The sequence below is a fragment of the Trichomycterus rosablanca genome, chromosome 5 (genome assembly GCF_030014385.1).
Source record: "Trichomycterus rosablanca isolate fTriRos1 chromosome 5, fTriRos1.hap1, whole genome shotgun sequence".
NCBI classification, from domain to species: Eukaryota; Metazoa; Chordata; class Actinopteri; order Siluriformes; family Trichomycteridae; genus Trichomycterus; species Trichomycterus rosablanca.
Window position 1 is genome coordinate 31,127,071 of NC_085992.1, and position 124,536 is coordinate 31,251,606.

At 38.8% G+C, this 124,536-nt stretch overlaps 1 protein-coding gene across 1 annotated transcript; it reads left to right on the forward strand.

The window, feature by feature from the left end:
• Positions 1–7,277: 7,277 nt before the first annotated feature.
• Positions 7,278–119,942, forward strand: prkceb (protein kinase C, epsilon b). The gene is made up of 15 exons (XM_062995975.1): positions 7,278–7,627; positions 35,408–35,471; positions 66,552–66,714; positions 67,584–67,618; positions 67,728–67,816; positions 68,810–68,939; positions 70,179–70,321; positions 71,826–71,919; positions 72,016–72,230; positions 74,618–74,791; positions 95,970–96,124; positions 109,206–109,344; positions 112,832–113,020; positions 115,529–115,675; positions 119,131–119,942. Exons 1-15 carry the CDS (start codon positions 7,280–7,282, stop codon positions 119,269–119,271), a joined length of 2,226 nt encoding a protein of 741 aa, XP_062852045.1. The 5' UTR covers positions 7,278–7,279; the 3' UTR covers positions 119,272–119,942.
• Positions 119,943–124,536: the final 4,594 nt, after the last annotated feature.

Genomic DNA, 124,536 nt, shown 5'->3' on the forward strand with positions numbered 1-124,536 from the left:
CCATGACTGTGTTCCGTATAACCTTGTGAACTGATGAACCTTGTGTAATGAAAGCAAAGACCAGTTAGGGGTCAGGTCCCATGTTTGACAGTTTAATTTGGAGTAATACACTCAGTTAGTTTCCACTTAAAGGGGAACATTTAAGGCTAACTGTTTAATAGCAGAAAAGATTTTGTAAGGCCAAATGTTTGGGGGTGGGGGTTGTGACATTTTTGCTTAATGCATTTATTTAAAAATTGCATGAAAACTAGACCAATTATGGCATGAAAACTAGACCAAAACGTCATCATGTCTGCACCCATGCAGGGAGAAGAACACACTTCTCACAAATGAACCTGGTGGCATATACCGAAGGATGCTTTGAGTATGTATCACGATGAGTCAAAACCTAATAAATCGTTTATTTCCAAGACAGTTGTTCTACTATTAACAACTGCATAAGCTGCTAAGAACAGTAGTCAGTCTGGCATTTTTTAATGAGGAAAACATATCATCACAGATATGCTCAGATAGATCAGATTTGTATTGACAGTTTACGCAGTAATGCAAAGTAAAATAATTACTAAATAGTTACTAAAATAGTAAAATAGTACTAAAAATAATAAAATACTTAAAATACTTACATTTATTATTAAATAAGCCCTTGACAATAGTCCTTACTTGTGTGAGATATGACTAGTCTAACCATGCCTTTTTTAACAGAAATGCATTTTTGTGTTCTTTAAACTATATGTGCTTATTGTATGTCATTATATGTCTTTGAAAATGTATTATGTAGTGTTACTTTTTACTTGATAAAATTACAGTGGAACCTTGCAACTCAAAACTCAAAATCTTTAAAACTCAACGTCGTTCGTTGAGAAATTTGTACCCTTAAACTCAATGTTTCCCTTAAACTCAATGTGTTCAGTTAGTTTTTTAAAAATGTATTTAATTTCAAATTAACAATGAACAGTCGCTTGGTTCAGCGCTCGGCTTCAGCGGTGTGGTACTATGCCATCAAAGTGTGCATATGAGATGAAACTGCATTTGTGTGGAATAGCCATCAGATTCACTCTAAAAGCGTATTGTTCTCCTGTTTCACTTTTAAACTTGTGTTACAGCTTGAGGTTCTGAGAAATTGTAAGAATCAGCTTTGTATTTCAGTGTTTTTTATATTATATTTGTGTTATTTTCAGTGTATAAGTGTCAAAAACAACCCTATTATTTTACATAAGCCTAAAATATATGCAAGTTTATGGGACCATGGAACGCATTAACAGGTTTCCCATACATCCTTACGGGAAAAAATACCTTGAAACTCAACGCCAGTCCCAGAACCAATTGACGATGAGTTTTAAGGTACCACTGTACACATAACTATATAAATAATAAGTGCTGAACCATGAGCAGCAGTCATAAAGTGACCAACAGGCCTACATTGTAGCTTACACTACCAGCTTCTATCGTCTGATAAAGGTAAAATTACTGCACTATGCAGTGTTTAGTTATTACTATGTTAATACTATTTAACATGCTTGTGACCTGTAGATAAAAACTGTTCAATAAACTGTATTTTTATTCTCCATGCTATTATAGTTGCTGTGCTCTGGCTGTCAAACACAAGCCAGCCACGTGTAGCAGTGAACACTGATTGGGCAAATTTACCTCTCCGTCACGACAAGACTTGATTGTGATTGGTGGGTTAGCGCTATGCACGCTGCGTCAGCGTGACTAGTCGGTAGGCGTTGCTGTTGGGGGCAAAGCCGTTTAGTTCTGTAAAATATATGTTATATTTTTTACCTCGTATCAATCATTACATGTTTCAGACCAGAGACAAATAAACAATAAAGGATGATTAAATATTAGAGAAAATTATGATGTTTTAACAGCCAGAAGCACCACGTATAGATTTAGGTGCTGTAATAAAAATTCCAGCCACAAGATAGAGCTTTAGTTAAACATACAAACACCAGACAGCAGGTTCTACTCACCAGATGTAATAATACAGTCATGACAAAATTGTGTCTGTTGAAATACATTTAATTGTATGGAAAGTAAACATAGACATCATAATGTTTCTAAAATATATCAACCAGCATCAATAAAAATAAATAGATAATAATAAATGAATAATCTAGTCTGTTATCAGGGTTAGAAAAGCTATTTGTGGATGATACACTTCGTCCAAAATAAATTTAGTAACATATTTCTCTGCATTTATTCATTAAGATTTTAACGTCATGTTTTACACACTTTGGTTACATTCATGACAGAAACGGTAGTTACCCATTACACAAGATTCATCAGTACACAAGTCTTTTTAATGTCAAACACAGTCATGGACTATTTTGTATCTCCAGTTCACCTCACTTGCACGTCTTTGGACTGTTGGAGGAAACCCACACAGACACGGGGAGAACATGCAAACTCCACACAGAAAGGTCCCAGACCACACCACTTGGGGATCGAACCCAGGACCATCTTGCTGTGAGGCGACAGTGCTACCCACTGAGCCACGGTGCCGCCCGTAACATATTTCATTACAGTGCAGAGAAGAGTGACGTTTTCCGAATAAACTTCTTTCCTAATTTGCACTATTTAATCATTTTAGTAAGCATTTTGTCCTGGTCAGTGTCACAGTGGGTTCAGCACCACCTGGAAACACTGGGTGCAAGGCTGAAACACACCTTGAACAGGTGCCAATCCACTGCATGGCATCTCACATACATTTTCACTCAGTCACACCAAGGGGCAGTTTAGAGCAGATAATCCCCCTATTCGGGGGGACCAACTTCACCCTTTGTGACAAGTGGCCTGCACAAAGCACTAACCTGAACCTCACTAAAATTACTGACATGAATTAGTTTAGAAATTCAAGGCCAGATTTTATCTTGTGTTAGTGCCTGAACTTAAAACCTCACAGACACTATAAATTATTGAGAAAGCCTTTCCAGAAGAGTCAAGACATATAGTGGTCATGTAGTGTAGTGTTTCAGCAAGGTCCTAAGAGTTTCTTGGAAAATTACTGATACTTTAATTTAAATAAAGACTGGCTTTGAGTATATAAGTTTACTGATGCCCAACATAATATATTCCTAACATTAATACCCAATGTTAAAAACAAGAGGGATGATTTGGGGGTACCCTCACATGTTTTGCATTTACGTAGGTATGTGTATATATGTTTGCAAAATATCCAACCTTCATTCAGTGGACACATTAAGCCAGTTTATGCAGGAAAACCATGCATGAATTCGTCTTATGTAAAGTGCTTTAAAGAAATAGCATGCATGGGCATTATTAAACTACAGTGATGATTTTTAAACTTAAAAGAAAGTTGTGTTGGGTTTCTTTTTAAATAAAACTAAAAAAAAAAAGCCTAAAAACATGCAGCCCTAATTGAATAGGAACACACCACTCTATTTAGAATGACAAAAGTTCAAAACGGCTAATTTTATTAGCTGGAACTAAAACATTCATACCCATCTGTGCTTGCTCTAGTGCATTTTAATTGGTGGAGCCAGACGGGCACCATCTGTTCTCCAGGGGCAAAGTATAACATAATATCTTAGCTGTAAAAACATTATGTAAATATTGCCTTTTTAAAGACAATAAAACTACTTACTTGCTTAAACATCAAATCACTACAGAGTATAAACAGTGTTATAATACTTTGTCTAAACCTAACCTTAAATGTTTTATTTATAAGTTTATTTTTACTAACTGTATAATCCTGATCAGGGTCACAGTGCTAAGTTTACTGTGCAAAGCAGGAATACAGATGTGCACAGGAAGAACATGTGAAAATGACTGTGACACACACGATAAAGCAAGAAGTATGTAATAACCTCACCATGAGCTTATTTTGTAGCTAAACAGCTTCTACTCTTCTGGAAATTTTTTCACAATAATTTGGAGTGTTTGTGAGATTTTGTGGCTATTTACTCAAAATAACATAAGTAAGGTCAGACACGTGGTTCACACGTATCAGTATTTCAATTTCCTTCACATCAGACTTGCCAAACCGTAACTTAATAAACTTTGCTTTGTGCATGGGGCATAGTAATGCTGAAACGGGAAAGCATTCTTGGCAAACTGTTGCCTGTTACAATTATGTATGCATGTATATACTTTACTGCATGCTCACACACTTATGGCAATATTTGATAGCTCCACCTGGCCTGATTGTAGGTCTTTGGACTTACTTGAGGAAACCAGAGCACCCAAAAGAAAAAAAAAATCAGACATAGGGATTACATGCAAACCCATCAAACCCATGCCCACTGCATTACCGTGCTGCCCCACCTTGCAACACAGAGAAATTAAAGGACCTGCTGTTAATGTCCTGGTACCAGATACTACAGGACCAGGTGCGGCTCGTTCCTTAGGGCGATCGGGCGATGCACCACCAAAGGACAGTCTGTCTTGGCTCTGAATATCGTAGTCCAATCAGCGTCGAGTTGTGTTCCGTACAGTACCATTTCAATTTCAGTCTGATTGAAAATCGCCCCGGACTGCTCTCATAGATTCTCATGTTAAGGCTCTTTTTTTCGAACTGCAGGCGCTGCAATACAATCTGAATGGGTTCCGGGAGGGCTCGCACTTACGTGCTTGCGTCACACGTAACCTGGTGTCGCGATCTCGTCACCATGACTACCATTACCTCAGTTCGGAGCAACTCCATTGTATCATTAAGGGAAATGCCATTCAGTTGTCGTAGTAATCAAGATAAATTAGCAACTAAAGAATTAGGGCCACCCAGACCAAATTTAAACATCAATCATCTACAAAGGGGGGGGGGGATTATATAAGTTACAAGTAAATTACAAGTAAGTAATATAATTTTTAAATTGTGAATTGTGATTGCACTTATTGTATCTCCCCAATTGTTTAATTGTACTTCTTTATTCATTGCACATCAGCCTCGATGCCAATCTTTATTCTGGATCTGCTGCACCTAAAATAAAATGCTATCTGATGAAGACTGAATTAAATTGTTAGTGTGAAGCCTTTACTTAATTTTATGATTAATGGTAAAGCTGGTCTCTCTCTCCATGTTCAAAGGTATTTTTTGAGGGCAAACTGACAGATGACTTAAGATGTTAATTATTTAAGCTTTAATTTACCCATTGAACGGGTCACCTTGGCCATCATCTCCATGTTCAAAGGTATTTTTTGAGGGCAAACTGACAGATGACTTAAGATGTTAATTATTTAAGCTTTAATTTACCCATTGAACGGGTCACCTTGGCCATTGCCCCTCCCTGAGAGATTTGGCAGGAGCCGCCACTGTACAGGACTCCTTTAGATGTCTCTGTTGGTCAGCGCTGTTTGGACTGGTGGTGGTACTAATGTATTGGCTTATCAGGGTGGATGAGACAACCCAAATATAAGCCAAGTGTAATGCAAAATTTTCTGCAATCCAGTTAATATTCTTGATTATATCAGAACAATGATTGCCAAAACAATGATACACAATAAGTATGATGTGGACGGGAACATCTTATTATTTTAAAGTGCACATTTCTTCCAAGAGTAATGCAGATTCAATGCCATACTGTTAAAAGCATGTTTACTAGTGCACTGACATTTCAGGTTTACAGTAGACCCTTGAGTTACGAACGATTTACCAAATGAACATTTCTGGTTACGAACGATCTTTTTCAACTTAACGTACAAACTAATTTCGGATTACGAACCGAAATTTGCGAAACACGTGACGTCATGAACAAGTCGACAACGAGCGTCTCTTTCTCTGTATATATACAGTGAACGAACATTTGGACAGCGGACCGGGTTTTTTTCCGGTGTTTCTTTTTTTTTTTTATAAAAATGTCCCCAAATAAGTTGCGGAGAGAGCGCAGAGCATTTGTTGTTGTATAATTACTCCTGCCAGTAGCTGTCACTGTGTATCAGACAGAGGGGACAGTGAGTGAGAGAGAAGAAGGAAATCCTCTGAGTAAAGTATTCTTTCTTTCATGCAATTACACCTACAAAATACAACACTGTTGAAATAAAGAAGGAAAGAATAGAGAAATATGAGGGTTATTGTTGTTTCTGGTAGATACATTTTATTAAAAAAAAGAAGGAAATTTATTATGGTGTATGTGATGGTGTATTATGGTGTATGAGATGTGATGTACAGTATGTGTTTTATGTACAGTACAGTATTACTGTGTATTGTTGTTTATTATTGTTTATTACAGGAATGTCTATTCTATAATTTAAGATTTAAGGGAAATATACAAAAAAGACCATTTAAGACATTAGAAGGGTTAGGTAAGGGGGTGGTTTGGGAGGTCTGGCACGGATTAATTCTATTTACATTATTTCTTATGGGAAAAATAGGTTTAACTAACAAACATTTTGACTTAAGAACAGCCCTTTGGAACCAATTAAGTTCGTAAGTCAAGGGTCTACTGTATTTGACAAGCTATTGCACACCTGATGATCATGCAGTATATAAAGTAATGTATTTGTTACCAGACAGAAACCACCCACTGTGTGATTCTACATCCAGTGTGGTAATATGATGGCTCAATTTGAGCTCTATATGTGCAAATTCACGTCAACAAGAAAAATATCCATGCATTCATTCACATTAGAATTGCTCTGCTTCTGCTGCACTAACCCCCCCAAAAACGCGACTTGCCTAAAACTGACGCGTTTTGCGCATTTCCTGCAGTGTAGTTCGCACAGCTGGGAGGAGGAGGAGGTGAAAGAGGCAGGGCTGCAGGAAACCGAGCACCGATACGCAACTAAACAGCCCGGGAAGCTGAAGAAGAGCGAACGGAAAACGCAGCTCCTCAAAACAAAATCCCTTTCTGGTTCATCTGTTGCAGTTCCAGCGTTCCAAATGCGCAGAGGACGAGCTGCAGTGCGTCCTGAGCTCCGGCCTGGGCAGCTGTAGCAGGAGAAACGTTCTGCCCCTGAGGAGCTCCAGCGCGGGCATGGTTTGGCTTTCACGCAGAAATCGAGGTGTGGACTCTCCCTATGTGAAGATTGTCACGATTCTTTTTCCTTTCCTTCAGAATCGGCATTGTTTCCATGTTCCGTCCTGCATATGTTTGGAAGAGGACCGCAGAAAGGTAAAAAGTAAAAAACCCCTGCGTGGATCTACACCCAGTATACATCAATATTCAAGAAGATCTTTACAAATTGTGTTAGTATGCTTTAGAGGTCGAGATTGCAGCAGGACTATTGGAACATTTTTCACAGCCCCCTGTTGAATATCTTTCCAGACTGACAGGGCATTAAAGGTGCAGTCTGAAAGGTTGGCTGCATTAATCACGGCACCATGGTGATCTTCAATGGGGTGCTCAAGATAAAGATCTGTGAGGCACTGGACCTGAAACCCACCGCCTGGTCATTAAGACATGCCGTGGGACAAAAAGCTCAGAGCTTTCTTCTGGACCCATATATCGCTCTCAACGTGGACGACTCACGTGTGGGCCAGACTTCCACCAAGCCAAAGACCAACAGCCCTGCTTGGCATGACGAGTTCGTTGCCGAGGTGAGAGACGGACGAAAAATCGAGCTGTCTGTGTTCCACGATGCGCCCATCGGGTATGATGACTTTGTGGCAAACTGCACCATCCAGTTCGATGACCTCCTGCAGAATGGGAGCAAGCACTTCGAGGACTGGGTATGACCTCCAAATCATGCCTTCTGCTTATTATCGTTTTATCTGAGTTTAAGTTCTCAGGATTGAGACCACGGTACCCAGATATTGGTCTCATCCTTGAAAATGTTTTGTCATGTCCTTAAACAAAAGTCTCAAAATGCTATTTAATATGTGTTTTTAGCTTGTTATTGGGGCTATTCCTGTTATTGGGCTGTTTTGGGCCTCTAACTGCTGTGTAGCTTCACTGTACCAAACAATTAACCATCTCTATTAAGTGTTGTAAATGTAAGTATTGGTTTAGGTTGGTGTAGGTCTTAGTCTTCAATACACTATCCTTTTATATTTGTATAACATGTCAGCCCAATCCAAATTGGCATATCAGTATTTGGGCCAATATTGGTCTAAGACAAGGGTTGGCATTGCACTGGATTTGATTTCTACCACAATACAATTCAGGCTGTGTGGGTCAATATTTTATCGCCCATTCTGCTTACAATAAAATGATAACATGATAGGCATCTGACACTCATAGAGACAAACTGGCTCGTTCACTGCTAGTCATATTATAGAAATTAGCTTTAAAACTTGTTACTTTGCTGTTTATAAAGGTAAACATACAATGGTACTGTGCTAAATGATTAGCATTTTATAGTTTTCTGAAGCAAAACACAATCTACTGCTGTACTTTACTACTTCCATATGAACTCTATCATGCCACTATCATCGTTTTAATATTTTACATACACTATATGGAAGAAGTATTGGAACGCCCCTTTAATTTTTTTAAAATTCATTTGTTTTAGCCAGACCAATTGCTAACAGGTGTAATAAATCAATTATATATAGGAAATTATGTGCAGTTTTGGGAAGGCATTGTGAACCAAGAGTCTGACCTCTCTAATGTTATTTTGAGTGAATGGCCACAAAATCAAGCAAAGGTCTTGGTTTGAAAAAACTCCAGGGACCTGCACAGAGCCCTGACCTTAGCTTTGGAATGAACTGGAACATGGATTGAGAGTTTCTTGATAGAAATCAGTGCCCAGCCATACAAATGCAGTTTTGACAAAATAGGCACAAATTCCCACAGACACACATAAGTCTTGTAAAAAGCCTTATTTGAGGAGTGGCTGAAAAGATCACATAGAGGTCACTCTGTTTAAACACTATTTGTTTTTGAAATTAGATGTCCAACAAGCTCATGGTCAGGTGTCCAAATACTTTTTGCCATTTAGTGTATCTTAATTGCAAAGCATCTAATTAGCTGCTGTAAACAAGATGTCATGTGATACTTTGAGTGTTATATAAGGGTCAGATCGGAAGAACATGGGATAGGGACAGCTCTACAGGCAACTGTAGATTTTGATTATTTTCTATTCATGGGAGGTATGAGGTTGTGCAGTTTTCCTTCTGTGATGCAGCGTGTATAGTTGAAGCATCAGCGGGCGCCTGATGTGTGTTCAGATAAGCTGGTTGCATGGAGACAGAAAGAGGGCTTAGTCTGTCATAAATATTCTTCAGCTGCATACAGCCATTTAACCACCACTGAGTGCAGTCTTGCAGTCTAGTTCTCAAGGGCCAGATAGAGTAGAACTGGATTGTGCAGTTCTCTTAGAAGCAAAACAGTCAACAATTTTCTGTCATAGGTGCAGTTTTTTTGGTCAGACTAATGTAGTTAGCATATAAAAATGTATCTTTTTGATTTAGGACAGAGAACATATTGTACCGTTTTCTTTTGTGGCTATGAGCATATGCAGTTTTTGTTGCATTAAACCCAACAGCTTTGAACCCATTAAACTTAGACTTGAATCAGTGCATATTGGGTAATAATAGTGACTGCACCATGGTTTTTAAGGATGCATTCATCCAGTGGATGGATGCAGATATTGGCATAAAACACCAGTGTTGTATCTGCCCGTTTATATTTGGTTATGACTTTGTGTCATGTTTTCTGACAAGACACATCTTGCATTAGACAGAAACCAGATGTGGTGGTGGTAGGTTTTTAAAAATGTATGTTTTGCATTACTCGATGGTTAAAGTGTGAACAGTCAGTTTGCTTATTGTCGAAATATTTAAACCAGTACAGGGTCCTGAGTACTCATTCATTCATTTATTCATTGTCTGTTTTACCATGATTTATCCTATTAAGAGGCACGGTGAGTTTGGTTCACTGCGCGAAAGGTAGGAAACACCCTGCATAGGTCGCCAGTCCATCGCAGGGCTCGTACACACTCATACTTTTGGGGACTTCAGTACCTTCAATTAACCTAACTGCACGTCTTTGGACTGTGGGAAGAAACCGGAGCTCTGGAGGAAACCCATGCAGACATGCAAACACCACACAGAGAGGACCCAGAACGCTCCACCTGGTAAATGAACCCAGGATCTTCTTGCTGTGAGGTGACAGTGCTACCCACCGAGCCACTGTAATACCCTCCTGAAGAATATAAGAATACTATATCAACAATCATACTGAGATAACCCTTTAAAACCCCCGCTAAATTGGGTATATTGAGTTTGATGACTGTTAATATTGTCCAGTGTATACAGTACTGAGATTTGTGATATCAGTAATGTATTAGAACTGAAAAAAGCTGTGACCCAGATAAATACATGCAGGATTACCATGTATACAACACATTTCTGTAAAAAAAAAATGTTGGGACATTTCATAAAACACAAAAAAAGAACAATCTGTAATTTGTTAGTTCTCTTGAATCTACTGTATATTTAACTGACAAAAGTAGAAAGAATAAAAACTGTATTTTGTAAATACTGTAGAAACACGTAGAATTTGATGCCTGCACCACACTCCAAAAAGGCAAGAGAAAAAGAGGCAAACTGAGAGTAAAAAGTTTACAGAATATACAAATTAAGCAGGTGAATTACAGGTAACAGGTGAGAGAATCATGATTGGGCATGTAAGAAGGATCCACCGAAGTATCAGTCTTTATAAGCAATGATCGGTCGTGGCTCATCACTTCGTGCCAAACTTCAAGAGAGAATAACCAGACAATTCCAGCACAGTTTTGGTGCTCATTTGAAACAGTGGTAGAGTATGCTAGCTCACTAATGCGTGAATCTCAGTGGTGTTATCGGTCGGGTGCCTGCATAGACATGACTGGGTAATGTCTATAGGAAAACGGCTGAATAGCTTAGCCATTTGGATGTGCGCTTAGTGCTAGTCCCCAGCCCAGACAAAAATAGAAGGTGTTGCGTCAGGAAGGGCATCCGGCATAAAAACTGTGCCATGTCTGGTATGCAGACGAGATGTGGTGACCCCTAAATTTACGATTACTTTTTTCTTGTCAAATATCTGCAGTTTCACTATTCGATAATGGGGTATAATATTTTTTAGTAAATATGAAATTATTTTGGTAAAAAAAAAAAATTAGCACATTAGCTTTTCAATAAATAAATAAATATATAAATATAATATAAAATAAATCATGGCAATTATATATATATATACAGTATATATATATATATATATATATATATATATATATATACTGATGAGGCATAACATTATGACCACCTTCCTAATATTGTGTTGGTCCCCCTTTTGCTGCCCCATACGCAACAAACTGCGATGCACTGTGTATTCTGACCACTTCCTTGGACCACTTTTGATAGGTATTGACCACTGCAGACTGGGAACACCCCAGAAGAGCTGCAGTTTTGGAGATGCTCTCCTCAGTCGTCTAGCCATCACAATTTGGATCTTGTCAAACTCGCTCAAATCCTTACACTTGCCCTTTTTTCCTGCTTCTAACACATCAACTTTGAGGATAAAATGTTCACTTGCTGCCTAATATATCCCACCCACTAACAGGTACCGTGATGAAGAGATAATCAGTGTTATTCACTTCACCTGTCAGTGGTCATAATGTTATGTCGGTGTAAATACTGCTCTTGCTACAGAGCACAACACAAACTGTCCTAAAGCCCTATGCTAATATGTCTGGGATATTTTACATGACTGAGCAACAGATGTCTGCAGAGTGCTGGCTAAGGATCATAGATGATTTACATTCATCTGTACTGCTCGGGCATTCTATTTTGCATGATTATGATCTTGGAGATGCACCAGTGTTCATTCTAACCAAGTTCACATTTTAACCCAAGCAAATATTGACTAATCTAACTCGGCGAGGATTTTTCCTAGGGCTTCTAACTGGATGGAAAAATCAACAGTGTAATAGCTGTATGTGTATCTGTACAAGGAGTTACAGAAAGAGCAAGGAAAGGCTTTTAATAAACTGTACACAACTAAAGAACAGAGTATGTGGAAGTATGTGAGTAAACACACTGTTTTTATTTAGCACTTCTTTTAACCCATTTTCTCAAGAGCTTAATAAAGAAGTGTAAAATAAACTGTAGTTAGCTCCTTTAGTTAGAAAATTTGTGTTACACTGTCATGTGCTGAGTTGTTTGGGGGGATGTCAGTGTTGTGCTGCACAGCCAGCTGTGTGCAGAGGTGATAAGTTCAGGGGTCTCATTATGTAAAATGTTTGTATGCTTAGATTCAAAACTAAGTTACAAGGACTAAAGGGTTGTAAAAATGATTTAAGTCTGTCCCCATAAAAAGGGCAATTTTTTCTTTAAACTAATGGAGACTTGTACTCACGTCTGTGTATGAAGTAAACAAAATGAAGTGTAACAAACAGATGCAAAACAATTATAAAAATGATTAGAAATGCAGAATCAGAATACACGTCATGTATTAAAATGTACATGCTAGAGGAAGGACAAAGCAAAAGCTTAGTTGAGAATAAGGACTAAATTAATTAATTAATTTGCCTTGTTTTACTGTGTGTTCTCTTATATGTGCCTACATTATACTACATTATACTTTAGCACATGCCAATAATGCCTAGTTCACACTACACGACTTTTGCCCTGATTTTCGCTTGCCGACTGGTCCCGCTAAATGTGGCAGCTCGAAAGCAACTCAGGGATCGAAACTCGGCTCTCAATCGCTATGTGTGAACTGTTCAACGAATCGATCCGAGCGGCCTGAAGAAAAATATCTAGCATGTTAAATATCTGAACCAGTTGCCAACTCAAAATCGTGTAGTGTGAAAGGTGTTGCGAGCAGGTTGCGAGTGGCAGCGAGTGCTATGTGGAACTACAGCCAATGAGAACGCAGGATACAGTTAAGGGGAAACCCGGGGGAGGAGTAGTAAAAACGTGGTACAGGGGCATAATATGATTTCTATCAGAACACATCAGCACACACACACAAGCATTACAATATTTGTGACTTATCGTCCATGCCAAACCATAATACCAACAATGCATTGCAAAAATTATTTATTAACCTCCAACTCATTACAGAACAGACGATCCCTGCTGGTCGCGTAGCCCAATCCAATCGGATTTATTTATTTTTCTACTTGCTTTTACGCTGCACATCAGCGCACAAACAACTTTGATCGCTCGCTTATTGTTGACGTGCATTTTTGGACGTAGTATCATTAAACCGCTCGTCACGTCTTGCATGTGTTTTTGTGATAAAATGTGGTTCGAGAGACCAGATAGACTTGCCTGCGTTTCCCCTGGTGATAGATCGTGTGACAACTTGAAAAGTCGTGTAGTGTGAACTTGGCATAACAGAGAGTTGACAACTTGTTTATGGCTATAAAAGCATTTACTTTTTTGGAAAGCTTTCCTGAAGATTTTGAAGTGTGTCTCTGGGAATTTGTCAGGCCCTGATGTTGGTCAAGAACGTTGGACAGGAAGATCTGGCTTGAGATAAGTCTTCTAATTCATCCCAGTAGCGATGAGGTCAGCTCTTTCTGCAAGCCACACCATGCTTCATAAAAATTGTGTGTCCACCACTTTCAGCTGAGCTACCGACCAGCTGGGGACACCCAAGTGACCCTCGGGTTCCTGCTCACCTCCCTGGCCAAGGCCCGTCTTCCCGGATCGCTCAGTTTGGCCGCTGGTCTATTATAAAATGAGTCTGTAATGTAATAAAACGTGGAGAAGGTGAAAGGGGTGTGCAGACTTTTTGGCTTGACTGTAATATGCAGCACGTGTTGGGTAAAACATTTGTGACAAATTTGTTGTACTATGTAGATGTAAATGCTTATTTATTGCTGATAGTCACCGAGATAGTAGCTGAATGGTATTCTTGATTTTGTGTTGTCTCTGGAGATTAACCCCAGCTTATGTCTTGTTTAGTCTGGACATTCCACTGATGTATAGTGCAGTATTTTAAAACCAGATATGGCCAGATTACAGTGGTTTTTGGAATAGATAGGCAAGTGAAACAGAAACCATTGTACGGGTTTGCCATGACAGAAATCTGGAACCATATGTGTAAAGTTAAGTACCTAAAGATAACCTTGAGGTTAGGAATGGACAGTGTGAATTTAGGGTAACCTTGTACTTGCCTATGCCCAAGGATCCAGTTTGTTCTTAAGTAGTGTCTGGTTGTAAGGGAGGAATCATGGAACGATTTCTTTATTGTGACACTGAATATGTTACACCACACATCTGAGGGTAGAATTTTAGTGTAAAAAAATACTTTAGGATTTAGAGCCTTGTTGCCTAGACTTAGTCTGAGGGTCCTTCAAAAATTTTCCACACTTTTTTCTGCAACTGTATTTATTAAAAATTTCTAAAACAAATGACATCACTTTTCTACATAGTCACCTTCCGATACATTTTTCCCAGCGTCATACCAACTTTTTAATGCCATCAGCAAACAATGCTTTTGGTTGAGCGTGTAGCCACTGATGCACCGCTGCTTTCACATCATCATCACATGAAAATCTTCTTCCCCTTAAAGCTTTTCTGAGCGGTCCAAAAAGGTGGAGATCAGATGTCGCTAAATTCAGACTATAAGCTCTCTCAGTCTGTCAGACACGACCAATTACTACTCCTTCGGAAGTGCGGAAACTTTTTGAAGATCCCTCGTACTACCAGACATGACTCTTAAATTCTTGGCGATCAGACTACATTCCACTCAAAACATCAGGCTTATTCTAGGAATGCTTTTTAATGGATTAGTTATTCTGAATTGATTTACTCTTGCTAAAAGATTTTGCCAGACCCAGGAGACATAGTGGACCAAGTCAGGTAGTAACCTGTTCTCACTGAAATTCCTCAAACTTACAAAGATTGGATAGACAGAAGAAAAACAAAGAAGGCCTTGTATCTGCTTTGAGGCGTATTGAACGCAAATTGTTGCTGGCAAGCTGAGAAAAAGCAGATAACTGCACATCGGTTATGGCACATGTCCACACTTGCCGTCTTCTCTACACTGCTGACTAAGGAGGCCATGTTTCTCAGAGTCTGTGAGAGTAAGTGCCTGTATGAGTTCCCAAATGTCTTCCTCTTACAACACATATTTTACAAGCCATTACATGCATGTCATTGTACAGTTTCGTCTGAAAGTTGTTTATAGGTGCACCCTAACACATCTTAAATTCATTCCTTGAAGTCTGGCTCTATTAGGTGTGTTATTAGGAGTCACAGTGGGGGTCAGTGAGGCAACACTGTAACCTTGTGCAACATAAACACATCAGTGCGGATATGTTGATTACTTTTTAACCTGTAATAAAATTTTGATTGTGCAATACTAATCTGGGGCAGGTAGGAAATAACCTCTGGAAATTATTAAAGAATGGCAGGTTAAGGTTATTACTTAATGATTTAAAGTTGCTTCAAACTGATATCAAAGAAGTCAATTCAGGTGTACAGAAAAGTCAGCAATAAATTGATTATTGTGGTCACAACTGATTGCAGTAACTATAATAGGAGCAACAACTGAGATCAGAGTACAATAACCTTCCTAGGATAAAAAAAAAAAGTGAGTATCATCAAGTGAGTGTTCATTTATTTACTGCCACCGTTTTAAAAATACAACTGCATCGTCTATGAACAATGGCAATAAATCCTTAATTCTATGGGAAATCTCAGAGTACGGTGGCTTGGTGGGTAGCACCGTCGCCTCACAGCAAGAAGGTCCTGGGTTCGATTTCCAGTTGGAGTGGTGTGGGACCTTTCTGTGTGGAGTTTGCATGTTCTCCCTGTGTCAGTGCCGGTTTCTTCCAGGAGCTCCAGGTTCCTCCCACATACCAGACATGTAAGTGAGGTGAATTGGAGATTCAAAATGGCCCGTGACGGTCCGTGACACTGGTGTCAGCTATTATAAATACAGGGCCTTTCTCAAGGGCCCAACAGTGGCTGCTTGGCATTTTTTTTTTATATTAGAAATCCTACATGATCTAACACTGCTATTTTTTCATGGTATTACTCATTTTTCGTGGTATTACTCATTTTAAAATGACAAAACAATCAGTGTATGAGTATAATCTGATTGTTAGTGCATAGTAAATGTAAACATCTAGTCCAGAAATCCAGAAAGTATTATGAAATTTTAATTTGAAAATTGGAAGTTCTGTAAATCAGACATGTTCATAAGTACCTATTTAATCAGTTAAATCAGTTAATGGTCAGTCAAAGAAATGGTGTTCATAGTTCCAGTACATTTACTTTTTCGACATTTAGCAGACATCCAAAGCAACTTACCTTAAAGTATACAGTCTGAGCAATTACGGGTTAAGGGCCTTGCTCAAGAGCCCAACAGCAGCAACCTGGCAGTGGCAGTGGGCTTAAACCAGCGACCTTCTGATTACTAGTCCAGTACCCTAACTGCTAGGCTACGGCTTACCCTGTTTAATTTCAGAGAATCTGACTTGAGAATAACGCTGTTATAATGGTTTGGGTTGGCTCAACATCTCATAAAGTCACTTTATTTGAGATATTTTGAGGAGCTTGGTTCTGTGTGTAAATAGTTATACCAAACAGCTTTTATCCTAAGGTGTGAGTGTTTGAGTGTAGTGATGGCTTTGTGTTATGAGATATTAGCACAGATCAGCAGCATTGTTACTTTCAAGTTCAAGTTACCATGAAGTCTATAGCACTAAATGAGTGAACTAAATCCTGGAATTATTTACCCTTGCATTATTTCCAGCAGTTCCATTTATCAGCATTATAAATGCACTTTTACCGATACAGAGGTACTGTCCACACATGCTTGCTATGGCATAAATCAACACAAAGGCTTTAAAAATGTGCACTTTAGTAGTGTAATTGAGGTGTAGCCTTAGCAGGGATTAAGTTTTACATTAGAGTAAAAGTACAGTGTTTGGGACACTGTTTAGCAAGACAAACGTTAAGAGAGACACAAAAGCACTGCAGGATTCCCGTGGATTTCAGCCTCTAAAGTGAGAAAAGCAATTTAACCACAATTTTGAAAAAAAAAAATCCTCACAGCACAGTACTTTTTTGGAACGTGTTCCAGGCCTGAAATGCAGGAATAAAAGTTGACCAGACAAAACATAAAACATATCATTGTTCATACTGAAATAAAAGCCAAAGTAAGGAAACACATTTTATTGTAACCCCCATACAAAAATAAATAAAATAAATGACTTTTATTATGAGGCTCTTGGGTGAACTGTGGTCAGCACAGTGGCTCAGTGGGTAGCACTGTCGCCTCAAAGCAAGAAGGTCCTGGGCTCGATTCTCAGATGGGGCGGTCCCGGTCTTTTCTGTGTGGAGTTTGTGTGTTCTACCCATGTCTGCGGGTGTTTCCTCCGGGTGCACCGGTGTCCTCCCACAGTCCAAAGACATACAAGTGAGGTGAATTGGAGATACAAAATTGTCCATGACTGTGTTCGATATAACCTTGTGAACTGATGAACCTTGTGTAGTAAGTAACTACTGTTCCTGTCATGAATGTAACCAAAGTGTAAAACATGACGTTAAAATCCTAATAAACAAACAAACAAACTTGGGTGGACTGTAGTCTAATACACTAGCTTACCATCACAGAGACCCAAGTCCTAGTGGTGTGAGCAGCCTGGGTGGATTGGGAAATCACCTTGTTGGTGATTAACTTCCTTGGTGAAAAACTAACAGTATGATTTTAAATGAAATATTTTGCTATTTCATATAGGAATCTACAAAATCACATGCAGTGCTAAAACACTTTCTATAGGTACACAATTTAACACAGTGTGTCAAAAATGTATGCATGTAATATTAACCTGAAATATTTGGCAGACAGCTGCTAGGTTTCTGGGAAACAGATTTAAAAGCTCATTAAACTGTTAGAGAAAAACAAACAAACAGTTAATTAATAAATAGCACTGTAATGACTTGTAAAATAGGTTTGTAAGCTCCACTGTGGCTAAAACAAAGCCAAAACAAAGTTTAGCTGTAAAAACGTTTAGCTTCATAAAGGGCAGCTTTTAATAATTATCTACAATACTAAACATTGTAAGTGGAATGATTTTGCAACTGGATGAATTTTCTTTGTAGTTAATGCTTAGATTTGATGGCTGCTGTTTGAATTGTCTTTGTCCTACAGCTTTGTTAGGCCTCTAAAGTCGTGGTACTGTCGACACATTCTTATCCGTAAATCATTTGTACCAACTATTCTCATGTTTTTTGTGATACTTGTTTAACTTAAGCCTGAAAACGTATATGAAATTATTTACTATGCAGGAATACAAGATATACTGTGTTTTGAGTAGGGAATATGGAATTGCACACAGCCAAACCACTCAGGCATAACTCAGTGTGGAATCTTTACAGACTTAACCAGAAAATCCTAATGTAGGTTACACTGTCACTCATTAATACATTCCACTTCAAATAATCTTGCTTTCACATGCTAAACCTAGACATGGTGCTAAACCTCCACCATCTCGCAATCACAATCCCTTTCATTTATCCGCTTAATCTTTTAATGACTAATGTCTCTCTCTATCATACTTTTCTACTAATTAGTCAGTTTTTCCTGATGTCTCTTCTTTCAAATTACTAAAACTGCCCATTTATTAAATTAACTCTGCATGTACACATTAGAATTAGCGTTTAAAGTTGGTGTAAAGTTTCACAGAATGTTGTATTATCCAAATTCATCATCCATCCATCCATTCATGCATCCATCCAATAATTTAGTCATTTTGGTTTTGTCTGGATGTACTGTAGCATGTATAGATCTGAACTTTTGCAGTTTGTAGGCTTTCAAATAGTTATGCATTCATATAAGAGTAGCACACATATTTTAGTTGCTTTTGTTTAGTCTGCATCATGCTTAAAATGAGGATTGTGATACAGGGCTCAGGGCAGAAACACACCCTGGACAGGGCTTTGACACTCAATCACTCACACCTAGGGGTTAACATTGATTTTCTTTGAGGTTTTTTGTTTCCTCCATAGCCTAATATATGTGGCTTTAAAACTGGGGCTTTAGTCAAGATGAAGGAATTATGAACAATTCCAACTAGCAGTCAGTTTTGGCAGAAACCCTGTAGGCTCTGCTAAAAAGCTGAAGATGAAGAGGAATTTCACCTTTCAGCATGACACTGACACATGTCAACAAAAGAATGGCTTTACCAGAAGAAGATTAACGTTTTGGAATGGCCCAGCCATAACCCAGACCTGTATCTAAAACAATCTGTTATAATGGCATTGTTTAACAGTATGCGCTGTATGATGAATGAGTACTGCACTGCTAGACACTGATAATGTGCTTCTCCATGTTTGGAAAACGTACAGTTTTTTGTTTGTTCTGCAATTCATTTAAATTCAAACGGGCATGAAGCTGTACCCTTTGGAGTATATTCATAAATTCATTTTGTTTGAGGATCTATTGCATAGCAGGATGCCCTTTTGAATGAGTCTGTATATTTTGCCATGTGCTCTTACAATAAGAGTGCTCTGGGTGGAGTGAATCAGTGGTGGAGTCACGGCGAGCACTTCACTCTGAGGCTGTGACGCAAGTTAACTCGGCTGCAGAAACAATAGACCTGACATCTAAGAGTGGCATAGCAGCCTCACAAAGCCCCTTTCACTGCCAGACTAAATGCACCCACCCAGACACTGACCTTGCCCTGCACTTTCAACCTACTCCAGTGTGCCTCTCCAAACTACAGAAAAAAAGCATTATGACCTCTGATATACAGTAGCTCCAAAATTAAGCCCCCATCTCGGACTAACATAGGTATATAAACTGATGCTGCACACTGGGAATTTTAAAAATTTATTTTGTTATAGTTAATTTGAGAAAATACCATCTGCTATAACCATCTGGTAAAGAGTTCCAACAAGTAGATGTAGATATTGTATATTTTTGTGTCACCATTGCATCAGACCATGGCAGAGTGGCTAGATGGAAGCCACTGTTGAGTAATTTGTTTGACTGTGTTTGATAAACAACATGTAAGGGATTCTGACATCACGAGGAAAACATTTTCTAGTCTTGAACTCTTTGGGCAGAACAACAAGCACTATGCCTGGCAAAAATAGGCACTCCACATTACCTGGCTTATACCATTCCTCAGCAGTAGAGGCAGGTAGACATGAGAATGTTATCTTCAAGGATCTTCCTGCATTTGGCTGCATTCATTTGACCCTCAATTTCTACCAGTGCATATGCAAATTTAGACTAGGGCGACAGTTCACCTTTCAACAGCCAAAACACTAGAGTGACTTTGGATCAAGTCTCTGAATGTTCTTGAATGACCAAGCTAAAGCATAGACTTTAAACCCTATCGAACATCTGTGGAGAGACCTTAAGATGGCAGTTCACACTTGCCACCTAGTCTGTTGGAGCTTAAATAGATTTGGCATGAAGAATGGGATAAATGCTCAATTTCAAGAAGACTAGCTGCTGTCATTGCTGCCAAAGGAGTTAGAATAGAATAGAATGTCTTTATTTGTCTTATGGCAGCATGACAGTGCCAGGATTTGAGCTCTCAACCTTTTGATTGATAGCCCAAAGCTCTACCCACTAGGCTACCACTGTTTTTGTGTAGATTAGAATATTTTGAAGTTTCCCCCCCACGCTAACACATACAAACACGTGTTTTGCTTCCAGACTCCACCGGAATTAATTTTTAACATTATATTTAATGGAAAACTGAAGCTTTTTATTGTTCTTATTGACAACTCTTATTAACCTTTACAGTGGAATTATTACAAGTGACCTGCATTATGTCTCTTAAATTAGTGAGTAACTCTCACAGACTTGTCCACCAACAAGTATAAACAACAAACACTCCTATTTTTGTATACACGTGCATAGCTTTGATGCTGCCCCTTGAATAGGTTCATTTATTCATTGTCTGTTTTACCAACGCGTTATCCAGTGCTACCCATCGAGCCTCCGTGCTGCCTCTTAAATAAGTTCAGAGTATAAAACCTGGTAATTACACCGATCAGCCGTAACATTAAAACCACCTCCTTGTTTCTACACACATTGTCCATTTTATCAGCTCCACTTACCATATAGAAGCACTTTGTAGTTCTACAATTACTGACTCTAGTCTATCTGTTTCTCTGCATGCTTTGTTAGCCCCCTTTCATGCTGTTCCTTAATGGTCAGGACTCTCCCAGGACCACTACAGAGTAGGTCTTATTTGGGTGGTGGATCATTCTCAGCACTGCAGTGACACTGACATGGTGATGGTGTGTTAGTGTGTGTTGTGCTGGTATGAGTGGATCAGACACAGCAATGCTGATGGAGTTTTTAAACACCTCACTGTCACTGCTGGACTGAGAATAGTCCACCAACCAAAAATATATCCAGCCAACAGCGCCCCATGGGCAGCGTCCTGTGACCACTGATGAAGGTCTAGAAGATGACCAACTCAAACAGCAGCAATAGATGAGTGATTGTCTCTGACTTTACATCTACAAGGTGGACCAACTAGGTAGGAGTGTCTAATAGAGTGGACAGTGAGTGGACACGGTATTTAAAAACTCACAGCAGCGCTGCTGTGTCTGATCCACTCATACCAGCACAACACACTCTAACACACCACCACCATGTCAGTGTTACTGCAGTGCTGAGAATGATCCACCACCCAAATAATACCTGCTCTGGGGTGGTCCTGGGAGAGTCCTGACCATTGAAGAACAGGGTGAAAGCAGGCTAAAAAAAGCATGAATAGAAACAGATGGACTACAGTCAGTAATTGTAGAACTACAAAGTGCTTCTACATGGTAAGTGGAGCTGATAAAATGGACAGTGAGTGTAGAAACAAGGAGGTCGTTTTAATGTTATCGCTGATCAGTGTAAACCAAGTCTGATCTTTTTAGCACCAGTATAGTGTGTTCTAGATTAAGTTGGCAGTTTTACACATGCGAATGTTTACAGGTATGAATGTGTGAATGTTTGTGTGCGAGCTTCCGTGTAAGTCAAATTCCTTGTATGTGTGAGCATACTTGGCCTGATTCTAATTCTGATTCTGATTTTGATTACATGGAACAAATCTTTCACACTAGCTAAAGATATGAGAAAGAAATGAGAAAATACTTTAATAGAATGATGTTTTTTACTGATACAAGCATCAATTTCTGACTATTTAGGCTATAGTCTTAGGATGCTTTGTGTTTCAGTATATTTGAATGTGACTCAAATCAGAATGAAAAAATTGTATATTATTTTTTGCTGTTTACACTAAAGTAGCTCAGAGAGAAATATCCGATAATATCTGAGTCAATTTTACCTGCAGTGTGGCCTAAAAAAGGATCACTTTCTTTACTCTAGTGAACTTGTCATGTGAAGATCATTTAGTGTTGTGCTGGCTCTCGACGTCACTGCTGTTGACAGACTGACTCGATAAAAAATGTCTGGTGTTATAAAAGGCCTTTTTAGCCTGACCTCTTTTCCTAAAGAGGCTTCATGGAGGAGTGGACAGCGATGTCCTCCTACTGGCCTGAAGGAAGCAGGGGCCGAAGGGCTGCTTGGTCTGTGCTAAAAATATCAGTGCTATGTTTGAGTCACACGGTAGCCTTGGCTTCCTGTTTTTACTCTCCCACGTATACTTTCCCGAGAGATAACAAGACATCCAGAGACAGCGGATGAAATACTTGATGTCTGATGACTAAGCATGTGTTCCTCAACATCACTGCAGTGAAGACAAAGGCCATTAGGACAAGGTGAACATCTCAGATCTGGACTGATTAAAAGCAGTCCAGTCCAGTTAATAATAACCTGTCTGTTAACCAAACCACAGCTTTACAACCTTCTTAAAAACATGGACCAATTTCAGGCTCCTGATTAGGGTCATGGGGTGTCTGAAGTGAAGTCACCTACAAACATTGAGTGCAAGGTAGAAAAACTAAAACTTTGTGTGGCACCATACAGCACGTTGTTGGTAGGCTGGAGGTAGCGTATTGGTCTAATGCGCTATTCCACCAATAATGAGCTCCTAAGTTTGAGTCCCAGGCATTGCCACTGAGCTAAACGGCAGTCAGACAGGCACAATTTTATTATTATACTTTATTGTATTATACTTGACCGCATTGTAAAGCACTTTGTGGCTTGGTCCTAGAAAAGCGCTATATAAATAAACTTTACTTACTTACTTACTTACTTACAATTGGCTGTGCCTGAGCGAGAGAGGTTGATGAGGCTTAACTGCTGCTGTACGATTGTAACCTCTGTTGTTTGGTCAAGTCACCTACATTGTAAGCCGTACATGGTACAGCTTTTTGCAAGAATCTGCCACTGAGGTGAAAAGATGCAGCTGGCGATGGGGCATGTGATGGCCTCAGCTCTGCTGTCATACTTTAATAGAGGTGGACATGCCTCGCCATTGAAGAGTGAGGCGAGGTCCACACACATGCAAGAATGTAGAAGCAACCCAGGTTGCAAATGTTTAAACAATTCACTAACAAAAAGGTGGACAATTACAAATAAAAAGGTGGCCAAATGAAAGACACAAATACCCACAACTGAGAAATTGGATAGAACAGGGAGAGTGCAGAAATGAGAACTTGATGTCACAATATGACAGGCCGGCCAGTTGTCTGCAACAAACCAGTCCTTGGAAATAGAACAGACAGGGAGCTATGAGAACCTGCAATCTACTGTCTGGCACCTCCATGCATGAAGTGCTTTTACAGGTTGGCCCTCTCCAGAGAAGAAACATCACACCACCACTTGGGCAATCTCTACCAGTGCAATTTATTTGCGAGGTCCAAAATGCTTCAAGACCCTGGGTAAGTTCCCAGAAAGCAATCACAGCATTACAGCTTCAGAAAACGGCAAATGTGTGAAAAAAGGAGCTGGCAAGAATGAAACTGAGAAACCGTGAAATATAGAGGACCTTACACCTGGAGCGAATAAACTCTAATGAGGCACAGGTGATTGTCAGTTAGGAGGGATTGACAGATCTCACACTATTGTGCCTCCATGTCCCAGCAGCCAGCCAAACTAGGCAACACAGAGGGACACGACTCCTAACATGGATCAGCTGCATAACAATATTCAGCAGTCACCACTTTACACATTCAATGCAGATGTACTTGTAAAGCCTGTCAGGTGTTTCTTTTTGAGAAATGCTGGGGCCAGTGATAGCTCAGTGGTTAAGGTACTGGACTAGTAAACAGAAGGTTGCCGGTTCAAGCCCCACCATCACCAAGTTGCCACTGTTGGGTCCCTGAGCAAGGCCCTTAACCCTCAATTGCTCATCGTGTTCCGCTCATTGTGTAAGTCGCTTTGGATAAAAGCATCTGCTAAATGCTGAAAATGTAAATGCTGATTTATTCATTTTAAGTAGACAACTGTTTTTGTTTGTATTTCTCTGATCACAGTTTGTAATAACTTTAAGGTTTTAAAAAGAAATTCATGTTTAGGGATTTGCTGGGGAACATTACCACATGAAAGGCTGCAGTTTGCTTCATCGAAAGTCTAAAAGCAAGTTGCATTGTTTATCCGAACAGTAGGGTGTTCCTAGCTGTCAATCAAACATGCAATGGTGAAAACACACCTTTAACTATTACTGCTTCCCTTTAAAAACACAGTTTCTTACTGTAAAGGGCTGTCTAGCCAGAGCTGAGTGTATATGTATGTATATCATTTATAGTGACCACCTTTACCTAGTTAAAACAGTATGTTAGGCAGTGATATATGAAGTATGATTATTTTCGCTTTTGTTTATGTTCTCAGTTACTACTTGGCACGTTACAGCATGCCCATTGTGAGTGTTGTCAGTTTCGTTTGCATGTTTCGTATGAAAAGGAATAAGGAAACTTTCACTATTTCATTTCTACTGTAATTTACACCTCCTGACTGATCTTGTACAAACATGTACTTTGTGGGTTCTCTGACCCTAGCCCATCTCTTACTCTGTTAATTTTGCCACACTTTCTGTACCCCGTCTGTTAAAGAAAATGATCCTGCATTGATCAGATTTTGTTTGGTTGGTGACCTTTTATCTGTACTTACAAGATTAAACATGGTTCTGTATGTTACTGCTGGGAATACAGTGGTACCTTGTAACTTAAAATCTTTGAAACTCAATGCCCTTTGCTGAGAAATTTGAACCCTTAAACTCAACGTTTCCCTTAAACTCAATGTGTTTAGTTTGTTTTTTTAAAATGTATTTATTTAATTGCAAATTAACAATGAACATTTGCTTTGTTCAGCGCTTGGGTTGAGCGGTGCGGTAATATGAGACGAAACTGCATTTGTGTGGAATAACCATCAGATCCACTCTGAAAGCTCCACATGTATCTGTGTTTAGCTGGATTTTTCTTCTGTTTCACTTTTAAACTTGTGTTTAAGCTCAGGGTTCTGAGAAATTTTAAGAATCAGTTTTTAATTTCAGTGTTTTTTATATTACATTTGTGTTATTTTTAGTGTATAAGTATCATTATTTTACATAAGCCTAAAATATATGCAATCCCACAGGACCATGGAACATATTAACAAGTTTCTCATACATCCTTACGGTGAAAACCTTGAAACTCAACGCCTTTTAAACTCAACGCCAGTCCCAGAACAAATAACAAATTGACGTTGAGTTTTAAGGTACCACTGTATGTGGTGACTGGGAATATGTGATGACCAGGGTGGCTACCTTTTCAAATTAACAGCTTGTAGTAAATACAGTTATCATTCCTTGGTATGCAGTAAATATTTCATAAACATTGGAAAACATTTGAATAACATGCCATTTTTCCTTTATCACAGCAAAACCATAGTTTATCATGCTTCGTCCTGGCAGGTGTCTTTGTTTTATGACCCACTTTAAGATAGTGTGCTGTTAAAAATGGCAAAGTTATGTAACAGTCACATTCATCTGGTGCAGTTTGGCAGAAGGGAGAGATAAAAGCGTGTTTTTACAAGATCACATATATCAAGTAATGCCACAACAGGCTAAAATTTGAAGCCAGTTAGAAATGTTCACAAAGAGTAAATTAAAATTCCTTATATGACAACTTCCTGCCAGCAAACATACAAAAAAATGAATACATATTGAAACTGATGAACTGACTCCTCTAGGGCAGTTATAATTAGCTAAGAAAAAAATACAAACATTATTCACAGGAAAAGTAGCTATACAATGTTAAAGAACAAATATTAAAATGAAATTCACCAATGTAATTGGGTGAAGCTTACAGCTTTTTTATTTTTTAATATTTAAGTGTTTCATGCCATTTAAATTAGCAAAGCTAACCCATGTCCTACATTCAATCAGAAATATTTTATTCTAATAAAAAGCTTGGATATAATCACACACATGAACACAAAACCGAACCCTCATGGGCTTGCACAACATAGAGCTGTACACTTGAGGACAAAATTATTAGCCCCCCTATGAAAAATTCATTGTTTTAAATGTATTTCCCAAGTACTGGTAAATAGAGCAAATAACTTTTAACACAGCTTTTTCAAACATCCCAGTTTTATTTTGAATGATTACATAATTTTACTTTGCCCACAGAAATGAAATTATTTCACAAAATCAAAAACTACCATGGTCAAAATTATTAGCCTCCCTGATGCTAATAGTCAATTGTGTATCCTTTTTGCTGGATAACAGCCTGCAGTCGTTTGCTGTAGTTTTTAACAAGTCTCTGACACATCTCCTGAGGAATCCCAGCCCATTCTTCTTTGGCAAATCTCTCAAGCTCCTCCAGATTTGATGGCCTTCTGGCATGAATCTTCTTCTTCAGTTCACCCCACAGATTTTCAATGGGATTCAAGTCAGGGCTTCGTGCAGGCCAGTCAATAACATTCACTTTGGTCTTCTGGAGGTAGTTCTTCACCAGGCGCGATGTATGTTTTGGGTCGTTGTCATGTTGGAAGAGAAAGCGACGACCCAGACCAAGTTTTGCTGCTGACTGCTTAAGGTTTTCTTTCAAAATCTTCATATATCCTTCTTTCCTCATGATTCCTTCCACCTTGACAAGATTCCCAGGTCCAGATGCACTGAAGCATCCCCACAGCATAATACTCCCACCACTGTGTTTCACTGTGGGGACGGTGTTCTTTGGGTGATAAGCCTCCCCCTTTTTCCTCCAAATATAAGCAATGTCTCTATGGCCAAAGAGCTCTACTTTTGTCTCATCTGACCAAAGGACATGCTTCCAGTATGCATAATCTTTCTCCAGGTTGTCCTTAGCGTACTTCAGTCTGGCTTGAAGGTGTCTTTTCTGCAGGAGTGGAGTTTTTCTTGGTCTGCAACCTCACAATTCATTCCTGTGCAGGGCTCTAGTGATTGTCTTTTTTGAGACAATAATTCCTGACTTGGCCAAGTCAATCACTAGTGTCTTGGCAGTTGTTCTGGGGTCTTTAGACACATCTCTCACTAGTTTCCTTTCCAGGGTCTTTGATATCTTGCGCTTTCTACCTGTGCCAGGCTTGTTCTGTATTGTGTGGCTCTCTTTGAATTTTTTAATAATACTTCTCACTCCAGTTCTTGACACTTGGAAACGCTGTGATAACTTTGTATATCCTTCTCCTGCTTTGTAAGCATCAATTATTCTTTTTCTCAAGTCTAAACTGATTTCTTTAGTTTTTGGCATGATGCTTTCTCAAGTGACAGCTCAAATGCTTACTGAAGCTTTTATACTGTGTGTAAATTGGGAGATAACCCTCAGCTGTGACTTGATTTAATGAGCTTTCATCATTACAAAGTTAAAGCACACCATTGCACAACAGTGGTTTGTGCTATGGCTCAATAAAAAGTCAGTTCTTAAGGGGGCTAATAATATTGACCCCGGTGATTTTTGTTTCTTTTGAAATAGTTCTGTTATAGTAAGCAAATAAAAATAATTTATACTTTCTAAAGAAACCTAGTATGTTTAGAAATGCTATATTGAAAAATCCTTGCTCTGTTATAAAAGGACTTTGGGAAATTTTGAAATAACTTTAAATTTCATAGGGGGGCTAATAATTTTGTCCTCAAGTGTATATATACATATATATATATATATTCCGTCAACAACAGTTATGTGTGGACGTATTTACATGAGGTGCTTTTCTACATCCAGCTGAATCTGTGCTCTAGCAAATCAAAAGCCAAGACTTGACTAACAGATGTATTTTCAATCCTGTAATAAATCCTGCATAATTGAGAAGGCTATTTATATAATGTCTTATTAAAATTGTTCTGTCTAACTGTTTATGTATTAATCCAGCAATATAATCTGGCCCTGAAATAACTATACTGTTATATGATTAATGTCTGTAAATCATGGGATGAAGGTAATTAAAACCTCATTGCTTTATATAGAATTTTAATTGATGCAAAATGTTTAAACTAAAACATTAGAGAAAACAATTACAATTTACAAACAATTTACAATTACAAATTATATACAGTATATATATATATCATATTTATTATATATTATACAGTATATTTATTCACTTGTTGATGACTGGTTTCACTGTGTTCCATGGTATATGTAATACCTTGGAAAAAGGCTGAGTCACAAGATGCAAAAGAGCTTAAGTGCATCTTGGCATAGGTTGTCTGGAACTGCAATGGTTTAGTGGTATGGTTTAACACATTTTTTATTGTATGTTTGCATATATTGTATATTACGTGTTATATTACGATTGCTATAAAGTCATTTTAGGTTAACATTTATGAGGATTTTACATACATGTTTTCTTAGTCCTGTTGTGTTTAAAATGATGATAATTCTTGCTTTTTGGGGGCTGCATGTTTCTCCCATTGTTGGTATAATTCCAGAGTGCTCTTTCTGAGTTGTAGCTTGTGCACTTTAGAGTATGTTTGAATAAAAGTTAGAATATGTTTGATTGTTAGGGCAGTCTTACAGGTTTTACACATCTGCCTTTCCTCCCCCCTTATCAGTAAGGAATGTGTTGATTTGTATGTCCAATTCAGCACCTTAAATATATGATTTTTTTTGGTAAATTATTAGTTTGGTCTTGACTGAGTGGAGAATCTTGTATAGTTTGGTATTTGCTTGGGATTTCCATTAATCTCACCATTTATTAAGTATTATAGATGTTATAGTGGGTTTGATGTTGTGTGCTATTGTACTCAGTCCTGCTTTTTTTATTTTGGGGGATACCACAGGGGCCGGGGATCTGAAAAAATGTATTTTAAATTTTAAATCATTGGTATAGTTCCTGCATTATTTTGATAAATGTTGGATGTTCTGAGTTGAGTGATTTTAAGGTTTATAGGCATGATTTAGAGTTATTTAGGTGTGTGGTCTTAATGGGATTTAGGACAAGCTTTAAGGCATAGACCTCTGCTGTGAAAACTGAAATAGTGTTTTGGAAGGGTAATACTCTAGGTTTGTTTGCCGGCTACCATGGCTACTAATCCTTGGTTCTCTGTTTCTCATTTGTTTCTGATGCAGAAAAGGCTTTGAATGTAGGTAATTGGATGTGTGCTTGTTTTTTTGTTTTCTAAGATGTCCATCTTGATGTTTAGTTTCTGAAGGTTCCAAGGCTGGGTGGGATTTGGATAGAAAGATGTCTAGAAAGATGTTTAGACTTTTCAGGTGTTGTTGTTGTCTTGGTGTTGATTTATATGCAGAAATTCATTGGTTTGGGCCGCTCAGGTGGCGCAGCAGTAAAATATGCCAGCACACCGATGTATTTGAAATCCCAGCTCTGCCATCAGGCTGGGCTGAGCGGCTATATGAACAACGTTTGGCTGTTGTTCATCCAGGGAGGGAAATGCCGGATAGGGACAGCATAATTACCATAATCTCGAGTTTTCCCCATGGGGATCAATAATGGAATCTTATCTTATCTAATTACGACCTTTGCTGGCTGATTGATGGACTAACGCGATCAGGGTGTGGCTCTCCGTGCACAAAGCTAATCTGCATATGAACTCGCCTCGTGCAGGTGAAAAGATGCAGAGATACTGTACATGTGTCAGAGGGGGCATGTGTCAGTTTGCATTAAAAAAAGAAATTCTTTGGTTTGCATTGATCTTAATTGCCTGAGTTCTGAAGATGGTTCCCTGACTTGTGCATGTAAAGGCTTTGAATAGTGGAGGTTCTAAACTTCCTGGGCAGTGTGTTATTGAGTGGTGGGAAGTACTAACATAGTCCAGTTTGGTTGAATAAAATTCTGTAGAGATTCATGAGGGTTTGGACATCCTCACCCCCACTCGCTGCTGGCTGAGACTCTTATTAAACAGTTTAGCATTTTGAGACATTTTTAGGGTTAAGGCATGTTTTAGGGTTTTTATGTGGGGAATGAAGGAGAGTTTTAGATCTAGGGTGAAACCCAGGCACTTACTGTACATTCGTTGACTATCTAAATGGATTCATGTAGTTCTGGTTCCTGATGTATGGTGAGTTTAAGTTGGCAGGTTACTGTATTCATTGTGAGTGGCACAGTGGCTTTTAACAGTTTAATGCAGGTGTGCAGATGTTTACAAGTTAATTAAACTCACCTTATTAGAATTCCAGCTGTACTGTAATTCAGACACCCATATGACACACAGTGCATCATTTTTTCTAAAAATAGCTTTCAGTTTTGTGCACCCAAGATGACGCCAAAGAAATCTATTGATTGACTAAGGCTGAGGGGCAGGAAACTGAATAACAGCTGATATTAGGCACCATATGCTCTGGCTAACAGAGCCATAACGGCTGCTCCATCAAAACCAGATTAAAGCAGGAAATGGGGAGAGGATATGTGTATGAGAGGAATGAAGGAAAGACAGCGGGGACATACACATAAAAGAGGATGCAAGAGGTGTAGGGAGGAAAAGTGTAAGAAAGATTGAGAGAGGGTGGATGTGTGTGGGCGTTAGAAGCACAGAGTATGCAATGTTTTAACCACACATTTTACACAGATTACCCATGATGTATTACATGTCATATAATGAAAGATGTGCCAAATTTCTCATACACAGTCTAACTTCTAAACACTTTTGAAATGTCACATTTTAAGTATAGCAGAGTGCATTTTGCTCCCAGTATTGTGTCAAACTGTACAACACATAATCTTGTGCCAGTTTAATTTGCTGAAAGTCAACATCATAGACTGTAAGCTTATGTTGTGAAGACCTTGTTTTTCTGTAGGTGTAAGGTCGGCTTCACTGTTGCTGGTTGTTTACAGGCTTAAAAGAACATCTTTATATGTTTCAAAATTCTGACCACTTGCGTTTTTATTAACAGCATTTACTTCTACTTTCAATACTTAAGAACGTTTAATATCAGAAAATTACTTTTTTTTGCATTTTTCCCAATTTTCCTCCCAATCCAGTCGTATCCAATTAAACAATTGCATTATGTTTCCTCTCTACTGATGCTGATCTCCACTTCTGATTGAGGAGAGCTGAGACTGACACACGCCCCCTTTAACACGTGTGCAGTAGCCGACTGCATTTTTTCACCTGCACCAGGCGAGTTCATATGTGGATTAGCTTTGTGTACGGAGAGCCACGCCCTGATCATTAACGCATTACTTCATCTACGCATTATTCCTCATCTCTGTTCAGGTGCCATCAATTATGCATCAGTTATGAGGTCCCTATCCGGCTCCCACCCTGTATGAACAACCGTATGCCAATCGTTGTTCATGTAGACGCCCAGCAGAGCTGAGTTTCGAACCGACGAGTTTGAAATGTCAGCTCTGTTGTGCTAGTGTGTTTTACCGCGGCGCCACCTGAGAGGTCCAGAACATCAGATACTATAAGTAATATTCTAATATTCCAAGAGGTGACTTTAACTTCCATCAAAGTACATTTCTGGTAAGATATTTGTACTTTTACTCTAGTATGACTTTCAGGAACTTTATCCACCACTGTTTGCAATGGTACTTAATACTGCTACTGCTACCCCTCATGAAGCTCCAGAAAATGGCACAAATCTCACCCCAAATTAGTTTCCACTGTTCCCAACCAAATCTGCAACTCAGTTTTTTGGTTAGATACCATCATATCATAAACAGCTGCTAAGTCACATTATACAACAAGACTATGTGATATATATATATATATATATATATATATATATATATATATATATATATATATATATATATATATCTATACTGTATATATATATATATATATATATATATATATATATATATATATATATATATATACTGTATATATATATATATGGATTTTTTTTCTCCACCAATCAGATTGTATTTTCTTTTAATATTTTACAGCGTTGTAAATATTGCTTTAAATTCTTATGTAATGACAAAAAATGTATGCATGCATGTTGACAGACAGGCAAATGCTAATTGAATTGCTGAACTTAATTCAATTCAGCTGCTTTCGCTTTATCCTTGTCAGTACTCTAATTTCCCCATGTGCTCAGAGAAAAATCCCATCTTTCTAATGGAGCCAGCAGTCATGATGAAGTGTGTGTCTTTTTGTGTGTGTCTGGGTAGTGTATGTGTCTACAGGGAACGGTGAATGACGTAGCAAAGTCTCGAGCAGTGTATTGTCACAGGTTAACTTAACTTAAACTTAAATAAAAAGGACATACAAAAAGACATACTAGGTTGAAATATGTGAAAAGAAAATTGTGGTTTGAATGACATTTAGCAAGCAAGTAATTGCTGTAAAGAGTAAAGCTAGAAAAACGTGTGTGTGTGTGTGCTCGGTGTGCTTCTCTATGGGGTGTCTTGTCTCTTCACAGCACTATGTTTTATCTCTTTGATGACAGTGTGTACAGACGCCTGTACAGTGTGTGTACGTGGAAGAGATGATGCACACCAGAAACCTGTCTGCACCACAGACCTCCAGTAAAAACGCTGGTGTGAAAGAACATGTGTTTGTAGCTGAATGCTGGGTATTCCCTGGATTTTTATTTAGGGTTTTGTGCCAAGTGGCTTAAGCAAGAGGGGTTTCAGTTTCTGTAGGCGCAAACAGGAGTAACAAAGGAGTATGTTTCAACATTGGATTGTTTTGCAGTGATATTTCCCACCAATGCCTTATTCACACTACACAATCTTTGCCCTGATTTTCGCTCGCCGACAGGTCGCTGACAGATGTCGGAGTGAGTGAGGTGACGACATACAGTCAATGAGAATGCAAGATTCGGCGTGAGAGAAAACCTGGGGGAGGAGTTGTAAATGTGTGGGGCAGGGGCATAATACAGTTTCTATCAGAATACATTGGTATACACAAAAGCTTTACAGTATTTGTGACCTTATCGTACATGCCAAACCATAATACCAATGTTGCATTGCAAAAAATATTTATTAACCTCCAACTCAACTCTGCAGAACAGACAATCCCTGCTGGCTGTGTAGCCCAATCCACTCCTTCACCCAGAATTGTTTCTTTTTACTCTTTGCTTTTTCGCTGCATATGAGCGCACACACAACTTGGATCACTCACTTCTCACTGATGTCCATGTCTGGAAGGAAAAACCCTGTCTCACACATTATTACACCCCTTGTAAACCTCTTTTGTGCCAAAATCTTGTTTGGGAGACCAGACAGACTCATCTGGGATTTCTCCTGGTGATAGATTGTGTAGTGTCGCCGATTAGTTGTGTAGTGTGAAAACCACAACTTAAAAGACTCCTGATTACGAGAGATCAAGTTGTGTAATGTGAACTGTACAGTGATCTGAACACTTTGAAAGTCGTGTAGTGTGAACTTAGCATAAGGAGATGTGGACTTGTGGTCCTACTCAAGTTATTCTGATTGACCCCCTGACTAATATGATGAAACATACACTGAATTTCTTACTGCTATACAAGCTCAGATTATGCTGGCTTATGCTGGCTCTATTATTCCTGCTTCCATCTTCAAGAACTGACTGTTTGCTTTCTGTTTAATATATCCTCCTACTCTTTGACAGGTGCCGTTGTAACAAAGTAATCCAAGTTAAGATAGGGAAGTGCTAGCTCAATGGTTAAGGTACTGGACTAGTTATTGTTTCAAGCCCCACTGCCACAAGTTTCCACTTTTGGGCCCCTGCTTGAATTTTATTCAGTTACAAGTGTAAGTCAAAGTGTCTGCTAAATGATGTGAATGTAATGTAAAGTATCAATGTTACTGACTTTACCTGTTCGTGTTTTTAGTGTTGTGGCAAATTTATGACTATACTGGCGGTGTACTCTATCTATAACATACAGCATTTTAAACACACGATGACTAACCTGTCAGCTCATCAAGTCCATTTTTAGATATGAACTTTTAAAATAATTGATGAAATATCAATATGGGTTATTAGAATAATGATAATTTACATTTTAAAGTTTTTGTGATGGTAGTTAATTGCTTGTTTCATGGACTGTTTATAGTTGTTAAGTTTAAAATTTTAAAATCAGTTTATGTGATAAGAATGTATATAATGGAATAATGTGTTATAATGTATAAAAAAAGTGGGCTTTTACTCTTTGTTGTCCATCAATCAGGTAGTAACATACAGCAGAAAAGAACCTCCTGGTTGGTCTGTTCTATAATTTAAATACAATAATCTATAATGTAGGGCGGATGGAATGCCTTTATTTGTCATGTATACATGTGTACAGTACAATGAAATTCTTTATCCGCATATCCTAGCTTGTTTGGAAACAAGACCACTAGAACAAAGAGGGTTAAGGGCTCTGCTTAAAGGCCCAACAGTGGTGGCATGGCAGAGTGGAATTCAAACCCAACTCTGATTGATAGCCCAAAGCTCTAACCCTTACACTACCAGTGTTTCATTGTTAAACAGTTTTAAGAAAGGATATTGCAGCCTTAAGGCTGGGACATGGCGTATAATACCATATCATTTCCTTCCAATCTAGTCATGTCCATTTACCTAATTGCATTTTGCTTACCCTCCACTGCTACTGACTTCCACTCTTGACCAAGGAGAGCTGAGACTAGCACACATGACTCAAACATATGTACAGTAGTCAACTGCATCTTTTCACCTGCACAAGACATGTTGATATGGGGCTCAGTCTCATGCGCGAAGAGTCACGCACTGATCTCTATTATCCCTCGTCTCTGATTCAGGTGCCATCGATCAGCCAGCAGAGATCGTAATTGCATTAGTTATAAGGAACCCCCTTCGAGTTTAAGATGTTAGCTCTGGTGTGCTAGCATGTTTTGCCGCTGCGCCACCTGAGCGCCCTGGCCATACGGTTTTAAATGAGAATTATTATTCAGAGCGCCATACAGGAATACATTATTTACACAGTATTTTATCTTCTGATTAAACATTGCTGCTTACTCAATTTTTAACAAAACAATTAAAGCTGAATTGGCCAGCTGAGGATGCACTTAAAGGGCACAATACAATCACATCATCATAAGCTTAACCTTCCTCTAGTGCTAAAGCCAAAGCCAGGATTGCATGAGAAATGTGCAGACAGATGTGAGCCTGGATAAACCTGGCTCTCTAGAATCCCAGTTTCCCAGTTTTGGGAAAAAAGCTTAAATTAAAACTAGCGTATTTGATATAAGCTAAATAAAGTAAGGGTTATACAAGGCTGTTTTGCTTACTGCTATAGGCATGTTTAGTTTTATTGCTTAATTAATACTCATCTCGACTTTTTACTTTGCAGATAGACTTGGAGCCCGAGGGAAAGGTGTACGTCATCATTGACTTGACTGGATCCTCCAGTGATGGTAAGATAATCTTCTATAATGATCACATGATAATATAAACCACATTGCTCTGTAACTTTCATTTCCAAATGAAGGATTATTTTTAAAAGACGTCTGGATTTACTGTCTCAAAGCAAATGTATCTTGTTTCACTGTTGGAGAGGTCTCTTATGTTACAGAAACCCTTTAATGACCACTAACCAATCCATAGCACTGAAACAGCAATCTATTGTTTTTTTTCACCAGCTATAATGTTCTGTTACAAATAGCTAAACTCATTTAAAGGCAATCATATGTATTATTTAGACAAAATTAGCTTTGAGTAATGAGTTGGTGTAAAATAATTAGAATTAGTCTTGCAGAATTTCTAAATGTTTGAAAAAATAGATTACTCGTGCAGCCACAAAGCAGTTTGCTCTCATTTATATGTTGTCTTTATTTATTTTGCATCTTTAAAATTATCCTATTTTGTAATCTCAAAGCTGTTGATTCCCACACATTTTCTGTTCTGTTCAGTTCTCTCTCCTCTGTTTTCCTTAACTCTCTTGTCCCGAATGCATTCTATTTCTGTTTATTGGCATACATTGATTAGCTGAAGACTTGGCTTGTCCTCTCTGGTTATTTACATTTACATTTACATTTTCGCTTTTATCCAAAGCGACTTACACAGTGAGCAGAACACAATGAGCAATTAAGGGTTAAGGGCCTTGCTCAGGGACCCAACAGTGGCAACTTGGTGGTGGCGGGGCTTGAACCGGCAATCTTCTGTTTACTAGTCCAGTACCTTAACCACTGAGCTATCACTGGCCCTCACCATGGTTCAACCATGAACTCCACGGGCGGCACGGTGGCTCAGTGGGTGGTACTGTTGCCTTGGGTCCTGGGTTTGATTCCCAGGTGGAGCGATTTGGGTCCTTTCTGTGTGGGGTTTGCATGTTCTCCTTGTGTCTGTGTGGGTTTTGAATGGAAGCTTTGGTTTCCTCCCACAGTCCAAAGACAGACAACTGAGGTGAGTTAATGATACAAAATTGTTTGTGACTATGTGACATTAAAAGACTTGAACTGATGAATCTTGTGTAACCAGTAATTACCTGTCCTGTCATGAATGTCACCGAAAGTGTGTAAACATGACGTTAAAATCCGAATTAACTAAAAATATATAAATAAAAACTGGTCTTACTCTTCATAAATTAGCATTCTCTGATCACATGCTTACATATAGAGCTGGTTTAAATGCTTCCCATTCACTGCATATTTCATGTCATTAATTGTGCTGAATACAAACCCAAGATATCTTTTTTACTATTAACAAACTTCCTCATCCTCCTTCTGTTATTCCTCTTTACACTGTTGACCAGTGTGAGGTCTTTCATAGATTTTTGACAGACACAATTGATAAAATCTACCAACATTTTCCTGAGTCTCCTAATGCCAGTCTATAGTAACATCCCTCTTAACCCAGCTGTCGAACTTCTGTCTGTTTTTTTCCTATTAAACCTGATCTTATTTCTGAGTTAATTCTCAAATCAAATACATCTACCTGTTATATCCTGACCCACCTCATTTCTTAAGAAGTTTTGCTTCAGGTTACATTCTTACCACTCTTAAAACTTTTGCTATTCCCATTTTCAAGAAGCCACCCTTAAACACTAGGTTTTGCAAGCAATAGCTTCTTAACACAATCTTAGCACAGTCTTTTTTGATGAACAAAATATTATAAAACTTTTTTAACTCGGTTTATGTACAATGCATAACACTGAAACAGCCCTGTTAAGGATTTTAAATGATATTCTCCTTTCTACTGAGTCTGGTTCTGTGAACACTTTACTACTTTAGATTAAAGTGCTGCAAATCTGTAAAACCAGATTCAAACAATGGTTTAAAAATTACCATGACCGACAATTGCTGTCATCCTGTGATCTGTAATGAACCCGTCCAAGATACATTTCATGTGTGTTAAACATTTGAAGAATTGACCTGTTTATGCTTACTACCAGTCTAAAGTTTCCCATGAATCACAGATAACTGCTTGTAGAAAATGGTAGCGTTTTTGGGGTCAACAAGCATCCAACTCTAGGACTAATTGCCACCTTTATGCCAACCAACTATGTTAAGGATGTAAAAGAAGTTTTTTTTTTTTTTGTCTAACCATATTTATATATATATATATATATATATATATATATATATATATATATATATATATGTGTGTGTGTGTGTGTGTGTGTTAGACACATCCAGATTTGTATCTGGAACTAGGATCTGTTGACAGATTAGACTACAATACAGTGAACTATGTTACAATGTAATAGCAGGATTCTTTTTTCCTTCCTGCCTTAAAGCTCAATCTGGCCAGACAGTGAACTTTAGGAAGATTTAAGGTTGTGTCAAGCTTCTTTTATTTTAAAAATTAAAGCCTCAGAGTTACTGGTAACACTCAAAGCCTTAGATACTGCTTGTTTTAATCTATGCTTTGGCACAATTTGATCACAACAATCGACAGACAGGACAAAACCAAGCAACAGAGTCCAAAGAACTGACATTAGAGCTTAACTGGAGTCCACCAGTAGCTATTTAAATTTGAAAGGATCACACCTGGGTCTGTAGAGGCCCACAATTTACACTAGACGTGTCAAGAATAATTATAGTGCATAACAGTACAACTGACCACAGACTGAAGTACCACAGCAAAAAAAACTTAAACGGTTTACTTAATATGGATGATTAAATTTGACAGATAATAGCATATTCATTAAAAATCAATTTCACAGTGAAGTGCACCAAAACTCAAGGGTTCTGAATACTTTCAGAGTCTGTGGAGTGTAAATTATGTCTGTGACAGAGTTTTATTTTTCTAGTAGACTCTGTGCTAGTGATCAGATGTGGAAATGGCATTGGAAGACTGGCATTGGTCTGAGGGGGAAAATGTTAAGTGATTAAGAAGCTTTTTGAAACCGTCTCTGTATTCACAGATCAGAGCATTAATACCTAAATAATGCTGTGTGCTTAGGTTGGTTCACAAACTCTTAACACTGCACTTTCCTGTCTTATTTTTATATTTCTACATGTAATTAGTCAGTGAGTTTCTCAGCATGAAAGTTAGATTTCTTATCAAAGATTAGTGTAGATAAAATCTTATCACTAACAGGATTATTGCCTGCTTTTAATTTCTTTATCAGATAGATCTAATGTAATAGGTCTGTATGCAGAACTGAACAGCAATCGACACCCACAATGACCTATAGCTTGTTTACATAGCAAACGGGTTTAGCTGCACAAACTTTAAGAAAATATTCAAAATAGTCTTGGTGTAGTCTGTGGGGTGGGTAATTATGCACTACATTTCCTTGTACATTCACTGACTATTAAATGAACTTGGTTACTTTTAGTTTTGTTTCCTATGCTGGGATTCTTGTTTAGTTTTGGTTTAAAAAAAAAAAAACCTTAGAAAAAGATAAAAACACAACAAGGTGGTATTGTTATGATCAGTCTTATGTTTGTTGTATCTGTACAAGCATACACTTGGTGTACTATTAAGGTGGTACCCACAGTGGCATATTTTGCACCCCCAGTATGTATCCTTCCCTGGTAAGTGAAAGTAGTGTACTATTAAAATATACAAATATAGTTCCAAGGGTAAAGTCAAGTGCTTCAAGTGTATTTGACTGTTAGAGTTAGACTAGATTCTCTTTCTCCAAATAAATACATATGTACCATAGACTTTAATATACTGCAGCACATTTTTGGTGAATGTATAACGTTACGCGCTTAAGCAAAACAATTCACAGGATGCACTGAAATACAGAATATTTAAAGTTTAAAACTGTAGCTATTGTAAAATACTTGAACTATTCAAATCTGTAATAATCCTCTATTAACATGTCACATTGCCTGCAAGCAGAGAAGGCTATGCATAATGTTTTACAGCTGACTGTCTTTCCCTCTATTAAAAACAAATGCTATGTAATATATAATTAAACAAACACTGGTGATCAGTAACAAGATATAAGTATTTAAAAAGAAAAATTATGAATTTGCATTTACAAATTTAACTTTTAAAAACATGTAATATACTATTTGCTGTGGAATTCAAAATTTAAGGTTTGTGTTTAGCGATTTTACATTTTTCATTCACCTAGCATATGAAATATGAGGCCTGACAATGTTTAATGTATGTGTTTACGTATTGAGTGCATTTTGTCCCTTTGGGGATTCCATAATCAAATTAAAAGTGTGCTTCTCTACACACGTGATCATCTCTGTGCTGCCATAGTTTGTGCACAGTGTATTTTTTTCTTTATAAACGCAGCAAACTCTAAAGACGCTGAGTTACATTAACTATCGGTTAGACAAAATGTTCAAGATGTCAAAGTCTAAAGCAGCTAAAAACACTACTTGTGTAACTGAGTTGAAAAACTCCCAACTGATTCTGTGGATGCAGAGGATGGTGAGTCAAAACATAGATGAGAATATTTGTCTTTGAGCGGGAGCTGTTAAGATAGGCTGTGCTGTGTATTGTAGCTTCCATTTATTCTATCTTTATTCTATTCCTAAGCTGTATTTACATCAACCAGTTACTTATAAACAACATGTTGCACTGTGGAATCTTTCAACACTCAACTTGGTGGAATTGGGTTTAATCAAGATTGTTGTTTTTTCTGGGGGGCACTTTAATGGCCTCACGTGTTTGAACTCATGAGTTTTAATTTCAGCAGTGCCAATGACCTGGCCGGACATCCACATGACCTGGCCGGACATCCACATGACCTGACTGGGCATCCACACGACCTGGCTGTGCATCCATCACTGCTGCCGCTGCAATATGTGATCTCCAGGACTGGTCCTGGCAGGTGGGGGGAGTCACACAGAGCTTGGCATGGCTCATTGTTTGTGATACAGGTCTGTGTAATAACCCAAGTGATAAGAAGCAGCCACAGACTGGACACGTGTCGGTGGGAGTGTGTGGTGATACGGCTCTCCTTTATTACATTGTGGGTTGTGCAAGCGGCAGCGGAATCACGATCGGATATTGGAAAGGACTAGATTGGGAGATAAGGGGGGAAAATCCAGGCAAAATAGGCTGGTTTTCTGCCATGCAGTGATTTTTGCCTGATTTAGCTGTGTCAAAGCAAGTTTTGATGTTTGCAATTGGTGTTCCAACAGGACAATGACCCCAAAAATATGCTGATGCACCAGTTCCACTAAACACAACAGCTCCTGAACTTACCACCACTGTGCTTGACATTAGCAACAGGGCCATGTTTTAAAAAAGCAGTGACACATTAAAACCCATCCTTGGTTATTTTGGAGCAGAGCCTTCTTACTTAGATGGCAGCCTCTGATCTTTCTCTTATACACAAGAGTTTTTTTCACTTGGAGAACCGGAGCTGTATTGAAATGGCTTTAGGTAACATTCCTTAACTTCTGAGATCTGTACAGTGCTTCTTAGATGTTCCTTTTATAACACTTGGCTAAGTATAGCGGGTGCAGTCACACTAGCTTTGTTTATAAAGGCACGGAGAAATTATCAGCTGTAGTTAATCATTTATTTAATTAGAATGGCATGCCATGGAGTTAAATAACACTGAGCTTTCAACACCACCAAATAAATCATGTAAATAAATATGGATTTTTCTATGCTTCTTGAAATTGCAGATGCAAGAATAATTGAAATATTTACATCTGATAATGGCAATTAGCTTTTTAATTTTATGTCATTTTCATTCATTAAGTCTAATGAGTTTTATGAATGAATTAATGAATGCCTTTATTTGTCATATATACAGTGTATCACAAAAGTGAGTATACACCCCTCACATTTCTGCAAATATTTCATTATATCTTTTCATGGGACAACACTATAGACATAAAACTTGGATATAACTTAGAGTAGTCAGTGTACAACTTGTATAGCAGTGTTGATTTACTGTCTTCTGAAAAGAACTCAACACACAGCCATTAATGTCTAAATGGCTGGCAACATAAGTGAGTACACCCCACAGTGAACATGTCCAAATTGTGCCCAAAGTGTCAATATTTTGTGTGACCACCATTATTATCCAGCACTGCCTTAACCCTCCTGGGCATGGAATTCACCAGAGCTGCACAGGTTGCTACTGGAATCCTCTTCCACTCCTCCATGATGACATCACGGAGCTGGTGGATGTTAGACACCTTGAACTCCTCCACCTTCCACTTGAGGATGCGCCACAGGTGCTCAATTGGGTTTAGTCCATCACCTTTACCTTCAGCTTCCTCAGCAAGGCAGTTGTCATCTTGGAGGTTGTGTTTGGGGTCGTTATCCTGTTGGAAAACTGCCATGAGTTTCGAAGGGAGGGGATCATGCTCTGTTTCAGAATGTCACAGTACATGTTGGAATTCATGTTTCCCTCAATGAACTGCAGCTCCCCAGTGCCGGCAGCACTCATGCAGCCCAAGACCATGATGCTACCACCACCATGCTTGACTGTAGGCAAGATACAGTTGTCTTGGTACTTCTCACCAGGGCGCCGCCACACATGCTGGACACCATCTGAGCCAAACAAGTTTATCTTGGTCTCGTCAGACCACAGGGCATTCCAGTAATCCATGTTCTTGGACTGCTTGTCTTCAGCAAACTGTTTGCGGGCTTTCTTGTGCGTCAGCTTCCTTCTGGGATAACGACCATGCAGACCGAGTTGATGCAGTGTGCGGCGTATGGTCTGAGCACTGACGGGCTGACCTCCCACGTCTTCAACCTCTGCAGCAATGCTGGCAGCACTCATGTGTCTATTTTTTAAAGCCAACCTCTGGATATGACGCCGAACACGTGGACTCAACTTCTTTGGTCGACCCTGGCGAAGCCTGTTCCGAGTGGAACCTGTCCTGGAAAACCGCTGTATGACCTTGGCCACCATGCTGTAGCTCAGTTTCAGGGTGTTAGCAATCTTCTTATAGCCCAGGCCATCTTTGTGGAGAGCAACAATTCTATTTCTCACATCCTCAGAGAGTTCTTTGCCATGAGGTGCCATGTTGAATATCCAGTGGCCAGTATGAGAGAATTGTACCCAAAACACCAAATTTAACAGCCCTGCTCCCCATTTACACCTGGGACCTTGACACATGACACCAGGGAGGGACAACGACACATTTGGGCACAATTTGGACATGTTCACTGTGGGGTGTACTCACTTATGTTGCCAGCTATTTAGACATTAATGGCTGTGTGTTGAGTTATTTTCAGAAGACAGTAAATCAACACTGCTATACAAGTTGTACACTGACTACTCTAAGTTATATCCAAGTTTCATGTCTATAGTGTTGTCCCATGAAAAGATATAATGAAATATTTGGTGTACTCACTTTTGTGATACACTGTATATATATATACAGTGTATCACAAAAGTGAGTACACCCCTCACATTTCTGCAAATATTTCATTATATCTTTTCATGGGACAACACTATAGACATGAAACTTGGATATAACTTAGAGTAGTCAGTGTACAACTTGTATAGCAGTGTAGATTTACTGTCTTCTGAAAATAACTCAACACACAGCTATTAATGTCTAAATGGCTGGCAACATAAGTGAGTACACCCCACAGTGAACATGTCCAAATTGTGCCCAAAGTGTCAATATTTTGTGTGACCACCATTATTATCCAGCACTGCCTTAACCCTCCTGGGCATGGAATTCACCAGAGCTGCACAGGTTGCTACTGGAATCCTCTTCCACTCCTCCATGATGACATCACGGAGCTGGTGGATGTTAGACACCTTGAACTCCTCCACCTTCCACTTGAGGATGCGCCACAGGTGCTCAATTGGGTTTAGTCCATCACCTTTACCTTCAGCTTCCTCAGCAAGGCAGTTGTCATCTTGGAGGTTGTGTTTGGGGTCGTTATCCTGTTGGAAAACTGCCATGAGGCCCAGTTTTCGAAGGGAGGGGATCATGCTCTGTTTCAGAATGTCACAGTACATGTTGGAATTCATGTTTCCCTCAATGAACTGCAGCTCCCCAGTGCCTGCAACACTCATGCAGCCCAAGACCATGATGCTACCACCACCATGCTTGACTGTAGGCAAGATACAGTTGTCTTGGTACTTCTCACCAGGGCGCCGCCACACATGCTGGACACCATCTGAGCCAAACAAGTTTATCTTGGTCTCGTCAGACCACAGGGCATTCCAGTAATCCATGTTCTTGGACTGCTTGTTTTCAGCAAACTGTTTGCTGGCTTTCTTGTGCGTCAGCTTCCTTCTGGGATGACGACCATGCAGACCGAGTTGATGCAGTGTGCGGCATATGGTCTGAGCACTGACAGGCTGACCTCCCACGTCTTCAACCTCTGCAGCAATGCTGGCAGCACTCATGTGTCTATTTTTTAAAGCCAACCTCTGGATATGACGCCGAACACGTGGACTCAACTTCTTTGGTCGACCCTGGCGAAGCCTGTTCCGAGTGGAACCTGTCCTGGAAAACCGCTGTATGACCTTGGCCACCATGCTGTAGCTCAGTTTCAGGGTGTTAGCAATCTTCTTATAGCCCAGGCCATCTTTGTGGAGAGCAACAATTCTATTTCTCACATCCTCAGAGAGTTCTTTGCCATGAGGTGCCATGTTGAATATCCAGTGGCCAGTATGAGAGAATTGTACCCAAAACACCAAATTTAACAGCCCTGCTCCCCATTTACACCTGGGACCTTGACACATGACACCAGGGAGGGACAACGACACATTTGGGCACAATTTGGACATGTTCACTGTGGGGTGTACTCACTTATGTTGCCAGCTATTTAGACATTAATGGCTGTGTGTTGAGATATTTTCAGAAGACAGTAAATCTACACTGCTATACAAGCTGTACACTGACTACTCTAAGTTATATCCAAGTTTCATGTCTATAGTGTTGTCCCATGAAAAGATATAATGAAATATTTGCAGAAATGTGAGGGGTGTACTCACTTTTGTGATACACTGTATATACACCGACCAGGCATAATCGACAGGTGAAGTGAATAACACTGATTATCTCTTCATCACGGCACCTGTTAGTGGGTGGATATATTAGGCAGCAAGTGAACAATTTATCCTCAAAGTTGATGTGTTAGAAGCAGGAAAAATGGACAAGCGTCAGCATTTGAGCAAGTTTGACAAGGGCCAAATTGTGATGGCATCTCCAAAACTTCAGCTCTTGTGGGGTGTTCCCAGTCTGCAGTGGTCAGTATCTATCAAAAGTGTTCCAAGTAAGGAACAGTGGTAAACCGACGACAGGGTCATGGGCGGCCAAGGCTCACTGATGCACGTGGGGAGCGAAGGCTGGCCTATGTGATCCAACAGTCGAGCTACTGTAGCTTAAATTGCTGAAGAAGTTAATGCTGGTTCTGATAGAAAGGTGTCAGACTCCATGCCTCAACGGGTCAGGGCTGTTGTGGCAGCAAAAGGGGGACCAACACAATATTAGGAAGGTGGTCATAATGTTATGCCTGATCAGTGTATACATGTGTACAGTACAATGAAATTCTTTTTCCACATTTCCCAGTTTGTTTTTGGAAGCTGCATTGTATGGCACCCCTGAAGAGTTAAGGGACCAAACATTGGCTGCATAGCAGAGTCTGGATTTAAACTGACAATCTTCCGATAGAAAGCCTAAAGCTCTACCCACTAGCCTACCACTGTCCTAGGCTTTATCAAAGACACTTAAACCAGCTGCATTGTACGGTGCCCCTGGAGCAGAAAGGGTTAGGGGCCTTGCTCAAGGGCAAGAGCTTTGGCTTCATCAAAGACAACTAAACCCAACCAATCTTTTTTTAAAGCTCATGCATAATCTCTTTGCAGATTAACCCAGGGTAAAATAGGTTGGAATAAAAGCTACACCTCTGTTAAGAAGCAGGGGGCAATTATTTTCTGAAGGGATAGTTGTTCTGGAACTGTGTTTTCCAAAAGATCAAGCTTACACTTTTCTGTTGCACTGCTTGAAGGCCACAGCAGGTACAGCTCTGATGTGCAATTTGGAGCATTAGTATCAAATGGTACATCAAAATACTAATGACGTGGGCTATGGGTTTGACATACTATCATATGTTAGTGTGACAGTATGCAGTTTGTTATGCTGCTTTTGTTTTGTTGCTGGAAGATTTTAATGCAGTTGGCCAAAATAAAAATAAAAACATATTATATGATTACTATATATTGTTGACCAGTAAATCTCTTCCTCAGTAGAGTTTTTCCTTTTACTCATAGTCTCATAGATGAGGCTCATTCATTATATATGTACATTTTCTCTGTAGCTCTCTGTAGTAAAATATAATTACATGACTACTGAGAATTAGCATTAATAATTCATTTTTACTAAGCACTTTATCTTGGCCAGACCTTCTCGGGGTTTAACGCCTTCAGTAAACACTGGGAACAAGCAAGACTATAAATCCTAGATGGGGCACAAACTCTTTGCAGGGCAACAATAACTTGCAAACATCTAGGGAAATATAGAACAGACAGTCCTCCTACTTTCTGTAGGAAAGTGGTATACCAGGAAGACTCCCAAAAATGCAAAACAGTCAATCAAACGTAGCCCTTTAAGATCCATGGTGTTCTAATGCAGCCTTTCTCAACCGGGGTGCCGTCTGGCTTCGTCAAAAATATTCTGACGTTACTGATATTATGAAATAAATTTAAAATAAAAAAAAGTCAACTTATGATGAAAATGTAGACCATTAGCCGCCTCAAACATCACAATTTGTCTCACACGCCCCTTTCCCCATGCTACAACGTCAACGCGGGTTGCGTGCGTTGCCTATAGTGATGAGTCGCTCGCGAACGTTCCGATTCTGTTGAACGGCTCTTTAAAATGAACAAAAGGAACCGAGTCGCGCCTCTGGGAGACGTAATAATATATATTTTAGGGCTGTCAAACGATTAAAATTTTTAATCGCGATTAATCTCAGAATTTCATATAGTTAATCGCGATTAATCGCATTAAAAAAAATCCGTGTAAATGTTATAGAAAACAAGGATTTTTAAGTGAAATGTTACAATTACAATGGTGAACACATTTTATGCTAAATGTACTAATGTTAAAAACTGCTGGGACAAGAGAAAACTGTAAGGGAGTTTTATTCACTCACATACTAGGCAGTAATACTATCCAGTGGTTTAATGGACGTTTCTACACGAACTGAGTGTGTTTAGACTAGGGTGGCCAGATTCATAGTAACAAAAAGGAGGACATTACACCCCAAAAAGCCGGACATCTTATTAGGAACAGGGGGACATGCTACTGCAACACACAGAATGAATCCAGAACCCATATAACAGTTTTTGACCAATTTAAGCAAGAATTATATAACAAATGACTGTTTTACTCACTAAATGTTGTGTCTTTTCATATTTAGGTCCGTTCATCGCTGCCTCAAAAGTTTACTTTTTGGCATTTTCACCGCGTTCCTGATCATGAGAGCTGAGTGATTGACTCAGGTAGCGCGGTGTTTACAAAACAGAGAGGGCGGGCGAAATTCAACCACCCAATCACAGACTAGCATTTAGAGGGCGGACCTTCTCCGATTGGCCAGTGGTAGCTCTATAAGGAGTCAAATGAGGCTGTTAAACCAATGAAATACAAAGCATTTGTTTTGACATGTACCTGAGCCAATGGTAAATAATATTGATCAAAAATGAAACCAGTTCACTCCAAAAGGAGGATTTTTAAGTGTCCGTCCTAGCGTTACGTGAATGGAGGACTGGCAGCTTCTTTATTATGCAAGTGCATTACTACGACACTACCACGCTCGGTAACATTATGTTAACAAACCGCAAATAAAAAACGGTGGCAAGTCCGACATTAAAACGTTTGTTCTACCAGTCAAGTCTCAACATGAACTAGAATTTGCGTTAACGGCACTAATTTTTATAATCGCGTTAAATTGAGATTGCGTTAATGCGTTATTATCGCGTTAACTTCGACAGCCCTAATATATTTATATTTCTTATCGGCTGTAATTCAACCATTCTGCTTCCATCAGTAGAGGGAATTAATCAGTCATAATAAGAGCTGTTTATTGTCGAAATTCAAATCACTTTCAGTATCGCGGAGAGAGCAAGCGACACACACACACACACACACACACACACACAGGGAGAGAGAGAGAGGTAATTACCTCATTAATGTAAATATTATCATTTTTATTGTTATTATTTTGCACTGTTTTTATTAATATTTTATTCTATTTTATATTTTTGCACATGTATCTGTTTTGTATATATTCTTTTTTATTCTTTTTATAATATTTTTATTATTTCTCTCTAACTTGCTTTGGCAATACGAATGTCCTTATTTGTCATGCCAATAAAGCTTCTTTTGAGTTTAAGTTTGAGAGCCTGTCACAGTGGGGCTAAGGACTAAACAAAGACAAGACAAAGGGGGCGGACACACACGCAGAGATGTAGGGCAAGATATTTATTAATGAACTAAACAAGGGAATGACAAGAGTATGGAACATGAACTAGGTACACGGACTGGGAACACAGACTGGGAACACGGACTGGGAATATAAACTAGGGATACAGACTAAACATAGGTTAGGAACATAGGCTAAACATAAGCTAGGAACATTGGCTAAACACAGGCTAGGAACACTGGCTAAACACAGGCTAGGAACACTGGCTAAACACAGGCTAGGAACACAAACTAAACATAAGCTAGGAACACTGGCTAAACACAGGCTAGGAACACAAACTAAACATAAGCTAGGGACATTGGCTAAACACAGGCTAGGAACACTGGCTAAACACAGGCTAGGAACACTGGCTAAACACAGGCTAGGAACACAAACTAAACATAAGCTAGGAACACTGGCTAAACGCAGGCTAGGAACACTGGCTAAACACAGGCTAGGAACACAAACTAAACACAGGCTAGGAACACTGGCTAAACACAGGCTAGGAACACAAACTAAACATAAGCTAGGAACACTGGCTAAACACAGGCTAGGAACACAAACTAAACATAAGCTAGGGACATTGGCTAAACACAGGCTAGGAACACTGGCTAAACGCAGGCTAGGAACACTGGCTAAACACAGGCTAGGAACACTGGCTAAACACAGGCTAGGAACACAAACTAAACATAAGCTAGGGACATTGGCTAAACACAGGCTAGGAACACTGGAAAATAACCACCATAAACCAAAATAACCCCTGCCAGCCTGTTCCTCAGCTCTCCTTTTTAAACTGGTCCCTGATTAGGAACAGCTGGGGCTGATTGCTCAGGGGGACCAATCAGGAGTGAGGCATGGCAGGAGTGAGTGTGCTCACGGAGAAGAGGGGCGTGGCACATATGAGCACACCAAGGCTAGCAGTGTGACAGATGCCCCTCCCAAAGGCACTACACCTGGAGTGCCTAAAAAAAACAAAAACAAGGAGGTCCTGGGCCCTGCGGGGTAAATTTGAAGTCATTAAAAATGTCCTGAGGCAGGCATGACAAAAGTTCGGATGCGCCGTCGGTGGGTGCTGATAAAGAACCAGGAGCACCCTCTGGGGGTGCTGACTTGACAGGCGCGCCTTTGGAGACAGGAGTGCCATCAGGGGGCACCGACTCGGGAACAAGAGCGCCATCGGAGGGCGCCAACTCGGGAACAGAAGCACCATCAAAGGACTCCAACTCTGGAACAGGAGCGCCATCAGGGGGCGCCAACTCAGGAACAGGAGCGCCATCGGAGGACACCAACTCGGGAACAGAAGCGCCGTCGGAGGACACCAACTCGGGAACAGAAGCGCCGTCGGAGGACACCAACTCGGGAACAGAAGCGCCGTCGGAGGACACCAACTCGGGAACAGAAGCGCCGTCGGAGGACACCAACTCGGGAACAGAAGCGCCGTCGGAGGACACCAACTCGGGAACAGAAGCGCCGTCGGAGGACACCAACTCGGGAACAGAAGCGCCGTCGGAGGACACCAACTCGGGAACAGGAGTGCCATCAGGGGGCACCAACTCAGGAACAGAAATCAACTGTGGTGAGCCTGGCGAAGAGGCTTCGGGAGTCAGCTGCGGTGAGCCTGGCGAAGAGGCTTCGGGAGTCAGCTGCGGTGAGCCTGGCGAAGAGGCTTCGGGAGTCAGCTGCGGTGAGCCTGGCGAAGAGGCTTCGGGAGTCAGCTGCGGTGAGCCTGGCGAAGAGGCTTCGGGAGTCAGCTGCGGTGAGCCTGGCGAAGAGGCTTCGGGAGTCAGCTGCGGTGAGCCTGGCGAAGAGGCTTCGGGAGTCAGCTGCGGTGAGCCTGGCGAAGAGGCTTCGGGAGTCAGCTGCGGTGAGCCTGGCGAAGAGGCTTCGGGAGTCAGCTGCGGTGAGCCTGGCGAAGAGGCTTCGGGAGTCAGCTGCGGTGAGCCTGGCGAAGAGGCTTCGGGAGTCAGCTGCGGTGAGCCTGGCGAAGAGGCTTCGGGAGTCAGCTGCGGTGAGCCTGGCGAAGAGGCTTCGGGAGTCAGCTGCGGTGAGCCTGGCGAAGAGGCTTCGGGAGTCAGCTGCATTGACCCCTGAGAAGAGGCGTCCGGAGTCAGCTGTTTGGACCCTGGAGAAACTGGACTGACTTGGACAGACGAACTCGGCCTAGGACTGACCCGAACTTGAGAACACGGCACTGGGGCCGGTGAACAAACAAAAAGACCCCTGGAGCCCTTGGGGTGACGACGAGAAAATTGAGCTCGCATGAGGGCCTCAAACTCTTGCACAGAGTTCAGCACTGCTCCCTTCTCAGTCCAGAGCTGCCTCGCCCATTCTCGCGCAGCACCCTTCAGCCTAGACATCATGAACATCACCTTTTGTGTTTCAGAAGGCTGCGGGTCGAGAAGGTTTTGCAGGTAGAGCTGGCTCTGAAGCAGAAAGCCCTCAACCAAAAGGTCGCTTCCATCATAGGGAGCTGGCTTGTAAAGTAAGAAGATTAGAGGAAACCTCATGGAGTCAAACTCCGGAAAATTACTAAGACTAAACATCTCGCTGTGTCCTAGAGAGGGGTTATTATGTCACAGTGGGGCTAAGGACTAAACAAAGACAAGACAAAGGGGGCGGACACACACGCAGAGATGTAGGGCAAGATATTTATTAATGAACTAAACAAGGGAATGACAAGAGTATGGAACATGAACTAGGTACACGGACTGGGAACACAGACTGGGAACACGGACTGGGAATATAAACTAGGGATACAGACTAAACATAGGTTAGGAACATAGGCTAAACATAAGCTAGGAACATTGGCTAAACACAGGCTAGGAACACTGGCTAAACACAGGCTAGGAACACTGGCTAAACACAGGCTAGGAACACTGGCTAAACACAGGCTAGGAACACAAACTAAACATAAGCTAGGAACACTGGCTAAACACAGGCTAGGAACACAAACTAAACATAAGCTAGGGACATTGGCTAAACACAGGCTAGGAACACTGGCTAAACACAGGCTAGGAACACTGGCTAAACACAGGCTAGGAACACAAACTAAACATAAGCTAGGAACACTGGCTAAACGCAGGCTAGGAACACTGGCTAAACACAGGCTAGGAACACAAACTAAACACAGGCTAGGAACACTGGCTAAACACAGGCTAGGAACACAAACTAAACATAAGCTAGGAACACTGGCTAAACACAGGCTAGGAACACAAACTAAACATAAGCTAGGGACATTGGCTAAACACAGGCTAGGAACACTGGCTAAACGCAGGCTAGGAACACTGGCTAAACACAGGCTAGGAACACTGGCTAAACACAGGCTAGGAACACAAACTAAACATAAGCTAGGAACACTGGCTAAACGCAGGCTAGGAACACTGGCTAAACACAGGCTAGGAACACAAACTAAACACAGGCTAGGAACACTGGCTAAACACAGGCTAGGAACACAAACTAAACATAAGCTAGGAACACTGGCTAAACGCAGGCTAGGAACACTGGCTAAACACAGGCTAGGAACACAAACTAAACATAAGCTAGGGACATTGGCTAAACACAGGCTAGGAACACTGGCTAAACGCAGGCTAGGAACACTGGCTAAACACAGGCTAGGAACACTGGCTAAACACAGGCTAGGAACACAAACTAAACATAAGCTAGGGACATTGGCTAAACACAGGCTAGGAACACTGGAAAATAACCACCATAAACCAAAATAACCCCTGCCAGCCTGTTCCTCAGCTCTCCTTTTTAAACTGGTCCCTGATTAGGAACAGCTGGGGCTGATTGCTCAGGGGGACCAATCAGGAGTGAGGCATGGCAGGAGTGAGTGTGCTCACGGAGAAGAGGGGCGTGGCACATATGAGCACACCAAGGCTAGCAGTGTGACAGAGCCGTAACCGAGCTACAGAAAAACCATGCAGACAATGAGCAGTGCTGGTGGTATAATGACAGATAATTGAGAAATAAACTATAAACTTGTTCAATGATGTTAAATCTGATTGGTTCATGGCGCTTATGTTTTAAAGCAGAAACAAACACAGGCACATCTCTGCACAAGAGAGGATTTTTCTGAAACTTAAGGCAATGTAACCACAGTACGTCTCTTCACTGTAGTGTTTTGTGTGTTAGCAGTCCGAGGGATGCAGAGTGTACGTTTTTTATACATTTTAGACTGGGGTGACTTGAGATTTTGAAAACTTTTAAAGGGTGCCGTGACTGAAAAAAGGTTGAGAAACACTGTTCTAATGCATATGCTCTATACTCTATACGCTCTAAGCCTCGACCTCATTCACAAGTGTTTGTACATTTACAGTACAGTTTTGGCATTTAGCAGATGCTCTTATCCAGATCGACTTATAGAAGTGCTTCCACAAAAAAGGACAATTGATCATTGGTCAGAGGATTGTTCAGGGGCCCAACAGTGGCAACTTGGAAGCTGTGGGGCTTGAAGTGACATTCTTTTGATTATTGATCCATTACCTTTATTACTGAGCTACCACTGCTCAACTTTTACCTCCTTTGCTGTGCAATCAAGGTTTGTTATTCACCCTAGCACACCAACTAACAATGTGTATTATAATATCCAATTAGCAATGTTGAGCAAATACTTAAAATGATCACAATTCATTAACATTAAAAATGCCATATTTTAAAAATTGGCTGATCATTTCACTATGTAAAAAAGTGGTACATTAATGCATGTTTATTTAGTACTATTTTTATTGTTTAATGTTCTTCCAATGACTTATACATGATTAAAAGTAAACTTTGATCCATATGGCTGGGTTCATTCAGTACATTAACTTAACCTTAAAAATAGAAACAAAGGACTTTTCTGTAATGATAAGCCACTTTATTACAAAAACAAACATGTCTACTGTAAAAAAGTGCTTATCTTATCGGCCAGGGTTATGCCTCTCGCTAAAAAGCCTTACAATTAGCATAGATAAGAAAATATAAGGACAGGTCTGTACAGTATCTAGAACGTGTTACCAGTAGGCAAATGTTATACTCTATATATAGTGCACTATATGTTGGATTTGAAGTAATCTCTTTTACATTTGGCAGATGCTTTTATCCTAAGCGACTTACATTACAGTTACAGTATACAGTCTGAGCAATTGAGGGTTAAGGGCCTTGCTCAAGGGCCCAACAGCAGCAACCTGGCAGTGGTGGGGCTTGAACTGGTGACCTTCTGGTTACTAGTCCAGTACCTTAACCACTAGGCTACGGCTTGCCCTTTTGTACAGTACTACTTTGCAGTACTATTATTCCTTCTTATAAGACATGGTGCACTGAAAACAGCACAAGTGAATGGTACCTTCTATAATCAGTTAATTTAAACAATTAATTATGAAAAACAAAATACATTTGCCCAGTTTAACATTTTGATTTAACATCTTGATTGATTTGCTTAGGATTAGGCCAGGTACTGTCATAGGCCTCTGAGATCAAAGGGTCTTAAGGTGTTTACAGCAAAGCATTCAGACATGTGCAGATATTCCCACTGTCTGAGTGAACCCACTCACATGAATTGTGTTTTTTTTGCCAGAATGTGACATGTTTAGCAATTAAAACCACTGTATAAGATTTGGAATCGAAGCTTTTAGTAAACATTACAGTTGGATGCTCAAGTATATTGTTTAATGCTACTCAGGTACTAAAGATGCAAGAGTGCTTACTGAAGATAATGAAATCCTACTTAGTTCCAGACCTCATTTATTTATGATTGGAAGCACTTTGATATTGCTGTTATTACAGAAGATTCAAAAATAAATTCACCAATCTGCAAGACTAAACAAGTATGTAGTATGTATGTGAAAATGTATGTGTATATGTGTATATGTGTATATATATGCAGCAAATAACAAAGGACAGAGGGATTGCTGTTACTAACCATGCCACATCATTGCATTCAGTGTAAATATTAAATAATCCATTATCCTAAGAAAAAAATCCTTACTGGGCAGTTGTATCCCAGCGGTTAAAGTACTGGACTAGTAAGTAAGGTCACTGGTTTAAACCCTACCACTGCCAGGTTGCCACTGGTGGACTCTTGAGCAAGGCCCCTAAACCTTAGTTGCTGAGACTGTATATTGTAAGTCACTTTGGATAAAAGTAACTGCTAAATGCTGAAAATGTAAATGTACTGCATGCACGCAAGTGTAAAATAAATTTTCATAAGACAATTTTCTACAAACATTTTCTACACATGAAAAAGTTTTGATGGCTGGACAGGAGTGAGGGGCTCCATACTGTGTCAGCTAATGGGCCTTTGAGTTGGCATCCCATGCTTGGTTAGGAAAATATATGACTAAATGTAATTGTAATTGCAATTGTCACAAATTCAGTCTTCCTTTGCGTGCGGAGCTCATGTTTTATGTATGTGCCACGCCCTGTCTCTGGGAGCACATGGCTGAGGATGCTTTGTTTATAGTTTTCAGTTGACGCCCCCCATGATTATTGGACAATAGCTAATGATCCACAGCTGAACCTGACTGCAGGATTAATGCTCAAGACATTTAAAAGGAAGGTGCTTTGGATCATTGCGTAAAAGCTATTTTAAGAGATTCTTTGGTCATTTGTTTGTCTGTTACTCTGGTCATGATGGAACTTTATTGCTGTATTTGGTTACTTTGTTTGGTCATTGTTTGTAGATCGTGTATATTGCTCAGTAATCTGGGTTTGTGTATCTTGTCTTGTGTTCTAGTTCATGTATCATGTTTAGATAATCTTGTTTTAGTTTAGTTCCTGTTTAGCTTTAGCATTGTATTAGCTTTTAGGGTTAAGAGTAGTTAAGGATAATGTTTAGATAAGCATAGCAGTTAGCATTGTTCATGTGTTTGTGTCTTGTCTTGTTTTGTGTAACCCTGTCTTGTGTATTGTAATTATAAATAAACCCTATATAGAATCTCTGCGTGTGTGTCTGCCCTCATCCCCCGTCTTAAACCCTTCATAACAGCAATACTAGGGCTTATAAGTGGAAAGTCTACTGTGCATCACTGGCAAAAAAAAACCCCATTGTGCTTACATAAAACAATTTATAAATTGTTTTCAGAGTTGGTTGATAATGAAATATAGGACTTCAGAATACATATACAAAACACAAAAATAAAGCATGTGTATTCTGTTCAAGTAGCATTCAGAAAATTATCTATAATAGTAATGTTTTGGAGTTGCCAGGTGCACAGTTTTGCTACAGATTTGGGCAGATGTACTCAAAACCTTCACTTAATAAAACATGTACTAGTGTTCAAGTGAAATGGTCTCTTACATCCCTTGTAGAAGGTCCTGGGTTCGATCCCCAGGTGGGGCGGTCCAAGTACTTTCTGTGTGGAGTTTGCATGTTCTCCCCGTGTCCGCGTGGGTTTTCTCCGGGTGGTCAGGTTTCCTCCCACAGTCCAAAGACGTGCGGTGAACTGGAGATACAAAATTGTCCATAACTGTGTTTTATATAACCTTGTGAACTGATGAACCTTGTGTACTGAGTGACTACTGTTCCTGTCATGAATGTAACCAAAGTGTAAAACATGACGTTAAAATCCTAATAAACAAACAAACATCCCTTGTTTTACCACTATCAGCATTAGGTGGGATATATATATATATATATATATATATATATATATATATATATATATATATACAGTGTATCACAAAAGTGAGTACACCCCTCACATTTCTGCAAATATTTTATTATATCTTTTCATGGGACAACACTATAGACATGAAACTTGGATATAACTTAGAGTAGTCAGTGTACAACTTGTATAGCAGTGTAGATTTACTGTCTTCTGAAAATAACTCAACACACAGCCATTAATGTCTAAATAGCTGGCAACATAAGTGAGTACACCCCACAGTGAACATGTCCAAATTGTGCCCAAAGTGTCAATATTTTGTGTGACCACCATTATTATCCAGCACTGCCTTAACCCTCCTGGGCATGGAATTCACCAGAGCTGCACAGGTTGCTACTGGAATCCTCTTCCACTCCTCCATGATGACATCACGGAGCTGGTGGATGTTAGACACCTTGAACTCCTCCACCTTCCACTTGAGGATGCGCCACAGGTGCTCAATTGGGTTTAGTCCATCACCTTTACCTTCAGCTTCCTCAGCAAGACAGTTGTCATCTTGGAGGTTGTGTTTGGGGTCGTTATCCTGTTGGAAAACTGCCATGAGTTTCGAAGGGAGGGGATCATGCTCTGTTTCAGAATGTCACAGTACATGTTGGAATTCATGTTTCCCTCAATGAACTGCAGCTCCCCAGTGCCAGCAACACTCATGCAGCCCAAGACCATGATGCTACCACCACCATGCTTGACTGTAGGCAAGATACAGTTGTCTTGGTACTTCTCACCAGGGTGCCGCCACACATGCTGGACACCATCTGAGCCAAACAAGTTTATCTTGGTCTCGTCAGACCACAGGGCATTCCAGTAATCCATGTTCTTGGACTGCTTGTTTTCAGCAAACTGTTTGCGGGCTTTCTTGTGCGTCAGTTTCCTTCTGGGATGACGACCATGCAGACCGAGTTGATGCAGTGTGCGGCGTATGGTCTGAGCACTGACAGGCTGACCTCCCACGCCTTCAACCTCTGCAGCAATGCTGGCAGCACTCATGTGTCTATTTTTTAAAGCCAACCTCTGGATTTGACGCCGAACACGTGGACTCAACTTCTTTGGTCGACCCTGGCGAAGCCTGTTCCGAGTGGAACCTGTCCTGGAAAACCGCTGTATGACCTTGGCCACCATGCTGTAGCTCAGTTTCAGGGTGTTAGCAATCTTCTTATAGCCCAGGCCATCTTTGTGGAGAGCAACAATTCTATTTCTCACATCCTCAGAGAGTTCTTTGCCATGAGGTGCCATGTTGAATATCCAGTGGCCAGTATGAGAGAATTGTACCCAAAACACCAAATTTAACAGCCTTGCTCCCCATTTACACCTGGGACCTTGACAAATGACACCAGGGAGGGACAACGACACATTTGGGCACAATTTGGACATGTTCACTGTGGGGTGTACTCACTTATGTTGCCAGCTATTTAGACATTAATGGCTGTGTGTTGAGTTATTTTCAGAAGACAGTAAATCTACACTGCTATACAAGCTGTACACTGACTACTCTAAATTATATCCAAGTTTCATGTCTATAGTGTTGTCCCATGAAAAGATATAATAAAATATTTGCAGAAATGTGAGGGGTGTACTCACTTTTGTGATACACTGTATATATATATATATATATATAATTTTATTAATTTGTACACTAGTGAACTGTCCTATTCATCTTATAACTGTTCATTATATTACAAATAAAAATTTGTGTCCATTTGGGTTCATATAAGGTTATTTATATCCACTCAAGCTAGTTTAGAATCTACATTCTGAATGTTGAACTTGTTCACCTTACTGTATTCATATGTTCATTATTGCTGTCATGCTCATTACATTATGCTTGTTTTTTCATTAAAAAAGGTAAATATCTGTTGACACTAAACTGTGTTTTACACTTATTAGGACGTTATGAGCTAGTTGTTATTGGGTAACTCAAATAATGACATCAGGTATTATAAGTTAGCAGTTAAAAGAAACTGGCAAAATTATATCCTACTCAGAGGGGAAAAATTATGTGCAAGTGGTTTAGGCATATTATTAATTTTATCAATAATATTCTTATCTATTTGTATACTGTAATCTGTAATATCTTGTACTGTCAATTTACCATTTCTTGTTGTCAGTTGCATAAATCATTTCAGGAATACAACTTTAAATACAGGAGTCACAGTGGTCCAAAATTTGTAGGCACTAGACTAGACTAGTCTTGGAGCTACCAGAAGGGTGACCCTGCAACCTAAAACTGTGACAAACCATAAATAAATTAAAACAGTGAAAGTAATTTAGGTATTTAGTTTAAAAATATGTAGTAAGCCTCTCAGGTGGTGCAGCAGTAAAATACACTAGCACACCAGAGCTGGGATTTCGAATACATTGTATCGAATCTCAGCTCTGCCATCTGTCTGGGCTGGGCAGCTACATGAACACCGATTGGCTGTTGTTCACAGGGTTGGATGATCCAGACCAGGGTTCCTCATACTGGTGCAATTACCTCTGCTTGCTGATTAATGGCGCCTGCGCAGAGTTGGGGAATAATGCTGATCAGTGTGTGCAGTGGTGTATAGTAACGAAGTAATAATACTTCGTTACAGTACTTAAGTAGTTTTTTGAAGTACTTGTACTTTACTGGAGTATAAACATTTTCGGCAACTTTCACTTTTACTCCACTACATTTTCTAAAGAAATGGTGTACTTTTACTCCGTTACATTAGCTGTATGTAAATTCGTTACTCGTTACTACAGAATGAAAGTGAAATGATGTGAGATGTGTGACGGACTGCACGCTGGTTTGGTGAATCTGCGCTTGTGAGTTAAACACATTAATGCGCATGTGCAAACGTTCTCTAAAAGCTATCGGAGTTTTCTAAAAGTGCGTCGTTCACCCAAAGACACGCAAATATGGAGATTTCAGAAGCTCCCCGTCCAACACACTGATGTAAGTTCACAATGATTAACAAAGTAAAGCTGCAGCATCAGCGTTTTATGCATTAACATTGTTCAGATATCTACCTACCATTTTTACTGATCACATTCCAACCACAAATAAAACGTTTCATAAATCATTAAATTTGTTTGGAATTCATTGACTGCAAAACTCATAAAGACACGTCCATTATTTTTAAAAACTCACCTACAGACAAATATTTCCTCAGATAACTTCTGTATTAGACTGGTAGAGGAGAGATTCATGGTGCTGAGGAACATGCAGCACGTCTTTAACCCTTTAATGATCTCAACAAGAACTCAACTTATTATTAATGATTTTCAGCTTTAAATTAATTATGCCAAAATAATTTTTTTGTTATTGAAATATACTACCCAAATAAAAAAATGGGACAGTATAGAAAGTGCAAATAAAATAGATGCAGTGTTTCTTACATTTACATCGACTCACATTCTAAAAACGTTGGAACAGGAACATTTAGGGCTAGTAATAAGTTAAAAAAACAACTAAATAATGATGTGATTTCAAACAGGTGATGTCAACAGTTGATTATGATTATGAATTGGCACAAATCATGTTCAGATGAAAGGAAGAAAACAGGTTAATTGTTAAGGTGGTTTACAGGCTTAAAAGAACAATCTTTATATTTAAAATGACCGCTTCCATTTATACTAACAGCATTTACTTTTACTTCTACTTTTAATACTTAAGTACATTTAATATCAAATTACTTTTGATACTTAAGTACATTAAACATCAGATACTTTTAGACTTTTACTCAAGTAATATTCTAAAAGGTGACTTTTACTTCTATCAAAGTAAATTTCTGGTAAGATACTTGTACTTTTACTCAAGTATGGCCCTCCGGTACTTTATACACCACTGAGTGTGTGGCTCTCTGTGCACAAGGCAGATCCGCATATGAACTCGCCTTGTGCAGGTGAAAAGATGCAGTTGGTACTGCTCATGTGTCGGAGGGGGCGTGTGTCAGTTGCGAAGCTCCTTAGTCAGCAGTGGAGGGTTGAATCGGTAGAGGGGTAGCGTAACCAATCAGGGTAATTGGATATGACTAGATTGGGGAGAAAATTGGGGGAAAAAAATGAAGAAAAAAATTATTGTAGTAAATGGATTGTAAATACATTACTAAAAATAAAAGTAAAAAAAATAAATAAATTACAAATTTTTTTATGTATTATTTTATATTTGAATACAACAAGTGTCTTTAAAAATAAAGCTCGTTGGTCTGAATCACTAAACCAAAATAAAATCATTCTAAAAATATGGTATATAAAATACTGATCATTTCAATTGTATCTTTGTATGGTCACGGGGCATAAATTTGCTTAAAAATGTCTCCAAGAAAAACGGTACAATCTACGTATATGTTCTAAATACATGGAACAGTGTTCTTTTTGCCTAGGTCAGCAAGAAAACTTACTATCAACTGATAGGAAATGTACGATGAAAAGGTAATATCAGGAAACTAAGTAAACATTAAGAGCAGATTGCTTTGATTCAGATTTAGTGGTACCAGCATTTTATTTTGTTTTTGAAAAATGCTGATTTTAAGGCTCTATTGTGATGCAGGAAAAGCTGTGTAAATAACAGTCAGCAATTAATACACAAGCAGATGCCATTAGAGTATTATAGCTGTCAGAATTAATATAAAATCATGGTGTAGTGGAACCTCTATGCTAGGTCGTGTCACTGCCTGAAATGTGTATTAGTGTGCATTTTGTCTAATTAATCTAACATGCTGTTCTATTATTCACAGCTGTTTACACTGCCTGTGTGTGTGTGTGACCAGGGTGCATTTTTGGCTTCCCACCTTGACATGTTTTATTTCATGTTTTCCATGTTGCCTAGGCAATAGCATCAGCCACATGTACCATTCATGCCCAAGTCTTAAAAACACTGATGAACATTTTTGCATTTTACCTCCCAATCTAGTCATTTCTATTTTTATTTGCAACTTCTTTTCAACTCATCCCACCCAGAGCAAGTAGAGTAACGTCACTTAATTAACAGTTTAATTTGATATTTGATAGTATATAACCCTTTACAATAGACATTAACTTGAAAACTTACTAGGTAGGTTGTGAAATCTGAATCAGTCATAAATTAAATGTAATGAAGAGACAGTTGACCTGAAAAGAATGTTTACTAATTGCTGTAAAGGTAAACAACAAATTAGTATTACAACTTTGCACCAGAGAAAAGTATATAACATTGAAATAAAGCTCACCATCAGCATTAACTGAATGCTGTGCATCAGGACAAAATAATTTACTGTTAGCTCTCATACAACAGTTGTGTAAACATAAAATGTTCATTTATTTTAGATCATGTTTTGAACTGTTTACTAATTTTAGTTGCAAGTCTGTACTAAGACTGAGATTGAAATCACACTTATTTGTTCCTGTGACCAGTGTGAGTTTCAATTAGATGGCGGTGGTTTCCCAGCCGCGAAATGCACACTAATAGAGATAAAGGCCGCTGTGCAGTCTAGCTGACTAGCTGTTTTCTAGTCTGTCTGTTTCTATACCACAAGTGCTCATTTCTATCCGGGATTAAAACATGCTAGCTGACAGTTTGGAACGACATAAGAGATTTTTTAAAATGCATTTTCTCTCCTTTTTCTCAACTGCATTATGCTTCCTCTCTACTGATGCCAACCCCCGCCCTGATTGAGGAGAGCAAGACTGACACACGCCCCCTCCGACACATGTGCAGTAGCTGACTGCATCTTTTCACCTGCACGAGGCGAGTTCTTATGCGGATCAGCTTTGTGTCTGGAGAGCCACACCCTGATCAACGCATTATCCCTCGACTCTGTGCAGGCACCATCAATCAGCCAGCAGAGGTCGTAATTGCCTCAGTTATCCGGCCCTATCCCGCTCCAACCCTGTATGAACAACAGCCAATCGTTATCAGAGCTGAGTTTCGAACCGACTCTGGTGTGCTAGCGTGTTTTACTGCTGTGCCACCTAAGTGCCCAAGAGATGATTTTTTTGTAGATAATATTACACACTACTCCGAATGATACAACACTTGAAAATGATTGTAAATGTTTATTTAGTGTATGAACAGCCAGTAACAGACTGCAGTTCTCTTAATCAAGCATATTGTCCATTCTGTTTTGTCCTGATGCATATACAGTAAACTGATCAAGGAACATAACTAACAGGAACCAAAATAGATTTTTCACACTGGTTAAGATAACTGGCGATGTGATTAGTACACTATCTTTTACCTATGTGTAGAAACAACCTTGAGGGCATGGCAGAGGCTGTTGCCAGGCAGCCACTGTCTGTTGCTAGGCGATGCTTGCTTTAAGGGGCCAGGGGGCAAGAGTAAGGACAAGTACATGCAGAAGTAGCTCACATGTCCATTGATTGAGGCTACAATTCTGTGATCAACTTTTCTTTTTTTTAAATAATCAATGTTTTATTTGTTTCCCTTTTTTCACCCAATTGGAGCTCCCATGCTGCCAAAGGGGCTTCCACAAAGTATTGAATAAGGGGTCAAGGATCTGTGTACTACTGTAAATAAGATATATCAGTTTTAGATTTTATGGTTATGGTATGGGTATATATGGTTTCACTTTTCTATTGAACCCACCAATATACACTTTATCACATGTTATAGTAATTATATCCATTCAAAATCAAATCCATGAAAAAATCTGTGCAAAAAGTCAAGGGATCTGACTACCTTCTGAATCCACTGTAGGTCTAATGTTTAGATTTTTTTCTCACTTTTTGCTATTTGTTATAGACAGTTGGCAAACGTAGGTTAATAAGAGGATGTGGGTGATTCATGTCCACAACCATATTCACTCTCAATGGCATCAGTGTGAGACTAGACAGATGGCTCCTGTCCTGTGCCCATAGATGGTGGTAAACACAGGCCTAGGATTATCAGCACCTTATTTTTTATCTCAGATGTTTTAAAGAGGAGAAATATAGCCAAGACCTCCAGCATCTAGTGTAATGACTCTTAATACTACAACAGTGAGTTCAGTTACAGTATATCCAAATGTGGACTAGTGTGTTTTGGTTCAGGTGTGAATGTATGTGTATATATTTACTTTGGTGGGTCTGTGTGTTACTGCTGAACTGATTTACTACTTACATTTACATTTACATTTTCAGCATTTAGCAGACGCTTTTATCCAAAGCGACTTACACAATGAGCAATTGAGAGTTAAGGGCCTTGCTCAAGGACCCAACAGTGGCAACTTGGTGGTGGCAGGGCTTGAACCGGCAACCTTCTGTTTACTAGTCCAGTACCTTAACCACTGAGCTATCACTGGCCCTATCACTGGACTACTTTACATATCTTTCACCATCAACTCAGGCAGCTTGAATACACTGGCATTGTTAAGTCATTGCTGTCTGCAGGACAGCAGTAAAGCCAATTGTTTAATTCCACCTTTAATTTAGACACAACTTATTTCCGTTTCCACCCCCAGTCACTGCATTTAAACCTCTACCTCATATACAACATCAATGCTGGCCAAGAAGGATCACAAATTGATGTTGTTTTAAAGGCTTCAAGGCAATATTCAGGCTGGTGGCACCACTGAGATTCAAGCATAACAAACCACTGCGCCACAGGAGAGACCCAAGCCAACTGTTACTGACTGCAGCTTTTAAAACACAACCAAACTATTTTAGCTCCTCCCTCAAACAGCAATACGCTCAGTCTGCTTAGTACACCTGCATGTGCTGATTGAATAATGACCGTCACCTTTGTGTGTTTTTCTAATTCGCAGAGGCTGGGGAAGCCTTAAAGATGACTTTTTCCCATAAACCCATAAACATTTAATTAGGAAAACAAAGTTCTTATAGAAAAAGTACAAACTCTCTACTTTTAGTGCATGTATGAAATCTGCTTTTAATTAAAAAATACTTTAACACCCAAAACAATTTGTGCTCAGCACTGGGATAGATGTACCAACCCTTATAAACTTGTTTTTAATCTTGCAGGATCTGTACAGTACAAGTGCACATGCTAAATACACAGTTTACATGCTTTTCACATAGCTGCCCTCATATTATGCATTTTTTCTTTGTGAATATGCAAATGTAAGATGATTACACAGAAAGAAAGGTAACTGGGCACAAACAGATTTAAATCTTTTATTTGATTTACTAAGATTTGGGCACTTACTGGCACACAGTTTTGTTCTTATTGTTTCTTTTTTATCAATCTGCTGGAGTCAGGTAGCTTCAATCTGTAGCTTGACCATTTTATGTTATCTAGCTATGTTAGACAATATTTCATAGCAATTAATAAGGGCTTATAAAGTACTTGACAGCAGGTACACAATAAACCTAATCTAAAATTTGATTTCAGCTACAAACCATAAAACAACTGCATTGCACTTTTTATGTAAACATTGTTTTAATTAAAGTTTCACATTAGTCTTCATATTCTGTAAGGATAAGGAAGTTGGGTGATATATTCCTGTCTATTAGCTGAAGTTTAACCTTTGGAACTGATATAGAGGAACTACAGATCAATTACACTTTAGTGTAAGGCCACGATTTCTGATTTATTAGCAGTAGAGTATTACTGTAAGGGTAGTTAATGAAGTTTGTAGCATATTGGGACACTGGATTTATTGTATACTTTGTTTGTTGCATTCACTTAAAACCCCTTTGTGAGACATTGGTAATAGTATTTTACAATTAAATGTAATTAACCTCAGTAAATAACTGCTAATGTCTATCAGTCAATGTCTAATTATAAGCTTTGGAGTAAGGAAAATACATTGTGATCATTTGTACCTTGCCAGTGCACTTGTTTGTGATGAGGAATTGCAGAAAATTGGTGATATATTCATAAAATTAACACACACAGTTGTCCCACGTCTTTTCCAATGTCTTTATTATGCTAGTACTGACTGCAAGACATGTGTAAAAGAACATACAGTATAATGTAATTATAAAAATACAATAGCTAGGTTGTTAAATAAAGACTATGTCAGGGCTTTTTCTGTTTCAGCAGAGTGATATAATAACGAGGGAATACTCAAGAGTGATCACTGTTCTACATTTCCCACTGAGAGTTAAAACCTCAGCACTGAGTATGTGTGCAGAAATGAATGTGCATGTACTCCCATAAGACTTTTTGTCTGGTGTGAGTGTCTGACAGATTTCAAACTATGATGCTTCAGTCAATATTGTGCTCCATCAGTCCAGTGATCAGTGTTTCTATGTGGCCTTTGTAAACTCAGTCTTTAATTACTGTTTTTAAAGGTGCATGGGGTAGAAGTTTGGACTTTGTGGTTACAAGGTGAACAGCAGATCTAGTTTACATCCTGCAGTCATTGTATCCTAGGATGCTAAACTTTGTGAGTTAAAGATTGTGAAGAAATAAAGTGATCTTGCTTCATAGCTATAACATGCAAGCCAGCCTATCTGTTATCGGCTTGATAACTAATTTTAATATAAATTTGCAGTTAATATTACACTGTGGACCTTTATACCATGTAAGTGTGTACGCACAAGTTAAAACATTAAGACCACCCACCAAAATGTGCATGGCAAAGTCAGGGATATATCAAATGTTGGGCTAATTGAAGTTAATCGTAGCACATGACTTGAATGCAGCAGACATGGGCAGCATAAAGACCTGAGTGACTTTTATAAGGGCCAAATCATTATGGCCCAATGACTGTGTTGAAGTATCCCAGAAACAGTGGGGGTCTTACAGCTATGTTAGCAGACAGGCTATTTGCCAGGTTTTAAGTTCCCATGGGAGCTCACACCCATGCCAAAACACAGAACCACCCACCTAATATGCTTTCAAAACAGCTCTGACCTGCCGAGACATCTAAATAACTCCTGTTCTACCTAGAACATTTATAGCATTTAACAGACACTTTAATATATTTATTCATTGTCAGTGGGTCTGTGTTGGTGGATCCAATTCACTGGGTGAAAGTAGTAAACACTACAGACAGGTCACCGGTCCATCACAGGGCAAACACACACATTGTGACCTTATATAAAGATAAGCAATTTATGGTTAAAGGCATTTCTTAGATACCCAACAAGGGCATCTTAGCAGAGGTGAGAACTGGCAACCTTCTGATTTACAGTCAAGGACTTCAACAGCTAGGCCAGCATCGCCCTAACAGAACATTGCCAGCAGGTCCTATAAGTCACTCAGGTTTTTGCTGATTATTTCTGCTGAATTTAATATGTATAATAACTATTTTACAAAAAGCACCAATATTAGCAATATTTTTTGAAGGCATGAGTTTCCTAAAGTCCTGTGTGCAAATACAGATGGGTTACAGAAACCTCTTCATATGTATTAGAGAAACTAAGCCAAGCACATAATGGTTTATAGAAAATCTGATTTATTTTTGTTCCATGTTCAGCCAAAATTTATAGTGGGTCATACTGACCTCAAGAGAAGATAAAAGCTGCAAGAACTCAAAGTTTTACTTAAATGGCAAGATTCACTGGACTGGATTTCTTTGTTAGGTAATACCATAGCTTACATTTGGCTGGGTTAAATTAGGGCTCTTTTAACCGATTAAAGCAAAATAAGAGATGCATAAATTGAAACAGCTGCAGTTTTTTATTGTAGAGCATCATGTCTTTTGTAGTTTTAAAATACCATCTTTCAAATGTATCAACTACCCTATTGATAATGATCACATTCCGATCTGCTTGTGCTTCTTAATGTTTGGAATATGTTTTGGGTCTATTTAAATTAATAACTTTAACTGCAACAAAACATATGAATCATGGACTCCTTAATTTATTGTGGTTACTCTACATTATCAGCAACAAAATGCATAGATAATGGTAAGGTCTTCATTACAAGTTTATTTGATTAAGCATTCATTGATTAAAATGGTAAGTGTTGTATGTTCACCTAACTTTTTTATCCAGGTAAGCCAACAACCTCAGAATTAATAATGCTATGCTGATAGACTTCTACCTAAAAAGACAGAATTCTGTAATAAAATCCAAAGGGGGGAAAGAATAATAAAATGATTAATCTTGGTCTCATTTTGACATCACAAAGACCTGGCATTGTAACACTGTGTACACCTTTTTAATATCCACTGTGTGTGTATTTATGTTTCTCAGCAGGAGGCTGTAAGAATGAAGAACGAGTCTTTCGAGAACGTATGCGGCCCAGGAAAAGGCAAGGAGCAGTGCGAAGACGAGTGCATCAGGTCAACGGCCACAAGTTTATGGCTACCTACCTGAAACAGCCAACCTACTGCTCACATTGCCGTGAATTCATTTGGTAAGTGTTTATGCTTCTGTTTAAATGTAACACATAGACAGGGCTAATGAATTAACAGAGTATTCACACTGCACCTCTTTAACACAGACACTGATAGCTTGTTAGGACAAAAACAGAAATAGCAGAATAAAAGCCTATTTACTAAGGCAAATTCCGAAAACGTTGGGACTGTGGGGAGACATGTAAATTAAAACATACAGCAATTATTTGATGATCCTGTATGTTTTGATAGACCCTGTATGTAGACCCAGATGCATTGATGTATTTATCCATAGCATCCAGTGTTTATGGGTAGCACCGAACCCACCATGATCCTTGTAACAGATGCAGTTGGTAAAAACAAGGGAATGATGAAAACATAGTGTGTTTTGAAAAGGAAGAGGTTGTTTGAAGTACCACTCTGGGTGCTTTATGTGTTACCAGTTTGTGGTACCAATTTAAGAACCACTGCTCTAATTACAATGGAAAAGTGTATATAAAAAAGTAAATATTGAGTAGATATGTCTTTATATATTTACATTCATGACAGAAACGGTAGTTCATCAGTTCACAAGTTCAATATCAAACACAGTCATGGACAATTTTGTATCTTCAATATACCTCACTTGCATGTCTCTGGACTGTGGGAGGGAACCGGAGCTCCCGGAGAAAACCCTCGCAGACACGGGTAGGAAATGCAAACTTCACACAGAATGAACCCGTACTGCTCCACCTGGGGATCGAACCCAGAACCTTCTTGCTGTGAGGCGACAAGAGCTACCCACTGAGCCACCATGCCGCCCTTTTATATCTATAGAAATAAAATGAATAAAATAAAAATATGTAAGAAAAACTGACATTTCTTCTCTCCCTTCCCAACCCCCAAACAGGGGTGTTTTAGGTAAACAAGGATATCAGTGTCAAGGTAAAATAAAACTCTTTTTATTCCTTATCTTTCTATAAGCATCTACTTGATCTTAGAGAGAAATGAAGGTCTGAAGTGAGCTTTTTTCTTCTTATTTTGTTACTCTTAGTGTGCACATGTGTAGTCCACAAACGCTGCCATGAGCTCATCATAACAAAGTGTGCTGGACTGAAGAAGCAGGAGGACACACCTGAGGAGGTGAGAATAATAGCAATGATAAACTATAACAACCATCTGCAATAAAATAAAAAAAATCTGTTTTGCAAAAAGAAATCAAAATGTAGCACAAAGCAAATTAACAATGTCTTAATATAATTCAATAATAATATAACAATATAATATAATATACTTCTGCTGTTGAATTTTTTAAAATACTGTAAACAAATGAAAGCTATTCTCACACACAGACACATGTTGTCACAGTGTGTCATACTTGAATGTTCCATGCAGTTGTAATTTAATTTTAAAATAATTTATATTACTTTAATAAGTTGGCAGTCTAGAATTGTAGTTAATTTTGCTTGTTTGTTTTTCTGTGATAATGATTAGAACTAAATCTACTTTGTCCTATTAAATACTTTCAAGATCTAAAATTACAGCTCAAATGATTAATTTGGTAAAATCTATTCAATGGCCTCATGTCCTCACAATTCCTCAAAAGTAATTCTGATTGGCTGCTGCTGTGTCCATATAAATAGGGTTGCACTTTGCATTGCACCAGTTACAAAGTGCATGCTACAGTGCATGTTTCCTTGCCAAGGTTGGTAAAACCAAAACGTCACCTTTCACTTAGAGGAACTTTGCAGGTCTGTCATGAAAGCTGTCTGTTAAAAGCTGCTAAAAAGCAGGTGTCACTGTTTACGGTCAAGCAAGCTTTATAACACCATTGGCTTAAAGGCTATAAAAACTCCACAAAGCTCAGCTAAATTTGGTTTCTGATTACACAAGCTTTTTTCAGCACTGCAGTCTTAAAGTCCATGGTGATTTAAAGTTTGCTTATCTGTCTATGGTGCTACCCATGTTCCCTAATGAGGAATTAGCATTAAAGAACTTGCTGCACTACTGCTTTGAACTGTGTCTTCACATAGTTCTCAGAAAGAAAGATAGAAGTTTGAGTACTACAGCTGCAGCAGTGCAGTCTTTTCCCTGGTTGATCCTCTGTGGTGATATGTTCTTGGTCTCCCCCTGCAGGTGGGCTCTCAGCGCTTCAGTGTGAACATTCCCCATAAATTCAGGATTCATAATTACAAAGTTCCTACTTTCTGTGACCACTGCGGCTCTCTGCTCTGGGGGTTTTTAAGGCAAGGATTGCAGTGCAAAGGTGGGAAAAACAACTCCTAAGCTTGGCAGAATATTAATAGAAATTTTTTATATTTTGAATTTTAATTAATGGGCAAGATGCACCAAATGTCATATGAGGAAATCAGACTTGGTGACTACTGGGTAGTTTTAATGGATTTCATTAATAATTTTTATGTAATTTCACGAAAACATGCACTTGCATGCATTTAAAAAATTTTGATTGATGCCATACTAAATAATTAAGGAATTCGATCATTTAAATTCATAAATTTGTGTTGGCTTTAAAAATAGCATCACTATTTTATTTTAATTTGTTTATTTTTTAATTAAAAATTTACTAAAAATTTCCAACCATTGTAAAACTATAATTGATGATACACTGATCAGCCATAACATTAAAACCACCTCCTTGTTGCTACACTCACTCTCCATTTAATCAGCTCCGCTTACCATATAGAAGCACTTTGTAGTTCTACAATTACTGACTGTAATCCATCTGTTTCTCTACATACCTTTTTAACCTGCTTTCACCCTGTTCTTCAATGGTCGGGACCCCCACAGGACCACCACAGAGCAGGTATTATTTGGGTGGTGGATGATTCTCAGCACTGCAGTGACACTGACATGATTGTGGTGTGTTAGTGTGTGTTGTGCTGGTATGAGTGGATCAGATACAGCAGTGCTGCTGGAGTTTTTAAATACCGTGTCTCACTGTCCACTCTATTAGACACTCCTACCTAGTTGGTCCACCTTGTAGATGTAAAGTCAGAGACGATCTCTCATCTATTGCTGCTGTTTGAGTTGGTCATCTTCTAGACCTTCATCAGTGGTCACAGGACGCTGCCCACGTGGCGCTGTTGGCTGTATATTTTTGGTTGGTGGACTATTCTCAGTCCAGCAGTGACAGTGAGGTATTTAAAAACTCCATTAGAGCTGCTGTGTCTGATCCACTCATACCAGCACAACACACACTAACACACCACCACCATGTCAGTGTCACTGCAGTGCTGAGAATGACCCACCACCCAAATAATACCTAATCTGTAGTGGTCCTGGGAGAGTCCTGACCATTGAAGAACAGCACAAAAGGGGGCTAACAAAGCATGCAGAGAAACAGATGGACTACAGTCAGTCAATGTGTGTAGAAACAAGGAGGTGGTTTTAATGTTATGGCTGATCGGGGTATATTTAATAAGAAAATAATAGTTACAATAGTTTTTAGTATACATTAATCTTTCACCTCTCTTTCTTTCCTCAGTGTGTAAGATGAACGTTCACAGACGCTGTGAAAGTAACGTAGCTCCTAACTGTGGTGTGAATGCACGAGGCATCGCCAAAGTGCTGTCTGACCTTGGGGTGACTCCCGATAAGATCTTCAGCAGCACACAGAGGAGGAAAAAGGCAAGCTGGAATTTCAAATGGGCATGCCTAATGCTGGAAATTACACTAATTACAGTTTAAACGGTTTTTGCTCTGTGCAGGCTCTGTGTAATTCAGGAGAAACAAACTATTGTACACAGAAATATAAAAAACACCATATTACACCACACAGTTACTTTAAAATTATTCTAATTTAGTGCAGAATAGACTTTCATTTACAGAGTTGCTTGGTGCTAATTTGCACATGCTTTTCTTATACTCCTCTGAGCATATTTCACTATTTCCTGTGCATTTTTCTACTTTCTATTGTAGTCAGAAATAGCATGTCACATTGCTTTGATAGGGAAAAAGCAATGAATGTTAAAATCTATGTGTATATCTTTTTTTCTTTTTAATTAACTTGCTAGTGTAAGTAAATTTTAATATATTCTGATTGCAGTTTATTAAGTACAGTAACCACAACAAACTGTTCTGTTATATGAAAACCCTATGTGGAGGTGAACAGCACAACATGAAACTCTGGTTTTCTTTTTCCAGTCTGTTTTCTTGTAACAGGACAGTTCTAATGGTGTTGTCTTTCATATTATGTCCACCTGCCAAAGTTTCAAACTTGATTGCTTTCTAATAATTAAATTGTTTAAAAAAAGTCAAGTTATTATCTTACCAAAAATTAACAGATTTGTCCCTTAGCAATCAATGACTATAATTAAATTTCAAACACTAACATTAGTCTTATACGTAAACGATGTATAGTAACTGAGAAATTCATGATGTATTTAACAGTAGAATAGTATTTATAAAATTGCTATCATTAACACAGAGATTTAATGTAACATTGTGCATTTGTGCAGCAGTTTGTTTTATGTTTTATAATTTTTCACAAGCTTTTTGACATAAAATACTCTATTTGTTCTTATGTCATTGTGTCTGTGGAAACTGTTTTTATGCTTGTTATAGTGACTAGTCCCTACGTAATGATGTTATAAAGAGAAAGAGCAAAATACATTAACACTGGTTTTTAAAGATGGGGAGAGGGGTCAGAGTCATTATTTACCATAATATACACCTTAAGAGAAAAGTACAATATAATGCCAATGGGGTCTGGTGGCTCTTATGTTATGGCAGTGGTTTACTGTCGTTTGATGTAATGATATCTGCAGACTTAAACATAATTAAAAACCTTTGGGAGTCTTTGGATTTACATGTTGTAAAAAGTTCACCACAGTAAACAAACCAGGTGTATAACATGGTAACGATACCATTCGTAATGTAGTACATAAAAATACTATGCTCACTTTGTGGTGTTTAGGCACAGATTGACTGACTGCTCTGACTTTCTGTCTTAAACACTATTTATTTTCTTATTGATTTTCTTGAAATTTGACGACCATAATATGAGTCTGGATTTTGGAGTATGCTCTTACACTAACATTAATTATTAGATCGACAGTTTTATCATTTCTTTTCTAAGAAAATTAGTCTGCAGACAAATGCACTCTCCAACGATTTTATTTTTTCAAAATAGATCAGTCAAGGGGGAGACCCTCAGCCTTTGCCAATATCTACAAACACAGAGGACGATCGTTCCAGATCAGCCCCTACCTCACCATGTGACCAGGGTAAGCACACACTCAACTGTAAACATCAATGCATGGATGCAGTATGGATTTGAATTATTTCACGTAGAATAGAAATGCATCTCTGTCCACATGCAGATATGAAGGATCTGGAGAACATCAGAAAGGCGCTTTCTTTCGATCACCGCGGCAATGATATTAAAGCAGAGTCGGCTTTGACCCCTGACGAGGATGGTTCAGGGGAGACAAGGGAAGGACGGCAGAATGGGGAGGTGAAGACGCCACAGTGTAAAAAAATGAATCTAGAAGACTTCAGCTTCATCAAAGTGCTCGGCAAAGGCAGCTTTGGCAAGGTGAGCCACTTACAGTTGTTTACAGTTACAGTCTGATCAAGTTTTTTTTTTATGTTAATAAGGTAGTGCTAAAATAAACTGGGTTCTCTTACATTTTACACCATTCATTTATCATTTACTCATTTTCACTAACCCATTCATCCTGGTCAGGGTTGCGGTGTGTCCGTGCTACCCAGAACCACTGGATGCAAGGTAGGAATACACCATGAACAGGGTGCTTATCTATTACAGGGCAACACCAATCACACAATCACTTACTCCTTCACTCACTACTGCTTTTGCAAGGAGGAAAGAAACTGAAATACTAAAAAAATCTTTACTGACTAAAGGCAGAAATCAAACCCAGGTTTAAAGGTACCATTTTGCTTTGTGAACCTATCTTATCAGCTAAGTGACCATTCTGACTGGTTTTTACATCATACGTAATATACACAGTATGGCAGTGTGTGGACAGCTCCTTACCAATTGATAACAAATAAAATAAATTATACACATCCAACTTTGTAGCAACAGTTTAGGGAAGGATCCAAAAAGACATGATCTGGTATGAAAAACCTATAGTGGTATGTGCAAAACACTAACCTGGAATGTAGATTGCCAGCTAGGCCTTCTAATCCAACATCAATGCCTGATAAAAATAATTTTCTTTTATATAATTAAAATCACTTAATGTGTTTCCTACACTATAGTCTTGATTTTGTTCTCAGGTGCTATATGCAGTCTTCCATTAGTCCAAGTTTTGGTTAAAATCCCAATTTCAGTTATTAACAATATCAAAAGTGTGTCACCCAAAAAATGTCAGTTCAGCAATGGTCCATTATAACAAAGGAAAAAGAAGAATTCAACCACTTTAGTGTTTTTATTAAATATACTGTGTGTATATAGAACAACTTCAAATTTACACACATCATGTGAAGTTAGAGTATATAAATACGGACAAAACTCTATATATTAGTAATGGAAAACATTTAACAAACTATTTTCATATGTTGTAATGTATGTATAGTGCATTAAAATAAATGATGTTCTAAGTATCAGTGATGAAGTTTTCATGCACTACATCTTCATCTGTATGTTGCAATCAGTTGTGAAGGTTGTATGAAGCAAATAGCAATCATGATAAAGGTTAAGAAGCTTATTTAAAGTTAACAGTTTAAATAAAAAAAGCTATAGAACAACATCTAAAACATTGAACACTTCTGCCAGTGTAGTTAGTTTGCAAATGAAACCACAAATCGTCCCTGGGTAGGTGCACCACAAGACTTAACAATGTTCTATCAGACTAATGGTAAGAAAATGAATCAGTACTACTGTATATGTCAATTATGTATTAGTTATAATTTGAAATATAAATGAACTATCTAATCATTCCCTATCCAGGTCAACCACTTCCTCTTCCCCAAAATAAAATGCAAAACCTTTGTCTTTCCTTTTTCCATCTCTATTCATTGGTGCTGCATGTGCTCTGTCGCTTTTAGAATCTCATGCTTTTAAGGGTCTATTTGTATACTGGAAAATTTGCAGTTCATTTATCTATTTTCTGTCTGAATTTGTATCTGAACTTTACTGTATGTTGACCTAAATTTGTCCCCTCAACTCCATGCCTTCAAAGTGTATATCTATATCTACATGTATCTATCTACGGTGTATTAATCTTCTATTTTCTATTTTCTAAGTTGCTTTGGTTGGGTGTCTTTTCAAGTGGTGTGTGTTTACATTTGGCAAACATTATATCACATTGGTTACCTATATTAAGTTGCTTTACTATTTTATTATTAATGAGTACATTGTATTCATCATCATCAGAATACTTTATTGGGCTGGGGTGTAGCCAATAACAGCAGTCATGGTGCAAACTGTGCATCAGATTAGTACATTTACTTCAACTGTATTGTAATATATATGATTCAAACTCTGCCACTTTTGGAAAATCTATGTGAGCAAATAGTCCAACAGTTTAAAAATGGACACCTTTAAAACTGCAATTTATGGTGAGGGGTACATCCACATTTAGTGCAACATCATGGCATCATCTTTTTCAGGGTCGTCAATTCAGCAAAACAATGCCAAGCCACAGCAGTAGGGCTGCATATTGATTTCTTTTTTACCTGAAACATCAAATGTCTTGTATTTGTTTTATTTCCTTTTTGTTCTGGAATTGGGGTCTTAAGTTTAATACAGTTTTGCTGTTAAATGCCTAATGACTTTCATTTAATACCAACAAATCAGATTGTTCAATAATTTGACTATTTAAAGGCTAAAAAATTTAATTGCTGTTTATGTCATTTTAAGTCTATGGCACTTTCTAATTCCAACAAGTTGCAGAATACTTCACTTGATTTTTCACTTGCATTGCATTTTGATACGATTGTATTTTGTGTTTTTAGGTGATGCTGGCTGAGCTCAGGGGTACAGATGAGGTCTATGCAGTGAAGGTGCTGAAGAAAGATGTGATTCTGCAGGATGATGATGTAGACTGCACTCTGACTGAGAAACGCATCCTGGCTTTGGCCAGAAAACACCCTTACCTGACCCAGCTCTTCTGCTGCTTCCAAACCAAGGTACAGTACCAACTTTTTTTTACCCTTAGCTCCTTAAAATCCACTTGGGACACTATTTACTAAAGATAATTATACATAACACCTGCAAAAATGATCCAGTGAAAGATACAACATATTAAAAAACGTTCCTCTCAAATGAGCACCTTCATGAAAATGATTTTGTAGATAGCAGTTGAGTATGTACATAATACAGTTAAAAAGAATGTACTCATCTGATGAACAATATGCACCATGACTGCTGTTGTTGACTACACCTCAGCCCAATACAATGAAATAATTAATAATACAATAGTAATGCCACTATATTCATTTAAAATTAAAGCTTCTAATTTCTTGACTCTGCATTTATAAATGTGAAACAAATGTATTTATATGAAAAAAAAAAATTAAGTGAAAAAGTATTTAAACCGTATTACAAATGTACAGTATATATTTATAGGCTAAATGAAGTAAATCAAGGGTTTTATAGTTAATTTTGTACTTGATTTCTGTATTTAAAAAGGAACTGTAAAACTATAGTTTGAAAAGATTTTACATAATGATTAGCAACTATGGAGCATCACATTTTGCGGCTGTTTTTTCAAAAACAGTACTGGGTCATTAAATAGGATTGATGTACCGGTACATATAAAAGAAAACGAAAGCTACTCCTCATCCAACAAATTAAACTTGAAAGTATCAGCAAAATAAAACCATGTAACCTAAAACATGAATCCACGACACGTGGTTTCTGAAAGGAAAGGGAAGGGTACTGGCCAGCTTAATATTTATGGAGGATTTTTGAGGTTTCAAGTCAGTACCTTTGTAATTATTAGAAATTAAAAGACAAATTGTTTTTTAAACATAATTTCTGGAAATTGCTTTTCAGTTATGTACTAAAGTAATTTTTTGGTGTTTGAATACCCTGTTCCATATTGTTTAAATAACCGTTTCCATTCACTGTATATACAATTACAAAGAACACTTGCTATAAACACAATGTACTGGTGCTGTGTTCAAGACCATTGCATTAATTAATTAATTAATTAATTCATTCATTGTCTGTTTTGCCACGGCTGTATCCTGGTCAAGGTCGCAGTGGATCTAATTAATTGGGCGAAATGCAGTTTACATACTCATTTAGTTTTAACCGGATGGTGGTGCCATTAATTCCACTAGGGGGCGATAAAAGCGCATAGCACTGTTTTATACAGTCCATTAAAAGGAATAATGTGGCGTGCACACAATACATGATCTTACATAAGCGTTAAATACATATTTATGTAACACATATAATAACTGGTGAGAAATAATCATTACAAGTAGTAATTATTAAAAAACAGTGAGATTATTTTAAACAGGACAGCACCCCTGTATATGACTGATATAACTTTAGCACTTATATTTTAGATTCCTTAAATAAACAGATAGATCTTTTGCCACATTATTGTACTACTGGTTAAAGTCAACAAAATCATTGCATTATTGATGTGTTGTCTGCATCATCCTACTTTTAATAATCTAAGACACTCTGATGTTTTCATCACTAATTTCTTGATAGCATTTTGAATGTGTTGCTTCCTCAACTTGTCCACACCTTCGGACTGTTATGATGCTCTCTTTACCATGCATTACAGAGGGGATTTGGGTTTTTTGTGTGTGTCGGTCAACTGTTTTATTTCTTTTTAAACAAAGCATTGTGTATTATTGCCAAAACAATTAATCCATTTATCCAAAAATTTATATCTATCTAATATCTGTATCTTTTTTCTATTTTAATTTAAATTGATTATTATTATTATTCTACATTTATCTATTTATTGACAGATATCAGAAACTGCAGAATATTTTTAAAATCCTTTTTGCCATTTATTACATCGTTTAATATTGTTCATTGTGATTTTGGTATAATCTTTCCAGGAGGCTCACTGCTAGGGAGAGTAGAAGTACTACTAAATGGTACTAAAGAAAAGTAAAAGTCTTTAAAAATAGTATTACACCTTAAGCTTTTACTGTAAAACAGATAACCCTCCTCTTAACTAGAGTCTCTGTCGTTCATGTTGACTTAATGTGCACTTTAAGGTCTTGTATCTGTAATTTGTAGCAGCCGTCACCTCAGATGGCCTTGTTTATCTCGGCTTAGACCTGCAGTCAGCTGTAATGATGGCATCCTACTCCCCTCTAATTTATTTATTTCTACAGTTTCCTCAAACAAGCCCAAGAACATTGTGTTCTGGCACCCGAGGGGAGAGGGAGGGGACATGGGGTGGGTGGTGCAGGGTTAAGGAGAAAAGACGAATGGAAAGGGGTTGTGAAACAGCCGGGGAGTGTGGACAAAGTAAGCTTCCGTATGGGTGATGGCAGAAGATGGGGAATGGGCCTGTTCTGAAGTGTGGTATCTGACATGATAAGTTATGTGCAGTCCACTGCAATGGTACCAACAGCACCATTGATAGTGCAGTAATTGGGCTAATTAGTAGCTATATTTGATTTAGAACAGAGCCAAAATGGTACTTGTCATTTTAAACATTTTAACCATCTACTGTTATTAGTAGGCAGGAGGGCGGCACAGTGGCTCGGTGGGTAGCACTGTCACCTCACAGCAAGAAGGTCTTGGGTTTGATTCCCAGGTGGAGCAGTCCTGGTCCTTTCTGTGTGGAGTTTGCATGTTCTCCTTGTGTTTGCGTGGGTTTGCTCCAGGAGCTCCGGTTTCCTCCCACAGTCCAAAGACGTGCAAGTGAGCTAAACTGAAGATACTAAATTGTCCATGACTGTGTTTGATATTCAAAACTTGCACTGATGAATCTTGTGTAACCAGTAACTACCTGTCCTGTCATGAATGTAACCAAAGTGTGTAAAACATGACGTTAAAATCCTAATAAATAAATAAATAGTGGGCAGGAGGACATAGTGCTTATTATATATTTTATATATTTCTAAATGTAAGCAGAGCTTGTACAACTGACAAAAGGCATATTCAAAACTACAACTTAACAACAAATACTCTAGCCTAATATTTCATTCTTGGTCTATCTTTTTACACTCGTTGTTTTTAATCCTTTTCTTAGCTAATGGGCTTATTAGTTGTCTGTACTCTGATCTAAAATAGGTTGATTGTTGCAGACCTTACATAACGGGGTCATGATCCTTATCAGCCCTGATGTCTATTCCATATGCTGTTTGTTTTCTTTTTCCAAACACACACACACACACACACACACACAATGTTGTATCAGTTCACTTCTACCAAATTCTCCCCTATCTTTATGCTCTTTGATTTTGACTCGATCTCTTTTTATTTCTTGATTTCTGACTTGGTTCTGTTCCTAAATAAACATTAGTGGTTTGTGCATTTTAGTAGGTCGTTATGGGCTTAGTGTTGCTGCTGATTTACTTAGAATAATTCCACAAATACCAACATGCAAAGTATAAGTGAAACAATATGTGCATCAGTTTTGGTGGCCAAGTTCAGATCTCAAATAGCAGGTTGTCAAGCATCCAGGTGAAAACGGCACAACAAACTGCAGCGAAAGTGTGTAATGCTTAATCGAATTACTACATTTGGTGAGGCACGGTAGCTAAGTGGGTAGCACTGTCGCCTCACAGCAAAAAGGTCCTGGGTTCGATCCCCAGGTGGGGCGGTCCGGGTCCTTTCTGTGTGGAGTTTGCATGTTCTCCCCGTGTCTGCGTGGGTTTCCTCCGGGTGCTCCGGTTTCCTCCCACAGTCCAAAAACATGCAAGTGAGGTGAATTGGAGACACTAAATTGTCCATGACTGTGTTCGATATAACCTTGTGAACTGATGAACCTTGTGTAATGAGTAACTACCGTTCCTGTCATGAATGTAACCAAATAGTGTAAAACATGACATTAAAATCCTCATAAACAAACAAACAAACATTGCTTTTTTTTAAGTTATTACATTTGAATGTTGATTAAATATTATTTGGCATTACTGAGAAACAAGTAGCACAGTTGTGAAATTAACCATGTGAATTCTTTTGTGAATAATAAGGGTCAGTTTCCCTTAAGTCTTATCCTCTCCATTAAAGTACATGCTCAGATAACTTTAAATATGTGAATTTCATCCAGTCATCAGAAGTTTAAATTAATACATACAAATTGTAGTTAAGATTGTGAGAAATTCTGCACTGATTACAGGTTTTTGCTTGAGATGTGTTTGCTGGGGCTGTCTGCTGTCTGCTTGTGCAAATGTTTCATGTCCTAATCAGATCTTATTGAATAAAAGCAGGTGAACAGACGTGTGTATGCTTTTCTCCTTTTTTCTCCCCCTTTGCTCTTTACCGTCTCTCTCATCAGTTCTTTGTTGCACCACACACAGTGTACCAGGTTGACCTCATGTTAACATCATTTCTTCCTTCGCTCCATTTAATGTTCCCTCTATGTCTAATTTGCCATGAGGCAATGCCAACAACACCACTGCTCTGACCTGGGCACGTTTCTGTTCTTTGTCCAAAATGAACAACATTAACCAAGCCACACACACACACAACTGTGGCTGCATGAATAATAGCCCTATTTTATTTAACATTGTATGTGTTTTTAAAGGGAAAAAAGTTAAATAAATGCAAAAAAAAAGAAATAATTATAAGCCAATAATTAGTTACCTTTTGCAACATTTGTTTTATGAAACATTATGTTTAATGTTAATAAACAAACCTAAAATCCTTATTCTACTTATTATAAGTGGATTCCATGTCCAAATGTTCAGATCCCTTAACTTTTTAAACACTGTGTATTGTGGGTTTGAATTTGTATGAATATAATTGTCCCAGTCAGCCTACACTTGGAAATGAAAACATGTTCTTTGAACATTAATTAACTATTAGTTAACTAAAATCTCTTATTTATATTTTTTTATTCCATTTAGTGATGTGTAAAAGCAATTACAGCTGCAAGTCTTGATATATACATCTCTACAATTTTTACGTAATCTGATTTGGGCAGTTTATTCCAGTCTTTATGGTAGATCATCATTAGCATTTTTAGACTGAATGAGCTGTCTACTCACAGGTTAAGTTTGATGAAGTTTAGGTCTGAACTTAAGTCTTAAGTCTCAAGGACATTCAGAGACCTCTTCCAAAACCACTCAAGTGTTGTTTCGGCTTTATGCTTTAATTCGTTGTCATAAAAAGCCTGATTTGGAACAGAGGATGCATGTATTTGTCCCTTAACTCTTACCAGTCTCCCTGCATCTGAGAAGCACCCTAATAGGAATGATGCTGCCACCACCATGTTTCACCGTTGGGATCATATTAACCAGGTGATTGGTGGTGCTTGTTTTTTGTTTGCTGTCCCAAAGAGTTTTCATTTTATCAGATCTTGTGGAGCTCTTTTAGAGTTCTTTCTTACCTCCGTAACTACAGCTTTCCTGATACCCAATGCCCAGTTTTAGGAGGGTTCAATATATTAATGTTAAGTGTATTTGAAAAAAAGAAATAAAGCCTTAGACACAGTTTTATATACTGTGATCTATATCTTTAATTCATATTACAACAGATGGATTTAATTTTAGTTCTAGACACATCTCAAGAATGCAGCAAAGAGTATGGATAACTTCTTTGAATAAATTAAACATAGAGACATAAACAATTATCAGTGGGCTGTTGGGTTTTCTCCAGCCTAATTTGATTGCAGAATTAAATGTAAGCTTTGTTATGTACTTTTGAGGGGGAAAACTTTACCTGAGAAGTCAGCTATGCTTTTCTTAGGGCGAAAATGTTTCACTGTTTTATTGTTTGAAGCTGGAACTAAATAATATTTGGCAACCTAGAAGGGTTTTTTTTTTGTGAAAATGCATCAAACAAGTCAAATATAGTACTAGCACTTAGTTATTGACATTGGGCTAATTGTAATTATTAAAATTGTAGGTCTGTGTTTAAGTCAGTAGTTGTTTTTTTTTATTAGCTAAGCCTGCCCAAGCACATTTTAGTAGTTTAATTAATAGTTTTTTTCTTTTTTTAATAACGTTTGAGTTTCCCTATTTGTTAGGTGACTATTTATGAATTGAATGTTTTTTTTTAAACAAAAGAATTGTTGCAGGCAGAATTGTTCTTTTTTGAACAATGCAGTTTTTATTAATATATTTTACCTATCATGTTGGTGGATGTTGGTGAACCCAGGCCCGTTTACAACATTTTTACATGATAAAAAAGTGTTATAGCTTGACAACAATAGTATAAAATGACGTGTACATGTCAGGAGGTGTAGGCAGGCATGCTGATGAAGTATGGACAAAGAGACGGTTTTAGCCAATAACTCTGTACTGACAGTGGTAGCTCAGTGGTTAAGATACTGGACTAGTAATCTGAGGGTTGCAGGTTCAGTAGCCTACATGATGCTTATTTGTCCACTTTTTAAGATTGGGTTAGCTACCTAACCATTAGCCTGTGGGTTATATGCTGAGGTAAAACCAAAATTGATATTGAGTCATTTATTGAATGCTTTGCTACACATTAAAGATGAATTGTTTACCTTGGTTGGTGACTACATTCGTAGGTAAACCATATAATCAAGACACATGACTGAATAATGCATATACTCTTTGCTAAGAAGTAGGTATTCAGATGAGGGCAATGAGTCAGCAGCCATTTAAAAACCAGTGTCTCTCAGTATAGTGGTGAAACTTTGACTGAGGTAGATTTGTGATAGTCAGTAGCAAGGTGTAAGCAGAGGTGTTGTACCTCTCTGAACACCAGACAGCTGGTCGTGGGTAACTAAGGTTTTTAATTTTGGTTTCATTAAGCATATCGTAGAGTATTTGCAGTGGATTCAGAAAGTAATTAGACCTCTTTATTTGAAGTGTAGATTGATATAAAATAGCAATTATATAAATGTAATTTGTTCAAATTTCTTTCACCATTTGCCTTTCTCTTATTACAACTAGCAACTAGTAACATCCTTGCAACTGCCTGGAATAACATATCAACCACCTTGAACTCTATAGCAAGTACTTAAACACTGCTCATCACCCAGAACATTAAAATAAAGTACCAGTAAGACCCTGTAAACACCAGGGAATTGATAAAGATGCACAACCACTGTGATTTCAGGAAATGTATTCATCATTCTATTCTATTTTATTCTATTCTACTTCTCCACTTTTTTTGTCTTTCCTCTACACATACTCAGAACTTTGCAATACAGGAGGTTATTGTTTTTTTGCTGGCTTGTACATGAAGCTTGACAGCAGTTTGGAGTTCTCCCAGGAGTCTTGGCTGTACTCCCAACACCTTTATTTCTGTTGTTCCTTCATTAATCTCAGAGTTTGATTGCAGCAGCTTGTTCAGTATCCATGTCCCTGGCCAAACCTGCAATCAAAAGGATAATCAGACCACTGTGAAATGCAGGTCATCTCAAACAAAGATGCAGGTGGTGATTTATATTCCAGGGACTGTCACGCATTAATCAAAGTATTGATTACATGCATGCATTAATAGAGAAATTGCTGAGGAAAATCTGTATATGTGGAATTGCTCTTAATGTTGTTGGGTGGTAGAGATGGAATTTGCTTGTAAGGAAGGCTAACCTTTGAGCCTCACCCTGATATGTTCTGTAAAAACATTTGTGCATTAAAGTGACCAAAAAAGGAATGGTAAAATTTAGGTTGAAAAACCCTTATGTGACAGATGTTTGTTTATTTTAAAATTAAAGGCCTATTGTATGTGAACTGCAGCTGAAGTGTATGCATTAATGAATTATGGGACAATAAGTAAGACAAAACAGAGGAGTATGTTTAGTGACAGACTGCTGTCACTGAGCTACTCCACAGACAGTCTAAAATGGTTCTTTTGCACCCATAGCCATTAGGCTCTACAACTTCAGCATTCTGGGACAGCGGGTGATAGCTAGGACTGAGGGCCCTACATGTAGCCATGTATGTATGTGTATATACAGTACATGTATATACATCGATCAGGCATAACATCATGACCACCTTCCTAATATTGTGTTGGTCCCCCTTTTGCTGCCAAAAAAGCCCTGCAACTGTGATGCACTGTGTATTCTGACACCTTTCTATCAGAACCAGCATTAACTTCTTCAGCAATTTGAGCCACAGTAGCTCGTCTGTTGGATCGGACCACACAGCCTTTGCTCCCCACGTGGATCAATGAGACTCGTCCGGTTTACCACTGTTCCTTCCTTGGGCCACTTTTGATAGATACTGACCACTGCAGACCGGGAACACCCCACAAGAGCTGCAGCTTTGGAGATGATCTGAACCAGTCACCAGTCACATCTTGGCCCTAATTAAACTTGTCCATTTTTCCTGCTTCTAACACATCAACTCTGAGGATAACATGTTTACTTGCTGCCCTATATAACCCACTAACAGGTGCCGTGATGAAGAGATAATCAGTGTTATTCATTTCACCTGTCAGTGGTCATTATGTTATGTCAGTGTATGTGTACTTAAGTATATCAATTTTCACTCAAATCCTTCCTCTATCTAAATATACAGGTTTAAAATTATGTTGGTTTTTACACCCTTGCAGGTTTTAAATGATGAGGATATACACATTTCATTTGCTTAGTTTAATATAGTGGACACATTCGTGTGCATCATTACATACACTTTATTATGTCTTTAAAAAATGTAATTTAATTAATTGATAGCTTGACTATAATGTGTCTTATCTTAAGGCCCATTTGTTTGCTGCCGCCTTCGCGCTGCCACCAGGCGATGCTCAAATCTGGTTGAATGTGGATAGATCTGTTGACCCTTAACTATTTGTCAAGCTCACAAATTAAACAAATATTAGAAATTGGTATTAATATGTAATAGACCACTGAAGTGGTGTCGTCATTTTGTAGGCCACGCCATGTTGTTATGCCCATATTTGGTAACCCGGGTCTAAGAGAAATTTTGAATGGGAAATATGAATGGAGATTTCGCAAATTGCCTCTCTCGGATCCTGTAGTCATAAAAAATGTTCCAAAGCTGTTAAGTTTTGTTTTATGGAGATTCTTCTGTCTATTATCACTGGATCCTCTGAATTATGAAGTCGTTAAAGTATGAAAATTGCTACATGTAAGCTAATGCTACTGCACACTGAATTGACGTCACTAAACTGGAAGCCTCTTAATGTTTTCTTTTTTCTTTCTTTTATAAGCCTCTTAAATAACCGCACGAAGCAGCGCGATTCACCAGAGTAACAGTGGAGTGATATTCACAAGTTTTGGTTGATATTTTTAGTAGGTAGCTACATTAAAGTAGAAAGCGAGAAAGAAAAGGATGTTACGCCTTTGGTTGTACTCAACAAAAGCAAGCTGCTCGTTCCGTTGATTTGATTGGTGTAGTTCAGTGACGTCTAATTAATGTGCAGTAGCATTAGCTTTCGTGTAGCATTATTAGTATTACGACCGACCCTTTAACAACCTCGTAATTCAGAGGATCCAGCGATGTACAGGAGAAAAATGTACACAGGACAAAACGTACAGGGTTCTGAAAATGTTTATTTAGCACAGGATGCGTTAGAGTCGATTTTTTGAAAACCCCATTCAAATTTCCTATAGGAAATCTGAGTTAGACCCAGGTCTCCAAATATGGGCATAACGAGGACTACAGAATGACGCACAACTTCAGTGGTCCATGGCAATTGTGTAAATCTGTGTAGGTTTGTTCTGCTTCACTTAAATTGCCTACAAAACAAATTGTGATAGCTAGACGACTGGGTCAGAGCATCTCCAAAACTGCAGCTCTTGTGTGGTCTGCAGTGATCAGTATCTATCAAAAGTGGTCCAAAGAAGGAACAGTGGCCTCCAAATTCCCCAGATCTCAATCCAATCCAGCATTTGTGGGATGTGCAGGACAAACAAGTCCGATCCATGGAGGCCCCACCTCACAACTTACAGGAGTTAAAGGAGCATCTGCTACCAGATACCACAGCACACCTTCAGGGGTCTAGTGGAGTCCATGCCTTGACCTGTCAGGGCTGTTTTAACAGCAAAAGAGGGATGAACACAATATTAGGAAGGTGGTCATGATGTTATGCCTGGTCGGTGTAAATTATTTGTATTTGCTTTAATAATGATGCATGTCTGTGTTCTGTCCCAAGAAAAGCTGACTGTGATTTGCTGTACAGCCTAAATAAAAACACTTGGTCTCTGTCTCACAGATGTAACAATAGCTCTCATTTATTACAAATAGCCTCCACTGACCGAGGCTTCATTCAGCACAAAGGTTTTTAATTACAATCATTCATTACTGAATGAAGTATGCATTATAATATCAGTCTTTGTCATGCTGATGGGTTTCCAAATCCTGAACTGGATCAACGCTTTCTTGTCAGCTACTGGCTACACATGTGTGTTCATCACCCACCATGCTACATTTACCTCAACAAGCTTTGTCCCCCCCGCCCCGTATGTGTTTCTCTGAGTACAGTCTGTTCCCAAACACTGTTTTGTATGTAGCACATCAGCATGTTAAGGCCTGAACCAGTCTGAACAACTCAATTAAGAGCTCCAGCATGAGAGAGATGTGTAAACAGAAACCCATCAGCGCTGTGTTTGTTCACTTTTTGGGAGGTGAGAACTTTTTCTGTGATAATGAGATTTATAAAGCACTCTTACTGGGTACTGGCAACATTTTTGTGTATTTTTTCTGGAGAAATAGAAGCCCATGGTGGGTACTATTTGTGTTGTCTGTAGGTTTGGTGGATTTTTTTCTTCCTCAAAGCTTTAAATCCTCAGGTGGCTCACAGTTGTACAGCTAGTAGGGTGGATGTTGGACAGCACCAAAGTCCAGGTGTTCAAACATTCACTTTATTTATCGTCTGTGAAGTGAGTGGAATGTTTTCTCGGTGTGGATGTCATTTCCTCTTGGCAGTTTGGTTTCCTCTCACCTCTCAGAAGGTGGATTGGCTGCTCAAAATGGTCCCAAGGTGTGAGTGAGTCAATGTGCTGTGCTTTGTAAAGATTCTGTGTCCTGTCTAGGGTGTATGCCTGTTTTAGGCTTGGGTATTTGGAGCTGTCACTGTACCCATTGCAGCCCTACCTAAGATGAGGCAGTTATTGAAAATAAATGAATAATTCTCCTCCTGAACACCTGCACAACTAACATCCTGGCTGAGGAGCATCACAGACAAGCTCACTTTAATCACAGTTGATCTCATTATTGAATATATTATTCATGAATTCATTTTCATTGTTTGCTTTGTCCTGGGATCAGGGTCATAGTCGACACACAGCCTGGACAAGGGAACAATTTATTGTAGGGCAACACACACTTAGGCATTTACTTACTCACATCTAGAGGCAATTTACAGCTTCAAGTCTATCTACAAACAAGATTTTAGCAGGTGAGAGGAAACCACAATACCTAAAGCAGACCCTCACAGTGACCAGAGACAATGATAATATCCAAATGTTGTTGTGTGGCACTCATGTTATGCCAAGTTCGCACTACATGACTTTCCAAGTCGTCAGGTCGCTGTACAGTTCACACTACATGGCTGGATCTCTTGCAATCGGAAGTCTTTTAAGTCATTGTGTATTTCCCACTACACGACTGATAGGCGATAGGGGATTACACACTACACGATCTATCACCAACTGGAATCGCAGGCGAGTCTATCTGGTCTCCCAAACTATGTTTTGTCACAAAAACACACGCAAGAAGTGACGAGGGGTTTAATGATACCACGTCCAAAAATGCACGTCAACAATAAGCGAGCGATCAAAGTTGTTTGTGCGCTGATGTGCAGCGTAAAAGCAAGCAGTAAAAATAAATGAATCCGAGTGGATTGGGCTACACGACCAGCAGGGATCATCTGTTCTGTAGTGAGTTGGAGGTTAATAAATATTTTTTGCAATGCATTGTTGGTATTATGGTTTGGCATGGACGATAAGATCACAAATACTGTAAAGCTTGTGTGTGCTGATGTATTCTAATAGAAACTATATTATGCCCCTGTCCCACGTTTTTACATTCCTCCCCTGGGTTTCCCCTCACCCCGTATCCTGCGTTCTCATTGGCTGTAGTTCGACATAGCACTCGCTGCCACGCGCAACCTGCTCGCAACACCTTTCACACTACATGATTTTGAGTCGGTGACTGGTTCAGATATTTAACATGCTAGATATTTTTCTCGAGTCGGCGAACCGCTCTGATCGAGTCTTTGAACAGTTCACACATAGCGATCTAGAATCGATTTTTGAGCCCCGAGCAAACACTGAGTTGCTTTTGAGCTGCCACATCACAATCAGGGCAAAAATCGTGTAGTGTGAACTAGGCATTAGTTTATTATTAGTTAGAAAAATAGATTTACATTTACAGCAGATGCTTTTTTTTCCAAATCAACTTACAATTATAACTGGATACATTTTTGAGAGGGCCTTGGTTAGGGGCCCAACAGTGGCAATTTGACAGTGGTGGGGCTTGAACCGGCAACCCTTTGATGACTAGTCCAGTACCTTAATCACTGAGCTACCACTAGATGGCTTGCACAATGGTGTAGCACTGGCAATTCTGCAGTAATGCATAAACCTGTAGCTAGCCCTGTATCCAGTTTATTCAGCCTCAATAGACTGTTTTTCTATCTGGGTTTTTTGTGAAGACATTGAGATAAAGTGATAACCAACCATACACACTTGAGTTTTGAGAGACTCCTTCAAATCATCCATCATTTTGTGATTGCCGGAAGCATTTACAAATTCTCTGGATAAAAGCACAAGAACGACTAAACACAGGGTTGGCGGTGGTCATGGAGATTTTCCAACTCTGCAGCAATATTTGCTTGTGAAATCTCAACTGGTTATCCAGAAATTACTAAAATTAGCAGACCACCCTTGTGTTCTTCGAAAATCAAGATTTGGGTTTGTAACATCCTTGGGAGCAGAGGGAAAAACATCTGCACAGTTAATTGGGATAGGAATAGATATCAGGTAGCACATGTAAAGCTCATCATGTAAAACTAATAGGGTTTAATTATGTCTTTGCACTGTGTGTTATTTACCTTTATGACGAGTGCCTACTGTTACAGATATAAGATATGTTCTACTTTTGACTAGGTTTCCTACATGTCATATGTGTGGTTGAATGTAAAATTTACATACACATATAGGGCACACATACAACGATCAGCCATAACATTATACCAGCACAACACACTAATGCACCAACACCGTGTGCACTGCAGTGCTGAGAATGATCCACCACCCAAATTATACCTACTCTGTAGTGGTCTTTTTATGGTTGTCTCCGACACATTTGTCCCAGCCTACATCAGGTCATCCTGTAAGTCTTAAGCAGTGACTCATGGGTTTTCTTTTGTTCTTCTGATAAGATTGCTAAAGCTTCTGGATGAAATTTTGGGCTTTCTCCCACAGCCAATCAGGTTTGCTGCTGTGAACTCCGAATGTTGTTTCCAGCAATGAATTATTCTTATAGAACCCCAAATCAGAAAAAGTTGGGACAGTATGGAAAATGCAAATAAAATAAAAATGCAGTGTTCCTTACATTTACTTTGAATTTTATTTGATTGCAGACAGTTTGAACCCAAGATATTTCATGTTTTATCTGTTCAGCTTCATTTTATTTATTAATAAACATCCATTCCTGCATTTCAGGCCTGCAACACATTTCAAAAAAAGTTGGGACGGGGGCAATTTAGGGCTAGTAAGGAGATGAAAAAACTAAATATTGGTGTGATTCTAAACAGGTGATGTCAACAGGTGATTGTAATCATGGTTTGGTACAAAAGAGTCTCTGATGAGCAAACATGATCAGAGGATCTCCAGTTTGTCAACAAATGTGTGAGAAAATTATTGAAATGTTTAAAAACAATGTACCTCAAGAAAGACTGGAAGAGATTTGCATATTTCTCCCTCTACAGTGCATAATATCATTGAACGATTCAAGGAATCGTGAGTAATTTCAGTGCATTAAGGTCAAGATCTTCGATCCCTCAGACAGCACTGCATCAAGAACCGCCATTCAACAATAGCTGATATAACCACATGGGTGAGGGATTACTTTGGCAAACCTTTGTCAAGCACTACAGTACGGAGTTACATGCACAAATGCCACTTAAAACTTTACTGTGCAAAAAAGAAGCCTTATGTTAACCATGTCCAGAAGCAGTGTCGACTTCTCTGGGCTTGGAGGCATCTAGGATGGACCATCACACAGAGGAACCGTGTATTGTGGTCAGATAAATCAGCATTCCAGGTCTTTTTTATTATTTACATTTTCCATGCTGTCCGAAATTTTTCTGATTTGGGGTTGTACTTTGGCCATTTTGTTACAATAAAATCATCTGCTCTCTTAGCTTTTGTGACAGTTTGACATGTTTGCAGCACTCCTTGAGTACATCTGGGTGGTGTTTATAGAGGACATCATAGCTGAAGCAATTAAAGGTGGTTATTGAGTTCCCAATGGTTTAATCATGTTGTCATACAGACTAGTGGAAGGTTTTAACATCAGCAGTATTATGTAGAGGTTAAATATTTGTGATGGCAATTTAAACTAAATTTTGGCAATTTAAACAATTTTCTTTAATTAACAATCATTCATTTGTTTGTTCATTTGCTTTTTCTCTCCGATATAGACTAATAAAGACTTAATTTAAGTCTAAATCTAGCTAGGCAAAAAGACTAATAAATTAAAAAGAGTTATACATCCTTTTCTATAATTAAAAATGTGGGTTTTCTTCCCACCCCAGGAAACATGTAATCAGTGAACTGACTGCACTAAATTTCCCCTAAGTATGTGTTTGTGTAAGAAAGTGAATATTGTGTGACTGTGTTGCCCTACAGATGCCCTACAGTGGCTTAGCACCATATTCAGGTTGTGTTCCTGACTTGCGTCCAGGGTTCCTGGGTGCTAATGGACCCACTGTGATACTGCCCAGGATAAAGTATTGAATTAAAAAGATTAAATGAATGAATGCTTTATATTTTGTGTGTTTACAAGAACCATGCGTTCTGGACTTATGGATCAAAATTCTTGACTGGTGTCCAGGGCCACACACAATCCACTCTGTACTGTAATTATTGTGATTTCCTCTTGCTATTAGCATCACACAGCTTTCCATTTGTCAAACGAATAGGCAGCTTGCTAATCTCACAATCTTGCTGCAGCCATTACTTAACCCTTGAGAAAAATGGGTCACTACTTAAACTAAATCTAACTGTTTTTACTGTTCCCTCATGCACTCGTGCACTGTATACATTGATATTCAGTGTCAGAAATTTTATATATATCCTTTCAAATGTACTAAGACTTTGGATTGGTGAAATGCAGAATTCAGGTACACACATACACCATCCACGATCCATCAAAGTCCCAATCTGCCGCACACTATGTTGGTTTGTTGGGTCTGGCCAGTTTATCTGGGGATCGGGTCTCTACATTGCGGGGACGCCAGTATCTCTACAATTCTAATTGGAGGCAGGAAATGTTTATTCACGTTTGATTGGGTGGGCCTTTGCTGTGTCTCTGGGAACACTTTAAACAAACTATTTCAGCATCCTGTTTAAACTCGCTTTCAGAGAAAGAGAAGACGAGGCAAAGGCAAGGCAGACCACCACACTTATGTAAGACTGGGGTTCCTAAGCCCAGTCCTAGGGAGCTTGTTCTCTTTCACAGCTTTAGGCAATCCTTGTTAATAACACCTGACTTAGCCTGTGGCCAGCATGGTCATAAACCGATGAGCTGGATCAGTTGTATTAAAATTAGATGTGTAAAAAAGGTGAAAGTTTATCACAACCCCAAATCAGAAAAAGTTGGGACAGCATGGAAAATGCAAATAATAAAAAAAATGTAAGAGTTTCTTACATTTACTTTGACTTTTATTTTATTGCAGACAGTTTGAACCCAAGATATTTCATGTTATGTCTGCTCAACTTCATTTCATTTGTTAATATACATCCATTCCTGCATTTCAGGCCTGCAACACATTCCAAAAAAGTTGGGACAGTAAAGCTTTTACCACTTTGTAATGTTGTCATTCTAAAAGACATTTTGGCACTGAGGATACCAATCCAAGTCTTAAGATGTGCAACAGTATGGTGTCGTCATTGTCACACGTTTCATTTCAATATTCTCCACACATTCTCTACTGGGGACAGGTCAGGAATGCAGCCAGGCCAGTCCAGTACCCGTACCCTCTTCTTCCGCAGCCATTCCTTTGTAATGTGTGCAGCATGTGGTTTTGCATTGTCTTGTTGAAAAATGCATGGACGTCCCTGGAAAAGATGACGTCTTGAAGGCAGCACATGTTGCTCTAAGATCTCAATGTACTTTTCTGCATTAATGCTGCCATCACAGAAGTGTAAATGACCTTTGCCAAGGGCACTGACACAGCCTCATACCATGACAGACCCTGGCTTTTGGACTTGTTGCTAATAACAGTCTGGATGGTCTTTTTTCGTCTTTGGTCCGGAGCTCACAGCGTCCATTTTTTCCAAAAAAGAATGCTGATTCATCTGACTACAAAACACATTTCCACTGTGTGATGGTCCATCCTAGGTGCCTCCAAGCCCAGAGAAGTCGACACCGCTTCTGGACATAAGGCTTCTTTTTTTGTACAGTAAAGTTTTAAGTGGTATTTGTGCATGTAACTCTGTATTGTAGTGCTTGACAAAGGTTTGCCAAAGTAATCTTTCACCCATGTGGTCATATCAGCTATTGTTGAGTGGCGGTTCTTGATGCAGTGCCGTCTAAGAGATTGAAAATTACGGGCGTTCAGCTTAAGCTTGCTCCCTTGGCCTTTACACACTGAAATTCCTCCCGATTCCTTGAATCGTTCAATGATATTATGCGCAGTAGAGGGAAAAATATGCAAACCCCTTCCAATCTTTCTTTGAGGTTCATTGTTTTTAAACATTTCAATTATTTTCTCACGCATTTGATGACAAACTGGAGATCCTCTGATCATCTTTGCTCATCAAAGACTCAGCCTTTCCTGGATGCTGCTTTTGTACCAAACCATGATTACAATCACCTGTTGACATCACCTGTTTGAAATCACATATTTAGTTTTTTTCACCTCATTACCAGCCCTACACTGCCCCCGTCCCAACTTTTTTTGAAACGTGTTGCAGGCCTGAAATGCAGGAATGGATGTTTATTAATAAATTACATGAAGTTGAGCAGATAAAACATGAAATATCTTGGGTTGAAACTGTCTGCAATCAAATAAAAGTCAAAGTAAATGTAAGAAACTCTGTATTTTTATTTTATTTCCAACTTTTTCTTGTTTTTGTTTGTACTTACTTTCCCTCTAATTTTATTCTGAATGCATTTTAGTGCTTCAATGCAAACGTGGCTAAATGCATTAAATGTGCTTATGTACTGTATACAGAAATGAAAATATCATATGTTTGACATCCTAGCTTGCTTTAAACACCTGACTTAGCCTGTGGCCAGCATAGCCACAAACCAGTGAGCTGTATCAGTTGTATTTAAATTAGATGTGAGATGTAAAATAGGTGAAAGTTTATCAAATCTGTTATGTTTTCCAGACAAGTTGCCCAACTTAAAATAGCATTTTCTAACAATATTTTTTAAACAATATTTCAGTCTTTATTCAATGTTTTTAGTACAATTTACTTTATTCATGACTCATGTCAAGTTGTGCCATTCTGTGTTGCTGTGTAAATTAGATATGTTTTTAGTTAATTTCCTTTTCCTTTAATTCTAAATGCATTTTAGTGCTTTAATGCAAACATGGCTACATTCATTAAAATGTGCTTACGTATTGTATACAGAAATTAAAATCATATGTTTGACATTCTAACTTGCTTAAACCTGTTATCTCTCCTCATGGAGCATCACATGCCATAAAAAATATTTACTTAATAAGATTTTAACGAAATGTAGACTAATAAACTAGACACTTACAAAAAGTGTTCAAGTAGACAGACTTCAGCTGGCCAGATGTATCTGGATAGACATATTGACTGAACAGTCTGAAATCCAGCGTGGTGGCAAAGTGATTGTTTTGATTGTCAGATTAGCAGCAACATTTTACCTTTGTAAGTTTTCATTCATTTATCTTTATTTTTTTCTTAATATACTTTAAGCAATTACACTGGGGGGGGGGGGTTGTGGCACAGTGGCGCAGTGGGTAACACTGTCGCCTCACAGCAAGAAGGGTCTGGGTTTTATTCCCAAGCAAGGGTTCTTTTTGCCTGGAGTTACTTGTTCTCCCTGTGTCCGCATAGGTTTCCTCTGTGTGCTCAGGTGTACTTCAACAATTCTACAGACATGCAGGCAGGCCAGTTGGAGCTACTAAATAATGTGTCTGTGCCCGGTGATGTATATGTCTGAGGTGTTTCCTGTCTTTCGCCCAGTGAATCATATCCACTGTGACCCTGATCAGGATAAAGTGCCGGTAAAACAGACAATGAATGAATGAATGTATTACAGTGGGATAATTCCTGAAACCCAGAGTACCTTAATGAGTCCTGAGTCATTTGATTTTTAGTTTCCAGCAGAAAAAGATTAGCAGAGTCCAGTCTGTTTTTTTTAATATTTTGTTTATGCATTTTCTCCCCTTTTTCTCCCTTTTAGCGCATCCAATTGCCCAATTGCGTCATGTTTTCTCTCCACCAATGCCGATCACTGCTCTGATTGAGGAGAACGAAGCTAACCCACGCCCCCTCTGACACGTGGGCAGCATGCCGTATGCATCTTATCACCTACACTTTGACGAGTGCAGAAAAGAACTCTTTTCTCATCTCTGTGCAGGCGGCATCAATCAGCCAGCAGAGAGAGACCCCATCCGGCTCAGTCCCTCCCATCAGAACAACAGGCCAATCGTTGTTCATGTGGCCGCTCAGCCTAGCCGGCAGGCAGAACTGAGATTCGATACGATGCATTTGAGATCCCAGCTCTGGTTCCAATGTGTGTTTTTTACCGCTGCGCCACCTGAGCGGCCTGAGTCCAGTCTGTTTTAATAATTTGGGCTTTAAATGATGGCTTTATTTGAACAAACCAAATATATGCAATCTTTATTTGTTGGTTTATTGGACTGTGAGCTGAAGAGCAACTCATTTTGGTCTATAGTTAATCTACTGTATATTGCAGCAAGCATTTACACTTAAGTAATATATTTTTTTTTTTTTACTTGAGTACATCACTAAAGTGAAAGGGCAACGTTTAAACATTAGACAGCCAAACAAATATCACACTTCAGGTTTTGTTCACCATAAAGCATGAGTTAGATCTGTTTAGCTTTCCCACTGGGCCAAAGTTCATCGCAGGGAAGTTTATCTCATTTGCGCAGTAAAAAAACATCTTCCGGTATTATGAAATACCAAGCAGATCTTGAGCTAAGCCATGCTGTGCTAAGCTGCTACTGTAATGAATCCTTATTAGATGAAAGACAACAAATGTTGCTGTACCCATTGTGCAAAATTTATGGGAAGTGCCGGCTTACCGGCTGAACCCTCCCAGCTTTTCCTTTTTTTTTTGTTCAGAAATGTACAAAAAAACAGAAAGTGACCAGTAGGGTCATGTCCTTACTGCTTCATATTTCATACTTTAGTTTGAACATAGTTTTGGAAGATTAAAGCTGCACGTAACTTTTTTTATCACAAAATAATGTATACATTACTAGAAAAAAGTCCTAGAAATAACAGTACTCTGTGTTTGTCAGTAATATGTCAGTGTTACACTTCAGCTATGTAAATTAGACCTGTCAATTATATTCAGGTCAGGATTTGGCTTGTGTTTTTGTAATGGGTTATCATGGACAGAAGCCACTTTCGACCATCTGTTTCTATTCAGTAGTCCATTTATCCCAGTAATGCCCATAATATCTATGTATTCCCAAATATAAGCTTTAGTTTGTGACCACTGTTCTGCTAATGCAGTTTTCTGTGTTTGACATACAGTCATCATGGCAGTCTTGGAAGTTCAGTGACAACCTGCTGGGTTAAAATATACACACAGCACACTTAATATTGTTATGTCACTTAGCTCTTTTTGCCTTGATCAGATTCTTTCGACAGCCATTAACAACATTCTGTCACATCTCTGGATGAATCTCTGACCACTTTGAAGAATAAACATTTAATAAAAGTGTTTTAGTACAGCTCACATAGGTCACACACAGGCACCATACATTACGACCGGGGTTTTCAACCTGTGTGTGTTTGCGCGAGTACCTGTCCAAGGGGGTGCGACATTATGAGATTTTTTTTAACTTCTAAATCTAAAGCAATTCATTTTTCATCCACAGGAGACATATTTGTCTCGCTGACCACGCACACATGCACGTTTAATGTTGTCCAGCTCAGTATAGGACGTGTTTGTGTGTGTCTTTAAGAGAGGTGTATAGTGGGAGATGCTCTGTTCATAATATTGCTATAAGTGATTCAGGAGTCGATTCGTAAGTTTCTCTCCTCAGTCAGCCCTCCGTTCTTACTGTTATTAATGACGCTGCGGTTTTAAATAAACACCAGCTACTGTCAGTCAAAGCAGAGTATCCTGAACTAACAAACTTATCAATTGATGTACAATGGCTGTACTTGGCTCTGTGAAGTAACATTTTGTGCTGGTCAAGAGCTTTTGCAACGGTTTCTGTGCGGGGGTGGGGGGGGACGCAAGTTTACGGTCGGCACACGAATGGGGGCGCATGTCCAAAAAGGTTGAAAACCCCTGCATTACGATGCCACAGAGAACTCGACCAGGAGGACAACAAAGCTAGCAAATAAACAACTTTTCAAGCTGCAGCGAAATAACACTGATAAGACATAGAGACTGATTAAGGAAACACCATGACAGTCCTCTGCACCTTTATGCTTCCTGCTGGCCATTATGGCATAGCAGGTGAGCATGATTCTGCAACCCAGGCCCCCTGCCATTCTCCATGTGGATTTGTTACATTATCTCTATTTATATGTCACCTGCTGCAGTCAATTATAAACAGTAATGAGGAATTAGGAGACCACTTCCAAGCTTGATAAGAACTCTCTACAACACTACATAATCAATGGTAGGGTCTAGAAACCCAATTTTGCACTCTGTTGGTTGTCATATGTTTGCTTTAAGACATTATATTGAAGTGCTAATTATAAAATTTACTTTATATGTGTAACTTAATAAAAATAAAATTGGAAAGTCAAATTACACCATGTGTAAAACATAAGTTGTCTTTAAGAGACTTGAGTCTACATGTTTTAAGCCACTATGCTGAATCTAGTTCCTTCTGTCTTTCTCTTATCAGGATCGCCTGTTCTTTGTTATGGAATATGTGAATGGAGGGGACCTGATGTTCCAGATCCAGCGCTCACGTAAATTCGATGAAGCCCGCTCCCGTTTCTATGCTGCTGAGGTCACCTCTGCTCTTATGTTTCTCCATCGGAACGGCGTCATTTATAGGTAACGTGCCATGTTGCCATGTAGCAGAAGTATATGGGTGAGGAAGAGGGGATAAACTTTTTATTGTGTCTTTGCTAAACATATTTCATATTCAGTAATGTTGTTGTTTATAACTTCCAAAGAGTTAAAATGTCCTTTTTGTCTATGCAAAAAGTTTTTGTCAAATGTGAAGTGCTGATAGCTTCTATTTTTGCATATTTGCATATTTTTGCCATAACATTAAAACCACCTCCTTGTTTCTACACTCACTGTCCATTTGATCAGCTCCACTTACCATATAGAAGCACTTTGTAGTTCTACAATTGCTGACTGTAGTCCATCTGTTTCTCTGCATGCTTTGTTAGCCCCCTTTCATGCTGTTCTTCAATGGTCAGGACCCACACAGGACCACTACAGAGTAGGTATTATTTAGGTGGTGGGTCATTCTCAGCACTGCAGTGACACTGACATGGTGGTGGTGTGTTAGTGTGTGTTGTGCTGGTATGAGTGGATAAGACACAGCAATGCTGATGGAGTTTTTAAACACCTCACTGTCACTAGTGGATAGTCCACCAACCAAAAACATCCAGCCAACAGCGCCCTGTGGGCAGCGTCCTTTGACCACTGATGAAGGTCTAGAAAATGACCAACTCAAACAGCAGCAATAGATGAGCGATCGTCTCTGATTTTACATCTACAAGGTGGACCAACTAGGTAGGAGTGTTTAATAGAGTGGACAGTGAGTGGACACGGTATTTAAAAACTCCAGTAGCGCTGCTGTGTCTGATCCACTCATACCAGCACAACACACTCTAACACACCACCACCATGTCATTGTCAGTGCAGTGCTGAGAATGATCCACCACCTAAATAATACCTACTCTGTGGTGGGACCCCCTTTGGGGGTCCTGACAATTGAAGAACAGGGTGAAAGCAGGTTAAAAAGCATGCAGAGAAACAGATGGACTACAGTCAGTAATTGTAGAATGACAGAGTGCTTTTATATGGTAAGTGGAGCTGATAAAATGGACAGTGAGTGTAGAAACAAGGAGGTGGTTTTAATGTTATGGCTGATCAGTGTATACAGTATTACAATGACAACCTAATTAAACATAAGATACACTCTTAAAATTACAAATCCAATTATCTAATAAACCTGGTTCATTTAAGTGCAACTATTCTAAAGACACCCAAACTTCATAACTGTCAGCCCTGTCAAAACATCACTTTCAGGAACCTTTGCAGCAATGTGAAGCAGTTAAGGAATTAAGAAGTCTGAAATAGGTTTACAAAGCCATTTTAAGGCACAGTAAAACCTAATGGAGAAGACTTGGAACAATAATGAATCATCCCAATGTTCTTGTTTGTGACTTATTCAGGAAGGCACAAAAGAACCCAAAAGAACATCTAAGGAACTGTAGGCCTTAATTATTTTAGATAAGGTCAGCATTTATAATTCCACCCATAGAAAGAGACTGGGCAAAATCATATATGTGAGAGAGTTGCAAAACCGTAACCACTGCTAACCAAGAGAAACAAAAGTTGCCATTACATCTGGTGTAAAACTAACAACATTACACATTAATTAGATCGTACCAATACTCAAACATAGTGATGGTAGTGTGATGGTGAATAGTCATAGTCTGATGCTGTAGCAAAACCTAAACTAGCAGTTGGTGCTCAAAAGCCCTATAGTGTTGCCTTAAGCAAGTCTGCAAAGAAAACTCGGTCAATATTTAAAATACATGAATACGATGTGCTGTACTATACTCTTACTACTATACTCTTCTTTAACATATTATTGTAAATGTTTCCTATTAATTCTGTAGAATTTTCACTAGTTGTCAGTAATCACTGTTTTCCAAGAAACTATTCATCCACTACTGAACTAAGCAGAAGATACTCATTCCCATGTTAAGTTTTATTTTAAATATTATTACTATTATATAAATAGTTGCTCATTATCTTTTTGTACACAAACCCTTCTAGTTAAAACTACTTTCCACTTTAGACTTGATAAAGCTGTCACATAATGTTACTCAACAGAGAACCAGTGGAGTTCATGTAACAAGAACAATTACATGTTGTTGCTGGTCAGTCTACTGATAGGGGTGTTTGTTGGTCTTGTTTACCTCTCAGTGTTTACTTGAAGGAGCCATGTCCGTCAGATGATTTATGTTCTCTCAGACAGTTTGTTTATCTACTCATTTTTGTGTCATTAAACACACAAACAGGCCGTGCTGAGGGCACGAAGATGGCATTCTTTTCTATTTACGTCCATCTTTTTCCCTTTGTGTTAAAGCTTCAATATACTGTCTTTATACAGTATATGTTTATACATTCAATATGTCTTTATAGTTAAACAATATTTGAATTTATCTGATTGAATTATTGTTTATCTTAGATTCTCAGGGCCCGAAGTCATTTTAGATGGACTGTTTTTTGTTTTGTTTTGTTTTTTTAAAAAACAGATGTAAACAGACATTGGATTCTACATGCCAAAGATGAAAAAGACCATCCAGACATCCAAAAGTGCAAAAAACAGCATCTGTAATGGCATGGGGGTGCATCACTGCCCACAGCATGTGTGATCCGAATATATGTGAAGGTGCCATTGATGCTGAGGCTTAAATTGGTTAATTGGAGAGACATGCTGTCGTCAGGATGACGTATTTTCCCAGGAACTCCATGTCTGTTTCAGTAGGACAATGCTAGGCCTCATTCTGCACAAGTTACAATAGCTAGCTTTCAATGCTCATTTTAAGTGCAAAGTGCTACACAGGTGCAAAATGGTGTTGATATATTCACATTAATGCACTCAGTATAAAAACAACATTTAATTACTGATCATTCTATTCACTATTCATTATATATCAGCACTCAGAGCACTGGTCATGTCTTTGGCCCTTAAGCTCTCAGCTCTCCCACTTAGCCATGTTATGATGTTTTTAATTTTCTGGCCTTGAATAGGAAGAATGTCATTCAGCCTTGAATGTTGTTTTATTGAACTGAGGCATTAGCTTCCACTGCCAGTTTTCCTTTAGCAGACGCAGATGGGAAGTGTTACAACCATTTATTTAATTTTGGGTTCCCCAAGTTTGTTAGGTCAAATTGCTGGTACTGTTTGTGTTTCTAAAATATTTGAGAAATGACCATCCAGATGTGTCTTTGATTTGACCTGCAGTAAGTTGTTCTCCATGCTTGCTCTTGGAAAGGTTCAGTTCATTCTTTGGCTGTTTTATTTTTCTTTCTGACAGGGAAACATTTGCTGGTCGATGATTTTTGTGTATTATCTAATTCAGACAAGCTTATAGTTATAGTTTTGCTGTAAATCAGTGCAAACAATTAATTGTCCTATTCGCTCTTCCAAATGTGTCACACTTAATGAATATGGATCATTGGACATGACATATTACACATAAAGCTGATTAAAAAGACATTTTCTAAAACAGAATGTGATAGAATATCACTTATGTTCAGCGACTTAATATATGTATTTATTCTTATATTTATTGGCAGTGGTTTTTGGATTATGGATGCCCATCCACACTGATTTGCTTTTATCATTTGGCTGGTGTTCTTAAACTTGGTTGCTTAAAATTGCTTTGGTTAGCACATTTTATTAATACCACACAATTTACACTGACCTGGCATAACATTATGACCACTGACAGGTAAAGTGAGTAACACTGATTATCTCTTCATCATGGTACCTGTTAGTGGGTGGGATATATTAGGCAGCAAGTGAACATTTTATCCTCAAAGTCGATGTGTTAGAAGCAGGAAAAATGGGCAAGCGTAAGGATTTGAGCAAGTTTGACAAGGGCCAAATTGTGATGGCCAGACGACTGGGTCAGAGCATCTCCAAAACTCCAGCTTTTGTGGGGTGTTTCCGGTCTGCAGTGGTCAGTATCTATCAAAAGTGGTCCAAAGAAGGAACAGTGGTAAACCAGTGAGAGGGTCATGGCCGGCCAAGGCTCATTGATGCATGTAGGGAGAGAACGCTGGCCCGTGTGAGCCAACAGACAAGCTACTGTAGCTCAAGTTGCTGAAGAAGTTAATGCTGGTTCTGATAGAAAGGTGTCAGAATACACAGTGCATCACAGTTTGTTGCATATGGGGCTGCATAGCCGCAGACCAGTCAGTGTGCCAATGCTGACCCCTGTCCACCGCCGAAAGCGCCAACAATGGGCACGTGAGCATCGGAACTGGACCACGGAGCAATGGAAGAAGGTGTCCTGGTCAGATGAATCACGTTTTCTTTTACATCACGTGGATGGCCGGGTGCGTGTGCATCGCTTACCTGGGGAACACATGGCACCAGGATGCACTATGGGAAGAAGGCAAGCCGGCTGAGGCAGTTTGATGCTTTGGGCGATGTTCTGCTGGGAAACCTTGGGTCCTGCCAACCATGTGGATGTTACTTTGACACGTACACCTACCTAAGCATTGTTGCAGACCATGTACACCCTTTCATGGAAACGGTATTCCCTGATGGCTGTGGCCTCTTTCAGCAGGATAATGCACCCTGCCACAAAGCAAAAATGCTTCAGGAATGGTTTGAGGAGCACAACAATGAATTTGAGGTGTTTACTTGGCCTCCAAATTCCCCAGATCTCAATCCAATTGAGCATCTGTGGGATGTGCTGGACAAACAAGTCCCATCCATGGAGGCCCCACCTCGCAACTTACAGGAGTTAAAGGATCTGCTGCTAACATCTTGGTGCCATATACCACAGCACACCTTCAGGGTCTAGTGGATTCCATGCCTTGATGGGTCAGGGCTGTTTTGGCAGCAAAAGTGGGACCAACACAATATTAGGAAGGTGGTCATAATGTTATGCCTTGTCAGTGTATATCTACATTTGCAGTAATTTATCATTTTATTATGTATGCTTAATTATAGATGTTTAGATGGTGTTAGTTGTATGCTAGAATAGTAAAGATTAGAAGGCAGCTGTCCACCACCTATTCTGAGCCGTTGACTTTACAATTGACCAGCAAGTGGAAAGTGGACAGGATATGATCCAACCAGTATGAATGGCTTATTGTATGTTTTAAGAATAACAGCACACACATACCTGTACCCCTTTCTGTCATGTGATTCCAAAACTTATTATTGTTTTAGTGGGAATACAAAAGCCCTGCCAAACAAGGTTTTTGCTATGTACTATGCAGTCATAGTTTGCTTAAATTAAGGGTATCAACCCAATTCATTTTGGACTTGGTTTTCATATCTTCCTATAGATAGTGTTTTATGTTGCAACTGATGAACTTTGACTGTTGTTACTAAAGTGTGTATTATAAGATTGGGTCCATCATTTATTAGTTGTGTGTGAAGAGTACAGAGGTGAGGCCATGTCATATGATTAGTCAGTTAGCCAGAGCTAGGGTGTAAAAATCTACTGTGTTTGCAAAAACTGAGAGATGGGCTGGGGAGACATGTGGCAGTTTAATGCATCACCTGGTTGGATTTAATACAATTTACCCAATCTATGAATTCCTGTCTGTATTACATGAATCTGATTATGTAAATGTTCATATTTGTGTTTTTTATTAGTAAAGGATGCTGTTAGCTTTCTTTGCTAAAACCTATTTAGACAAGTTGTGTCAGACAAGATGTCAAACTGTTGATGTATTGAGCTTTGTGCACATGTATGACTTCATTTGCTTTATCGAATAAGGTTTAAAAAGGTGGCGCAGCGGGACATTCCACTAGCACACCAGCACCGAGATTCTGAATTCCTCTGTTCAAAACTTGGTGTTGTCACCAGTCGGCTGGGCGCCATCTGATGGGCATTATTGGCAGTGCCTGCAGCAGATCCTAATTGGCCACCGTATCTGCAGGGTGTGGGGGCTGGACTATGTGTGGGTAGGTGGGTCTTCATACGCTGTGTAAGGACTCTGATTGGCGGAAGAGATGCCTGTGCAGAGTGCAGGGGCGAGAAGAGGAGGGCTGTACACGTGTCACAAGAGGCGTGTACAGCGACGTGCTCTCCTTGGATGCAATCGGGTATCCCTCAGCAGTGGAAGACAAAGATTGAGTGCGCTAAATCGGGAGGAAAATGGGGAGAAAATGCATAAAAAAAGGTGACTTGCACATAATACATTAAGCAATTCCTGAATGGCAGATTAGCCATAGCTAAAATGTTAACTTGTGCAACCGGATTCCACCCTGATCACTGGGACTTTCCAACAATTCCAAAGATAACTAACATAAATACCAATTTTCTGAAACAGAATTACATTCACATTAAGGATCTTTGGCTTGATGCAGTGTTTATCTGGATCATGATATTTACACCATACAATTGTGGCTCAGATTAACAAAATACAAATATTACATTTTTAAGCTTCTGTTTTGTATAAATATATTGCAAACGTGCACCCACACCATCCTGTTCTCAGAAATGCGGTCTCTTTGCCTGGACGTGTTGTTTCATGGAGGCAGGTCTCAGTGCGCAGGCGTACAGATTGGCAGTAATCTGTGTGCCAGTGCATTTAGAACATCTGAAATAAGATAGAGGTAGAAAGATAAAGGTAAAATAAGGACATGGAAAAGCATTTTTTGAACCACGTTATCTTTCTTTATCCACTGAATTATCTTTGGAGGTATTATGACTTGCAGGACATTTTAGGAACACGTAAGCGGCTGTGCAGTGTCATTATTGCACTGCTGCTGTCTTAACCCTTTGATGCACAAGCTAAGCAAACCCCTTCTAATGCACAACATGGGTCAAAAATGACCCATATTTATCCATTCAAGAATATTTTCATATGCACATTTGTCAGTTATTCATGTATTTGCTGTCTTAGCTAATGAAAGCTATCTATACTACAGTAGAATATGTACTATTGCTAGCAAGCAAATAGTATTGGACATATTCAAGATTCAAGAGCCTAATCTTTGGTTGTCTTTCAAAAGATCAGTAAATATGTTTTTGACTACAAACACTTACAAATGTCAGTAGTTCCTGTCAAATTCCATAGTAAATACATAAGGGTCATTTTTGACCCATGTTGTGCATTAGAAGGGTAGTGATACAAAAATGATTTTTATTAAAAAAGCAAAAAATATAAAACTGAAATAAGGATTTGTGATGATCAAAAACAAGTTAATTGAAAAATTCATGGAAGCTTGAATGACGAAATTAATTTATTGCAAAGATATAGAAAATAAAAACTCAGTTGGGTCATTTTTGACCCAGGTTGTGCATCAAAGGGTTAACAGAACATGTTTGCAAAATTCCAACATTAGACTATTGGCATGTAAATTTGTATTTGTTCTGAGCTAGTAGTTAGAATAGAATGCCTTTATTCGTCATATATATACATATACAAATGTACTGTACAAAATTCCTTTGCAAAATTCTTTGCATATCCCAGCTTGTTTGGAAGCAGGGGTCAAAGCCCCAGAGCTGAGAGGGTTAGGGGCCTTGCTTAGGGGCCAATAATGGCTACATGGCAGAGCTGGGATTCGAACTCTCAACCTTTCAATTGACAGGCCAAAGCTCTACCCACTAGGCTACCACAAAAAAAACAGCATATTGTCGGGATGGTGACAGTAATATAGAAATATATATACAGTGTATCACAAAAGTGAGTACACCCCTCACATTTCTGCAAATATTTCATTATATCTTTTCATGGGACAACACTATAGAAATGAAACTTGGATATAACTTAGAGTAGTCAGTGTACAGCTTGTATAGCAGTGTAGATTTACTGTCTTCTGAAAATAACTCAACACACAGCCATTAATGTCTAAATGGCTGGCAACATAAGTGAGTACACCCCACAGTGAACATGTCCAAATTGTGCCCAAATGTGTCGTTGTCCCTCCCTGGTGCCATGTGTCAAGGTCCCAGGTGTAAATGGGGAGCAGGGCTGTTAAATTTGGTGTTTTGGGTACAATTCTCTCATACTGGCCACTGGATATTCAACATGGCACCTCATGGCAAAGAACTCTCTGAGGATGTGAGAAATAGAATTGTTGCTCTCCACAAAGATGGCCTGGGCTATAAGAAGATTGCTAACACCCTGAAACTGAGCTACAGCATGGTGGCCAAGATCATACAGCGGTTTTCCAGGACAGGTTCCACTCGGAACAGGCTTCGCCAGGGTCGACCAAAGAAGTTGAGTCCACGTGTTCGGCGTCATATCCAGAGGTTGGCTTTAAAAAATAGACACATGAGTGCTGCCAGCATTGCTGCAGAGGTTGAAGACGTGGGAGGTCAGCCTGTCAGTGCTCAGACCATACGCCGCACACTGCATCAACTCGGTCTGCATGGTCGTCATCCCAGAAGGAAGCTGACGCACAAGAAAGCCAGCAAACAGTTTGCTGAAGACAAGCAGTCCAAGAACATGGATTACTGGAATGCCCTGTGGTCTGACGAGACCAAGATAAACTTGTTTGGCTCAGATGGTGTCCAGCATGTGTGGCGGCGCCCTGGTGAGAAGTACCAAGACAACTGTATCTTGCCTACAGTCAAGCATGGTGGTGGTAGCATCATGGTCTTGGGCTGCATGAGTGTTGCTGGCACTGGGGAGCTGCAGTTCATTGAGGGAACATGAATTCCAACATGTACTGTGACATTCTGAAACAGAGCATGATCCCCTCCCTTCGAAAACTGGGCCTCATGGCAGTTTTCCAACAGGATAACGACCCCAAACACAACCTCCAAGATGACAACTGCCTTGCTGAGGAAGCTGAAGGTAAAGGTGATGGACTAAACCCAATTGAGCACCTGTGGCGCATCCTCAAGTGGAAGGTGGAGGAGTTTAAGGTGTCTAACATCCACCAGCTCCGTGATGTCATCACGGAGGAGTGGAAGAGGATTCCAGTAGCAACCTGTGCAGCTCTGGTGAATTCCATGCCCAGGAGAGTTAAGGCAGTGATAATAATGGTGGTCACACAAAATATTGACACTTTAGGCACAATTTGGACATGTTCACTGTGGGGTGTACTCACTTATGTTGCCAGCTATTTAGACATTAATGGCTGTGTGTTGAGTTATTTTCAGAAGACAGTAAATCTACACTGCTATACAAGTTGTACACTGACTACTCTAAGTTATATCCAAGTTTCATGTCTATAGTGTTGTCCCATGAAAAGATATAATAAAATATTTGCAGAAATGTGAGGGGTGTACTCACTTTCGTGATACACTGTATATATATATATATAAACATCAAATGCAGCTGTACACAGCTAGCGCATGCACACTGAGGGTGGGTGAGAGAGCATTTTTAAATTGCTGTTAAAAATTAATTTAAAATGGCATCAGTGACTGATGTTTTTTATTGTTTATCAGTTTACTAGTTAATTGGTGACATCCCTATTCATAAAATTCAATACCTTTGGTATAAAAGTTGTAAAAATGAATGTACTTGCATAAAAGAAAAGTAAAAAAAATTAACCATCAATTCGTCAATAGGTTGGTGTTGCATTTGGTATAGCAAAAAGATACAGATGGCAGTTTTTGACAATGTCTTGCAACAGACATTCTAAAATATGTATAAAGAATGGAAAATGGATAAAAAACAATTCCAAACAAGGCAAAATGTACTGCATGCAACTAATGACGGGTCAATCAGTGGAGGGAACTGCATGTCCTAAACAGCTGTAGCAGAGTTGTTCCAAAAAGCCTCTGTACTTTGATATAATTGTGATCAGGAGGATAATAGTTTAGTCTCTATTTTCTAATAATTCAAGGCAACATGTCCACCAAAGTCTCACTGAGTGGAGATTGTTATTGTACCTCTGATTACATGACCTGTGCATTTATTGTCATCAAGTAAGAAACCAGAAAATGTGAGACTGAGTAAAAGGCAGAAAAAAAATTATAACTGGGACGCTGGTGGGGTTTGTGTTGTTCTCAAATAGAGTTAATTGTGTTAGAGGTTACAGTGTTTACGTAATGGAAAAATCACCCTCCAGACCAATGTAAAACACAGGAAATGCTCATCTGTTTTATTTTGGCTTTCTACGTGACTTTAAGTCAATTTATTAGCTCTGTTTATTTTAAAACTAAACATTTGTTCTGTTGTTTTAAACCTTTTTCTATTTTTTTTTTGCCAAATGTGGAATAGATGTAGAGCTATCTGTACTAATGTAACAGATGTAGCAGTAATATTAACTAGTAATAGGCTGTAATGCAAGGATAGGTTAAAGCTAAATACCATGCTTGTTTGGCATACAGTCTTTAGTTTTATTACAACTATCTATCTATCTATCTATCTATCTATCTATCTATCTATCTATCTATCTATCTATCTATCTATCTATCTATCTACCTATCTATCTATCTATCTATCTATCTACCTACCTACCTACCTACCTACCTACCTACCTACCTACCTACCTACCTACCTACCTACCTACCTACCTACCTACCTACCACTTAATATGTTTTTTTTTTAAGTTTGGTAATAATGTATTCAAATATGGCAAGAGTGACTTATTACATTTTAAATCAGTTTTAATCATTTATATCTAAAATTAAATCATGATGATGGCTTCTTGCCCTAAACCTTCACATTTCCAACAACATTTTTTGTTGTTTTTTTGTGTAGCTAATATGGAACACTTGCTATCAAAACACACACTTTCTAAAAGAACATTTAGATTTTGAAACACCCTGGACTGACTTGCGAGCTTTGATGTTGACATTTTTCTTGCAATGAACCATCAAGCTCTAACCCAACTAGTTTTGTTGCTCACTTTTCTTTTATCAGAGGCACCTTATCGCTTTTACCCCTCATTCAACAACAGCAACACACACACATACACACAGACTGAGTAAAAGGCAGAAAAAAAATTATAACTGGGACGCTGGTGGGGTTTGTGTTGTTCTCAAATAGAGTTAATTGTGTTAGAGGTTACAGTGTTTACGTAATGGAATAATCACCCTCCAGACCAATGTAAAACACAGGAAATGCTCATCTGTTTTATTTTGGCTTTCTACGTGACTTTAAGTCAATTTATTAGCTCTGTTTATTTTAAAACTAAACATTTGTTCTGTTGTTTTAAACCTTTTTCTATTTTTTTTTGCCAAATGTGGAATAGATGTAGAGCTATCTGTACTAATGTAACAGATGTAGCAGTAATATTAACTAGTAATAGGCTGTAATGCAAGGATAGGTTAAAGCTAAATACCATGCTTGTTTGACATACAGTCTTTAGTTTTATTACAACTATCTATCTATCTATCTATCTATCTATCTATCTATCTATCTATCTATCTATCTATCTATCTATCTACCTACCTACCTACCTACCTACCTACCTACCACTTAATATGTTTTTTTTTTTAAGTTTGGTAATAATGTATTCAAATATGGCAAGAGTGACTTATTACATTTTAAATCAGTTTTAATCATTTATATCTAAAATTAAATCATGATGATGGCTTCTTGCCCTAAACCTTCACATTTCCAACAACATTTTTTGTTGTTTTTTTGTGTAGCTAATATGGAACACTTGCTATCAAAACACACACTTTCTAAAAGAACATTTAGATTTTGAAACACCCTGGACTGACTTGCGAGCTTTGATGTTGACATTTTTCTTGCAATGAACCATCAAGCTCTAACCCAACTAGTTTTGTTGCTCGCTTTTCTTTTATCAGAGGCACCTTATCGCTTTTACCCCTCATTCAACAACAGCAACACACACACATACACACACACACCTGCCTCATCCTAGTCTGAAGATCACAAAGGGTAATTTAAGGTGAAGTGTACTTTCTATAGCCCCACTTCTTTACTGGTTATTTCAGCATGGTTAAAATAAATAAAATGCATATCATTCAGTAAATATTTTTTATTCATTTATTTTTTGTAGCAATTTGAAGTTAGTCCGGTGCCTACCTGAAAACATTGGGGGGTCACCTAAACCTAAGGTCATTTTAAAGTAGCCACTCCACCTTTTTTTGAAAGTGGGAGCTGTGCAGCTGTTTTGTGCCACTGTTTCACCCATTTAATGGTATTAGGTAAGAAGTAATGCTTACAGAAGTATCTTGTTCTATTAAAAAACTAACAAAAAAAAACTCTATTTCAGATACATTGTTTTCCCCCCCTGATCTGTAATTTAAATAAAGCTGTTTAATATGTTCTGCAACTTAATAATATGAAGAATGAAAAGTCACTTTTTAGCAACTTTCCAGTTTACTAGTATTTTGGATACTGTGGTTATACAGTATATCAGTAGGTTTTATAAGGAGTTCTTTTTTATCTTTAAACAATCAGCATATAAATATTGCCAGATACATTTTCGAAGAGTTATTAGCACCCTTGATAAAGAATTCCAAATTTTAACTTCTAATTTACTGTCTTTTTCTTCATTTTAATTTAAATCTCTCATTTCGTATTTACTGTTACATTTATGCTGTTTTCATCATGTAAAGCACTTTTAATTGCCTTTGTGTATGAAAATAAAAATAAAATTGCCCTGCCTTGCCTTTACCAAACACTTGGGTTTTTGACACGAAAACAATTTTTGGGGACACCAAGAAATAGTGTTTGGTATCAAGACAAATATTAAGTATTCCTTTAATGTGCTTTTCTTAGCCATAATACAGGTTGTGCCATTCTTATCCCAGTTCCCTAAAAAATCATTTAAGTTATGACGTCTAAGATGCTAACTGTGTCTTTTGTATTTTCAGCATGACCTTAAGTTTATTAACCACAGGTTTTGTCATAACCTCTTTACATATCTGTCCTAAGGTTTCCACTCATATACAGGAGTTAACTATATTAAAATCCCTTTATTTTTTCTTACTATTATTTAGTGGCTTAACATTGTTACACTCCATAAACTTTACTGATATACACTAACGAGCCAAAACAAACCACCAATATAGTATATTGTCAAAACATTAATGACAATAATGAGTCTTGGTTATGCAACAAGCTGTTTTTTTTGCCATTAAGTATTGCAATCTTAAACATATCTGTATGACACCTTTAGACTGCACCTACTGGTTCTCATGTAGAACATGGGTCACTCTTAGTTCTTTTTATTGTGTTCACAATAGACTTCACCAGCCTGGGTTTCCATTAATATTCATTCCTTGCTTCTTGCCCTGTGTTTTGCTTTCAGAGACCTTAAACTGGATAATATCCTGTTAGATGCTGAGGGGCACTGCAAGCTCGCTGACTTTGGCATGTGCAAAGAGGGCATTCTGGATGGCATTACGACTACCACATTCTGTGGTACACCTGACTACATTGCACCTGAGGTAGGATATTATGGAAACATGTAATTGTTTCTTAATGAGAGCTTAGCAACTGTGGATAACAGGTGCACATACACACTGTTATTGTACATGCAACTTGTTTTTACACCCTCTGAACCTCTGGAACCTTTCTACAGAACCAACATAAGAATATTATTATTCGTGACAAAGCAGTTATGTTATCAACTTTACCCTTATATTTGATTGATATTTAATGTTATGAAAGGATTTAAGTTTGTAAGTGATGAGCATACCTGGCGACACAGTGGCTTAGTGGCTAGCGCTGTCACATCACAGCAAGAAGGTCCTGGGTTTGATTTTCAGGATGAGCAGACCAGTTCCATTCTGTGTGGACAATGTTCTTCCTGTGTCTGTGTTGGTTTCCAACGGGACCTCCAGTTTCCTCCCACAGTGCAAAGACATGTAATTTGGGAGATGAAATGGAGAATGCCTATGACAATGAATGTAACCAAAGTGTAAAGCATGCGGTTGTAGTGGCTAATGCCTGCAGCAGGCAAAATCGGCTTCCAGTCTGCTGGGTGGGAAAGACTGACCTAAGGGGTGGGGTTATCAATGCTGTGTAAGGACCGTGGTTGGCCAGGGCACCTGTACAGAAAGTGAAGGTGTACAGAGATTGGGACGTGGCTCTCCGTATGCGAAGCTGACACAAATCCACCAAAGTAGGGGTGAATAAGAAAAGTGGACTGCACACATGTCAAAGGGAGCGTGTGTCTAGCGAATATACACCCTCCTTGGACGCCGTCAGAGTCTCTAGCAGTGGATTGACTACGCTAAATTGGAAAAAAAGGGGGTAAAATGCATAAAATAAATAAATGATGAGCATACTTATTTAGTGCAAGTTGGCATTGTTAGCTAACTAAACTCAATTGCAGCGAAATGCGCTAGTGAAATGCGCTAGACTCAGGTGGCTGTAAATGGCAGAGAAATACTGAGAAAACAGCATTATTCTTTAGATTGGCTATCTGTACAAATATGCCGTTGGTCAGCGTAATAATTAATTAAGATGGAATGCCTTTATTTATCATATATACAGTGTATCACAAAAGTGAGTACACCCCTCACATTTCTGCAGATATTTAAGTATATCTTTTCATGGGACAACACTGACAAAATGACACTTTGACACAATGAAAAGTAGTCTGTGTGCAGCTTATATAACAGTGTAAATTTATTCTTCCCTCAAAATAACTCAATATACAGCCATTAATGTCTAAACCACCGGCAACAAAAGTGAGTACACCCCTTAGTGAAAGTTCCTGAAGTGTCAATATTTTGTGTGGCCACCATTATTTCCCAGAACTGCCTTAACTCTCCTGGGCATGGAGTTTACCAGAGCTTCACAGGTTGCCACTGGAATGCTTTTCCACTCCTCCATGACGACATCACGGAGCTGGCGGATATTCGAGACTTTGCGCTCCTCCACCTTCCGCTTGAGGATGCCCCAAAGATGTTCTATTGGGTTTAGGTCTGGAGACATGCTTGGCCAGTCCATCACCTTTACCCTCAGCCTCTTCAATAAAGCAGTGGTCGTCTTAGAGGTGTGTTTGGGGTCATTATCATGCTGGAACACTGCCCTGCGACCCAGTTTCCGGAGGGAGGGGATCATGCTCTGCTTCAGTATTTCACAGTACATATTGGAGTTCATGTGTCCCTCAATGAAATGTAACTCCCCAACACCTGCTGCACTCATGCAGCCCCAGACCATGGCATTCCCACCACCATGCTTGACTGTAGGCATGACACACTTATCTTTGTACTCCTCACCTGATTGCCGCCACACATGCTTGAGACCATCTGAACCAAACAAATTAATCTTGGTCTCATCAGACCATAGGACATAGTTCCAGTAATCCATGTCCTTTGTTGACATGTCTTCAGCAAACTGTTTGCGGGCTTTCTTGTGTAGAGACTTCAGAAGAGGCTTCCTTCTGGGGTGACAGCCATGCAGACCAATTTGATGTAGTGTGCGGCGTATGGTCTGAGCACTGACAGGCTGACCCCCCACCTTTTCAATCTCTGCAGCAATGCTGACAGCACTTCTGCGCCTATCTTTCAAAGACAGCAGTTGGATGTGACGCTGAGCACGTGCACTCAGCTTCTTTGGACGACCAACGCGAGGTCTGTTCTGAGTGGACCCTGCTCTTTTAAAACGCTGGATGATCTTGGTCACTGTGCTGCAGCTCAGTTTCAGGGTGTTGGCAATCTTCTTGTAGCCTTGGCCATCTTCATGTAGCGCAACAATTCATCTTTTAAGATCCTCAGAGAGTTCTTTGCCATGAGGTGCCATGTTGGAACTTTCAGTGACCAGTATGAGAGAGTGTGAGAGCTGTACTACTAAATTGAACACACCTGCTCCCTATGCACACCTGAGACCTAGTAACCCTAACAAGTCACATGACATTTTGGAGGGAAAATGACAAGCAGTGCTCAATTTGGACATTTAGGGGTGTAGTCTCTTAGGGGTGTACTCACTTTTGTTGCCGGTGGTTTAGACATTAATGGCTGTATATTGAGATATTTTGAGGGAAGAATACATTTACACTGTTATATAAGCTGCACACAGACTACTTTTCATTGTGTCAAAGTGTCATTTTGTCAGTGTTGTCCCATGAAAAGATATACTTAAATATCTGCAGAAATGTGAGGGGTGTACTCACTTTTGTGATACACTGTACATACAAACATATCCACATGTACAGTACAATGAAAATGAAATTCTTTGGAATTTGGGGTCAGTGTGCAGGGTCAGGTGTTGTATGGTGCCCTTGGAGCCGAGAGGATTAACAGTGGGTGCTCGGCAGAGCTGGGATTCTAACCCACAACCTTTCTATTGATAGCCCAGAGCTCTACTTACTGAGCTACCACTGTCCGACTAAGAAAGTGTTTGCTGGCTTCATGCATCAGTGTGCTAGCCTGCTTTCCTTTACCAGTAGGTTGCAAGCAGCCAGGTATGTCAGACTACAAAGGGGAATTGGATATATCCAAATTAGGACAATGGACAATTATGAAAGATTAAAACTTGTTGATTTCTTCTGACTGCCACAGTCTGAATTTGGACCATTATATTACATGGTCAATAGTATTTAAGCCCCTGAGCATAAGCTTGTTGGCTATTTTATACCAAAACCATGGACATAAATATGGCAGTGGCTCCAATCTTGCAGCATTAACAGTCGTGACTCTTCTATGAAGGCTCTTTCATAGATTTCGGATTGTGTGTGTGGACATATGTGGAAAACTGTACAGACACATTTGAGATTACTACTAATCAGACATTATATTCATCATATATTAATATAAACTTTGGGACACCTCTTCCAATTTTTCTTTTTAATTAATTATAATAAATATAGCTTATTTTGCCATACATGTTTTGAGGAATCAGTTAATGGGTAATTGCAATTATTAATGTATGATTTGGATCTGGTTTTGTTTTAAATTGCTATTTTTGTCTGACATGTGTACACAGATCCTGCAGGAGCTGGAGTATGGTCCATCAGTGGACTGGTGGGCACTGGGTGTGCTGATGTACGAAATGATGGCTGGCCAGCCACCGTTTGAGGCAGATAATGAGGACGACCTGTTTGAATCTATCCTGCATGATGACGTTCTTTATCCAGTGTGGCTCAGCAAAGAGGCTGTTAGCATCCTCAGAGCGGTGAGCTTTTGCTTCTGCAGTCATTTGAGCTCTTACTGAACATCTGTAATGTTTGGCACTACTTTGTTCAGTTTATCTGTTGTTCCATTAAATCATCTTATATTTTCTGGGGTTTTTTAATTATATCAAACTAGTATCTTAAGCTGCCTCCTTTGAGTTAAAGACAGTTTAACCCATAGCCTAGGGTTTTGTAATAATGTTAGAAACCTTGTTAGGGGAGGCACAGTGGCTCAGTGGGTAGCCTCACAGCAAGAAGGTCCTGGGGCAGTCCAGGTCCTTTCTGCGTGGAGTTTACATGTTCTTCCCGTGTCAGTGTGGGTTTCCTCCGGGAGCTCTGGTTTCCACCCACAGTCCAAAGACACGCAAGTGAGGTGAATTGGAGATAGAAAATTGTCCATGTCTGTGTTTGACATTAACCTTGTGAACTGATGAATCTTGTGTAATCAGTAACTACCATTTCTGTCATGAATGTAACCAAAGTGTGTAAAACATGACGTTAAAATCCTAATAAATAAATAAATAAACCTTGTTAGGTTTAGAGATTTTAAGGGTGGTGCAGCAGACTAGCAACACAGTGCAGTGAAGCCACCAGATAAAAAAATAAAAGTAATGATAAAGATTATGATGGTGATGGTAAATGATGGTGTCTGTGGAAGGTCCACATGGGGAGATTACCCTCTTGTTACTGCAACAGCTACTCCTACTGTCTAGTCTAACCGACAGCACAAACAGGGAAGGAATACAGAGAGCATAGTGTGATCATCTGTGTTTGTGCTCTCTGTAAGAATTACTAGCCCCTGGCCTTTTTCGGTCATAAAAGTGGAAGGAGTCATCAGAGTGCATTTGATAAACCCAAACTGGGACAATGCACTGGGAAAATGTACTAGTTAGTATTAATGTAAATGTAGAAATGTTAGAAATGTATTTTTTCTAGCAGCTTTCTCACCTGGGGAAAGAACACAGACTTTAAACAGTCTTTCGTCTTAGTCTGGTTGGTACAGAAGTCTTACCCTGATTTCTCACCTGAAAGCTACAGGTGACAGTTACTTTTAATGTGAAAGTATGACACAAAGACACAATTCCTACAATAGCAAGAAACAACACCTAACACATAACAGAGATGAATTCCAGTGTTCGCTAAAGTAGATCCTAAAGACCAATTGTATGGTGTCTGACATCATTCTCTCACAGGTTTAGCTTCTTGCCATATTTAACACAGCTTCATTTATATTTATATTATTTATATTGAACTCATATTTAAGTTGTTTAGCAGCATTTGCCATACATAAAAGAAAGAAAATGTTAACCCATGTCTTGTATTTCTTCCAACCTTAACGAAAGTGTCACATTAGAGACAGCACTAGTCAGCGCTTGCTTAACTTCACAAATCCCACTCACTCACTTTTTTAACCGCTTATCCGATTAGTGCTGGGGGTGCTGGAGCATATCCCAGCTTTTCAATGGACGCAAGACACACAGTAAGGCCAGTCCATTGCAGGGCAGACACACATACACATACACACACCCATTCACCTATAGGGCAATTCACTGTCTCCAATTAACCTGACTGCATGTTTTTGGACTGTGGGAGGAAACTGGAGCTCCAGGAGGAAACCAACGCAGACACGGGGAGAATATGCAAACTCCGCACAGAAAGGAAAACAGAAAGGAACATTACCAATCCATGACCCTGCATTACTTTTAGATGCCTTATATAGGATCAGTACTCAAGAGCCACCCCCAGGGAGTATTCTATATCAAACTAAGACATAACCAAAGCCAAATATGATGTTCTGAATTTGTTTGCCTTCTTCTATGTCATCTGTTGCATATCTTCTCTAGTTTAAGTAAATTAGTTTGGCATAACTTCTACAGTAAATGCTAGGAATAGAGTGATGAGAGTAAGGATTGAGGGACATGGGAGAGGGTTGGGTGAAATGACACTTCTTGTGGGAAAAGAACAGAATGTTTTTTCTCTCTGTGGGCTTGGCTTGTGTAATCTGCAGGCTGATTTTGGGGAAGACTGTCCGTTGTGTTCTTTTTTATAGCAATAAACAGTGTGTGCATGTGCCTGAATGGTCTTGTGAGAGTTCATGTTTCTTTTTGTTTATGTGCGTTCGAATACGTGTGGGTGTATGTTTGCTTGTGGTAGCGTGGTGTACGTCAGTGTGTTTGTGTGTATGTGTGTGTTTGTGCTGTGCGCCTTTGTGTATTGCTTTTTTTCCATTATATGTCCCAGATTTACTTTGGCTGTACATGGCCCATTTGTGGGAACAGCAGTGTGTTTGTGTTGGATTGAGCCATGACACTGTGATCTGTCTCACTGGCACTTTGGTCCCATGACCCAGGGTCTTCCTGTTGTAGGACAGAAGCATAAAATTCCTCACACCCGCAGTGCATCTTTAGCCAGCCATCAATGTCTATCACAGCAGTCATGTGATGTGACTGTTTGTTGTGAGTGCATTAACCTATCTCTCTCTTTCTCTCTCTCTCTCTCTCCACATTTAGTTCATGACAAAGAGCCCCAGTAAGCGACTCGGCTGTGTGGCCTCCCAGGGCCTGGAGGAAGCCATTAAAGTGCATCAATTTTTTAAAGAAATTGACTGGGTGCTGCTAGAACAGAGGAAAATCAAGCCACCTTTTAAACCACGCATTGTGAGTGCTATAGCTACTAAAGTTTTATACACTGAATGTATATCAACAAAAGTATATCAACACCTGAATGTGAACTTGTTCGACATCATGAGAATTAATACAGAGTTAAATCTTTGTTTGCAGCGAAAATAGGCTTTATACTTTTGGAGTGTCTGTGGAATGCTTGCAATCAACCTCAATCACTTATAAATACTGATCAGCCATAACATTAAAACCACCTCCTTGTTTCTACACTCACTGTTCATTTTATCAGCTCCACTTACCATGTACTAGAAGCACTTTGTAGTTCTACAATTACTGACTGTAGTCCATCTTTTTCTCTACATACCTTTTTAGCCTGCTTTCACCCTGTTCTTCAGTGGTCAGGACCTCCACAGAGCAGGTATTATTTAGGTGGTGGATGATTCTCAGCACTGCAGTGACACTGACATGGTGGTGGTGTGTTAGTGTGTGTTGTGCTGGTATGAGTGGATCAGACACAGCAGCGCTGATGGAGTTTTTGAATACCGTGCTGTCCACTCTATTAGACACTCCTTCTACCTATAGTTGGTCCACCTTGTAGATGTAAAGTCAGAGACGATCACTCATCTATTGCTGCTGTTTGAGTTGGTCATCTTCTAGACCTTCATCAGTGGTCAAAGGATGCTGCCCACGGGGTGCTGTTGGCTGGATGTTTTTGGTTGGTGGACTATTCTCAGTCCAGCAGGGACAATGAGGTGTTTAAAAACTCCATCAGCACTGCTGTGTCTGATCCACTCATACCAGCAGGGAAATTCCAGGGAAATTTCTGACCACTGAAGAACAGTATGAAAGAGGGCTAACAAAGCATGCAGAGAAACAGATGGACTACAGTTCATTGTAGAACTACAAAGTGCTTCTATATGGTAAGTGGAGCTGATCAAATGGACAGTGAGTGTAGAAACAAGGAGGTGGTTTTAATGTTATGGCTGATGGTGTATGTAAATCAGGGCTTGGAAACAGTCAAATTTCTCTGTTATGCAAGAGATTTATGAAAGTGGACACATTACTACATTACCAAGTCACCTATTAGAGTCCATTACTTCAAACTAAACAGACATTTTAACAGACTTAATGTGGTAACCAAAGCTCTCAAATGATTTCTTAAAAAATTTATGACTAAGAGGTTATTTTAAGCATATACAAAGGAACAGTTTTTACTAGGAATATGACAGAGAGTGCCAAATACTCAACATAGGGGCTGTTTCACAAACCATTGAAAGTCCAGCATCATCTTTAACAACGTGATCACATTTTCAGACCCCTTGACCCTCGCACTTGTGTTGTGGATTTAATTGTGAAATATAATTGCCATTTAAACCAATGATTAAGATCAAAAACTGAAATCTTATTCACAAAATAATTCTGACCTCTTTCTGTGGCACTCCTTGTTGTGGTCAGTTTCATACTGTTTGCATTTAGCTAGCTTCTTTATTCAAAGTGATTTAGAATTGTGACCGAATGCAGTGCACAAATACTGTACATTTGCACTAAACGTACACAGATTTCCATAGACAAGCAAAAATCAGGCGGAAAGCCTTCTCAGAAGAGCGTTGTTCGTACAGTGTGAGCCAAAAGACTAAGACCACTAGTAATAATCCTTCTGTTTTACTTTTTTAAAATGAAATACAATGTTTCATGATCAAAACAAATTATTATCCTAATATTTGGTATGGACATATTTATAAAATTCAAACAATGGCTGCCGATGTATCAACCTTAATACACTTCTGATGTAGCATGCTCCAAGTTTTCTGATCATGTGCTTAAATGGACCTTAAAGAACTCTGACCTTTTACAGAGCATTGGACATCATCAGTTTTACAAATGTGCCTACTTTCTTTCTGAGTAATGCCATTTACTAAGAAATGTAATTTAGAAATGTAACTCAGAGATCCAACTTTTTTACTCAAATTGTTATTATGATGTGTAATAAAACGTATTACAACCCCAAATCAGAAAAAGTTGGGACAGTATGAAAAATGCAAATAATAAAAAACAGAGAGTTTCTTACATTTACTTTGACTTTTGTTTGATTGCAGACAGGATGAACCTGAGAAATTTCATGTTTTATCTGCTCAACTTCATTAATTAATAAACATCTATTCCTGCATTTCAGCTCTGCAACACATTCCAAAACAAATTGGGACAGTAAAGCATTTACCACTTTGTAATGTTGCCATTCCTTTTCACCACACTTAAAAGATGTTTTGGCACCGAGGATACCAAGTGATTTAGTGTTTCAGCTTTTATTTGGTCCCATTCTTCCTGCAAACACGTCTTAAGATGTGCAACAGTACGGGGTTTGTCATTGTCACACACATTCTCTATTGGGGACAAGTCGGGACTGCAGGCAGGCCAGTCCAGTACCCGTACCCTCTTCTTCCGCAACCATGCTTTTGTAATGTGTGCAGCATGTGGTTTTGCATTGTCTTGTTAAAAAATGCATGGACATCCCTGAAAAAGATGACGTCTTGAAGGCAGCATATGTTGCTCTAAGATCTCAATGTACTTTTCTGCATTAATGCTGCCATCACAGAAGTGTTAATGACCTTTGTCAAGGACACTGACACAGCCCCATGACAGGCTTTTGTTTTTGGTCCGGAGCACACAGCGTCCATTTCTTTTTAAAAAAGACCTGGAATGCTGATTTATCTGAACACAATACACGTTTCCACTGTGTGATGGTCCATCCTAGATGCCTCAGAGCCCAGAGAAGTCGACGCCGCTTCTGGACATGGTTAATATAAGGCTTCTTTTTTGCACAGTAAAGTTTTAAGTGGCATTTGTGCATGTGACTCTGTATTGTAGTGCTTGACAAAGGTTTGCCAAAGTAATCCCTCACCCATGTGGTCAAATCAGTTATTGTTGAGTGGCACTGCGGAAGGAGAAATATGCAAATCCCTTCCAGTCTTTCTTTGAGGTACATTGTTTTTAAACATTTCAATAATTTTCTCACACATTTGTTGACAAACTGGAGATCCTCTGATCGTCTTTGCTCATCAAAGATTTCTGGATGCTGCTTTTGTACCAAATCATGATTAAAATCACCTGTTGACATCACCTGTTTGGAATCACATCATTATTTAGTTTTTTCACCTCATTACTAGCCCTACAGTGTCCCAACTTTTTTTGGAATGTGTTGCAGGCCTGAAATGCAGGAATGGAGGTATATTAACAAATGAAATAAAGTTGAGCAGACAAAACATGAAATATCTTGGGTTCAGACTGTCTGCGATCAAATAAATGTCAAAGTAAATGTAAGGTTTTTATTTTATTTGCATTTTCCATACTGTCCCAACTTTTTCTGATTTGGGGTTGTAAAATTTGAGAAAGCATTTTAGTAGTGGTCTGGCCATAATTTTGATGTCTGATATGTGACTTTGATCTAATTAATACAAATGTTAATGAATTGACATTTGCTATTATTTCTGCAGAAAACCAAGCGGGACGTCAATAACTTTGACCAGGATTTCACACGAGAGGAGCCGGTACTCACGCCAGTAGATGACGCCATCATTAAACAGATCAACCAGGATGAGTTTAAAGGCTTTTCCTACTTCGGTGAAGAGACTTAGTCCATGAACTGATCGCTTGCATCCCATGTTCTACTGCATCTGCCTTTCTAACATCCTTTAAGAACTGAAGACCAACTACAGTATGAGTCTGGTTAAAGGCTGCTCACATAGTTTGTCTTGTTTAAGGTCACTAATTCAAGGTTTTGTTTTAATTTTGGAGAAGAGTATGTGCAACTTTTTCTGCTTAGCAAGCATACACAATCCAGTGGAGGAATGGCTGCAAGTAGAGCAGCTACTTAAAGAGAAGTCAAGTGTTTATTTTTGAATTAGCTTGAATGATAACTATACTAACAATTGAAAGCGGTTTAAATTGTAATGTAATCTAGTGTGTACACACCCTCAGACCATTCTCACCTATTTCATATCCACTCCACTGCTGTAAGATCTGATGCTGTAGACATCTTATGAACTCGTCTGTTTTGTAGCCCATCCCTATTGCAATCTGGTAAAAAAAACAAGTGTAGGTAAACTATGATTGTGTTCAAAATGTGTAGCTTGTTACTTTGCTTTGAATTCAGGGTATTTACTCTAAAAGAAACCCACCACTGGTGTTTTTCCTGTGATCTCCCATAATCAGTGGGGTATTTAACGACGGGTCTTTTTTGTTTATGTTTTTTGGTTTAGATCATTACAGTAATGAAATACAGTACAGAAAACAGTGTTGTCCTTAATCCTGGTCATTTACCAAAGTGTTAATTTTTAAATGAATGTGTTTTTAATGTTAGTTTAAAAGACCACATCTCATGAGTGTTTCATTATTGTGTAATGTATTTTTTATTATTGGGCTGCCTTGTAGCTCACCTGGTTTGTAGCTCTCCTTTATTATATTTTAATGAAAGAAAGCCCGGTACCTAATAACATTAGTCTTGATATATTAAACCTGTCATATGTATAGCATAAGAAAATAGACCTTATTCTGTGCATGGACATAAAGAAAATATCATGTAATATAAAAAAGTCGGGTTGATTGGCTAGGGCAAGCCGTAGCCTAGTGGTTAAGGTACTGGACTAGTAATCAGAAGGTAGCTGGTTCAAGCCCCACCACTGCCAGGTTGCTCAGACTGTATACTGTAACTGTATCGTAAGTCGCTTTGGATGAAGGTGTCTGCTAAATGCTGAAAATGTCAATGCCAGAGTGTTCAAGCAATAGGAAACATATAGGTCTCTTTTGCAATGAACATGCATAGATTTTACTTTCTCAGTGTAATAATGACAACTGGGAACATTTCATTCCCATATATGCCTTAATTGTACACTATTTGGCCAAATGTTTATAGACACCACTGTCAATAGTTAAGTTTAGGTGGATGAACTCCACTAAACACCTTCAGGAAGAATTGGAGTGTTAGTTGTAGGTCAACTTAGTGTAGTCTTATCCAACATTAGGGGGGTGACAGACTCCAGATTAATGCCATTGTTTTTGGATTGGGATGTCTAACAAGTTCTATGTCAGGTATTAACATACTTTTTGCCTTATATTGTAAGATAGTCATTTTCATAATGGATGGTGGCACCAAATTATACAGGCGCTATTGGCTGGTTTCTTATGCACAAGCACCAATATGTGAATACTGTGATGTAGACTATAGTAGTAACTTAAGTAGGGATTACTGTATAAACCCTTTATAATAGGTGCCTCATGTAAGAAACCAACTCATAGTACCTAAACAGTACACACGTTCAAGCAACAACATTGGTGGCACGATACCCATATACAAAAGACGAACTTTTAGCATAATGAGTAATATCCCTATATTCAACTATCCGTCTGTATTTGGTGATTATATAACAGATCACAGAAATAGAAACTATGCTTAAACAACTTGAATGAATTGCATACTTGCACTATGGGCATGTTAAAAAGAGAAGTATTTAACTCAAAGGTCAGAGCTGTTAAAGTGAAAGTTTTGTATTAAGCCAATTTAAATGTAAGTTTGGGAATCTTCAAACTTGGTATTAAATCTTATGTAATGATTCTGTAGCAGTAACTTTTTGAGTTGAGCAAGACATCATTATTAGTTTTATGTACCATTTTACTAACTGTTGTAGTATTATTATTAAATTATTTTGCATCTAAGTTCCCCCAAGCCACAATGAATGCAACTTCAGCTGCAAGATCTAGACTTGCTTTTGCTTTCAATTTGAATCTCCAGACTTGGTATTAAATATTATGTAATAATTCTGTAGCAGTACATTTTTTAGGTTGTCCAAGACAGACTTTAAATATGTTAATAGTTTTACTAACTGTTGTAGTATTATTATTAAATTATTTTGCACCCAAGGTCCCCCAAGCTACAATGAATGCTAAATTGAAAATCCAGCTGTTTGTCCGGTGGGTTTAACCAATCTTAAAACTTCGTCGCAAGATCCAGACTTGCATTTGCTGTCAATTAGAATCTCCAAACTTGGTATTAAATCTTATGTTATAATTCTGTAGCAGTAACTTTTTTGAAGTTGACTAAGACGAACTTTAAAAATGTTAACAGTACAACATTAACTGTTGTAGTATTATTTTTAAATTATTTTGCACCCATGGTCTCCCAAGCTACAATGAATGCTACATTGAAAATCCAGCTGTTTGTCCAGTGGGTTTAACAATCTTAAAACTTCCGTCGCAAGATATAGACTTGCTTTTGCTGTCAATTTGAATCTCCAAACTTGGTATTTATTCTTATGTAATAATTCTGTAGCAGTAACTTTTTAAAGTTGACCAAGACGAACTTTAAAATGTTAATAGTACTGCATTACTATAGTTTTATGTGCTATTTTACTAACTGTAGTATTATTATTCAATTATTTTGCACCTATTGTCTCCCAAGCCACAATGAATGCTACTTTAAAAACCCAGCTGTGATATCCTGTGGGTCTAACCAATCTTGAGCCTTTAGCTCAAGATCTAGATCTGCAAGATCTAGACTTGCTTTTGCCGTCAATTTGAATCTACAAAATTGGTATTAAATCTTATGTAATAATTCTGCAGCACTAACTTGACCAAGACGAACTTTAACAATGTTAACAGTACAACATTAACTGTTGTATTATTATTATTGAATTATTTTGCACCCATGGTCCCCAAGCCACAATCAATGCTACTTTAAATCCAGCTGTTATGTCCTGTGGGTTTAACAAACCTTGAGCCTTCAGCTACAAGATCTAGACTTAATTTTGCTTTCAATTTGAATCTCCAAACTTGGTATTTATTCTTATGTAATAATTCTGTAGCAGAAACCTTTTTAGGTTGACCAAGACAAACTTTAAACATGTTAACAGTACAACATTATTAGTTTTATGTACTATTTTAGTATCTGTTGTAGTATTATTATTGAATTATTTTGCACCCAAGGTCCCCCAAGCCACAATGAATGCTACTTTAAAAACCCAGCTGTTATGTCCTGTGTGTTTAACCAATCTTAAAACTTCAGCTGCAAGATCTAGACTTGCTTTTGCTGTCAATTTTTTGGTTGTTTTTTTGTTTTCTACACATAATGAAATTACATTAATCAGTGAGATCTATCTGTGAGGCGTCAGTTTGTGTCTGCATTGTTTAGCTGCTGCTTTCACTGCACTCCTGCGGATACTGAGCAAACTTCCACCTGTTTCCTTCTTGACAGAACCAGAATAGAAACTGAAGTCTAGAGACAGTGACCTTGCTCACTACTTTCTTGCCAAATGTGCTTAAGGTGTTACACATCATTTTAAAATTGTATGGAAAATAAATGTCTGTATGTAGATGACTATGTAATAGGAAAATAGGAAATCCATTCGGGCTGGTGTACACATTAACATGAACATGTTTCAGTAAAATAAACATATACAGTATATCAACGAAAAGTACCTCTTAGAAATATACAGTTGTGTCCAGCTGCAAATGATGTATGTATATATGGAGGTACAGTGCAAATTAATGTAAGTTATGTGTATTATATCACTGTAAGTATCATATATGTTGTGTCTAAGCATTTTCAAACATTGTATTGTGTTGTGAAACTTTGTACAGTGTGTCACACCTTTTTTGTTATGTTCAGAAAAAAAATCATGATTTCATGTCATGTTTATTGGACGCATTTTACTCTGTGCCAAATGTACTGTACTTAATGGATGTGAATGTGGATTGTTTTGAAACCTATTAAATGAGGTGGTGTCAAAACAGTTACTGTTTCAGGTGTAAATGACATGCAACCATAAGACCTGATCTATCGCTAGAATAGTTTTGTGCTTATAATTTATACATTTTAAAAACCAACAGATGCAGGTCTGGCATCACCTTAATACACTGGGTTCAAGGTGGAAATACAACCTGGAGAGGGCAGTAATTTATTACAAGGCATCACAAACACACATATTTACTTACTTACCTCTAGGAGCATTATAGAGCAGTTTCTCTGTCTTATTCATGTGTTTGGAACATAAAGGCAACCATAGTACCCCGATGAAACCCCTGCAGATAAAACAGGCAAATATAGACTGTTAGCATATACACCGATTAGCCATAACATTAAAACCACCTCCTTGTTTCTATACTCACTGTCCATTTTATCAGCTCCACTTACCATATAGGAGCACTTTGCAGTTCTACAATTACTGACTGTAGTCCATCTGTTTCTCTGCATGTTTGTTAGCCCCCTTTTGTGCTGTTCTTCAATGGTCAGGACTGTCTCAGGATCACTACAGAGCAGGTATTATTTGGGTGGTGGATCATTCTCAGTACTGCAGTGACACTGACATGGTGGTGGTGTGTTAGTGTGTGTTGTGCTGGTATGAGTGGATCAGACACAGCAGCGTTGATGAAGTTTTTGAAACACCTCACTGTTACTGCTGGACTGAAAATAGTCCACCAACCAAAAATATCCAGCCAACAGCGCCCTGTGGGCAGCGTCCTGTGACCATTGATTAAGGTCTAGAAAATGACCAACTCAAACAGCAGCAATAGATGACTCTGACTTTACATCTACAAGGTGGACCAACTAGGTAGGAGTGTCTAATAGAGTGGACAGTGAGTGGACATGACATTTTAAAACTCAATCAGCATTGCTGTGTCTTATCAACTCATACCAGCACAACACACACTAACACATCACCACCATGTCATTGTCACTGCAGTGCTGAGAATCATCCACCACCTAAATGATACCTACTCTGTGGTGGTCCTGACCATTGAAGAACAGGGTGAAAGCAGGCTAAAAAGGTATGTAGAGAAACAGATGGACTACAGTCAGTAATTGTAGAACTACAAAGTGCTTTTATATGGTAAGTGGAGCTGATAAA

What these genes read in the sequence shown, in the direction of transcription:
- prkceb (XM_062995975.1), top strand. Translation starts at nt 7,280, where the DNA reads ATGGTGATCTTCAATGGGGTGCTCAAGATAAAGATCTGTGAGGCACTG. An exon ending in GACTGGATCCTCCAGTGATG is followed by an intron (nt 35,472 to 66,551) that starts GTAAGATAATCT and finishes TATGTTTCTCAG; the next exon opens with CAGGAGGCTGTAAGAATGAA. An exon ending in GCAAGGATTGCAGTGCAAAG is followed by an intron (nt 68,940 to 70,178) that starts GTGGGAAAAACA and finishes TTCTTTCCTCAG; the next exon opens with TGTGTAAGATGAACGTTCAC.